The sequence below is a fragment of the Lynx canadensis genome, chromosome D1, assembly GCF_007474595.2.
Source record: "Lynx canadensis isolate LIC74 chromosome D1, mLynCan4.pri.v2, whole genome shotgun sequence".
In the NCBI taxonomy this organism is placed as follows: Eukaryota; Metazoa; Chordata; class Mammalia; order Carnivora; family Felidae; genus Lynx; species Lynx canadensis.
Window position 1 is genome coordinate 108,595,930 of NC_044312.2, and position 140,258 is coordinate 108,736,187.

At 49.7% G+C, this 140,258-nt stretch overlaps 4 protein-coding genes and 1 long non-coding RNA gene across 12 annotated transcripts in view; all 5 read left to right on the plus strand.

Annotated features, from left to right (window-relative positions):
- The first annotated feature begins 9,242 nt into the window (after positions 1–9,242).
- Positions 9,243–25,610, plus strand: SPDYC (speedy/RINGO cell cycle regulator family member C). 6 transcript variants are annotated; one of them, XR_003972463.1, is made up of 10 exons: positions 9,243–9,452; positions 10,866–10,997; positions 16,010–16,302; positions 17,148–17,333; positions 17,594–17,652; positions 18,122–18,207; positions 18,309–18,480; positions 18,563–18,905; positions 23,429–23,542; positions 24,529–25,610. XR_003972463.1 is itself a non-coding variant. In XM_030333162.1 (9 exons), the coding sequence occupies exons 3-9, from the start codon at positions 16,170–16,172 to the stop codon at positions 23,467–23,469; spliced, it is 1,020 nt and encodes a 339-aa protein (XP_030189022.1). In that variant the 5' UTR covers positions 9,243–9,452; positions 10,866–10,997; positions 16,010–16,169; the 3' UTR covers positions 23,470–23,715. The 6 variants fall into 6 exon arrangements, 5 of the variants coding, with proteins under 5 accessions (XP_030189022.1, XP_030189025.1, XP_030189024.1 ...); XM_030333162.1 differs by lacking the exon at positions 24,529–25,610 and having other exon boundaries at positions 23,429–23,715; XM_030333165.1 differs by lacking the exons at positions 23,429–23,542; positions 24,529–25,610 and adding an exon at positions 19,074–19,336.
- A 1,502-nt stretch (positions 25,611–27,112) lies between these two features.
- CAPN1 (calpain 1) lies at positions 27,113–54,152 on the plus strand. Of its 2 annotated transcripts, none has more exons than XM_030333161.2 (22): positions 27,113–27,250; positions 28,087–28,354; positions 28,516–28,585; positions 28,858–28,976; positions 30,716–30,849; positions 30,940–31,108; positions 31,959–32,042; positions 32,396–32,481; positions 32,833–32,907; positions 33,045–33,205; positions 47,499–47,680; positions 48,400–48,411; positions 49,215–49,426; positions 49,524–49,563; positions 50,134–50,199; positions 50,291–50,348; positions 51,106–51,170; positions 51,559–51,627; positions 51,866–51,944; positions 52,539–52,655; positions 52,975–53,033; positions 53,366–54,152. In XM_030333161.2, exons 2-22 carry the CDS (start codon positions 28,088–28,090, stop codon positions 53,390–53,392), a joined length of 2,151 nt encoding a protein of 716 aa, XP_030189021.1. In that variant the 5' UTR covers positions 27,113–27,250; position 28,087; the 3' UTR covers positions 53,393–54,152. The 2 variants fall into 2 exon arrangements, with proteins under 2 accessions (XP_030189021.1, XP_030189020.1); XM_030333160.1 differs by lacking the exon at positions 27,113–27,250 and adding an exon at positions 27,349–27,451.
- Positions 54,153–55,364: 1,212 nt separating this feature from the next.
- Positions 55,365–79,080, plus strand: LOC115525982 (solute carrier family 22 member 20). Its single transcript, XM_030333432.1, has 10 exons — positions 55,365–56,258; positions 56,334–56,437; positions 57,768–57,922; positions 60,290–60,458; positions 60,961–61,084; positions 62,171–62,286; positions 69,360–69,574; positions 69,762–69,870; positions 70,067–70,270; positions 78,526–79,080. Exons 1-10 carry the CDS (start codon positions 55,884–55,886, stop codon positions 78,620–78,622), a joined length of 1,668 nt encoding a protein of 555 aa, XP_030189292.1. The 5' UTR covers positions 55,365–55,883; the 3' UTR covers positions 78,623–79,080.
- A 22,076-nt stretch (positions 79,081–101,156) lies between these two features.
- On the plus strand, positions 101,157–102,552 carry LOC115525296. The gene is made up of 2 exons (XR_003972342.1): positions 101,157–101,279; positions 102,078–102,552. It is a non-coding gene; the product is annotated as an uncharacterized LOC115525296 (long non-coding RNA).
- A 16,437-nt stretch (positions 102,553–118,989) lies between these two features.
- Positions 118,990–140,258, plus strand: part of POLA2 (DNA polymerase alpha 2, accessory subunit) — a 27,007-nt gene continuing 5,738 nt past the window's right edge. For both annotated transcript variants that reach the window (XM_030332719.1, XM_030332720.1), the window contains exons 1-13: positions 118,990–119,494; positions 122,976–123,100; positions 123,583–123,674; positions 124,258–124,315; positions 128,840–128,946; positions 130,944–131,137; positions 132,001–132,089; positions 133,331–133,486; positions 134,346–134,408; positions 135,195–135,237; positions 138,544–138,668; positions 138,960–138,998; positions 139,729–139,802. In XM_030332719.1, coding sequence (XP_030188579.1) covers positions 119,416–119,494; positions 122,976–123,100; positions 123,583–123,674; positions 124,258–124,315; positions 128,840–128,946; positions 130,944–131,137; positions 132,001–132,089; positions 133,331–133,486; positions 134,346–134,408; positions 135,195–135,237; positions 138,544–138,668; positions 138,960–138,998; positions 139,729–139,802 — 1,244 coding nt within the window. In that variant the 5' untranslated portion in view covers positions 118,990–119,415. The remainder of the gene's footprint in view (positions 119,495–122,975; positions 123,101–123,582; positions 123,675–124,257; positions 124,316–128,839; positions 128,947–130,943; positions 131,138–132,000; positions 132,090–133,330; positions 133,487–134,345; positions 134,409–135,194; positions 135,238–138,543; positions 138,669–138,959; positions 138,999–139,728; positions 139,803–140,258) is intronic.

The window sequence follows — 140,258 nt, forward strand, 5'->3', positions numbered from 1 at the left end:
ACGATGGCGGTCACAGCTTGTTTATGGCATTTTTAATATTGTTTCATTTATTTTTTAGAGAGAAAGAGCAAGAGCATGCAAGTGGGGGAGGGGCAGAGAGCAAGGGAGACAGAGGATCTGGTGTGGGCTCTGCGCTGACAGCCCAGAGCCCGACTCGGGGCTCAAACTCACGAACTGTGAGATCATGACCTGAGCTGAAGTCGGAAGCTTAACCGACTGAGCCACCCAGGCGCCCCTTGTTTATTGCATTTTTGCTGTGCAAAGATCTTCGTGTGAGGTAGTCAAACTTATTAATCTTCTCTTTTATTCTTTCTGGATTTTGAATCAGAATTAGAAAGCCTTTTTCTACTCAGAGGTTAAAGAGAAATGCACCCATATTTTCTTCTAGTGCTTTTGTGGTTTTGTGTTTTACGTTCAGATTCCTGAGCCAACGACTCATGTATAGGGTAAGGAATGGGTCTATTTTTTGTCTTTGTCCAAATGGTTAGTCAGTTGCCCCACACCATTTATTATAAAGGCCATCTTTTCTCTAGTGAGTTGAGATGCCTTTGTGCCTCCTTTCCTATACCAAATTTCCACGGTACTCTGTTCCATTGGTTTGTCTATCCATCTAGCACTGCTATGCTGTGTTCATTACAGAGGCTTTATAGTATGTTTTAGAGCCTGTTAGTCCTCTGTATAGCGATCTGTCGTGTGATAGCTCTCGATCTACTGTGTTTTAGCAGCTTCTGGGTGTGCCAGGAATCTGGGAACAGTGTAGGGCTGAGGACTCTGGCTAATCTAGCTGTTAGGCAAGTGCACAGTCAACTCAAGGCTCCACGGAGGCTGAAGCCTGCAGAGTCACCTTCTAAGCTCACCCATGTGGTTGTGGGTTGGCCTCAGTTCCTCCCTATCTGGAGACCTCAGTTCCTTCCGGCATGAGCCTCTCCATGGGACTGCTCACAGCATGGTTTCCCTCAGAATAACTGATCCAAGAGGGAGAAAGGAAGAGAGGCCCAATATGGAAACCTCGGTTTTTTTTTTGTTGTTGTTTTTTTTTTTTTTATTTTTTTTTTTTAATTTTTTTTTTTTCAACGTTTATTTATTTTTTGGGACAGAGAGAGACAGAGCATGAACGGGGGAGGGGCAGAGAGAGAGGGAGACACAGAATCGGAAACAGGCTCCAGGCTCCGAGCCATCCGCCCAGAGCCTGACGCGGGGCTCGAACTCACGGACCGCGAGATCGTGACCTGGCTGAAGTCGGACGCTTAACCGACTGCGCCACCCAGGCGCCCCGAAACCTCGGTTTTTATAACCTAGTCTCAGAACTGACATATTATCACCTCTGTTGCATTTTATTGGTTCAACCCAGGAACAGCGTAGGAAGGGATTACAAAAGGAAGTGACGTCACTGGGGGACACCTTGGAGGACGGCTCCCAAATCTTTCTTCCTAGTTGTTGTTGTTCCCAGTATTTTCCTGACTACTTTTTCAGCATGAACTTTAGCATCAAGTTGTCTAAGTTGCTGACTATTTCTATTGGGGTTGCATTAAAATAATAAATTAACTTGGGGTGCCTGGGTGGCTTAGTCAGTTGAGCGTCTGACTCTTGGTTGTGGCTCAGATCGAGATCCTGGAGTTGTGGGAACGAGCCCCAAGTTGTACTCTGCGCTGAGTGTGGAGCCTGCTTGGGATTCTCTCTTCCTCTGCCCCTCTCCCCCACTTGCATTTTCTCTCTCTCAAATAAAAAAAAAATTAACTTAAGAGTAACTGACATCTTTATAAAGTTGATGGGACCCCCATTCCAAGAACAAAGATGTTTTCCCATTTGTTCACACCTACTGTTGTGTCTTCAGCAATATTTTACTTTTATTTTTATTTTTTTTAGCAATATTTTAAAGTTTTCCTCATTTAGGCTTTACAGATCTCTTGTTAAGTTTCTTCCTAGGGAATCAATCTTCTTTGTTGCTGTTGTAAATAAATTTCTCTGCCATTACATCTTCTGATTATTGTTTATTGTATATAAAGACTACTGCTTTCTGTGTGTTAATTTTCTATCCAGTCAACTTATTAGAAATATTTTATAGTCTGAGTTAGTTTTATCATCGATTTCCTTGGGTTTTATAGGTATACTGTCATTATCTCCAAAAAGGCACACTTTTATGTCCTTCTTTATCATTTTTTATGCTTCTAAATTATTTTTCTTATCTCCCACAAATGGCTAATACCTGTAGTAAAATGTTGAGTAGCAGAGAAAGTGGGCATTCCTGTCTTTGTTCCTGAACTTCGTGAAATGTTTCTAGTGTTTTCACTTTTAGTTAGATACTGGCATCAGAATTAAGATATATAATATTAGTGGAGTGCCCGGATGGCTCAGTTAGTTAAGCATCTAACTCTTGATTTTGGCTTGGGTCACTGAGGTTCGTGAGATCGAGCCTCACTTGGACTCCGCACTGACAGCAAGAAGCCTGCTTGGGATTCTCTCCCTCCCTCTCTCTCTGCCCCTACCCTGTTCACACACATGCTCTGTCTCTCTCTGTCTCTCTGTCTCTCTGTCTCTCTCAAAATAAATAAATAAATAAATAAATAAGGCATGTAATATTAATATATCATATTTTAGGATTATACAATTGCTGTTATACTTAATAATATGTGACATTATGTACATATCATACATCTATACATGCATATATTAACGTATACACATATATACTATATATATGCATATATAAAATATCTTTCAATTTCTATGTTCTTCAATGTTTTTGTGGAAACAGGGTGTTGGATTTTGTGGAAGGTTTTTTTTCATCATTAAGAATAAAATCATACGGGGCGTCTGGGTGGCTCAGTCAGTTGGGCGTCCGACTCTGGCTCTCACAGTTGGTGAGTTCGAGCCCCGCGTCGGGCTCTGGGCTGATGGCTCAGAGCCTGGAGCCTGTTTCCGATTCTGTGTCTCCCTCTCTCTCTCTGCCCCTCCCCCACTCACACTCTGTCTCTCTCTCTCTCTCAAAAATAAATAAACATTAACATTTTTTTTAAGAATATAATCATACAAATTTTCCCTTAAATCTATTAATATGCTGTGTAATATTAATGGACCTCTTACCATTGAGCCCATCTTGAATTTCTGGAACAAAGCCCACTTGGTCGTGTGTTGGAGGAGGTCATCCAGAGGACGTGACGGCCAGTCGCCCCGCCAGCTGGACCCAGGCAACTGGGGGCTCCTCACCCTCTCCCCCATCCTCGGAATGTGTGTCCTGCTTGCCTTCCCAGCCCGAGAAGCTGTCCAGGAACACAGCCTGATGATAGTAAAGTCATTTTAAATCGGTTTGTTTTCTTATTGTTGAGTTTTAAGGGTTCTTTGTATATTTTGGACTACAGTCCCCTACCCGATGTGTCTTGTGTAAATACTTTCTCCCTGTCCTTGGCTTGTCTTCTCATTCTCTTGACATTATCTTTTTTTTTTTTTTTCTTGACATTATCTTTTGCAGAACAGAAGTTTTTCATTTTAAGGAAGTCCAGCTTATCATTTCTTTCTCTCATGAATCGTGCCTTTGGTGTCGTATCTTAAAAGTCATGATCTTACACCTTCAATGTCATGTTCTATGTCAATTATACCTCAAAAGGACTGGGGGCAGGGGAGTCATGGCCAGACCCAAGGTCGGCTAGATTTTCTCCAATGTTATATTCTAGGAGTTTTATAGTTTTATATTTCACATTGAGGCGTATGATCCGTGTTTAGTGAATTCTTGTGAAGGGTGTAATGTCTGTGTCTAGATTCGTTTTTTTGCGCGTACATATCCAGTTGTTCCAGACCAATGTTGAAAAGACTGTATTTTCTCCACTGTATTGCTTTGTTCCTTTGTCGAAAATCAGTTGTTTATATTTATGTGGCTCTATTTCTGGGCTCTCTATTCTGTTCCATCGATCTATATGTCTACTCCCCCCCACCCCCGCCCCCCACACCACACTGTCTTGATAACTGTAACTTTTCAGTAAGTCTTGAAATCAGGTAGTGTAGTCCTTCTGCCCTTCGATATTGAGTTGGCTCTTCCGGTCTTCTGCCTCGCCAGGTAAACTTTAGAATCCGTTTGTTGATATCCACAAAATTACTTGCTGGAATTTTTGTTAGGATTGCACTGGATCCATACATCAAGTTGGGAAGAATCGATATCTTGGCAACGTTGAGCCTTCCTAGCTATGAATATGGAATATCGTTCCATTTATTTAGTCTTTCTTTGATCTCTTTCATCCGAGTTTTACAGTTTTCCTCATATAGATTTTGTATACGTTGTGGTAGATTTATACCTCAGTATTTCATTTTTGGGGGATGCTAATGGAAACAGTTTTGTGTTTTTAATTTCAAATTCGACTTGTCCGTTGCTTGTGTATAGGGAAGAGATGGACTTTTTTTATTTTTAAGATTTTTTTTTTTAAAGTAATCTCTACACCTAACGTGGGGCTCGAACTCACAACCCTGAGATCAACAGTCACATGCTCCAATTGAGCCAGCCAGGCACCCCAGAAAGCAATGGACTTTTGTATATTAGCCTTGTATTCTGCAAACTCGCTATAATCACTTATTCGTTCTAGGAATTTATTGTTGATCCTTTCAGATTTTCTACATCGATGATCATATCGTCTACGAACAAGAATCAGGTTTATTTCTTCCTTCCCAATCTGTACCCCTTTTATTTCCTTTTCTTGTCTGATTGCATTAGCTAATACTTCCAGTGCAATGTTGAAAAACAGTGATGACAGGGCACATCCTTGCCTTGTTCCTGATCTTATTTGCACAGCTTTGAGTTTCTCACCGTTAAGTGTGATGTTATCCGTGGGGTTTTTGTCGATACTCTTTATGAAATTAGGGAAGTTTCTCACTACGCCTAGTTTACTGAGAGTTTTTATCACGAATGGGTGTTGGATGTTGTTGAATGCTTTTTCCGTATCTACATGTGATTTTATTTTATTATCTTTTTAATTTTTAATGTTTATTTTATTTTTTGAGGGAGAGGGAGAGAGAGAGAGAGAGAGACAGAGTGGGAGCAGGGGAGGGGCAGGGAGAGGGAGAGGCAGAATCCGAAGCAGGCTCCAGGCTCCGAGCTGTCAGCACAGAGCCCGACGAGGGGCTCGAACCCATGAACTGTGAGATCATGACCTGAGCTGAAGTCAGACGCTGAACCAACTTAGCCACTCAGGCGTCCCCTATTTTATTTTTTATTTTAGAGAGAGAAATAGCAAATGGAGGAGAGGCACAGAGAGAGAGAGAGAGAGAGAGAGAATCTTAAGCAGTCTCCACACTCAGCACAGAGCCCCACCCAGGGCTCGATCCCACGACCTTGAGCCGAAATCAAGAGTCTGAAGCTCAACCAACTGAGCCACCCATGCACCCCTGGAGCTCTTCACCCTCACGGCCTGCCTTTCCGCCTGGGCAGAACCTCTGCCCCACACTGCTAGGTAGTATTTTCATTATCGGTACTTTTTAGAACTTTGTATTCCGGTTTGTTTTCCCCAAATTACTTTTGGTTTTGTGTTTATGAATAATTTCTCATTTTATTGCGTCGTGCTCAGAGAATACTGTTGGCATTTCTACTTTATCGAACTTACTGATGATTTCTTTGCGACTGAAGCGTGATTAGGGTTTGTTTGTCGTTGTTTTGAATATTTTGTTTCTTTGGATTCATGGTTGTTTTTTCTTGGGGGGGGGGAGTTTCCTCAGTTGATGTGTTTCATTTTCTGATTTGGGGTTCTTTTAATTAATGAATTAAAAAGTTTATTTATTTTGAGAGAGAGAGAGAGAGTGTGAATGAGCGGGGGAGGGGCAGAGAGAGAGGGAGGTGGGTATGGAGGATCAGAAGAGGGCTCTGCGATGACAGCAGCGAGCCCGATGTGGGGCTTGAACTCATGAACAGTGAGATCATGACTGAGCAGAAGTCCACCGCTTAACCAACTGAGCCACCTAGGTGCCCCTATTTAAGTAGGCTCTGCGCCCAATGTGGGGCTTGAACTCGTGACCCTGAGATCAAGAGTCCCGTGCTCTCCCGAGTCGGCCAGGTGCCCCCCACCTTGTTTTGGTTTTTAATAATAGCTCCATACAGATCTGTTAATGATCTTCCTTTTCATTTTTGTGGTATTGTTTTACAAGATTCCTAGTTCAACAGCACTCTCTCCTGTCAATATAGCAAAGTCCACAGTTGAGTGGATTTTCATTTGTTTGGTGGGGGGAGGGGCTTGTGGCCTCCAACTTTTCCCTTTTTGCATTGTAAGACCCTGAATTTTCCCCTTTTGTTTTTTACCCCCTCCACCACCCAGTTGCTCAAGGACACCCCTTGCTCATTTTCGCCTTTTTTTCCTTCTCCCAGAACCTATTTTATTTTATTTTATTTTATTTATTTTTGAGAGAGAGACAGAGAGCGTGAGTGGGGGTGGGGCAGAGAAAGAGGGAGACACAGAATCCGAAGCAGGCTCCGGGCTCCAAGCTGTTGGCGCAGACCCGTCGTGGGGCCCGAACTCCCAACGGGGAGATCATGACCTGAGCTGAAGTGGGAGGCTTACCCGACTGAGCCAGCCAGGCGCCCCCTTTTTCATTTTTTTAAGTAAGTTTTATGCTCAACGTGGCGCTTGAGCTGATGACCCACAGATAGGGTCCGGTTCCATCAACTGAGCCAGTGGGGCGCCCCAGAACCTATGCGTTTTAAAGACTGACCGCCCCCCCCCCCAATCCCACCCACTTTTAAATTCCTTCCCGGTAGTGTAAGCTCTGACCTCCCAGGACATTCTCCCAGCATTTTCAGACTGTGGCAGAACATCTTAGCGGCGGAGTTTCTGGATCAACCTTGGGCCCTGTTGCCAATCCCTTGTCCCTGGTTTCTCTGCGCGGGAAGCCTGGTGGCCGGCGGGGTGGGGTCCGCGCTGTGATTGGGCGGGCTTTCTTATTATTTACAGTTATTTTCAAGTTTGGACACTCTCTACTTTCAAGTTATGCTGAGGCTGTGGTTTCAGCAGAGTTTTAATCCCCACTCTTGTTATTCTGATTTGTTTGGGGAGGAAACACCGAGAAATGGGGATCCAGGCAGCTGCCGTGGTCCTCAGCTACCCCGAATCCCCCCCCCCCTTTTGTTTGGTGACTTTTTAAGACAGAGTTTTGTTCATTAGCTTTCACCTTTTCTTACGTTCCAATATTTGCATTTGAGGTCATAACTTCCTCTCTGAGAATTATTAGCTGTGTCGCCCAACTTTGATATGTGATATTTTCATTATGATTGCAGTCTAAAACAACACAAATCTATTACCTAACTTTTGCTGTGTGTGTGTGTTTTTCCCTTAGCCCAGAAATGTCATGAAACGTTTCTTCGTGTCCAATTTTTTTTTCTATTTATCTGTTTATTGGTGATGTTTAACTTAATGGCACTGTGGCCAAAAACCACAATGATTTGAGTACTTTGAAATTAGTTGAGGTGCATTCTGGTCTAGAATTTAATCAATTAATTTATTGGAAAATGTTCTGCGTATGCTTTTCTGCATTTAGGTGCACCGCTCCCTATTTGTCCACTAGGTCAAATTCATTAACCACTTTCTTCATATCTCTTATAGCTTTGCTAAATTTTTTGCCTGCACACGCCATCAAATCTACAACTGTGATTTGTCTGTTTTTCCTTGTCGCTCTATCCATTTATATATATATATATATATATATATATATATATTATGTGTATATGTTATATATATAAATTTACATACTTTTATTGCTTTATTGCTATTTGTTTTCCCTTGTGGTTCTATCTACTATGTATATACTTACATATCTTTATGGCTTGTGGACTTTATTTTTAAGAGTAAATAAACTTAAAATTGCTATATATTTTGAAAATCATGATGCAAGCACCCTCTTTCTGTCAAGTAATGCTTTTAACCTGAAATTTATTTTTTTTCTGATACTAATGTAGCTACTCTAGCTTTCTTTTAGCATTTGCTTGATTTTTCCCCTATCCTTGTGCTTCCAAACCCTTTATATCCTTCTGTTTTATGTGTATCTTGTATAAATAGCATGCGGTGCTGATATACTATTTTATAAATAGTAGATTAGTTAGCATAGTGTAAATTACGCTGTGATAAGTGCGGTAGGCAGAATAATGCCCTCTCAAAGATGTCCACATCCCAATTCCTGGCAACTGTGACCATTTTCCTTACGTGACAAAAGGTACTTTGCAGGGGCGCCTGGGTGGTTAAGCGTCTGACTTTAGCTCAGGTCATGATCTCACAGTTTGAGTTTGAAGCCCAGAGTCAGGCTCTGTGCTAACAGCGTGCAGAGCCTGCTTGGGGTTCTCTCTCCCTCTCTCTCTGCTTCTCCCCTACTTTCTCTCTCTCTCCAAATAAATAAACATTTTATTACTTCTTAAAATTTTTTTAAATTTTTATTTTTGAGAGAGAGAGAGTGCGTGTGCAAGCTGGGGAGGGGCAGAGAGAGAGAGAGAGAGAGAGAGAGAGAGGTGGAAGGTCCGAAGCAGGCTCTGTGCTGACAGCAGACAGCTCGATGCAGGGCTTGAACTCACGAACCGCAAGATCATGGCCTGAGCCAAAGTCAGATGCTTAACCCACGGAGCCACCCCGGCGCCCCATAAGTAAAAACTTAGAAAAAAAAAAAAAAGGCACTTTGCAGATGGGATTAAGTCTAGGATCTTGAGCTGGAGAGACTATTCTGGATTAACCAGGTGGGCCCGATGTAATCATAAGGGCCCTTCAAAGTGGAAGTGGAGTCAGAGTTAGAGATGTTCTCTCTGCTGCTGTCTTTGAAGGTGGAAGAGGGAGGCTGAGCATCAAGGAACGCCGGCCACCTGCACAAGGCATGGGACCTTCCTGACACCTTGACTTTAGCACAGCGAGACGCACTTTGGACTTCTGACCTCCAGAACTGTAAGGTAATAGATTTGTATTGCTTTAAGCCGCTAAGTTTGTGGCAGTTCGTCACAGCCGCAAAGAGAGATCCAATGCGATAAAAAGCAGCTCCAAAAATCTCGGTGGCTTTCAAAAACAAAAGTTTATCTCTTGCGTAAATTGCATGCCCTTTGTGAGTTTGACTTTGGATCCATTTCGTGTCTTCTTAATTTTTTTTTTTTAACGTTTATTTATTTTTGAGACAGAGAGAGACAGAGCATGAACGGGGGAGGGTCAGAGAGACGGAGACACAGAATCTGAAACAGGCTCCAGGCTCTGAGATGTCAGCACAGAGCCCGACGTGGGGCTCGAACTCACAGACCGCGAGATCATAACCTGAGCCGAAGTCGGCCGCCCAACCGACTGAGCCACCCAGGCGCCCCTCGTGTCTTCTTTATTCCCTACTCCGGGCTGGAGAGGCTGCCCAGTGCAGATGGAAGAGAGCAAGGGCAGAATCATCCTGGGGCTCTTACAGCTTCTGCTCAGATGTGGCACAAACCATCTCTGTTCAAATTCCATTAGTTGAAGCAAGCAACCTGGGTAAGTATCAGATGGCGTAGGGAGTAGAATTGTCCCAGAGGAAGGACGCCTGTCTTATTGGGAGGGACTAGCATGTATAAAGGCCCTGGGGCAAGCAGTGGAGGGACAGAGTTGACCGAAGAATTGACAGAAGCTGGTCTCCCTGGAGGGCGCTTGGAGGGGCAGGGCCAGGGATTGGTTGGAGAGAGGAGCAAGGCCAGACGTGCAGGGTGGCAGGGCCTGGTAAGCCATCTATTCATCCAGTGAATATGAACAGAGTGCTTACACAGTAGGCTCTGAGTCAGAGCTGGAAGTCTGGGGACAGACGAGGCCGACAGGGTCCCTGATCTGAAAGCACTGACCTAGTGAGAAGTAACAAGGAAGCGAGATGATTGCAGACAGTGATCCTCTAAGTACCACAGTTAAGGAGTTTGTATTTTGTTGAAACGACTATTTTCTTTTCAATTTTTTAAATGTTTATTTTTGAGAGAGAGAGAGAGAGAGAGAGACATAATGTGAGAGGGGGAGGGGCAGAGAGAGAGGGAGACACAGAATCCGAAGCAGGCTCCAGGCTCCGAGCCGTCAGCACAGAGCCCAGTGCGGGGCTCAAACCACAAACTGTGAGATCATGACCTGAGCTGAAGTCAGACGCCTGACTGACTGAGCCACCCCACCCAGGCGCCCCAAAAGGACTATTTTTAAAAGATCATTGCAGCTGTAGAGAGGGTCCAAAGCACAGGACGTCAGAGACTGTCCAGCGGACCACTGGGGTAGTCATGCCGGAGCTGATGCCCAGGGAGGCAGTGGAGAGGAGAGGTGGGCGTGAATTAGGGAGAGATTTTTGAGCTAGAATCCATAAGATACAGTGATGAAGTGGATGTTGGGGGTGAGAAAGAAAGTAGAAGTCCTTCCAAATTCTCACCCGAGAGAACACTGCCCGGCAAGGGGAATGAAGAAGCAGCTTGTGGGGGGGGGGGGTCCTTACCCCAAAGTAGACCTACTGTGTGCTTCCTATTTACATAAAGTTAAAAGCAGGCGAGACTAAAAACTAACCTATGAGGATAGACTCCAGAATGGTGATTCGTCCTGGGGGAAACAGAGAGGGAGGGGACACCAGAGACCGAGCAGGGCACGTGGGGCCTCTGGCTACACAGACGTGTTCTGAAAATTCATCCAGCTACTCATTTCTGTTCTGTGCACTTTTCTATGTGGCTGCTGTGCCACAATAAAATATTACATAAATAAATAGAATAAAGAGAGCATAAAAAAGTGAAAAGCAATGACCTCCAGTTTTTTGCTGTTGCTCTGTTAATTGAATTTAATTTTAAAGTTTATTTATTTATTTTGAGGGAGAGGGAGAGAGAGAGCACGCACAAGCGAGGGAGGGGCGGAGAGAAGGAGAGACAGAATCCCAAGCAGGCTCCTCACCATCAGGGCTGAGCCCAGTGTGGGGCTTGAATTCACAAAGTGTGAAATCACGACGCGAGTGGACAGCAAGAGTCAGGTGCTTTGCCAACGGAGCCACCCCAACGCCCCTGTTGCTATGTTAATTTTAAACAACTATTGGTAAGTAGATGGGGAAATGGAGGAAGGGACAGGTTCATGGGGGCAGATGAGGAGAAAACAAGCAGAGATGTCCGAGAGGCAGCCAGGGGTACCAGTGTGGATTTGGAGGAGTGTCAGGGCCGGGAAGAATCTTTGGAGCCTCTGGAAGGATTTACAGCTGGTGGAAAAAATAAAGCAATTCAGGGAGCAAATCGGGAAGCAGGTGCCAAGGCAAGGGGCCCGGAACCAGGCCTGGAAGTTTGGCTGTCCTCTGCCTCTTGGATCCACGGTAACCCTCTGGGCATGCACACTCGGGGCTCATGTCCAGCTCCCCCCTCCTCCTATCTCTGCCCGCCCCTGCCCCCCAGGCCTGTGTCTCCATCCAAGCCAGCCCCCTACAGGTCTACCCAGGGCAGCTTCAGCCCCCAGCCTCTGGCTCTTTCTTCTCCAGGGGTCTCCCCTTGGCTGCCTCTCCTCTTTGGCTTTTTTTTTTTTTGTCTCTCTCTGGGGCTTCTTGAGGCCTTTGAATGGGAGAATCCCTACCTTTGAAATCCCACAATCTATTTTTAAAAAATCGATAACTGAACATCATCACAATGAAAAATTTCCTCTGTGAAAGATAATGTCCAGAGAGGGGAAAAGATGAGCTATAGTTTGGGAGAGAATATTTCCAAATCATATATCTGACCAAAGCTTGGATCTAGAATATGTAAAGAACTCTCTAAACTCGACAGTAAGAGGGGCGCCTGGGTGGCTCAGTTGGTTAAGCGTCCAGCTCTTGACTTTGGCTCAGGTCACGATCTCATGGGTTCATGAGTTCAAGCCCCGTGTTGGGATCTACGTGACAGCGTGGATCCTGTTTGGGATTCTCTCTCTCCTTCCCTCCCTGCCTCTCCTACACTCGTGCACCCCCCCCCCCATCAATAAATAAACATTAAATAAAAATAAACTCGACAGTAAGAAAACAAACCATCCAATTAACAAACAGGCAACAGACTGGAACAGACACTTCGCCCGAGAAGACGCATGGATGCAAAAGTGTCCCGGGGCTGCCGTGTAACAAAGTACCACAACCCGGGGGGCTTCGAAGATACATCTCATCTCTCACAGTGCTGGAGGCTAGAAGCCCAAAGTCAAGGTGTTGAGGGGCCATGCTGCCTCTCTGGTGGGTGCAGGCCATCTCTGATGTTCTCTGGCCTGCCACCACAGCAATCTCGGCCCCTGTTGTGACCTGGCTGTCTGCCCTCTGAGTGTCGGTCTTCACCTGATGTGCTCCTCTGTGTGCCCGTCTGTGTCTCTTCTCTTCTTCTAAGGACACCAGTCATACTGGACTAGGACACACCCTAATCACCTATGACCTCATCTTAACTTGATTACATCTGCTGAGACCCTATTTCCAAATTACATCCCATTCACAGGAAACGGTGGTGGCGGGGAGGGGGGTGACCTCAACACATCTTTCGGGGTCAGCAGTTCAGTCCACGACAGAAAATAAGCGCACGAAAAGATGTTCAATATCATCAGCCATCAGGGAAATGCGCATCACAACCACGCAACTAAGGAAACCGAATAAGAAAGACGCAGAAGTATGTAACACATTATACAAAGAGTTCCAGTGAAGACTGTTTAATTAAAATTTGTCGCCTCGAAACCCAACGATCAAAAGTTTATATGTGGATGACGTCCGAGTACTAAAAAAAATGGTGAAGAAGGTGCATGTTCATTTACAGGTGGAAATAACTAGAAGGGTAGAAGGGGTGCCAAAAACAACAACAACAACAACAACAGCAACATAGGACTAAAAAAGAAGATTGGTAATTCCAAAACTGTCTCTGAAAAACGGCCACTCTGAAAAACAGCTTGGCAGTCTCTCATAAAGTTAAACATACATTTAGCACAGGACTCCTCCTAGGTGGTTACCCTACAGAAATAAAAACCTGTGTCCGTGTAAAATCCCATACATAAATCCCTATCGATGTTCATAGCAGCTTCATTTGTAATGGCCCATACTGGAGATCACCCATTCCATACAGTGGAATACTAGATGGTAATAGAAACGTTTGGGAATAAAAAGGAAGGAACCGTTGATACGTGCAACAACCTGGATGGGTCTCAAGCACAAAAAAAAAAAAAAAAAAAAAAAAAAAAAAAAAAAAAAAAAATCAAAAAGGGAGCGTTTGTACAAACTGATGAAATCCGAATAATATGTAGAGTTTTGTTGTGCCGACGTCAGTTTCCTGGTTCTAACTGCTCTGTGGTTATGCAAGATGTTGTTACCCTTGGGGGAAGCTGGGTGAAGGGGGCACAAACACGAATGAAAGAGGAGAGATCACAACCAACACAGCAGAAATAAAAACAATAATAAGAGAACATTAGGAGCAATGATGTGCCAATAAAATGGGAAATCTGGAAGAAATGGACAGATGCCTAGAAACGTATAAACTACCAAAACTGAAACAGGAAGAGATAGGAAAATTGAACAGACCCATAACCAGTAAAGAAATTGAACCACTAATCAAAAGTCTCCCAACAGGGGCACCTGGGTGGCTCAGTCGGTTGAGCGTCCGACTTCGGCTCAGGTCAGGATCTCACAGTTTGTGAGTTCGAGGCCCGTGTCGGGCTGTGTGCTGACAGCTCAGAGCCTGGAGCCTGTTTCAGATTCTGTGTCTCCCTCTCTCTGCTCCTTCCCCACTCATGCTCTGTCTCTCTCTGTCTCTCAAAAACGAATGAACGTTAAACAAATTAAAAAAAAAAAAAAGTCTCCCAACAAACAAGAGTCCAGGACCGGATGGCCTTCCAGGGGAAACCTACCAAACATTTGAAGAAGAGTTAACACCCATTCTTTTGAAGCTCTTCCAAAAAATAGAAATGGAAGGAAGACTTCCAAACTCATTGTCTGAGGCCAGCATTACCTTGATTCCAACACCAGACAAAGACGCCACTTTCCTTACCTCTTAAGCAACATCTGTGCGAGTCTAAATTCTTTCAACATAAAAAGTGAAAAAAAAAAAAAAATTCTCCCCAGTGTGGAGTGTCAGATGCCCAAGGCTGTCACTGAGGGGATGGGCCTGAAGCACACCCGCAAGCTTTTTTCTACCAACCTACCGAGGGGGAGGGGTCAAAACTACAGCTGGCCTGGGGGAGTCATTCATTCATTGATTCATTCATTCATTCTGAACACCTCCTCCATGTCAGACTCTAGACCAGACAGCCAGGCTCCCTGCCTTATGCTTCAACGTGGGGCCTGAGGCCAAGAGACCCCAAAACATCCAGATACCCAGAAACTCGGAGAGATTGAGAGACAGCAGAGAGATCAAGAGATTAAGCGACTCAGAAACCAACAGAGCCTGGGGGACACAGAGCAGGAGGGGCAGTCCCTAGGAATGAAAATTCACACCGGCAGCCAGGGCCGAAGCCTGAGCCTGGGAGCAAAAGCAGAGACGACTGCTGGGTGTCCAACCAGTGACGAGCAGCTGGGTCACAGGAAGGAGCCTGCATCTGGGGTCCCGGGACCTGAGCTCCAAACCTGTTCCAGTACTCACAACCCATGCGGCCCAGCCACATTCCCTTCATCTTTCATTTAAATGTCAGAGGTCGAGGGGCGCCTGGGTGGCGCAGTCGGTTAAGCGTCCGACTTCAGCCAGGTCACGATCTCGCGGTCCGTGGGTTCGAGCCCCGCGTCGGGCTCTGGGCTGATGGCTCGGAGCCTGGAGCCTGTTTCCGATTCTGTGTCTCCCTCTCTCTCTGCCCCTCCCCCGTTCATGCTCTGTCTCTCTCTGTCCCAAAAATAAATAAACGTAGAAAAAATAAAATAAAATAAATGTCAGAGGTCGAGGCCCTGAGCCTCAGTTTACCATCTGAGAAATGGCAACGGGAACCACAAGACCTACTTCCCAGGGGCAGGTGTGCTGGTCCCGTGACTTGAGCCCACTTGGGACTTGGAGCATAAATGATTCAGCTTCTTTCTGGCCTCCGTTTCTATCAAAATATGTATTTTATTTTTTATTCTATTTTTTTAGGTTTATTTGTTTATTTTGAGAGGGGGAGAAGCAGAGGAGGGGCAGAAAGAGAGGGAGAGAGAGAATCCCAAGTAGGCTACGTGCTGTCAGCACAGAGCTTGAGGCGAGCCTTGATCCATCGATGGATAAAGGGATAAGCAAAGTGTGGTCTATACACAGAGTGGAATATTATTCAGCCGTAAAAAGGAAGGACATCCTGACACATGGTAGGGCGTGGATGAACCTTGCAGACATGCCAAGTGAAGTAAGGGCATCACAAAAAAAGCCAACCCCTGTGTGATTCCACCTGCATGAGGTCCCTAGAGTAGTTGACTTCACAGACGCAGAAGTAAAATGGTGGTTGCCATGGACCATGGAAGGGAAACAGGGAGTTACTGTTTAACAGGTAAAGGCGTCCAGTTTTGCAAACGGATGGTGGTGATGGTTGCACACTAGGAATGTACTTAAAACTACTGAACTTAAGGGGCGCTGGGGCAGCTCAGTCGGTTGAGCATCCGACTTCCGCTCAGGTCATGATCTCACAGTTGGTGAGTTTGAGCCCCGCGTCGGGCTCTGTGCTGACAGCTCGGAGCCTGGAGCCTGCTTCGGATTCTGTGTCTCCCTCTCTCTCTGCCCCTCCCCCGCTTGTGCTCTGTCTCTCCCGCTCTCTCAAAAATAAATAAAGATTAAAAAAAATTTTTTTAAACTACTGAACTTAAGTATGGCTAAGGAGGCAATTTTCATTATGTATATTTTACCACAATAAAAAAAAAATTGGGAAACAAAGCGTCACCCGTCAAATGTGGAAAGTAATGCAGGTGCTGACTGTCCCATAGGGTTGGAGAGGGAGTAAATGAAGCGGTGAAGACGAAAATCTTAAGGGCAGCTAGGGGCGAGGAGAGGGCTTGACTGTCTTTGGCAAAGGCCTCCTCTCCAGGCTTGGAGCCACAGGCCCGGCTCCCCCAGCCGCTAAAGGATCTTGGGAAGGGGATGTGGACTCCGGGAATTCTCGTGCCAGGACACTCTCTTCTCTAGCTCCGAGGTTTTTGAGATTCCTGGATCTGAAACAAACACAGACACAGCCAGCTACCCTGCCCCAGCAAGGCGCAATCAGTGAACGGGGCCCAGGCCTCATTTCCGGGCCCTGCACCTTGGCTCCACCTTTGTAAAGAGGTGGGGAGGGGGCCGTGTCGCCATGCAGGCCCTGGGGTCCCGCCGGCCTGCCTTTACCCCTCTTGAAGGTGATGCAGCTTTGGAGAAGCCCTTACCCGGGGAGCCGAGCCGCAGCTGGGAGGCGAATGTGGAGACCGAGCTGACTCCAGGCAGAGGTGAGCGGTGATGCCCCGAAGCCCCGCCCCCTCCCCAGGAAGGGGCCTGATTGGCGGAGGGCTGCGAGGGCGGGGCAGCGCCGGGGCTCTATAAATACAGCCGCTCTGCGCCGGGAGTTATGCTGTAGGTAATGCCGTAGCTCAGGTAAGGCTTTTTGGAGGAGGCTGGGCTGCTTGTGGGAGCCTAGGTGGAGGCCCCCAGGTTGGCCACGGGGTGCCGGGCCGCACCTTCTGAACCCCGTAGTTGGCGTCTCTCCCCGTAGCTTGAAACGTTTGAGGTGCCCCCCGCTCAACTTGTTCTAAAGGCACCCCCCCCCACCCCCCACTCCCGGGCCTCAGTTTCCTCTCCACGAAGAAAGGGGTTGGTGGTCCTTCCAGGTATGCCACTTTGGTGTGGGGTGAAGGGGTAGTTGGGAGTTGGGGAGCAATTAAACTCTTCGGCTTTGGGGGGGTCAGACAGGCCCCACAGTTAAGTAGCCGCGAGTCTTGCCCGCTTCGGCTCCTGTGTTTGCAAAAGGGGTATTGGGGTGTACCCATCTTCTGGGGTTTAGCGCTCAGCGGCGCCAGAGGTGCCTGTCGCTCCCATTCTTGCTCTCCGGCCTGGCCTGGGGGGTGGGGTGGGGGGGCTGGGACGCGGTGCGAGAGCTGCAGCAAATCGGCTGCGTTTCTGGCCTCCCCAGCCCACGCGTACCCCACTTTCTGCCTGCTCCGAGCGCCGCCCCCACCCCCATCTCCACGCCCGACTCTCCATCTTCTGGAGGCCCCCTGTCTGGCCACCCTCGACCCCCTCGACGGGTGGGGGGCAAGGGGGTCGGGGCCGAGTCCCGAGGCTACTTTCTCCACAGGCCATCCTGCCCCACCGCGCCCTACCCGCCCCCACCCCCATGAAATGAGCGACACTCAAGACTTTGCCACTTTCCCCGTGGTTGCCACCCAGGTGAAGCTGGGGGGCTGGAGCCGTCAGGGTGGGGGCAGCGTGTCTCTCCGCCCGCGCCCGCACCAGGAGCTCCAGGCCTTCCTCAGCCTTCTGGGTGAGTTCCCCGGGGTGGGAGTGCCGGGGCGGGGTGCTGGGGGACTTGGGGGGACCCAGTGTGAGCCAGTGTGAGAGGTGGGACCTGCCCAGGGCAGGCATCTGAAATCTCTGTCCCTTCCCTTCCCAGGTGACCCCAGGGAGAAGGGGGGGGGGCATGTCAGCAAGTGGGTTAGATGGAGGCTTGGGCTCTGGGGTGCCACTCTTGGCTTGTGTGGGGGTGTGGTAACCCCAGTCCATCATTTCTCTTCTCTACTCCAGAGCACAGTTTCCTGCAGGAATTCCTTTCCAGAGATCCCTGTTTCCAGATTTCAGATAAGGTGAGGTGACACCGAGTAGAAGCCCAGTCACAAGAGGCTTGAATGCTGCTATTTCATTGAGTCTCCCGGTCTGATGGAGGGAGCACCTCCCTTTTAGATCCTTGTTTTGTTTTGTTTTTTAAATTATTTTTAAGTCTATTTATTTTTGAAAGAGACAGAGACAGCATGAGCAGGGCAGGGGCAGAGAGAGAGAGGGAGAGAGAGAATCCCAAGCAGGCTCCGCACTGTCAGCCCAGAGTCTGACGCGGGGCTTGAACCCAGGAGACCGTGAGATCGTGACCTGAGCTGAAATCAAGAGTCAGATGCTTAACCGGCGGAGCCCCCCGGGCGCCCCTAAATCCTTGTTTTCACCCCACTACTTCCCCTGGGTTCTCTACCCTGCACCATGGCTTCCTTGGGTGCAAATGGCCCCTCACGGCCCCCTCTCCGGGTGCCTAACCGTCACCTCTGCCCCCCTCTGTGTCTGCAGTATCTCCTGGCCATGGTGCTGGTCTACTTCCGGCGTGCCAACCTGAAGCTCAGCGAGTACACCCACAGCAACTTGTTCTTGGCGCTGTGAGTGCCCAGGGCAGGAGGGGGGGACCCTTGCTAGGAGTTGTGGGAGGGGGCAGGGCAGATGCTTACTTCTGCTTTCCGCCCCCTGCCTCCGAGGCCAGGTTTCTTGCAAATGACATGGAGGAGGATCTGGAGGACCCTAAATGTGTGATTTTTCTGTGGGCCCTGGGAAAAGATTGGCGTCGTCAGGTGGCAGACTTCCTGCACCAGAGGGATAAGCTGTGGGCCCGGATGGGCTTCCGGGCCATGGTGAGCCGCCAGTGCTGTGAGGAGGTGAGGCCCCGCCGCCATCCTGGGGTGGGGGAACAAGGCCGGACCTCCCACCCCCATTGACTACCCGCTCTCCTCATGCCAGGTCATGGCCAAGGAGCCGTCCCATTGGGCCTGGACTCGAGAGCGGCGTCCCCACCACGGTGGAGCTCAGAGGGGCTGCCCAAAGGCCCGGGTGCCCCTGCCTGGAGGCCCCGGCCTCTCGCCTCCTCACTGTTCCCTCTGTGCCTTGCCCCCTGCCCACGGCCTCTGCAGCCACCAGCCCCGCCCCTTGCCTGTCTTATCCAAGTGCCCTTCCCCAAACCCTGAGTGCCATTGCCCTCCCTCCCAAGCTTGTCTCTCAGTGGCCGAAGACCCCTTGGTGGGGGGCTTCCTCATCATCCTGCCCCCCCAAATGCAGCTGGAGCCGGGCACCTACACTCTCCACAGTGAGTTGGGGACAGGAGCGGGGGGCGGGCTTGGGAGCTTGGGAGGCAGATGTGGGGCCCAACAGAATGGGAAGTAGGGGCACAGGGCCTGGGGTCCAGCAGGCCTGGGCGCACGTCCCAGCTCTGCCACCTCCTAACCGTGGGCGCTTGGTGGGTTTCCTCTCTCAGCCTCTCCCTGACCTTTCTCCCCAGTCCTCCCGAAGCCTCCACCGTGCCCTAGGCGCTGATATTTGCAGGGTGAAGAACAGCCCGCCTGCTTGTCTGCTGACCCAAGCCCTACCGGCTGTGGGCCCCCCGCCCCGCCCCGGCCTTCTGTCTTATTGGCCACAGGCTGGCAGTGCTGCCCAGGCCCCCCAGTCCCCTCCTCCCAACTGTACCCACTCTGACCCTGGCCCCTCTAATAAACTCGTGTCTACAGGACACCGACTGTGCTTAGGCCCTGGCCTGGCTCCTTGACCCAGGGTAGGGGTAGGGAGGGAATTGGGGGGGGGGGTGTCTACCAGCTTTAGGTATCAGTGATTGAGACTCACGAGCAGAGGCTCTGTAATAGCAGTTTTCCTTTCAATTGATGACCGGTCATCCTGAGCCTCAGTTTCCCCTCTGTAACATCACCTATGCATGATGAACCATACACACAGCGTAGCTGGGGTTGAATGAGATGAAAATACACGCAGTCCTTACAAGGCCCTGGAACCTGTAGGACAAAAGAAAGCTTAAATGGAGAAGTACTCTGTGGTTAGCTCAGACAGGGCTGCAGGGCCTGGTCTGTTTAGGAATGACACTTGGTGACTGCCCTGGGCTGCAGTCACATATAAGGTAATTCTTATAATACATCTACCCCCCATCCCGAAAAGTCAACCTGTTAATGAGGGAGCAGAGAAGGCTTTCCAGAGAAGGTGGCGTTTGAACTGGGCCTTGAACAATGTCAAGTGTGCCCATGAAGGGACAGAGATTGGGAGGTAGGATATTCTTGGATAGTCTAGAGTCGAGACGAGCACTTGGTCTCTGATGTCAGACAGCTTAAATCCAAATCCCAGGTTCCTGTGTGGCCTTGGCATGTTACTTAGTTTCCATTGCCTCCTCCGCAAAATGGGTATTACTCTGGGATGGGTGTTGTGTGAGGTTTGAATTGCATTAATCCCAGAAGGTTTCAAGCTGTCTCGGGAACAGAGCTCAGGGGTGCCTGGGTGGCTCAGTCCGTTAAGCGGCCAGACTCCATCTTGGCTCAGGTCTCGATCCCAGAGTCTCTCAGGATTGTGAGTTCAAACCTGAGTTGGGCTTCATGCTGGGCCAGAAGCCTACTCAAAAAAAAAAAAAAAAAAAAAAAAAAAAAAAAAAAAAAAAGGAACAGAGCTCAGATGGAAGCCCCAGGTGTTACTAGTAGAGGGAATGACTAAGGAAAGTCTGGAGGGGAGGGTGTGTTTGGGGAATGGCTGGAAGTGAAGCTGGAAAAGTCCACCTGGTCAAACAGGGGAGTCTGGGCACCATTACCTTGCATGCTCTACGAGTGGCTCCCAAAAAGTGTAGAAGTAAGAAAGCCTGGAGGTTGAGCCCATTAGAAGCCAAGACGAGGGCTACAAAGTATTTTTAATTTGGTTTTCAAATAAGTAATATATTCACCTGTACCTTTTAAATTCTTAACCAAGAGTCACCTCCTACCCCTGGCTCCTCTCCCTGGAAGCTATAAAACTTGTCGTTTGTGTCCTTCCACAGAAAGAGTATAAACATACATAACCAAATGTGGTGTAATAAAAATATGTATATATATTTGGTCTTAGTCCCTGGTTCCCGGTACAGAGTTACTAAAACCCTTACAATGTTCTGAGTCATAGGAGTGACTTCTGTTATTCACAGTGAGCCCCTTTGGGCCACACCTGAATTTGTGTTAATGAGGCAACTCAGGGTGGGGCCCCCACTTAACTTCAGAGTGGGGGCTGGTCATCCGAAAGACCAGTCAAGAGTGGGAAGTGGAGGAGAGGAGAGGACTGGACATTGGAACATTTCTGGGTTGATGAACAGAGACTGTACCCGGGGGGGGGGGGGGGCGCGCCTAGAAAGGCCAAGGAAGCTCTTTCCCCCTCTCCACCATACCTTGCCCTACACACCTCTTCTATCTGGCTGCTTCAGGGTTGTATCCTTTATTTTTTTTAATTTTCTAATGTTTATTTTAGTTTTGAGAGAGACAGACAGACAGACACAGCGTGAGCGGGGGAGGGACAGAGAAAGAGGGAGACAGAATCCGAAGCAGGTTTCCAGGCTCTGAGTTGTCAGCACAGAGCCTGATGCGCGGCTCGAACCCACAAACTGTGAGATCATGACCTGAGCTGAAGCCGGATGCTTAACTGACTGAGCCACCCAGGCACCCCTAGAGTTGTATCCTTTAAACAACTCGTACACAAAGCACTTTGTTGAGGTCTGTGAGTGTTCTACCAAATCAGCAAAGCTGAGGAGGGGGTGGTGGGCACCCCAGATTTGTAGTAAGCCAGACAGGTGTGTGGGTCACCTGGGCATCCCATTTGTGGCTGGCATCTTGTGGGACTGAACCTTTAACCTACAGGATCTGTACTAACTGGGAATTTATGTCAGAACTGAACTGAACTGTAGGTACCTAGTTGGCATTGGGGAGTTGGAGAATTGGTGTGGAAAAGTCACATGTATTTGGTATCTGGGAAGAAACACATTTGATGTGAGAAGCGGTGTCAGAAGAACGACGCCACACCAAATATATATATATATATATATATATATATATATATATATATATATATATGCCCCCCTCCCTTTTAAAAACTCAAAGGGAAGAATTCCATGCATCCTGGTGTGTGCTTATCCACATATTTTGAAGACGGTTCCTTATCCGTGTTCCTGTTGACAGCTCTATAGTATTCCTCTTCATGGATGGACCAAAATGTAACTTGTTCCTTATTAATTGACATTTAAGTTGTTTCCAGAGTTCTGCTATTCCCAACAGTACTACAGAGTCACTAAGACTGGGTAAGGATATCATTATTCAAAAGTGAAAAGATATCTGTACTCTGGATTCCTAGAATTGCTCGAAGGCTACATCAAAATAGTCATTACAATTTTTGCCAGAGGTCCCTCTATAGAGGCTGTACCCATATCGATCCCCACTTCCAGCAGTACATGTGAACGCTCTTTTCCAGAATATTCATGAGTCAGTAACCTACCAGATCTTTTTATCTTTGGGAAATGATCTCTTGGTGAAGTTCAAATTTGCATTTATTTTTCTTTTGAGTGAATTCAGAGTCATACCTTTAAGAACTGTTTATCTCCTGGGGCGTCTGGGTGGCTCAGTCGGTTAAGCGGCTGACTTCAGCTTGGGTCATGATCTCACAGTTCGTGAGTTCAAGCCCCGTGTCGGGCTCTGTGCTGATGTCTTGGAGCCTGGATCCTGCTTCGGATTCTGTGTCTCCCTCTCTCTCTGCCCTCACCCACCCCTGCCCTGCTTGTGCTCTGCCTGTCTTTTTCTCAAAGATAAATAAACATAAAAAAAAATGTTTTTAATTAAAAAATAAAAATTTAAAAATCTTAAAAAAAAGAGCGATTTGTCTTTTTTTCTGTGAACTACCCTGTTCTTTGCCCATTTCTCCTGTTTTCGGTTTCTGATTGACATAAAAGGGTTTGCAGGAAAAATAGCCCTTCAAGATGTAAATTGTAAGTATTTTCTTCAGTTCATTACTGACTTTGCTGTGCAGATTTTTTAATGTAGTAAAATAAGTTTTTGGGGGCTTTTGGGGTTTGTGTCATGGTTGAAAAGACCTTTTCCACACTGACATGACTAAAGAATCTTCTCCCTTAGCTCTTGGCCACATTTTTGTTTTCATTTTTTCCTTTTAAATCTTGGGTTCATCTGGAATTTATCATATACAAAATTCCTTCCTATATTCCTCATGCCTTTTATTAAAAAACTCAACTTTTCTCAACAGATTTGAAATGTTACTTTTATTATATACTAAATTCCTGTGTGCATTTGGATCTATTTCTAGATTTTTCTATCTTCCAATGATCTATGCGTGTCAATACCCCTCTTTAATTATTACATTAAATTATTATGGATTTGTTGTGTTTTAATATCTGGCAGAGTTAGTCTCCCCTGATTTTTCTTTGTTTTCGGAAATCTCCTGGTTATTCTTATTTAATTTCCCTATGAACTTTATTTTTTTAAGGCTTTTAAATTTATTTTTGAGGTGGGGAGGGGCAGAGAGAGAGAGGGAGAGAGAGAATCCCGAGCAGACTCTGTGCCAGCAGCGCAAAGCCCAACGCAGGGCTCGAACCCGTGAACTAGGAGATCATGACCTGAGCCGAAATCAAGAGTCTGAAGCTTAACCAGCTGAGCCACCTAGGTGCCCCTCCCTGTGACTTTCAAATCAGCTTTTCTAACCACCTCCCAATCAGAATATTAATTGTGATAAATCTGTAGATGACTTTAAGGAGAACTGACATCTTTGTGAAGTATCTTGGTATCCAGAATAAAGCGTCTGTCCCCTGACTTCTGCTTTCAGATGGCACCAGTGGCCAGTGGCTCCCCAATTTGTACTTCTGAGAGCTGTTCCCTCCTCAAGCATCTCTGCTTGGAGGGATTGTTCCCAAAGGTCTTCCACTGTCTCCTCAGCTTGGTGAGTCCCCCTGCCTCATTAATCCACTTAAGTGGTCAAGCCACATCAAGGGTTCAGTGTTATCTTTGATCCCTCCCGGTGTTCCAAGAGCCAGATCTAATCAGTAATTAGGTCCTATTGGTGTGTGTGTGTGTGTGTGTTTTTAAGACTAATTTTTTTAAAGATTTTTATTTTCTGAGTAATCTCTACACCCAACGTGGGGTTCAAACTTACAACCCCAAGGTCAAGAGTCACATCCTCTACGAACTGAGCCAGCCAGGCACTCCAAGTCCTGGTGGTGTTTGTTTTTTTTTTTTTTTAATTTTTTTTTTCAACGTTTATTTATTTTTGGGACAGAGAGAGACAGAGCATGAACGGGGGAGGGGCAGAGAGAGAGGGAGACACAGAATCGGAAACAGGCTCCAGGCTCCGAGCCATCAGCCCGGAGCCTGACGCGGGGCTCGAACTCCCGGACCGCGAGATCGTGACCTGGCTGAAGTCGGACGCTTAACCGACTGCGCCACCCAGGTGCCCCAATGGTGGTGTTTTTAACAGCTTATTGAGGTCCAGTTGACATACAATAAACCACGTATACTTAAAATGTACATTTTGTTTTGACATGTATACACCCATATTACCATAATCGAGATAGTGAACATAACCATCACCCCCAAAAGTTTCCTCGAACCCCTTGTCCATCCTTCCCTCGCACCCTTTCCTACCTGCCGGCCCCCACTCTCGCCTCCAGGTAACCACTGATCTGCTTTCTGGCACTCAATTGGCATCCTTTCTCTGGAATTTTCATATAAGTGGAATTACATAGGATGAACTCCTGCCTGGCTGCTTACATTTCTTGTAATTCTGAGATTCACCTCTTGTTCGTCTTTACTGCTGGGTAGTATCCTGTTGTACATGCATACCACAATTTGCTTATGCATTCACAATGCGTGGATGAACATTTGATTGGTTCTAGTTTGGGCTGCCACAATTACAATTTCTGTGAATAGCTTTCAGCTCTCTTGCCCTGAGGAGGCCCCAGTGCAACTTTTGTCGCCAGTCCCGAAATCATCCGGCACTAGCCACCTCCACCACGCCGCTTACATTCGAGCCCCAGGAGATCAAAACTGTATACCTAAAGTGCACTGGCAGGGAGGCCGGTGCCGTGTCTGCTTGGGCCCCCAAGATGGGCCCCTTAGGGTCTGTCCCTCAAGAAGATTGGTAACGACATCGCCAAAAGAAACTGGTGATGGCAAGGACTGGGGATGACAGTGAACAGATAGGACGCCATACGGGCGGTGCCTTCTGCCTCTGCCCTGATCATCAAACCCCTCAAGAAACCACCCAGAGACAGAAGCAGGAAAACATGAAGCACGGTGGGAACATCACTTTGGATAATATTGTCAAGTTACTGGACAGATACCGCACCCACCTTTAACTAGAGCACTTGGAACCCACTAAAGAGATCATGGGGATTGCCCCATCTGTGGGATGCAGTGTGGATGGCTGTCACCCTCACGACACCATAGATGTCAGCAGTGGTGCAGTGGGATGCCCAGCTACAAAGGAAAAGGTCTCAAGGAAAGATCGTTTGATGACTGTCCCTACCAAAGCTATGAATATTCATACACAAGTCTTTGGACATGCGCTTTTATTTCTCTTGGGTAAAAGCCTAGGAGTGGAATAATGGGTCATATATGGTAGGTGTATGTTTTAACTTTTTTCTTTTTTTTAAGATGGACTATTTTTTAGAGCCGTTTTTGGTTTACAGAGAAACGGCTCCTTAAATACCGAGAATTGGGCACATACCCCCCTCTTTCTCCCTTACATTGTTTCTCTTGTTGTTAATATCCTACATTTGTGTGGTATAATATCATGTAACTATCATTGTAGTATCATACAGAAGTTTCAGGCCCTCAAGAAGCCCCCAGTTTCATCTATTATCCCTCCCCACCTCCACCAAACTCTTGGCAACCACTGATCTTTTTTTAACTATCTCTAGTTCTGTCTTTTACAGAATGTTACATAGTTGGAATCCTACACTACATAGTTTTTTAATGGCTTCTTTTTTTTACACGTTTATTTATTTTTTAGGGGAGGGCAGAGAGAGAAGGAGAGAGAGAATCCCAAGCAGGCTCTGCCCTGTCAGCACAGAGCCCCATGTGGGGCTCAGATTCAGGAACCCATGAGATTAAGAGTCAGACGCTCAGCTGACTAAGCCACCCTGATGCCCTGTTCTTTTACTGAGCAATAGGCATTTCTTTAAAGTTTATTTATTCCTTTTGAGAGAGGGGGAGGGGGAGAGAGAGAGAGAAAGATGGAAGCAGGTACATTTGAATGGGGGAGGGGCAGAGAGAGACAGAGACAGAGAGATGGGAGCAGGTGCACTTGAATGAGGGAGGGAGGGAGAGAGAGAGACAGAGAGAGAGAATATCCCCATCAGGCTCTGTGCTGTCAGCGCAGAGCCCCAGGTGGGCCTCCTTCCCCCAAACTGTGAGATCATGACCTGAGCAGAGATCAGGGTTGGAGGAGGCAAGAGAGGAAACGGCGCGTGCAGATTAAAACAAAACAAAACAAAACAAAACAAAACAACAAAACAAAACACACCAGGGGGCCGGTGGCTGGAACTAGGGAATGAATCGTAGGTTCAGGAGAGAAGTAGACGGATCTGATAACTATTTAGGATACATCATATCAAAGTCTAAATCAGCCCGGATTATACACCTGAATATAAACCCTAAAACTATAGATAAGCCTAGTGTGCTGCTTGAGCAGAGCGTTAGGGCAGGGCTAGGTGAACCATGGGCGTTTCCATTACACTCCACTTGGGGTGGAAGACTGCTCAGATCTGTACAAAAGAAGGAGGCTGCAAGGGAGTGGGACGGAGGGGGCAAGAGAGGTCAGTGCGAAGCCCGGGGCTGGGGGAACGCCGCTAGTCCTCCTCCCTCCCTCGGTCTTCTGGCTTCTCCAACTTCTCCGGGCGCAGCTCTGCGGGCGGGAGGCGGGATCTCCCGGCCTTGGGTGGGCCTGGCGACCGGCTCGCAGCCTCTGCCGCCCCCTCCTGGGGGAGGTGGCACAAGGGCGCTCCCAGGTGGGGGGGCCGAGGGCCTGGGGGCGAGGGCAGGGCCGCCCACCCCTCGCAGGGTCCGGGCTCCAGAGACCCCAGAGCGCGCGAGAGAGACGGGTGCCCGCTGCGGCTCACCTCCGTGCCCTTCGCGGCGCAAACGGGAAACCGAGGCCAAGAGGGGCAAGGACTCGCCCAGGGTCGCGCGGCGGGGGTGGGGTGGGGGCGGGGAGCCGGGGTGGGGGGGGGGCCCTGCCGCTGCCGGCCGAGCGTTCCCCCGCAGGCGAGCGCCCTGCCCGGCCCCTCCTTGGAGCGGCTGCTGCCGCCGCCGGGGGTAATCTCGGCTGGGCGCTGGGGGCCGGGGGCCGGGGCGGGGGCGGAGGCGGCCCGGGGAGGCCCGAGGGGCAGGGAATGCCCTCCGGGGGCGCCGCGTGGGGTGGGGCCGCCCGGCCCTGCAACTCGAGCCGCTGCCCCGGGTTAAAAATACCCCCGGCCCTGCCCTCCCCGCACCCCTCCCCCTCCCCCGCAGTGCCCTTCCGTCTGGGCGCCGGCGGCCCCTCCCGGGGGACAACTCCGCCTTTTACTAATTTGTCCTCTCGCGGAGCTGGCCGCCGAGGGAGGGGCGGGGAGACACCGCTAGAGAGATAGTCGCAGAAGGTGGCGGAGAGGTAAGGGAGAGCGGAGAGGAAGCGGGGGTCGGAGCCCGGGAGGGGAGGGAGAAGGAGGAGGAGGGAGGGGGAGAGGAGGGCGGAGGAGCAGCGGGAGGAGGGCGGGGAGGAGCGCTCTTCCTGGTTGGGCCCTGCCCTGAGCCGCCACCCGGGAAGGCAGCCGCGGGGACCGCTGCGATCCCCCAAACACTGCTCCCCCAGGTAAGGAGCTGCATGGCCGGGCCGGGATTCCCCGACCCTTGGCCACTGCGGCCGGCCGAGGGGCTGCCCCTACCCCGGGGCCTTCTGCGTGCCTGGGACAGGGGCGGGGGCTGGGGAAAGCCGCACAGCCCGGGCCACCGGCCCAGCCTGCGCTCATCACTGTCTCCAGGGTCTGAGCTGGGGGAAGGCCAGAGGGGAAGGGGTCCAGCAGCCCTGAGCACCCAGCCTGCCTCAGGGGTCTGGGGACGGGGTCCCTGGCTGCCCGAGGTTCTCAGCCTCCAAGCCAGGGAAAGGGGCCAGCGCCTAGGAGCTTGGCTGTTTGGGGAGGGGGTTACCGTGTTATTATCTCCAGGCTCTGCCCTGCCCCACCTGGCTGGCTGGCCACAGCACTGCAGGCCCAGGACAATGGGAGTCTGGGAAGGGAGAGGTGGTAGCCTTGTGGGGGGGGGGGGGGGTAGGGAGGTGGTGGCCAGCACACCTAGGGGCAGAGAAGCCCCTCTCCTGGATGCTGGGAGCATAGAGAGGTGGGGAAACCCCAGGTTTGGAAAGGAAGGGTGGGCAGCGGGCCACAGGCGGGAGCCCCAGTTCTAGCCCCGGGAAGGCCTGGGTTCTGAGCAGGGTGGTCTGTCCTGCAGGATGGCCGAGGAAATCATCACCCCGGTGTACTGCACGGGGGTGTCTGCACAAGTGCAGAAGCAGCGGGCCAAGGAGCTGGGCCTTGGCCGCCATGAAAATGCCATCAAGTACATGGGCCAGGATTATGAGCAGCTGCGGGCTCACTGTCTGCAGAGCGGGGTCCTCTTTCGTGATGAGGCCTTCCCCCCGGTGCCCCAGAGCCTGGGCTACAAGGACCTGGGCCCCAACTCCTCCAAAACCTATGGCATCAAGTGGAAGCGTCCCACGGTGAGAGGGACCACCACCCTGGGTGGGACTCAGTTTACCCCCATCCTGGGTGAGGAGTGGGAACAGGACTCCACGTCCTTGGTGGGGAGTGGGGTCTGGGGTGGCTGGGTTCCAGTGTCTAGGAGGGCTGGCCCAGAGACAGGACTCTGGGTCTCTTGCAGGAGCTGCTCTCAAACCCCCAGTTCATTGTGGATGGAGCCACACGCACAGACATCTGCCAGGGAGCACTGGGTAGGCCCTGGGGGGGGGTGGGTTCTGGGTGTTTTTTCCATAATAGTTCCCCATGCCTGCTCCTTCCGGCTCTGCCCTAACCCCTCCCTCCTGCAAGCTCAGACAGGCTCTGGCTATCAGTGCTGGGCTGGTTTGCCTAGATTCCTGGGTCTCTTCTGTAAGTCGAGGGACCCGGCACCCAGGGAATCCCAGTTTCTCCCCAGCATGGGCCCTCGTGCATCACTGGGAGCAGATTGGCAGAGCAGGTCTGATGTGGGTCCCTCCCATCCCAGGGGACTGTTGGCTCCTGGCTGCCATTGCCTCCCTCACCCTTAATGACACGCTTCTGCATCGAGTGGTTCCACATGGCCAAAGCTTCCAGAATGGCTATGCCGGCATCTTTCATTTCCAGGTGAGGAGCCCCGAATCCACGGGGGACCAGGGCGTGGGGGAAGGAGGGGTAGCAGGCACCGGAGGAGGTGAGGACCGGTGACGCACAGCAGTCTGCAGTTAGGTGGCTTAAGTCCACACCCTGTGGGGGCCAGTCCTTCCTCAGAAAGAATTTGACCTCCTGATACTATCTCAGATCTGTCATGTGTGAAACGATTGGGCAGGGCAGGTATTTCAGCTGGCAGTTTCCCTGTGCGTCTCACGGAGAAAGCACTTGGAGGGATAGAGAGATCTCTGTGTTATATCCTGTGGGACAAATCCTTTTCCTCCACAGGGCCTCAGTTTCCCCATCTGAAAAATAAATAACGTTCCACGGGGAGAAACGGAACAGCACATGGGGCCGTTCCACCCAAGACGTAAATGTCTGCACCCACCCACCCCCACCTCCTCTTGTGACTTCAGCAGTCTCCAGCCTCTGACAGAGCCCTGCAGAAAAGAAAGACAGGATTTAAGTCTGTTTAAACCAGTTATTCCTTTCTTGCACACAGGACCCATTTCTCAAGTGACACTAAGGAATTCTCAGTCAGCTGACGGTGGGAGACACACACCTCCGGGAATCCTGGATTAGACCCTCTGGCCCTAGTGGCCCCAGCCCTGCCCTCAGGACTCCTGGGGGCCCTCTCCTTACACCTAGTCAGGGAGTCCCTTACCCTATTCCGAGCAGACCAGCCTACAGGACCCACGGTGCCATCTACTTAGGCCAAGTGCTGCACCTGCTCCCCAAGCTGGTATGCAGGGGTGTGGCCTCGCTGCCCCTTCCTCCGCCCCCTTCCCTCACTCCTCTAATCGGCTCCTCCTCAACCTCTTGATTGGCCCGTTCAACACTCCCCCTACAACCCTCACTACTGGGGTCCACCTCCTCCCTTTGTCCCATTGTTCTGCCCTCCTTCCTGCCTCCCTAGCCCTTGGCCGCTTCTGCCCCAGGGTCCTGACTCCTCTGGGCCCTGGGAAACCCGTCTCTCTGGCCATCCCTGAAGCAAACTCATGATTGCGGGGAACGTCACCCATCTTGTGGTCTAGATGCCACATTTTTGATCTACACTTAATTTACACGTTCACCCCCGCCCCCCATACACACACACACACACACACACACACACACACACACACATGTCCGGACCTAGCTTGGGGAGAGGAGAGATAGGGGGCTGGTTCCATGGAAGCCAGGTCCCCAGGGCTTTCCAACCTCTCCATACCTGACAAAGCACCTTGGTCTGTTTCAAAAATATCAGTAGTGCTGCCCTAAAAGGTTTACCTTTGTGATCGCGTTTAGTGTTCCCTTGAGGACGGCCCTGCTGTTCCCTTTAAAAAAAATTTTTTTTTTTTTAGTGTTTATTTTTGACAGAGAGAGAGAGACAGAGCATGAGCGGGGAGGGGCAAAGAGAGAGGGAGACACAGAATCCAAAGCAGGCTCCAGGCTCCCAGCTGTCAGCACAGAGCCCGACGTGGGGTCGAACTCACAGACCGGGAGATCATGACCAGAGCCCAAGTCGGACCCTCAGTGCTCAACTGACGGAGCCACCCAGGCGCCCCCCTGCTGTTCCCTTTTATGGATAAGGAAACTGAGGCTCAGAGAGGATAACTTGTTCAGGATCCTGTATCTAGAGACAGTCACGTCTCTAGTAAATGGCAGAGTTGAGACTTGAGCCGCGGCCTGGGAGATCCCAAAGCAGGTGTTCACTGTGCTCTCCCCCCCTCCAGCTGTGGCAGTTTGGGGAATGGGTAGATGTGGTCGTGGATGACCTACTGCCCATCAAGGACGGGAAGCTGGTGTTTGTGCACTCCGCCCAAGGCAATGAGTTCTGGAGCGCCCTGCTCGAGAAGGCCTATGCCAAGTGAGTGGGGGCCCGGGGCAGGGCTCCAGGCACCCCTGGGGTCTAGGGTCTCGTTTGATGTCTGAGTGCTGACCTGGGGCTGCCCTGCAGGGTGAATGGCAGCTATGAGGCCCTCTCCGGGGGCAGCACTTCGGAGGGCTTTGAGGACTTCACAGGCGGAGTCACCGAGTGGTATGAGCTGCGCAAGGCACCCAGCGACCTCTACCAGATCATCCTCAAGGCGCTCGAGCGAGGTTCCCTCCTGGGCTGCTCCATCGACGTGAGTGCACCCAGCCCTGCCCCCCGCGCCCCGACCTGTGACCAGTCTCCTCTTGCAGCCTGGCCTCATCCCTTGTCCCGGGCTTGGCTCCAGACCCTGTCCTTCACCCCACACCGTCTCTGGACGCTCCCCCGGCCTTATCCGTCCCTCCGGTCCCATCTGCCTCCGTTGTGTCTGGCGTCATGCCTGCCCCCCAAACCTCAGACCTCAGCTTGCCTTCCCTCCCTCCCGCCGCTTGATCCTGTCATCTAGTGCTGTGCCCATCCGCCGTCCAGCTCACCAGCCTCCGACTTCAGCTCTTTCCTAGCCTCCGCTCCCGCCCGGCCTCCTTCACCCTCTTTGCTGCTGTTCTGTTCCCACGACTCACCCTTGATCTCAGCCTCCTCCCCCTACATCACTGCATCCTCGACTCTAACCCCGTTCCCACCTTCCACCTTTCCCCAGTCCTGGCCACCTCTAGCCTGTCCTCACCCCCTCCTCCACCTCACTGCATCGCTCCTGCAAGGGCCTTGGGGCTCTGGGGGAGCTACATGCGACTGTACGTGTGTGGACGTGCGTGTTTGCACGGAGTCCGGTCAGCTCTGGTCAAAGCAGTGTCAGTGGGCTGCCCAGGTCCCCTACCGGCGGTAATGTGGACGGAGTGCCCAGATGGCCCCTCTTCTAGGGGCACCGTGTGAGGGGCTATTAGGCGGAGTCAGGGTCCCTGCCTGCCACTCCCAATAGCTGTCATATGTGCGTGGGGAACGTTCAAGACCCGTGAGTGTTTGGCACTCACCTCCTGACTGGGGATGGGGACGCCAGCCTGGTCCCCGGAACCTGGCCCCTGACCACAGCACGTGTGTCTCTACAGATCTCTAGTGTCCTGGACATGGAGGCCATCACCTTCAAGAAGCTGGTGAAGGGCCACGCCTACTCTGTGACGGGGGCCAAGCAGGTACCACCGCACATGGGAGCTGTCCCTGCAGGGTGGTTCCTGCCCCCTTGCTTGCCTTTGCCTGTCTGGCCTGTGACCAGGGCTGTGGGAGGGGCTGGCACTTCCTCTGACCTCCTGCAGCATCTTATTTGTCTCTTGGGGCCACTCGTCCCGAGATGTTTATCTTACCCTGCCCTGATTTTCTGTAGTCTTGTGCGTAGCTGCCTCCCTCCATGGTAAGTTCCTAGAGAAAGGGCTGTACTTCCCCTGGCATGGTGCTGGGTACCGAGCGGGGCTCCTGAGGATGAGGTGGTGGGCAGGGGTGTTTAAGGTGCGTGCCAGAAGCAGGCGCTGACGGGAGCTCTGGGGCACAGGTGAACTACCAGGGCCAGATGGTGAGCCTGATCCGGATGCGGAATCCCTGGGGCGAGGTGGAGTGGACGGGAGCCTGGAGCGACGGGTGAGGGGCAGAGGACGCTGGCCGGGGAGGCTGGGGAAGGCTGGTCAGTGCCACTGGCATTTCTGCTGGGGCTCTGCTCGGGATTGAACGGGGGTGGGGGGGGTGGGGAGGGGTGGCATCTCCATGTTACTGGGTCTGGGGGGCTGTCCCGACAAAGCTCAGGCCCAACCGGCCACCGCACCCAGCCTGTGAGCATCCTCAGAGCTGGCCATGACGAGGCAACCCCTGGGATGGAATCTCGGGCTTGACCATGGGGAGGTCTTCTGACCTGGGCTGAGAGCACAGGCCCCAGGAACAGAGGCCGGCGGGTCAGTTCCCACCAGCCCCCGGCAGCACCCTTCTCCCCGCCAGCTCCTCGGAGTGGAACAACGTGGACCCTTACGAGCGGGAGCAGCTCCGGATCAAGATGGAGGATGGAGAGTTCTGGTGAGCGCCCCCGCTCCTTAGTCAGGTCCCTCTCGGGGCCTGGCGCCCCAGCTCCCAAGCTGCACAAAGCCCGCATGTGCCTCCTCCCTGGGTGCCCTGGCTGGGGACCATGGCTCATCCCTGCACCGTGACCCCAGGATGTCCTTCCGAGACTTCTTGCGTGAGTTCTCCCGCCTGGAGATCTGCAACCTGACGCCCGACGCGCTCAAGAGCCGGTCCATCCGCAAATGGAACACCACGCTCTACGAGGGCACCTGGCGGCGGGGGAGCACCGCGGGGGGCTGCCGGAACTACCCAGGTGATCTGACCTCGCGGCCAGCAGGGCGCACAGGGGCAGGGAGCACGGGGTGGCAGTCGGGCCCTGCTGCCTCCCGGCTCGAGGGCCTCGCCCACCGCAGGTCCCCTGGCTGGGCCTCAGTTTCCTCGTTTGTAAGATAGCATGAGATAGATTGCGCTGAGCTCTGGGATTTGCTTTGAGACCCACAGTGTTGAATGTACTTGTAAATTCTGAAGAGCCATGCTGGATTCACCATCCTAGGGCCTGAGCCCAGGGAGTTAACAAGTGGAGAAGCCTCTGTTGCCATCCAGCCACTTTTCTGTCACTCCTCATTCTGGAACCTTCTCTCCTGGCCCACTGTCTTCCTCCCTGGGCCTCCATCACCTTTGCCTGGGCTTCTGAATCTATGTGGGTGACTTGGTCCACGGCCTGGCCTCTCTATTCTTCCCCGTCTTGACCTGCAGTGGCCTTTTTTTCTTCCACCTTAGTTCAGCCACCCCCTGAGACACCCGGGAGCCCAGCCACACCTTCCCGTCTGACCTCTGCCTTCACCCGTTCAGCTCCCTTATCCTGCAGCCCTCAGCGGCGTTTTATTATCTGGTCCGTTAAAGCCACTGTTGTGGTGTCCTTTGTCTCCCGTCTTGTCTTCTCATCAGGTTAGCATCGTCGTTGTAATCTTGTCCCTGCAAACACTCTGCCTCCTGCCTTGTGGCTCCCTCTGCTCCTCCCCCGCCTCCCCCGGCACAACCAGAGTCCTAACTGAGCCCCCTTCATCAGCTTCAGGACCACCGAGTGTGGCTGCAGAGAAAATCACACACCCGGGGCTGCACCTGCCCTGTGAATTCACGGCCACAAATCCCAGATGACCACCTTTCGTGGTCCCCAACAAGTCCACTGCTGATGAGTAACGTTCCCATGCCCTCACACTGGCCTCCGTGGTTCCTCCCATCTGTGGACTCGGCCTTGTACTTCACTGGAAGATAGCTGTCTTAACTCAGGGCACCTCCTGGATTCTCCCCGCCTGTCTCAGCCTGTGCCTGTCATTACTGCCTTCCCGACTGTGACGGTGGCAGAACTGTCCAGGCAACAATTCGAGGCAACAATGTCCAGCTTGCCACCCTCCTGCGTTTCCTTTCCCACTCCCAGCTCACGTTGTAACCCACGCCCGTCCAGCTTCCGTCCTCACCATGCTACTGTCACTGCTGGTTTGAAGGCCACACCGGAGCCTTTGTCTTTGCCAAACCCACCTCCGCTCTGTTCTCATGTCCTGCGTTCTCCACCTTCCCAGCATGGCTCACAGCCTCGTTTTGGTCTTCTCCTCCCTCATGGGGATCCAATTTGAGCTTTTCCTCAACTAGAAGACCACTGTTCCCTGCATCATTTAGTGCGAAATCTGTCCTTTTCCTCGCTGTCCTGGAGTGACAGCTGTGTCCTGTAGCTCCCGTGTATGTGTGGCTCTGTTTCCGGGCTCACCATTCCATCCCTCGGTCTGTGCCTCCAGCTGATAGCACGTTGGTTTCATTGCTACAGATTTATAGCTTTTGGGCAGGGTGAATGCCTTCAAGAGTCTCTTAGCTATCCTCGCCCTTTGTTTCCCTGCATGAATTTTAGAATCAGCTACCAGGTCGTACAAAGAATCCTTTTTGAGGCTTTAATTTGAATTGCACTGAATCTATAGATCGATTTGGGGAGAAAGGACATCTTTTTGGTTTTGAGTCTTCTTACCTAAGAATGTGGTATATCTCTTTCTTTATTTTGGTCTTCAGTGTCTCTCAATAACGTTTTATAATTTCTATTTAAAGGTTTTGAGATTTATTACTAGATACTGTATCATTTTGTTGCTATTATATTAATAACATTAAAAAATGTAATGTTTATTTTTTGAGAGAGAGAGAGAGAGAGAGAGAGAGTGGAGGAGGGGCAGAGAAAGCGGGAGACACAGAATCCGAAGCAGGCTCCAGGCTCCCACCTGTCAGCACAGAGTTTGACACGGGGCTTGAACCCACGAACCGTGAGATCATGAACTGAAGTCAGACACTTAACCAGCTGAGCCACCCAGGCACCCCAGTGTTTATTTATTTTTGAGAGAGAGAGAGAGAGAGAGAGAGAGCACAAGCAGGTGAGGGGCAGAGCGAGAGGGAGACACAGAATCCAAAGCAGGCTCCAGGCTCTGAGCTGTCAGCACAGAGCCCAACGTGGGGCTCGAACCCATGAGCTGTGAGATCATGACCTGAGCTGAAGTTGGATGCTTAACCTTAAGACTGAGTCACCTAGGCGCCCCAGTATCTCTTTTTAAAATTACATCTCCCATGTAATAGTGGCTGATAAACAGTAACATGCAGTTGACCTTTTAAATGTATTTTATATCCAGCAAACTTGTTACACTATAATTAATTTTACTGATTTATCTATAGATCCTTTTTGATTTTCTAATTGCAAATAATGGTAAATTTGTTCGTTTCCAATTCTTATAACTCGCACACTCCACCCATTTTACTGAGCCAGCCAGGCGCCCCCTCCCCCCACCCCCACCCCCACCCCCACCCCTTAGCCCTTTCATAAAGGACAACTTTTTACTACTGGATGTTTACTACAGATTTTATCCCTAAAGTTTCTTCTGTTCTAGTTTTTTTGTAGATGCCTTTATCATATTAATGAGGTTTGATGTCATTAAATGCTTTTAGGTGTATTTATTACTATAATATGCTGCTTATCTCTTAAAACGGTAAATTACGTTAATCACTTTTCTAATATTAAATCAACCTTACATTCCCGAGTGAAAAAACAACAACGCGGTCATGACATAGTTTTTTCAACTGTAGTTTTACATCCAAGTTCACAAATGAGATTTGCCCGTAATTTTCCTTTCTCATACTGACCTTGTCTAGTTTTGGTACGGGTACTATATTTGGCTCAGAAGGTGAACTGGGAAGTGTTCTTCTTCTATTTTCTGGAAGAGTTGCATAAGATGGGATGATTTGTTGCTTAAATGTTTGGTAGACTTGATCTTTAAAGCTATTAGCCCTGCTCTGTTCTTGGTGTGAAAATTAACATTTTGATACTGATCTTTAATGGTTATAGGATTATTCAGGGTCCTTTATTTCTTCTTGAACCTATTTTGACCAAGTTGTGTTTTCTAGGAGTTTATTTATCCTTTGCCTCTGTTTTCAAAATTATTAGCAGAAAGGTATTAATATATTCCGATACCTCTTCTGTAATGACGTCCTCTCTTATTTATTGTATTATTTATTTGCACTTCCCTTTTTTTTTTAATATATTTTTTTAACGTTTATTTTTGAGAGAGGCAGAGAGACAGAATGCAAGCAGGGTAGGGAACAGAGAGAGAAGGAGAGACAGAATCTGAAGCAGGCACCAGGCTCTGAGCTGTCAGCACAGAGTCTGATGGGGGGCTTGAACTCACGGACTGCGAGATCATGACCTGAGCCTAAGTCGGTTGCTTAACCGACTGAGCCACCCAGGCGCCCCTGCACTTTCTTTCATCTTTATTAATTCTGTGAGAGGTTTGTTGGTATTATGCTTAAAGAAATGACTTTTGACTGTTGATCTTTGTATAGTATTATTTTCTTTTTTTTATGTTTATTTATTTTGGTGGGGGGTGATTGCGATCAGGGAAGGGGCAGAGAGCGAGGGAGAGAGAGAATCCCAAGCAGGCTCTGCCCTGTCAGCATAGAGCCTGATGCGCGGCTAGAACTCAGGAACCTGTGAGATCAGGACCTGAGCTGAAATCAAGAGTCAAACACTTAATGGGCTGAGCTACCCAGGTGCCCCTATAGTATTATTTTCATATGACTGATCTTTGCTTTTCTATTCACTATTTCATTCCTTTGCTTTCTTTAGATTTATTTTTAGACCTTATTTTATGACTTCTTAAATTAGTGGCTTATTTCCCTAATTTCGATTATTTTTTTCTTTGTAAACACCTGAGGTGATACATTTCCCTTCCAAGTGCATCTTTGAGTTACACAATTTTGATAATGTTTTGAATAACTGGTATAATATGCTATAAAATTCCCACTTTTAATGTATACAATTCAGTGGTTTTTAGTATACTGGTAGTGTTGTGCAATTATCATCACTAATGCCAGAACATTCTCACTACTCCCAAGAGAAACCCTGTATCCATGAGCAGTCACTCCCTGTCTTCCAATCTCCCCCTAAACCCCTGGCAAACACGAATCTGCATTTTTTTTTTCTCTCTAGATTTGCCTCTTCTAGACTTTTCTTATAAATGGGATCACACAACATGTGTGGCCTTTTGTGCTTCTTTGTTTATTGTGATGTTTTCAAAATCTGTCCATCTTGTAATGTGTGTCAGGACTTGATTTCAATTTTAGGGCTGAATAATATTCCACGAGTTGGAGATACCACATTTTGCTTATTCATTCATCAGTTGACGGACATTTAGATTGTTTCTAGTTTTGGGGTATTATGAGTAGGAATGCTATGAACATTCATATACCTGTATTTGTGTGAGCAAAAGTTCTCTTGTGTCTCTAAGTAGGAGCAAAATTGTTGGGATCCATGGTAACTCCCGTGTTTAACTTTCTGAGGAGCTACCAGCTGTTTTCCAAAGTGACAGCACCATTTTACATTCCCGCTAGCAATGTGTGAGTTCCAACTTCTCCGCATCCTTGTCAACACTTGCTGTTGTCCATGGTTTTTAGCCATCCTGGTGGGTATGAAATGGTATCTCATTGATGATGTGCATTTCCCTAATGACGAATGATGTTGATAAGAATATCTTTTTATGTAATTATTGGGCACTTACATATATATTTCAGAGTTTCTATTCCAGTAGTTTGCCCATTTTTAGATTGGGTTGTCTTTTTTTTTTTTTTTTTTTTTTTTTTTAATTCATTTTGAGAGAGAAAAAGAGAGCAAGAAAGAGAGATTACGGGGTAGGGGCAGAGAGACAGGGAGAGAGAGAGGATCCCAGGCAGGCTCTGTGCTGTCAAGGCAGAAGTCTACATGGGGTTCCATCCCACAAACTTAGAGATCGTGACCTGAGCTGAAACGAAGAATTGGACACTTAACCGACTGAGCCACCAGGCACACCGAGTTGTGTTTTTTTATACATTCTGGATATGACTTTGAGATTGATGATTTGCATATAATTTCTTCCATTCTGTGGATGTCTTCATTTTCTTGATAATGTCCTTTGAAGCATGGAAATTTTTAATGGTGATGATGCCCAATTTTCAATTTTTTCTTTTGTTGCTCATGGTTTTGGTGTCATATCTGAGAATCTATTGTCAAACCCAAGACCATGAAGATTTATCCTTGTGTTTTCTTCTGAGAGTGTTACAGTGTTAACTCTCATATTTAGATTGTTCATCCATTTCAAGTTAATTTTTGTATAGGCATACCTCAGAGATACTGTGGGTTCATTTCCTGACCACCACAGTAAAGTAAATACCACAATAAAGTGAGTTAAGTGAATATTTTGGTTTCCCAGTGCCTATATTATGTGTATGCTATACTGTATTCTATTAAGTGTGCAATAGCATTATAATGTCTTAAAAAAATTGTGTACATCCTTGATTTAAAAATACTTTATTGGTGGGGTGCCGATGCAGAGCTCAAACCCACAAAGCCATGAGATCATGATCTGAGCTGAAACTAAGAGTTGGATGCTTAACTGACTGAGCCACCCAGGCACCCCTAAATCACAAATGTTCTTAGTGGCATCTAGAATGGCAAATCCTTTCCAGAAGGTTTTCAATGAATTTTGCCAGGATCCATTGGAGGAATCATCTTCCTCACAAGATGTATTTGTTTTTTCTTTTAAAAAAATTTTTTAATGTTTATTATTGAGAGACAGAGAGACACAGAGCATGAGCAGGGGAGGGGTAGAGAGAGGGGGAGACATAGAATCTGAAGTAGGCTCCAGGCTCTGAGCTGTCAGCACAGAGCCTGACGCGGGGCTCGAACTCACAAACTGCGAGGTCATGACCTGGGCTGAAGTCGGTCACTTAACCAACTGAGCCATCCAGGCGCCCCAAGATGTATTTAAGTGGTAAGACTTGAAAGTTGCAAGTACTCCTTGATCCAGGGGATGCAGGGCGGGTGCTATGTTAACAGGCATGAAAACAACATTAATCTTGTTCTGTCTCCATTGGAGCTCTTGGGTTACCAGGTGCATTGTCAGCGAGCAGGTCATATTTTGAAAGGAATCTTTTTCTAAGCAGTGGGTCTCAACAGTGGTCTTAAAATGCCCAGTAAACCATGTGGTAAACAGGTGTGCTGTCGTGTAGGCTTTGTTCCCTAAAGAGCACAGGCAAAGTAGATATGGCAAAATTCTAAATAGCCCTAGGATTTTTGGAATGGTAAGTGAGCATCGCCTTCAACCTAAAGTTACCAGCTACACTAGCCCCTGATTAGAGAGAGTCAGCCTGTCCTTTGAAGCTTTGAAACCAGGCATTGGGTTCTCTCTAGCGATGAAAGTTCTGGACGGCATCTTCTGATACAAGGCTGCTTCGTCTACATTGAAACTCTGTTGTTTAGGGCAGCCGCCTTCGCTAATTACCTTAGCGAGCTCTTTTGGTAATTTGCTGCAGCTTCTGCACAGCACTTGCTGCTTCCCCCTGCACTTTCATGTTACGGAGTTGGCTTCTTTCCTTAAACTTCACAAACCGGCCTCTGCTACCTTCACACATTAATTCTGCAGCTTCCTCACCTCACGCGGCCTTCATGGAATTGGAGACAATGAGGGCTTTGCACTGGATTAGGCTTTTGCTTCGGGAACGTTGGGGCTGGTGTGATCTTTCATCCAGACCACTAAAACTTTTCCGTATCAGCAGTAAAGCTGTCTCACTTTCTTATCATGTGTGTTCACTGGAGTAACGTTTTTAGTTTCCTTCAAGATTTTTTTCCCCTGCACTCACAGCTCGCAGTTTGATGCGAGAGGCCTAGGCTTCTGCTTATCTTGACTTTTGATAAGCCTCATCATTTCTAGCTTTTGATTTGAAAGTGAAAGACAGGACTCTTTCATTGGAACACTCAGAGACCTTTGTAGGGTTATTAATTGGCCTCATTCCAAGATTTTTGTATCTCCAGGAATAGGGAGGCTCCAGAAGAAGGAGGAAGATGGGGGAATGGCTGGCTGGTGGGTGGAACAGTCAGAATGCACACAGCAGTTTTCTAAGTTCGCTGTCTTACGTGGGTGTGATTTTTGGTGCCCCCAGACAAGCACAGTAGCGATGTAAAAGATCACTGGTGTGAGATAGGTGCCCAACTTCATTCTTTTGCATGTGGAAATTCATTGTTTCAGTATCATCAGTTGAAAAGACTATTCTTTCCCCATCGAATGGTCTTGGCACCCATGTCAAAAATCAGTTGGCCATTGATGTCTGGGTTTATTTTTGGACTCTCAGTTCTTTTAGTCTGTATGTCTGTTTTTATGCGAGTACCACACTGTTGTAATTACTGTAGCTTTGCAGTAAGGTTTGAAATCAGAAAGTGCGAGTCTTCCAACTTTTGGGTTTTTTGCATAATCTTTTGGCTTCCGGGACCCTTATAATTCCATATGAATCTGAAGATATGCTTTCCACCTCTGTGAAAAGGCTGCTGGAATTTTAAGAAAGATGGCATTGAATCTGCAGATCACTTCAGGTAATGTTGACCTCATAATACTACTAAGTTTTCCGATCCATGAACATGGGATGTCTTTTTATTTTTTCATGTCTTTAATTTCTTTCAGCAACATTTTGCAGTTTTCAGTGTTCAGTCTTTCAACTCCTTTATTAAATTTATACCTAGATGTTTTATTTTTTTGGATACTATTGTAAAGGAATTGTTTCCGTAATTTACTTTTTCAGTTGTTCATTGCTGGTATATGGAAAAACAACTGATTTTTGTGTCTTGGTCTTGTAACCTGCAACTTTGCTGTATTTGTTATTAGTTCTAGTAACTTTTTTGTGGACTCTATGTTTTTCTACCTACAGGATCATGTCGTTTGCAGTTAGAGATAGTTTTCTTTTTCCTTTCCAACTTGAATACCTTTTTTCTTTTCCTTGACTAATTCATCTAGCTAGAACTTCCCATACAGTGGTTGTGTAGCAACGATGTAAGCAAGCATCTTGTTCCTGATCTTAGGGTGAAAGCTTCAGTCTTTCGCCACTGAGTATGATATTAGCTGGTTTTTCCGTAAACACTCTTTGTCATATTGAGGACATTCCCTTTTATTCTTAGTTTCCTGAATGTTTTTATCATGAACATGTGTTGGACTTTGTGAAATGCCTTTCTGCATCAATTAAGATGATCATGGGGTACCTGAGTGGCTTAGTTGGTTAAGCTCTTGATTTAGGCTCAGGTCATGATCTCACAATTCGTGGGTTCAAGCCCTGCTTTGGGTTTGGTGTGGACAGTGAGGAACCTGCTTGGGATTCTCTTAATCCCTCTCTCTGCCTCACCCCTGTGCGTGCTCTCTCTCTCTCTCTCTCTCTCTCTCTCTCAAAATAAATAAACTTTAAAATATATTAAAAAAAACCATGATCATGTAGGCTTTTCCCCTTTGTTCTATTAATGTGGCTTATTACATTGATTGACTTTGTGTTGAACTATCCTTCGTTCCTGGGATAAATCCTATTTTGTTGCATCTCGTCCTTTTAATATACTGTTGGACTTGATTTGCTAGTATTTTGTTGAGGATTTTTATGTTGATATTTATAAGTGATATCGTCCTGCAATTTTCTCGTGATGTCTTTATTTGGTGGGCTTTGGTATCAAGATAGTGTTGGCTTCATAGAATGAGTTAGTTTGTCAAAAAGAAATGATAATGTAAATGAGAAAACAGGGGTGCCTGGGTGGCTCAGTCGGTTGGGTGGCCGACTTTGGCTCATGCTTTGTGGGTTTGAGCCCCGCGTCGGGCTCTGTGCTGACAGCTCGGAGCCTGGGGCCTGCTTCAGATTCTGTGCCTCCCTCTCTCCCTGCCCCTCCCCTGCTCATGCTCTCTCTCTCTCTCTCTCTCTCAAAAACTAAATAAACATTTAAAAAATGCAAAAATATGAGAAATCACACAGAATCGTAATTAAAACAGTACGTACCTATGTTAGAAAAGAAAGATCTCAAATCAACAACCTGATCGTCTACCTTAAGAAGTAGTAAAGGGTCAAACAAAACCCAAAGCAAACAGAAGAATGGAAATAATAAAGATTAAAGTACACATGAATGAAACAGAAAATGGAGAAACAATGGAGAAAATCAACGAGACCAACAGTCAGTCCTTAGAAGAGCTCAGCAAAATTGTAAAATCTTTAACCAAAGTAAACAAGAAAAAAAGAAGACTCAGATTACTAAAATCAGGACTTAAAGAGAGACCATCATGATCAAACCAACAAAAATAAATGGATTATAAGGAAGTACTGTGAACCATTGTGTGCCAACCAATGAGCTAACCTAGGTGAAACGGACAAATTCCTGGAAAGAAACAAGCTACCGAGACCAACTTAAGAAAAAGAAAAAATCTGGATAGACCTGTAACAATTAAGAGTGAATTAATAACCAAACGTCCCAGTTACAACCTGCTAGTTACCGTTTTATTGTTGGTTTCTAACTTGATTTCCTTGTAGTCAGAAAACACGGTCTTATGAGATCGCAGCTTTGAAATAAACAGAAGCTGGTGCTACGGCCCAGTGCGTGTTCACATGTTCTCAGAAGACTGGTTCACGCTTTTGTGTGTGTGTCTTATATGCCAAGCACTCCCCTAAATATTTTAAGTATGATAACTTGTTTAACTTTCACACTGACCCTGTGAGGCTGGCACTATTATGATACCTGCTTTACAGGTAAAGAAAGTGAGGCACTGATAAGTGACGGAGCTGGGATTCGAACAGAGGCATCGCAGCCCTACAGTCTGTTCTCTCCAACGATCCGAGTGTCTCACAATTCTGAGTGTTAAGGGGAATGTTTTATAATTGTCCGTCAGATCACACTTAATATTTGGTCGGCTTAATTACTGGAAGAGGGAAGATAAAGTCACACACCATGCTGATGTTTTTGCTAGTTTCTCCCTTTATATCTGTCATTTTGCTTTACAGATTTTGCGTTATGATATTAGCTGCATCAAGCTTAGACTTGTTATAAGTTCCTAGTGAGTCAGACCTGTTTTGTTGTTGTTATTTAATGGCTGCCTTCTCCGGGTGTAATTCTTTAACTTTCTAGTCCCTCTCAGTCGCTGTCACTATAGCTGTTCCAATGTTCTTTCCGCTAGTATTTTTGTGGTATATTTTGTTATACTTTTTGATGTCTAATCTTTCTATAGCTCAGTGTTTTGGTGGTTATCTCTTGTAAACAGCACGCCACTGGCTTTTTGATCATCCGGTTTGAAACATTTTGCCCTTGGATTGGCAAGTTTAGTCCATTGACATTCATGGTGATTGCTGATGACTTTGTATTTATTTCAGCAGACTTCCTGTGCGTTTTCTGTTTGTCCCTCCTGCTATGCCTTATTTTGGATTGAGTTCTCTTGCTTTTCTCTCTACTAGTTTTCCCGTCTCTGGGTTTGGAGGACCGAGGTGTTTGCTCCGTTTCATTATTTGATACAGCCCATACTCACTGGCTCACCCATAGAAGAACAGTCTTTATTGCTCACCAATTCCACAACTTTTATCTGAGCTCATTTTCCATCTGCCTAAAACATAAGCCTTCGTATTCCTCCTTCTCCTTCCCCTCCACCTCCTTCCCCCTCTTCTCCTTCTATAAACTCTCTCCACTCTTCCGAAAATACCTCTGCAGCGTGCTCGTTCTTGACAATTCTCTGAACACAAAATTCTGGATTGCATTCCTTTTAGTCCATTGGAAGTACCGTTACTCTTCACTCTGCTTCTCTGGTTGCTCTGTGAGCCGAGACTCTGTCTCCCACGCCTTCTGTGATGCTTTGTCTTTTCTGTTTTAAGATTGTTCATGTTTTTTTTTTTTTTTTAACGTTTATTTATTTTTGAGACAGAGAGAGACAGAGCATGAACAGGGGAGGGGCAGAGAGAGAGGGAGACACAGAATCTGAAACAGGCTCCAGGCTCTGAGCTGTCAGCACAGAGCCTGATGCGGGGCTCGAACCCATGGACCGTGAGATCATGACCTGAGCCGAAGTCGGACGCTTAACCGACCAAGCCACCCAGGCCTCCCAAGATTGTTCATCTTTGAGGGGCACCTGGGTGGCTCAGTCGGTTAAGCGTCCGACTTCGGCTCAGGTCATGATCTCACGGTTCTTGGGTTCGAGCCCCGCGTCGGGCTCCGTGCTGACAGCTCAGAGCCTGAAGTCTGCTTTGGATTCTGTGTCTCCTTCTCTCTCTGCCCCTCCCCTGCACACGTTCTGTCTGACTCTGTCTCTCAAAAATAAATGAACGTAAAAAAAAAAAAAATTTTTTTTTTAAAAAAAGATTGTTCATCTTTGATATTCCGTAATTTCACCAAGATGTATTGAGGTGTGGATTTCTTTTTATTCTGCTTTGGATTCACTGGGCTCCCTGGGCCTGCAGGTTGATGTATTTCAACAATTCTAGAAAATTCTTAGCCATGGTCTTTTAGAATAACAGCTCCTTCTTATACTCTTCATTTTTTCCTTTTAGAATTCTAATCAAACGTAAGCTGGAACTCCTCGCTCAATCATCTAGTCTCTTATCATTGCTCAAATTTGCCGTCTCCTAATTTCCTTGCCTTGCCTTCTGATTCTGGGTAGTTCCTTCCGATCCATTCTCATTTCACGAGTTGTCTTTTTTGCTGTGTCAAATCTGGTGGTTAATCCTTCTAACAAGTACTTAGTTTTATTAAAAAAATTAATGTGTAGAAGTTCCAGTGGCTCGTTTTCAAATCTGTTTATTCTTGCTCATATTCCCAAGCTTCTCATTTGTTTCTTTAAATATAATAAACCCAGTCTTTTATATTCTGGCATCTGATTATTTCAATATTTTTAGTCTCAGAGGGTTGGTGTTTTGGTCCATTGTGGCTGCTGGTTCTCACTTACTCATGCCTTCTTTCCTTGTGAGATTTTTGTCTCCTTTGGCCTAGAAGTTCATCTGTGGGTGTTCTTTGAGTCCTTGGGTGAAGTTAGGTTCTTCCGGTGTTTCTATCAGTCACCTGGGATGACTCTTTGAATCCCAGGACACTTTTAAAAATAAATTATCTCCTGAAGGTTTCCTTGACTTCATAGGCAGAACGAATTGAAACTGGGGGCGTGTGGGTGGCTCAGTCGGTTAAGCGTCCAACTTCAGCTCAGGTCATGATGTTCTGGCTCGCGAGTTCAAGCCCCACGTTGGGCTGTGTGCTGACGACTTGAAACCTGGAGACTGCTTTGGATTCTGTGTCTCCCTCTCTCTCTGCTCCTCCCCCACTCACGCTCTGTGTCTCTCTCCTTCAAAACTAAATAAACATTTTTGAAAGATTTAAAAAAGGGGCGCCTGGGTGGCTCAGTCGGTTAAGCATCCGACTTGAACTCAGGTCATGATCCCACAGTTCGTGGGTTCGAGCCCCGCATTGGGCTCTGTGATGATAACTCAGAGCCTGGAAGCCTGCTTTGGATTCTGTGTGTCTCTCTCTGCCCCTCTCCCGCTTGTGCTCTGTCTGTCTGTCTCTCTCTCAAAAATAAACATTAAAAAAATTTTTTTAATTAAAGAAAAGAAGGAACAAATTGAAACTGCAAGATCACATGAAGGCTTGTGGTTATAAATTCTTGGGGAGAATTTTTTTTTTCCTTCCTCCCAGTGGGGTTTATTTTTCTTTCCTACGTATGCTGTTGGCATTCCTCATAGGGGTCCCAGTTTTATTGCAAAGATCTCCTGCTAGATTTTGTCTCCTGTCCCTGTACCCAGGGCTCGGGGTCTCCAGGAGTCTGCAGGAGTCCTTCGGCATTATTTACCTCGCGGGGCTCCTAGTGGCCATGTTTTTAAAAAGGCTTTATTGAGCTATCACTCACATACGGTCCAGTTCACCAACTTAAAGTGGAAAATTCAGTGTGGTTTGCATATATTCACAAAGTTGTGCGTCTATCAGCACATCAATTCTAGAGCATTTTTATTACCCCAAAAAGAAACCGTCCACCCTACAGCTGTCACTCCTGACCCCTCCTCCTCACTCCCAGGTAACCGCCAGCCTCCTCTCTGCGTCTGTGGATATGCCCTTTCATAGGCTTATCTGTGTTAGAGCCCATATCGGTACTCTCTTTTTGTTGCCGAATAGTATTCCATTGTTTGGTTATACCACGTTTTTAAAAATCCATTTCTCCGCTGATGGACGGTTTGGGTCACTTCTACCATTCGGGTATTACAAATAATGCCACTGTGAACGTTTACATCCACGTTTTTGTGTGGATGTACGTTTTCGTACATTGCAGTATTGAGTATCATTGCAGGGTCGTAGGATAATTCTGTGTGTAACCATTTAAGGAAGTGCCAGACTGTTTTCCGAAGTGGCGGCCCCGTGTTACATTCCCACCAGCAGTGTGTGAAGTTCTGATTTCTCCACATTCCCGGCTAACACTTGATATCTGTCATTTTGGTTAATGTCAACTTGGGGGGGGGGGAGGGGAATGCTGTGGCTTATTAGTGCCTCTAAAAAGCCGCTTTGCTTACTGTGTCCAGCACCTGGTTGTTTTAGGGGGTCGTGGGCAACTGAGTCACCAGACTGCCAGAGACGCAAGTCTCTGTCACCCTTTGCAGCCGAGTGGCCTCCTATCAGACCCTGCCTTGTCTTTTTCTCTCCTAAGTCATCGTCCACACAGCAGCTCCAGCTACCTTTGCAAATCCGAATCCATTCATGCCGCTCCTGGTGCAAGCCTGTTGGGGCGTGGGGAGGACCTTTTGCCCTTTGATTCAAACCACCCTCCTCACTGCCCACCCGGCTCCCGCCGACCTTTGCCACTGTCCACATTTCCCGTGCTTGCCGGAGCTGGGTGCTGCATTGGACACCGGCCATCTCCTCGTGTGGGTCCTTGTTTCTCCCTCCTGCTTCCCAGTGTCTTCCCAGGGCTTCTCCTTCAGATCTCACTCAAATGTCACCTCCTCAAAGACGCCTTCCCTGACCCGCTCCCAGCTCCAGCTTGCTTACTCTTTGTAATTGTTCTGATAAGTGCCCCGACTTGCTCAGACTTGGCCTCCCCTCCTGGAATGTGAGCTCATGAGGGCAGGGACCGCGTGTGCCCCCCCACTGCCCGTCTGTCACATGGCACACGGCGGACACTTAGTAATAATACCTGTTGGACGAATGAACGAAGGGACACATGGGGGAGGGGAAGCCTGGAGGCGGGGCCCACTCGGCTCTGCGCCTCCCCTGACCCGTCCCGCCAACCCACCTCCTACAGCCACCTTCTGGGTCAATCCCCAGTTCAAGATCCGACTGGAGGAGACGGACGACGCGGACGACGACTACTACGGGGGTCAAGAATCAGGCTGCAGCTTCGTGCTAGCCCTCATGCAGAAGCACCGCCGCCGCGAGCGCCGCTTTGGCCGCGACATGGAGACCATCGGCTTCGCGGTCTACGAGGTGAGCCGATCACACACACGATCACGCCGAACCGATCACGCCGAACCGGCGTCGAAAGCCGGCCTCCCGGCGCACCGTGGGCGAGCCCCACCAGGGGGCGCCAGAGGACACTGCCGCCACTGTCCCCCCGGAGGCGCCTGCCGTGGCCGCTCTTGGGCCGAGGGTTCTGGCTTAGCTGATGACTGTGAGGTAGCTTCTGGGGGACAGACTTTGGCTCGGCCTCAGAGAGAAGTGGGCAAGTGGGCGGCCCTGGAGGAGTAGTGAGCTCCCTGTCTTAGTATATAAGCAGAGACGGGCCTGGGAGGGCCCTGCTTCACTCGCTGTGTTCAACACAGAAACTTCTGGACCTTCCTGGCAGGGAAAGTGAACCGCTACAGTCTCGGCCCAGGCCCGGAGCTCCCGACAGCAAACTGGTGGGGACTCTGATGTCCCTGGGCTGTAGGACATTGCAGTTGGCCGCTCTGGGGGCTGTGCTGGGTCCGACTCAGAGCCAAGGCCCAGGGTGTTCCAGGGGTGAAGAGGACCTTGCCCGGGGCCTTTTCCTGAGGTCCTGAGGTGCCTCTCTGGCATGACGACAGGTCTGGGCGGCCAGTGGCCCCGAGCCCTGCCTCCCGGTCTCCTCAGATCCCGTGATTCTTAAGAACTCAGGGCCTCTGTCCAGCACACGCTGCGCCTGTAGGCCAAGCACACATCTCTAACTTCTTCCATCTCTCTGGCAGGTTCCTCCGGAGGTAGGTGACATCTGACACCTGGATTCACATACCCCTGAACACACAAGGCCTGTTGGTGCCCAGAGGGGAGCAAGATGGCAGCAAGCCCACACGTAGAGAGTTAAGAAGTCACCTCGTTTTACTGTTCGCGAACCGTCTTCCCACCCCCACCCGGAGGGGGCAGATGTTGCTGTCCCAGGGGGTCAGGACAGGTAGTAAGTGAGAGAGCTGGGTCTGAACCCCGGCCCTCAGAGTCCCGCCCAACACGCACACACGAGGCTCTTCCCGCCTTACTGTTTCCGCTGAGTTAGTGCCGGCTGAGGATGCCTCGGGCATCGGTTAGGAGCAGGGCGGTGGACAGGCTGAATATTCTGCACCCTCGAGCGAGTGGCTTAAGCTTAGGCCTCGGTGTCAGTATCTGTAAAATGGGCACAGGGCGCCGCCTCACGGGGCTGTCGTGAGCTTTGAATGAGGCGCCCCGTGGAGGGTACCCCGCGGTGTCTGACTCGGGGGACGCTCTGGGTAACGATAGCGGGAATGTTATTTCGCCGGAGTCCTAGTGTTCACGTTCACCTCCAGAGTATGTCCTCACCTCCGCCCTGTGCGGTAGGCAGCGTTGACCCCTCCATCTTGCGGACGGGGAAACTGAGACAAGATGATCTGGCGGGGCCGTGCAGCCCGAGGGCGACCGGGCCGAGACCAGCCTGCCAGCCGCTCGGCTGGGGCCCGGGGCCTGCGGCCCGGGTGTGCGGTGTGCGGGCAGCTCCCCGAGGGCGGGCTGAGGGGCCGGCTGCAGCCCTCACCCCCTCCTCCCCTCCCGCCAGCTGGTGGGCCAGCCGGCCGTGCACCTGAAGCGGGACTTCTTCTTGGCCAACTCGTCGCGGGCGCGCTCGGAGCAGTTCATCAACCTGCGGGAGGTCAGCACCCGCTTCCGCTTGCCGCCCGGGGAGTACGTGGTGGTGCCCTCCACCTTCGAGCCCAACAAGGAGGGAGACTTCGTGCTACGCTTCTTCTCGGAGAAGAAGGCCGGGACCGAGTGAGTAGAAGGCCCGTCCCCGGTGCCCACTCCCCCCGCCGCCGGGCCCCCCTGCACCCCCACCCTGACTGGCCCCTCTGTCCTTCCACCTCTGCAGGGAGCTGGACGACCAGATCCAGGCCAATCTCCCTGATGAGGTACGTGCCCTGCCCACCGCCCCCCACTGCCAGGTGCCTTCCTCCTCTGCCTCACCCCTTCACCCTGGGCGTATCATGGGGACCTGGGTGTCCTGGCTCCTGCGAGCCCCCCCGGCAGAAGCCTTAGGGGTAATACCAATCCCTCATCTGCCCAGCACTTTACGGTTTTGCAGAGGGCTTGGTGATAATAGTGACGCGAGGTCCCTGAGCTCTCGCTGGTCTCTGCCGGCTCTGTGCTGAGCTCCTTACCTGGTCACCCCTTTGCCTCCACAACAACCCTGTCCGGGTGAGGCCACCGTCTCCCCTTTCAGCGAGAAAGTCAAGTTCGGGGAGGTTAAGGAACTTGCCCAAAGCCTCCCCCCGCCATCACGGAGCTGAACTGCACTCTCCTCAGACCGCAGAGCCCCGGGCAGGGGGAGAGTGATTCCCACTTTACTGGTGACAAGAGGGAGGCTCAGAGACACGAGGAGGCAGGCGTGTGGTGATGAGTGGTCCCGGCCTCACCCCAGCTGCTGCCCATGCGGGGGCCTGGCCGGAGCGCCCCTCACCTTCTCCCCCTTCTCTATCTAGCAAGTGCTGTCAGAAGAGGAGATCGATGAGAACTTCAAGGCCCTCTTCAGGCAGCTGGCAGGGGAGGTAGGCAGGGTGTGGTGGAGCGGAGGGCGGGGAGGGGGGCGCAGGGGCGCAGCGTTTCTCCAGGGTGGGTGCCTCCTCCCTCTTCCCCCAGGACATGGAGATCAGCGTCAAGGAACTGCGGACCATCCTCAACAGGATCATCAGCAAACGTGAGTGTCCCAGGACAGCAGCTCTCCAACCTGTATTCGCCCCCCCCCCTGCCCCGCCAGACTCCAGAATCGAGGCTTCTGCTCTCACACTGAGCCCAACCCAAGCCCTTGGTCTTCATGGGCAGGGGAAGCCCCCACTGCCTTTCTGAGCCCTGCTCACCCCCATTTTCCTCCCAAACTCCTTGCACCATCTTGCTGGACCCTGTTCTCCATGCCCAAGTGCCGTGACCTGGGGTCGTTAGAAGCCGAGCTGGTGACAGCACCGTAGGAGCAAGGAACAGGCCTCCCCTTCCTCTGGAAGATACGCCCCAGGGCCAGGCCGAGGGGCTGCCTGCAGACTCCCCTGCGTGCGCAGCTCTAGGCGGCCCCGCCCCCCAACCTTTCCCTTTGCCCCTGCCTCTGACCTCCATCCATGCTGTTCCCTCAGCCCAGACCCCTCTCCTCTTGTCCCCCTTCGGGGCCTGCGGCCAACCTCACCCCCGCCCTGGCCGCCTTGGCCTCACGTTTCTACTGCGTTTCTCCCACTTTGGTGTAGCACTGATCTCCTTTCATTCTTGGTTCTTCGTGGTGTAGGCACCGGCTCGGTTGCTAAAGTACTTGACACTGTGCCAATAAAAGTGACCTGACGCACCCACTCTGCTAGGCTTTGCACACCAGGTGCCAGGAATCGAACTTCCCTGGTCCCCATCCCGCCCAGTGCCCGGGGGCAGGCCCCGGAAGCCTGCTGCTTGAGGTGTTGGAACCGATTTTCTTGCAGACAAGGACCTGCGGACAAAGGGCTTCAGCCTGGAGTCGTGCCGCAGCATGGTGAACCTCATGGACGTATCTTTTGCTTTCGTTTCGTGAGGCTGCTTTGGTGTGGGGGACGTGGTGGGGAAGGACGCCCTGTGACCTTTCCCGGAACAGTGCAGAGAAAGGGACAAAGCTCTGTGGAGTGTAGAGGGACCAGTCCTTTTCCCAGGCCATTTCCCCATGATTGGGGGGGGGGGGGCAACTGAGGCACAGGCTTTGTGTTGAGTGAGAGGTAGAGCAGGGCCTGGGTCCTTGAGTCACCTTAAGGCTGGTGCTGTTGGCACCCCTCCTTGTCCAACCCACCTGGCCCTGTGGGCGCCTGCCCTTCCCCCTCCCCTCGTTTTGCTGTCAGTCTCCCCTTCTCCCCATTGTTCCCTCACCCTGTGCGGGTTTAAGCTTCCTAACGGTAGCCCTCCAGCGGGACGGCAACGGGAAGCTGGGCCTGGTGGAGTTCAACATCCTGTGGAACCGCATCCGGAATTACCTGGTAGGTGGTCCCTCCCTCCTGTGCGGCCTCAGTCCCAGGAGGGGTCTGCTGCGGGCTCCCAGACGGGCTGCGTGGTCTAGGCCCTCCGCCCTGGGTCTGCCGCTCCAGACCCCAGCCCCCGGCCCACCTTTCGGGTCTTTGCCCTCCACCCGCAGCAGCCCCCCCCCGACCCTGGGGTGGGCCGGAAGGGCTGGGTGCCTCCCTCGGCCTGGCCCTCACCCTCTGTTCCCCACTCTAGTCCATCTTCCGGAAGTTTGACTTGGACAAGTCGGGCAGCATGAGTGCCTACGAGATGCGGATGGCCATCGAGTCTGCGGGTAAGGCCTGTCCCCAGGCAGACGGCCCAAGGCTGACTGCCTGTCGGCGGCTCCCCAGAGTGGCGGCCCGCGGCCCCGGCCCTGTCCCCGGGGTGGAGATGGTGATGGTGTGGCGGTAACGGCCATCTCCTGCCTTCTTACTGAACTACTGAGCCAAGTGCTTTATCAGCGCTTCCTTGTGTCCTCACTGTGGCCTAACGGGGATAAGGTCTTTTACTGTCTCCATTGCGCCCGGAGAAAAGCACGATTGGGGACAGAGACTGGCCTGCGGCCACACAGCCAGGGAGAGAGAGGTGGAGCTGGGCTCCAGAGCCTCCAGTGAGAGAGGTGCGGGCCTCATCTTCACAGTCCCGTGTCAGGATGAGGCGAGGGCACTCGGCACAAACAAAACTGGACCCCCGGGCCCTCCTTGGCCGCTGATTCCCTGGGGCGGTCTGGGCTCCCGCTCCCTCGGGCTGGCACTTGCTTGCCCAGCACCCGCCCCGCCCCCCGCACCCAGCTCCTGGCCCTACTCAGGTGGGGCTCACCCTGCCCAGGCCCCAGCGCCCCTCCCTGGCCCCGCTTCCCTGGCCTTCACGCACTCTCCTGGGCCAGGCTTCAAGCTCAACAAGAAGCTGTACGAACTCATCATCACCCGCTACTCGGAGCCCGACCTGGCCGTGGACTTTGACAACTTCGTGTGCTGCCTGGTGCGGCTGGAGACCATGTTCCGTGAGTGTCTTCATCTGGCTGCTGCCTCTGGTTCTGTCTCCCGTAAGCTGATGGGAATGACAGCTACAGATGGGACCTCTGTGCCATGGCGTGTCCCAGAGAGGCGAAGTACCTGGGAACCTGAAGGCCGAGTCGGGAGACTGGGGGAGGGGGGAGGGCAGTAGGGGAGGGGGAGGACAGCAGAGAGCGCTGCTTCCCAGTGTGACAGGTGAGGGCTTGGGGTGCCGTGGGGATGTGGGGGGGAGGGGCAGGCGGCAGGGTGCTCCTGCATGAATGTCCCACTGATTTCCAATGCCAAAACGTCTTCTTTTGAACGTAGGGTTTTTCAAAACTCTGGACACAGATCTCGACGGGGTGGTGACCTTTGACTTGTTTAAGGTGGGAGCTTCCCTTGGCCGTGGCGGGGGAGGGTATTCGGGTGGTGATGCTTTCTACCCACCCGGGGCAGGAACTTGTGGCCTCAGAACCAGACCCAAAGGGCGGGCCTCTGGAAGGATGGAAGGATGGGATGGGGGTGTCTGGGTCTTGGGAAGGGAGGTGGGGGGCATGCTCCTGGAGGTCTTCGTGGGTGCCTGCGCCCTGGTCTCCCAGGGGTAGAGGAGGTAAGAAAGTGCCCCTCCCCAGAGACGGTGGCCCCTGGGCTAGGAGGCTGGACTGGGCGTTTCTGCTGTCCCTGGCTGACCTCTCTCTCTGCCCTCCTCTGCCGGCAGTGGTTACAGCTGACCATGTTTGCATGAGGCAGGGGCTCCGGTCCCCTTGCCGTGCTCCTCTCCCTCGTCTGCCAAGCCATGCCTTCCCGCCATGCCGCACCGGGCCACACCAGCTGCAAGTGCCTTCCTTGGAGCAGGAGGCGGCCTTGTCCTCCTGTCCCCTCACCTCCCAGCTGCCACGGTTCCTCTGCTCTGCGTAGAGCCGTGTGGCCCTCCCTGCCTTCTCCAGTCATGGGCTCAGATGGACTCCCCCCGCTCCTCCCGTCGCCAAACGAGGAAGGCCACTTCGCTTGTTCCTGCCTCAGGACGAGGCTGCCAGGGGAGCTGACGGCCCCGGGCCTCCGAGCATCCTGACGTGTCCTCTCCCCTCGCTGCAGCCAGAGGGCGCCCACCCAGCCTACCCAGCGGCCTCACCTGCAGACTTTACACCATAACCACTAACTCTGCACAGTCTGCCGTCTAGATGTGCGGAAGCCCTTCCCAGCCGAGGCCTCTTCCTGGGGCTGGGAATGCCTGTTCTCCCCCGTGCAGAAGCCAGTGCCCCTCACCTCCGTGGCCTGCCCCCCAGCCCTGCCCCACCTGCCGACCAGGAGTCACCTGGACTGAGGGGTGGTCAGGCGCTCCCTCCCTCGCTCCCTCCTTTTTTATATCGGTGATTTTAAAGGGGACTCTTCAGGGACCGGTGTACCAGTAACGGGGGTGCCAGAGGCACCTGGGTGTGGGGTGGGGGTGGGGTCTCGGGTTTCCATGCAGAGAGACCCCAAACAATAAAGGAAAAGGCCCCACATCTGTCTCTGGAGTGTGCTTCTGTCCAAACCTGCTGCCCAGGAAGGCATCAGCAAGCCTTGACCTTCAGGGACAGCCCGGGACCTCACACCACCCCTGCCCGCCCGCTGTCTCCTTCCCCAGTACCCTGGGGGCTCGCACCCCTGCCCGAGTACTGGGTATCTAGGACGTTGGGGGGGATGGGGCCCCAGCTGCAGGGACGGGGCCGGACTGCTGAGGTCCCATGTGACTCTGCTGATCCTCTGTGCCCTCCTCACAGCCCGGTCCCTGCCCTCCCTGTATACTCCAGCCTGTGAGGCTCTGGCTGACACCCAGACTCCCGCTGAGCACAAACCTGACCTCCCAGGAAGCTCCCAGCGCACAAGAGCCTCCTTCACCTAGACACCTTCAGCTTATGTAAGCCGCCCCAGCCCCTCTGGGGTCCTGGCTTTTCTTCCCATAGATAAGGGTGGGTTGCAGTGAGGGTGGAAGAGACAGAGTGGGAAGGGGGGGGGGGGACCTGGGGTAAGCCACAAACTAGGATAGCATCCGCAGGGCAGAGGCTGACAGAGCCTGGGTCGGAGGTGGGAGCTGCCCTCAGAGCCCCAGGTGGAGCCCCAAGTGCAGACTTTTGGGACACTGCTTGCCACAGGCTGGCACAGGGCCCGGACCCACTGTCCTGAGCCTGTGTGTTGTCCTTGGGAGTCCTAGACCAGGTCCTGGGCCTTGGCGTCCTGTCTGTAAGGGGAGTGGCCATCACTTCCTGGGAGCCCGGGCTGGTTTGGGAGAGGGCCAGGTCGAGGGCTGGGAGGGCAGGTGCACTGGGCCCCGCCCTCTTAGTTCTCTGTATTGGGTTTTGTCTGATGAGACGGTTGGAATGCTAAGGGTCTGGATGATGTGGCGGCCCTAACCCCTCACGAACCCCCACCCTGGGGCTGAGTGCCTGGGGCGGAGGCAGGGAGATCAGGGCTTCCCCTTGGCTGGCTTGTTTGAGCATTTTCAAACTTTTTTTTCTTTTTTCAATTTTTATTTATTTTTGAGAGAGAGAGAGAAAGAGAGAGAGCGAGAGCATGAGCTGGGGAGGGGCAGAGAGAGGTGGGGACAAAGGATCTGAAGCGGGCTCTGTGCTTCCATGCTCAATCGGATGCGGGGCTCGAACTCACCAACCACGAGATCATGACCTGAGCCGAAGTTGGACACTTAACCAACTGAGCCACGCAGGCGCCCCTGCCCTGTATGAGCATTTTTAAAGGACTTCTCCCCCGGCCCCCCACCTCAGGCTCTCCTGTGCAGCCAGCCCCTGACTTCTTGAGGGTTGGGGGACAGGGACTGGATCCCATGTGCCGAGGCTGGAATCGGGTTCTTGAGGATGCCTCACAAAGGCCTCCAGAATAAAGGGGAGCGTGGTGATGGTGCCACATTTACTGCTGGGGTCCTCCTGGCGAAGGCAGGGGACCGGTGGCTGGGCCTGCAGACCTGAGCGGTGGGCAGTGCGCTGTGAGGTGGCGCCCTGGGACCCCTGGTCTTCGAACTGGGAAGTGAGATTAAGAGAAACGAGGACAAAGGGCCGGGGGGCGGGGGGCCTGCAGACCTGGGGACACTCGAGGCCTCCTGTGAGGTGTAATTGGATCCCTCCGACCTGCCAGGCACGGGGCATCTGCGGTCCTGACCCCGGGCCTGTTCCTCCACCTCCCAGGGCCCCGTCCTTTACATAAGGCCCCGGCAGGCTGGGCCGTAGGCCAGGCCCGCGGCCATGGCCTTCACAGACCTGCTGGACCGCCTAGGCGGAGTGGGTCGCTTCCAGCTCGTCTACACGGGCCTGCTGCTGCTGCCCTGCAGCCTGCTGGCCTGTCACAACTTCCTGCAGAACTTCACGGCTGCCGTGCCTCGCCACCATTGCCAAGGCCCCGCCAATCACACCGCGGCCGCCACCAACGACTCGGGGGCCTGGCTCAGGGCCGTCGTACCCCTGGACCGCCTGGGGGACCCCGAGCCATGCCGGCGCTTCAAGGAGCCTCAGTGGGCCCTCCTGAGCCCCAACACGTCTGTCCGCGGGGCGGCCACGGAGGGCTGCAGGGACGGCTGGGTCTATGACCGCAGCGTTTTCCCGTCCACTATCGTGATGGAGGTCAGCGGGGGCCGGGGGCGGGGTGGGGGGCTGCTGCCCGAGGCGGAGGCTGGAGCGTCCCTCTCTCCCCTGCAGTGGGATCTGGTGTGTGAGGCCCGCCCCCTCCGCGACCTCGCTCAGTCCATCTACATGGCCGGCGTGCTGGTGGGCGCCATCGTGTTTGGTGGCCTCGCGGACAGGTGAGCCTTTAGGGAGGAGGGTCCCAGCCACCTGAGCCTCTTCATTAATTTTTCTTATTTCTGTATTTTTAAAAAATAGTTCTTAATGTTTATTTATTTTTGAGCGAGAGGCCGGCACGAGTGGAGGAGGGGCAGAGAGAGACACAGAGTCCGAAGCAGGCTCCAGGCTCCGAGCTGTCAGCACGGAGCCCGACGTGGGGCTTGAACCCACGAACCGTGAGACCTTGACCTGGAGCTGAAGTCGGACGCTTAACCGACTGAGCCACCCAGGCGCCCCTAACGTTCCTTTATTGAGGCTTATTTGTGTATACATAACACATTCACACGGTTCAAAATTCCAGAAGGTAGGAGAGAGCATGCAGGGACGTGTCCCTTTCCCACTCCTGCCCCGCCGTCCAGTAATTTCTAGAGGGCAGTCTGGTTTCTGTGCATCCTACCAGCGATAGTTTATGACTTTGTGCAGTCCAAGCCAACATGGACACGTGGGCACCTGCTGTGTCCCACCTTCATTATACAAATGCTGGCCCACCCCACGCATTCTTCTGTGACCGGCTTTTTCTTCACTTCGAGGCCTCTGCGTATTCCATTAGAGAGAGCCCTCCCCGGGGCGCGTTCGTGGCTCAGTCGGCTAAGCGTCTGACTTCAGCTCGGGTCATGATCTCGCGGTCTGTGGGTTCAAGCCCCGCGTCGGGCTCTGTGCTGACGGCTCGGAGCCTGGAGCCTGCTTCGGGAGTCTGTGTCTTCCTCTCGCTCTGCCCCTCCCCCACAAAAAGAATGAATGACTGAATGAGTGAGTGTATCATGGGGTGTGTGGAGAAGAAATGTTGCCCGCCCCCTTGATGGCCTGCGGCCCTCCCAGCCCAGCTAGAAAACTCTGGCCCTGGACGCTCACTGAACAAACGGGGCAGTGTCAGAACCAGACTGGGATAACCCTGCTACCCTGAACCCTGACCTTTGACCCCTTTGTGGTGTGACAAGGCCCCAACCCACCCTGGCCTCCCCAACATGACCAGTTTCCATGAAGAGTTGACCCCGGGGGGTCCTGCTCCCAGTGGCCCGTGAGTTCCGGGGTGAGGCCTCCAGCCAGCCAGAAGTTCGCACAGGGGACAGGCAGAGATACTCCTCGAATGAAGGGGCCAAAGAGGAAATACATCTCTGCGTCTTCAGTTTTCTTCCACACCACGCTTCTCCCTCCCTGACCAACCTCTGCCTCCAGGGCCTGGGGCCCAGCGGATGTTCTGTTATGAGGGAGGGGCCTGGGAGGCACTTCCTCTTGCCGTCCCTGTGCTGCCACCTCCGACCCTAACCTCGTGCCCGGCGCCTGGCTCAGGCTGGGCCGCAAGGGCCCCCTGGTCTGGGCCTACCTGCAGCTGGCAGTTTCGGGGGCCGCCACGGCATACTTCGGTTCCTTCGGTGCCTACTGTGTCTTCCGGTTCCTGATGGGCATGACCTTCTCCGGCATCATCCTCAACTCCCTCTCCCTGGGTGAGTCCGGCCGAGGAGGGGCCTGGCGGGGAGGGGGGCTCGTGGAAGGGGGGATGGCCGCCCTCTTAGTGCAGTCTTTCCTGTTGTGTTGTGTTGGGAGTCTCACCCAGTAACCTCCACTCAGAACCCCCAGCCCGGGGTTCTTGGGTGACCTGGGCTCTCAACCATGGCCCTGTCAGCAGTGAGCTGTGGACCCTGGGTTTCGATTTGCCCACCTGTATGCTGAGAGGGTTGAATTATTTCCTGTGTGAATAAGTCAACAATAACCACTTAGTAAGCGCCTACTGTATGCCAGACTCGTTGTGGGCTCAGGGCGGGGACCCAGAAGGGAGGTGAGATACAGTGGCCCCCAAGGCTGCGGGGCTTATGTGGCTCCAAAAGGGGCAGGATTCACCCAGGCCGCAAAGGTGGTGACTCCACAGCGCCATGGTGGAGACCTTACGCCCTGGAAGCCAAGTGGGAACGTCCCCCCGCTCAGGCCGAAGTAACAGGGTCCGTCCTCACTCCAGGCTGGTTTCAGGCAGCTCCCGGTGACTCTGGCCCAGCACACTGTCAGGCAGCAGGAAACCCACGGTGGATGCAGACTAGCCACCTGCGTTTGCTGATGACTTAGTTTGCTCCCGGGACAGGCTCAGGGAGGGTCTGAGGGATCCAGACGGCTGCCAAAGACGGAATGGATCTTTCGTTTCAGGGGTGGGGGAGATCTTGGGGCTGGAGAACCGGGAGGGGCCAGGCCGGCGCACCTGACAGCCCCCCTCCCTGAATCAGGGCATCGAAGGTTGCACGAGCTCACTCAGGATCCCAGCAAATCCCAGCCCACTCGCCTCAGCCTTCGGGATGGGGTGTCAAGCCACAGCCCGTGGGATCTGACGGCAGGAATGGACATGCATGGCCCATCTCATGCTAGAATCGCCTCTATGACACACACACACCCCTACATACACATGCACCCCTATACACACACCCCTCCCCACACACATACATGCACCGCCGTGTACCTGATGCTCCTCTAAGCACCAGAGACGAGCAACGAACAAGGCAGATCTCTGCTCCCGTGGAGCCCGTGCTCTTGTGCAGGAAGAAAGATAGAAACACAGATAAGTAGATTATATAGTATGTTGGAAAGTGATAAGTGCTACAGGAGAAAATTAAAGCCCACAGAGGAAATAAGCTTGGGGTGGGGGGCCGAGGGAGGGGGCAGTGGCCCGGGAAAGTCCTCACTGAGAGGGGTCACTGAGTAAAGCTCGCAGGAGGGAGGGAGGGCATCTGCCGCTATCTGGGGGGAAGGACATTCCAGGCAAAGACCCCGAGGGGTGTGTGTTTCTAGTGGGCTCCAGAGGAGGGGGTCCTTGTGGCTGGAGCAGAGCACGGGGTGGGGAGGGGGCAGGGGAGTGGTGATGGATGGGGTCAGGGAGTTGGGGGGCAGACCCTTAGGCCCTGTGGCCATTTACAAGACTTTGGCTTTGACTCTGAGCAAGACAGGGGGCCACTCGAGGATCCCGAGCTGCGGAGAGGATCTGGCTTAGCATTTGCCAGGATCCCCGTGGGGGCCAGTTCCGGGGCTCCCGTGCCGGTCAGCAGGCTGCAGACGGGCTTGGGCCGGGGGGTAGCAGGAGGAAGCAGGAGGGGTTCTGCTAGATTCTGCCCGTGGAAGCAACAGGATTTGCTGATGGCCTGGACACACGATGGACACAGGAGCTGGCTGCTCACGGGGAAGACGTGTCCTCGTTAATCTGTTGTGGTTGCCTCCTACGAGCGAGCATGATTCAACCAGTCCCCCATAGATGGGCTTGTAGGTTGTTCCCAAGTTTTGCTGTTTACAAAACAATCATGTAATTAAGAGCCATTCTATTTCCTTTCCTACCAACCGTCTACATCTTTTGCCTGTTTTTTGTTCGTTTGTTTTGCCTTTTCTTCCGTTTCCTATTGATTTGTAGGAACCGGTCCAATGTTAGGGAAATTCACCCTCTATCTGTAATTTGAGCTGCAAATTTTTTGTTCCTTTGCTTGTGTTTGCTGATCTTGTGACCTGGCTTATGGTGTTTGTTTGTGTTTGTTTATATTCAGACGCTCCTGTGTTTATAGAGTCAAGTTTTGTTGATCTTCCCTTTGGTTGCTGCTGGGTTTTGTGACTTTCTTAGAAAAGCTTTTCCTGACTCTAGGATTGAAAAAAAAAAAATCTGCCGTGATTTTTCCTAACATCCTTGTGGTTTTCTTGGTTATGTCTGATTCTTTGGTGCTCCCTGTGTCTCAGCAGATCTCGGGAAAAATTTCAGGTGTCCACAGAGTCCCTATAAAGGGCACAGGCGAATGAGACAACCCCGTGGGCTATGAGTCCCACTGATCCTGTCCTGCTTTTCTCTGCAGTCGTGGAGTGGATGCCCACCCGGGGCCGGACTGTGGCGGGGGTCTTGCTGGGGTACTCCTTTACCTTGGGTCAGCTCATCCTGGCCGGAGTGGCATACGTGATCCGCCCCTGGCGGTGGCTACAGTTTGCTGTCTCTGTTCCTTTCCTCATCTTCTTCCTCTATTCTTGGTATGTCCTGACAGAGAGGGGCGTGGGGCGTGGGGCGGATGACAAGTTTGGGGTATGCAGTGACCCACGAAAGAGGGTCGATGCCTGTGGAGGCCATGGGCTCACAGGTACGGCCCGTGGCTTATCGGGAAGCTCCAATGAAATCCCTTACACTAGCGTGGGGCTCCAGAATATTACAGCGGTTTTGCCTCATCAGTTCCTTTGCAACTCACAACCAGTGGGGAACCGAGGCACAGCCCAGGGAGGGCCCGTGCCTCATTTAAGCTACACACCAGCGTCAGAACCAGATTCAAAACTGGATGTGTGGAAGTTACTAGATGCCCTTCAGGGATTCCCTGTCTGGTGCGCGCTGAAAAAGGCAAGCTGGCATGATTCAGCAGCAGGAGAGGCAGCAGGAGAGGTCACCTTTCAGGGTCCGAAGGAAGGGGAACGGAGGTGTACTTGGGTCTGGAGACTGGGTTCCGCTCAACGCTGCCATTCTTCGTCCTTCTTTCGGTCACAGGTGGCTGCCAGAGTCATCCCGATGGCTCCTGCTCCGTGGCAAGTCCCAGCTAGCTGTGGAGAACCTTCGGAAGGTGGCTGTTATGAATGGGAGAATGGAGGAAGGGGAAAGGCTGACCAAAGAGGTGGGCAGCAAGGGTGCAAGGAAGAGTAGGAACCATTTCTAATCTTGCTGGTGGCCGGCCTCAAGATGTACCAGGATTTAGTGGCTTCCCAGGACTCGTCCACCATCCAGGTGGAGAGGCGGCGGAATAAGCAGAGTAGGATAAGTTCCAGTCTGGCCAAAACGTTCGCCATCGAACGGCTGTGTGATCTGAGATAAATAATTTAACTGCTTTGTTGATCAGGCCATCCATCTATGCAATGGAGGGGCGGGGGGGACCCCATTCCCATCGACGCCTGGCTGAAACTTAAATACAATAACAAAATAAAATGAAAACGTTAACATAGAAATCATAAAATGAAATTATCGAAGAATCAATAATAAAAGTACCATGTATTACAAATACCCTCATGAGATAATTACCATTTATAAGACAGTCACCAGTTATTATAAATTAAGTACCATTTATCGAGCCCCGTGCTAGGCACCATGCTAAGGCACATAATTTCATTTATTTATTTATCTATTTAATGTGAGAGAGAGAGAGCACACGAGTGGGGGAAAGAGGCAGAGGGAGAGAGAGAGAATCTTAAGCAGGCTTGATCCACCCTCCTTTGACCGTGACCTGATCAAGAGTCCGACACTCAACCCACTGAGCCACCCAGGTGCCCCCATAATCTCATTTAATTGTCACTGTAGCAGATAAGGAAACTGAAGTTTGCATGCCTCACGTCATTTGCCTAAGAACACACGGTGGCGAGTGGCAGAACCACGTGAAACCCCTACCCCTGACCACTGGCCAAGTCAATCTCAGATCCTCTACCAGAAGTGAGGCATGAGGGTCTCTCTTGAACCACGGGTGGCTATTTCAGCCTAAGCAGCAGGCAGCTCAGGAGTCTTGGAACTCGCATGAGAGCCTCTGTTTCATTCTAAAGCTCTGGACACGATCTGTGGAGGGCCATTGGTCTCAGGACAGAGAGGAGACTAGAAACAGCCATCTTGCCAGAGAACTCAACCTTGACCTTCCTCTCCACAGATGAAGGGACTCCTGGCAGGAAGATAGGATCCCAGATCCTTCCCTTCTGCTGATCAACCTTTCCTTGCCCAGGTGGTGAGCTCCTACATCCAGAGTGAAATAGCAAGTGTCTGCCCCTCCAACTCAGTCTTGGACCTCTTCCGAACCCCGGCCATCCGAAAGATCACGTGCTGTCTCATGGTGGTCTGGTAGGTGATGTGCTCAAGCCCAAGTCTTTGACCTGGGGCCGGGACATGCCTTTTATTCCCACTTCCAAAGTCTGTTCTTAAAATACTCTTAACGTAACAGGCAGGTGAGCCTTGTGAATTCAATCTTGTTTCATACTCTTTCTCTAGGGTCCTCTGACCCTCTGCTGGGCGCTGACATGTGGTCATAGATGAGACATCTGGGCTGACCTAGGGACCCCAAATCTGGGCAGTGGGTCTCACCTTGGTGGAGGGCCACCTGTTGAAATCACCCACACAGCTTTTCCCAAATGCGCCTTGTCCCATCCTGATATGCCCTTGGGGCTCTCCAGGAGATTCTGGGAAGTGTCCCACTCTAGAAAAACACTTGTGGGTCCAGAAGGGGACAGACAGGGAAACAATAATGTCTATGAGGTATGACAAGCGTCCTTATGGCAGTTCTCTTGGCTGGGGATGCTGAGTGCTTCATGCAGGAAATGGCATTTAGGGGGATTTTACAAAATGGCTGTGGAGTTTGCCACGTGAGCAGGAAGAAATTCACAGCAGCTGTGTAGATGGGCCTGAAGATGTAAAAAGGATAAAAATACAGGGACGCCTGGGTGGCTCAGTCGGTTAAGCGTCTGACTTTGGCTCAGGTCATGATCTCGCGGTTGACGAGTTCAAGCCCCACATTGGGCTCTGTGCTGCCAGCTCAGAGCCTGGAGCCAGCCTCAGACTCTGTGTCTCCCTTTCTCTCTTCCTCTCCCCTGCTCGTGCTTTGTCTCTCTCTCTCTCTCTCTCTCTCAAAAATGAATTAACATTAAAAAAAAGTTTCTTTTAATGGGTAAAAATACAAAAGCGATCCGTTCCCCTTGGCACAGACTGGAAGCTGGCAAATCCTCAGATAAGGAGCTGATTTAAAAAATGGGAGGGGACCATTGTCATTTCACTTGACAGAATAATAGTAAGTGTGAAGTAGGGATATTTGTGAAGTAGGGAACACAGGCTATGAATGACCTGTTCTCTGGAGCAGAACCAGCCCTTGGGTTTAGTGGAAACCAACCAGGCAGTGATAGAAGACAGACTCCCTGGGTGACCTTGAACAAGGCAGCCAGCCTCCTGGTGCCGCAATTTTCTACTTAGATACCTACCCCTAAGGTCCTTTTGAGCACTAAACGTTTGGGGGCGCCTGGGTGGTTCAGTCGGCTGAGCGTCTGACTTCAGCTCAGGTCACGATCTCGCGGTTCCTGAGTTCGAGCCCCGCATCAGGTTCGCTGCCGTCAGCCTGTCGGCGCAGAGCCCGCTTTGGATCCTCCGTCCCCCTCTCTCTGCCCCTTCCCTGCTTGCGCTCTCCCAAAACTAAATAAGTGTTTTAAAAAAAAGAGAGAGAGTGAGAGAGAGAACACAACTTTTGGACACGTAACCCCACACCTGGCTGGGGTTTAAGCGCTCAGGTAGATTCTATTCTCTGATTTAAGTCTGGAACTGTATCTGCTGTGCATTGGAAATGTGGAATGGTCCACCACTCTGGACCTTGAGAGGGCTTCTGCCCCAACAGTGTTGCCCGTGGGGCAGTTCTGGCTCTGGGCAGCCAGAGAACTCCTCGGAACCCAAGTCAGGGAAGGGACGCCCTACCGCGGTCACCCAGCTGACCCAGGCTTTCCCCTGGCCTGCGAGCTTCCAACTTTCCTGTCTTCTTCCCACTGGAAAGAAACATCATAAATTAAAAATTCCAGGGTGGGCGTGCCTGGGTGGCTCAGTCAGTTAAGCGTCCAGCTCTTGATCTCAGGTCTTGATCTCAGGGTCGTGAGTTCAAGTCCCACGTGGGGCTCCACTCTGGGTGTGAAGCCTACTTAAAAAACCAAAAAACAAAGAAACAAAAAAGTTCCAGGGTTGAAAGTCCCCTCTTGGATCCCTCTGGGAAGAATAAGCCAAGGCCCATTTCTGTTAAAAGGGAGGAACTTGGACAGCTAGTGACTGGGCCGCCCAGACGGTTTTTCTGTTAGCGGGTGGGGAGGTTCGGGAGGAAGGTTAAGCGCTGGGAACTGGTGGACTTTCACAAACTTCTGTTGTAAATGCTTTCTGTTAACTTGGATTTCTCTTTCTTTGCTGGCTTTTTTCCTACGTACTCATTGAGTATGGCGTACTCATTGAGAAAAATATTTTCTTTTCATTTTTTTTTTTTAACATTTATTTATTTTTGAGACAGAGAGACAGAGCATGAATGGGGGAGGGTCAGAGAGAGAATACAGAATCTGAAACAGGATCCAGGCTCTGAGCTGTCAGCACAGAGCCTGACACGGGGTTCAAACTCGCGGACCGCGAGATCATGACCCGAGCCGAAGGCGGACGCTCAACCAACTGAGCCACCCAGGCACCCCAATATTTTCTTTTCAAACAGCTCAGAAACATATAGGCAGTACAGTGTGTTGGTAAAGAGGCAGGACTCAACTGTACTTCAATTAAAAAAATAAAACAAAAACAAAAGAGGCGGGACTTGGAACCCGATCGCTTGGATTAGAATCTCAACTCTTGCCACTTACTGTCTGTGTGATCTTGGGCGAGTTACTTAACCTCTCTGTGCCTCAGTTTCCCCATATGTAACATTGATGTCATAAAAGTACCTACCACATAGGTTGCTTGTGAAGATTAGAATTTAAAAAAATTTTTTAAGATGTTTTATTTACTTGAGAGAGAGAGAGAGAGAGCATGAGAGGGGGAGGGGGCAGAGAGAGAGAGGGAGACACAGAATCAGAAGCAGGCTCCAGGCTCCGAGCCGTCAGCACAGAGCCCGACGCGGGGCTTGAACCCACTAAATGTGAGATCGTGACCTGAGCTGAAGTCGGATGCTTAACCGACTGAGCCACCCAGGCACCTGTGCTGCTTACTTTTAATAACTTAATCACATATGTAAATATCTGTACAGTGTTGTATGAATCTAGCTCATGGCACATAGCAGCTTTGCAATACTTTTTGTAAATTTTTACTTAAATTCTAGTTAGTTCACATACAGCACAATATTGGTTTCCGAGGTAGAATTTGGTGATTCATTACTTACATACAATACCCAGTGCTCATCATAACAAGTGGCCTCCTTAATGCCCATCACCCATCTAGCCCATCCCCCACCCACCTCCCTCCATCAACCCTCAGTTTGTTCTCTATTGTTAAGAGTCTCTTTTGGTCTCTCTCTCTCTCTTAATGTTGATTTCTTTATTTTTGAGAGAGCGTGTGCACAAGCAGGGGAGGGGTAGAGAGAGGGAGACACAGAATCCGAAGCAGACTCCAGGCTCCGAGCTGTCAGCACACAGCCCCACGCAGGGCTTGAACTCACAAACTGTGAGATCATGACCCGAGCCAAAGTCAGATGCGTAACCGACTGAGCCACCCAGACGCCCCAGCGTGTACTCTTTTGCAACGAGTTTCTCTTGTTCAAGATCATGTTTGTGAGGTACCTCCAGGTCGCAGGATATAACTTAGTTATTTTCCTTGTGTAACATTCCACTGTATGAATATACTACTTGTGGGAGGCTGAATAACGACCCCCCCCAAAGGCGTCTAATCTAACTTTTCAAAGTTTCTGTGAACATAAACTTTTTCCAAAATGTAAAAAAAAAAAAACCAACATCCGACAAAAACTCTACCCAGAATATAAATATGTATTTATATTTATTTCATCATATGTTCTCTCTGTATATAGTTAACTGATGAGTAGTATCGTTCCCTGTCCTAATCCCAGGAGACTGTGACTGTTACCTTCCTTGATACGAGATAAGAGAAAGTGTATAAATTGGTTTCTGCCCCCAGCTCCTCCCACAGAACTCCTAAACCCCTCATCATTTCTTAAGTGATAAGATGACTAGGAGGCAAGTAAGAATTTTGCCTTTGTTTTGGACCCCTCCTCTTCCTGTTGATGTCATAGCCTCATGTGACCCAGTCAAGAGTTTTCTAGGTTCACCATCTTTGATGACACAGGATGTGGTGGTGGCAGGGGCCACGAGGAGAAAAATATCATTTGGGGTTGTCAGACTCTAGACTGGTTTCACATAGGGGAGCAGGGATGAGGCCTTTGTCTTCCCCACCCTTGGAAAGTCATTCTTACCCCAAGATGAAAATAGGGCACATGATAAAGAGCAAACTGTTTTGGTTGGAGGGGGACAGAGATACTGAGCTGCTAGATCGGGGCTCCTGGGCGACTCAGCTGGTTATGTGTCCGACTCTTGATTTCAGTTCAGATCGTGATCTCACAGTGTGTGAGTTCGCGCCCCGCATCGGGCTCTGCACTGACAGCGCGGAGCCTGCTTGGGATTCTCTCTCTCTACCCCTCTCCCGCTCTCTCTCTCCAAATAAATAAACTTTAAAAAAAAAAATAAAAGCTGCTAGACAGCCAGGTTCCATCCATGACCCCTCCCTGAAATACGAGAGCCTTTCCGAAATGCCATGGGGGAGGGGTATGGCCTTGCAGCAGACCCCTGGGCAGAGGAGGGGAGATGAGGAGAGGGGTGGAAAGTGAGAGTCCAGGGCTTTTTCCATGAGAGTCTTTGTCCTCATCTGAGCCCTACCCTGCTGTCCTTGGGGTCCAGGTTGCCCCACATACCTGCCAAAACCATGCCAGAAAGGAGGCCAGGGGCTCTGGAGGCCTTACTAGGAAGGGAGCCCCAGTGTCCGCTCAGGAGACGGCAAGGCAGGGAAACACGAAGGATAATTGTGTTGTGTTTGGATAACGTGACAAAGCTGTTTCCACGATGGGGAGAGGAGCGCGGTTTCCTTCCCAGAATGCCTGTCTCCCCACCAGACCGGAAGTCCCGGGAGGGCAGGCCGCGTCCATCTTGTTCACAGCCGTGTGCCCGGACGTGGTGGAACATTTATTTCCATGCTGTGAAGGAAGAAAGGCGGGAACATGTGCACCGGAGAGAACGAGGAAGGGGGAAGAAGACAGAGAAATACCAGACAGAGGGGGAGGGAGAGCATGAGGGCTCAGCGTCCGGGAAGCCGAGGCAAGAGGAGCCCACCAGAAGGGAAGGGTCGGGGAGGACGGGGTGGGGACAGAAGGACATCGAGAGGGGGTCCGAGCAATGCCCCTGATGTCCAGGCAGGTAAGGAGACTGATGAGGCAGAATTGGTCTTTCCAAGGTCAAAGTATCTACGCTAAAGCAAACAGGGACGCCTGGGTGGCCCAGTCGGTTAAGTGTCCGACTTCGGCTCAGGTCATGATCTCGTGGTCAGTGAGTTCGAGCCCCGCTTCGGGCTCTGTGCTGACAGCTCAGAGCCCAGAGCCTGCTTTGGATTCTGTCTCCCTCTCTCTCTGTCCCTCCCCCGCTCACGCTCTGTTCTCTCAAAAATGAATAAACGTTAAAAAAATAAATAAACAAATAAATAAATCATAAAGCGTAGCAAACAAAGCCTACATCACGCTGCCTTCCCCTCAGTATTAAGAGCCACAGGGTGATTTATCCTGGGTTTGTTTGCTTTCCAGAGTGTTCAAAATAATATGTTGGCAGCCTTGCCTCTCAGCTCCACCTGGGAGGAGAAATCAGACCCGGATTTCCCGTGGACTCCCTCAGACCTGCCCAACAAGAATTACCGTGTCACCTTTCCAGAAGCGTCTTTGCTTTTTCTCCATCTCCCCTGACTCCTGTGGCCGGGGTGGGTGGGAGGGGTGGTAGGTGTTTCTCCGTCGGGGGAAGGGGGCAGATGCCAGGCCCGCTTGGGGAGAGCCCACCGCCGGATTCTGTCTTCCCACCTCCCCTCCCCATACGCTCCTGAGGCCGCGTCAGCATGTGGTCCGCCAGAAGCAAAACCAGGCCGACCCACAGGGCTTCATGAGGGTCGTCAACCCCAAGCCCCCTTCCTCTGGACCTTGTTTTGTTTCACTTTTCGTAAGTGTGGTAAAATACACGTAACAAAATTTAGCATGTTGGCCGTTTGTGGGTGTGCAGTTCAGCATTGCTGTGTTCCAGAACCCTCCTCACCTTGCAACACTGAAACTCTGTTTTAACCCATTAAACAAGCGCTCATTCTCCCTCCACCCGGCCCCTGGCAACCGCCGTTCTCCTTTCTGTCTCTACTTTTGTCTGCTGTGGGGACCTCGGGGAAGCGGAAACATACAGTATTTATCTTTTTGTGACTGTTTTATTTCACCTCAAGCTTCATCCATGTTGGAGCACGTGTCAGAATTTACTCCCTTTTTATTTTTTGTGAGAGAGAGAGTGCGCAAGTGGGGGAGAGAGGCACAGTGGGTGGGGGGGAGAGAGAGATGAGAGAGAGAGAGAGAGAGAGAGAGAGAAAGGGAGAGAATCTGAAGCAGGGTCCATGTTCAGTGTAGAGCCTGATGCGGGGCGCGATCCCACGACCCTGGGGTCATGACCTGAGCCCAAAGCAAGAGTCAGACGCTTCACCGAAGCAGCCACCCAGGGCTTGCGAGAATTTCTGCCTTTTTAAGGCTGAGTAATTGGCCTCATACACCACACGCTGGTGTCTCAACTCATCCGTCGATGGACAGTTGGGTTGCTTCTGCCTTTCGGCTGTCGTGAATAACGCGGCTATGCACATGTATGTACAAATGTCTCTTTGAGACACTGCCTCAGGGATGTCGTAAATTTCCGCGGAGACCCCCCCCACCCCCACCCCCCCACCGGGTGTGGGAACTCTACCCCCCTTTGCTGTCAGATTGGCCGTAAACCCCCTTGCCGGAAGCAGCCCATCTTCAGGTGCCGATTTCTCAGTAAACGCTGGGAGACGCGGTGGGGGTCCCGTGGAGTCTTTGCCTTGTTGGAAGGCTCTCGTTTTCTGCCTCCAGCTCTTAGACGTGAAGCTCAGATCAGCCACTGAGGGCTGGAGGTGGAGGGGACAGGGGAGAACACTCACATTCCAGAACCCGCGGGCTTGGGGGAGCAGGTGGCTGGGCAGGCAAGCGGCGGGAGGGACCAGGGCTCTAAGACTCAAGTCAGAGACTTGGATTTGGTGGCGGGGAATGGGAAGTCGGGTGATATTCCCCCGAGAGAGGAGTCCTGTGTCTTTCATCCCGTGTGCTGTCCCCCCGGGTCCAGAACAGTGAACCCCGGGCTGGCGCAGGACCATTCTGCTGCCTCTTCCAGGTTCTCCAACTCCCTGGCTTACTACGGGCTGGCCATAGACCTGCAGAAGTTTGGACTCAGCGTATACCTGGTCCAGGTCCTGTTTGGGGTCATAGACATCCCGGCCATGCTGGTAGCCACCACCACCATGATTTACGTGGGCCGCCGGGCCACAGTGGCTTCCTTCCTCCTCCTGGCGGGGCTCATGGTGATCGCGAACATGTTTGTGCCAGAAGGTGAGCCATCCCTCACCTTCCCGGCCTCCCTCCCCCCTTTCCAGGCTCCAAGCCCCACCCTCTGCCTCCTCTCCGTGCCCCAGCCCCTCCTGAGCGCCCTGCTCCCACCACTACCCCCTCTGCCTCCCTGATCCCCTCTGGGGCTCCGAGCACCCCCGACCCTCTGCTCTGCCTCCCCCCTCTACAGACATGCAGGCCTTGCGCGTGGCCCAGGCGGCACTCGGCAAAGGCTGCCTGGCCAGTTCCTTCATCTGTGTGTACCTGTTCACGGGCGAGCTGTACCCCACAGAGATCAGGTGGGTGCGTGGGGAGAAGCCGAGCGGCACCTGCCCCAACCTGGAAGGCCCGGGAGCTCCAGGTCGACACCTGCTGGGCTTGCTGAAGCAGGACCCCCTCTCCTCTCTGCTCTGCCCCCTGGCACCCAGGCCCTGGCACTCCCAGCCCCCTCTGGGAGGTCTGGGCCATGGCCACTGACCGGTCCACACTTTCTAGGCAGATGGGGATGGGCTTTGCTTCGGTCAGTGCCCGCTTTGGGGGTCTGACTGCACCCCTGGTCACCACGCTTGGGGAGTTCAGCACCAGCCTGCCGCCCTTGGGCTTCGGGGCCACCTCGATCCTGGCCGGCCTGGCTGTCTGCTTCCTGGCTGAGACCCGCAACGCGCCCCTGGTGGAGACCATCGAGGCCATGGAGAGGAGGTGAGGAGCCTCTGGGCACGGTGGGGTGGGGGTGGCCAGACAGGCCCAGGTCCCCCGTGACACAACCCGGGGCAACGAGTGTCCTCCTGCGGCTGCTACGGTGTCATGGCGAGCGGGGCCGTACTGGGAGACTCGTGTAGGCCGCGCCTCCGCTTGTGTCTGGGATCTCGGCTTAGCGTCCAACAAGGACAGAGCCGGCAACCAGTGTCAAAACAGAGCCCGGAATAAACCGTGGGCCAGGCAAAGCAGGAACGTGAGCTGAAGTAAAGCGGGGCAGAGAAGCAGGGATGGCACTTTGTGGGGAGGGGAGGTATCACATCCTGACTCAAAGACAGGCCCGTGTGGCTGCCGTGGTGGCCTTCAGATTTGGCTCAGAGATTCCTGGCAACAGAAAGGGAGAGCCCGTTAATGACTTTTGTCCTACTGTCAGAGAGACAAAGTGATACCAGTTCTCTGGGGAAAGTGAAACTTTTCTCAACAGTTGGCACCAGATGAAATGTCTCTAATGATCTCCTTAGAGAGGTCACCGAGTAAGGTGACAACGTCTCTGACGATGTTTCTAAAAGTGCCAGGGTGGGGGCACCTGGGTGGCTCAGTCGGTTAAGCCTCCGACTTCGGCTCAGGTCATGATCTCGCGGTCTGTGAGTTTGAGCCCCACATCAGGCTCTGTACTGACAGCTCAGAGCCTGGAGGCTGCTTCGGATTCTGTGTCTCCGTCTCTCTCTGACCTTCTCCCGCTCCCACTCTGTGTCTCTCATTCTCAAAAATAAATAAACATTAAAAAAATAAAATAAAAATAATCCCCCGTGAGCATCCTACATCTAACCTGAGCCATGGCCTAGGCCTGGACTCACATAGATCAAGGACAAGGACATATGCTTTGGCAAGTCCTGCCAATTCTGCCTCCAAAATGTCTTTAGAACCTGTCCATCTCTGTCACCCCTGTGACCATCCCCCTCCTGGTCTAGATAACTATGCAAGCCTCATAGCCTCCCCTGTCCCTTCCACTTTCTTCTTTTTTTTTTAAGCTTATTTTGAGAGAGACGGAGACAGCATGAGCAAGGGAGAGAGAGAGGGAGAGAGAGAGAGAATCCCAAGCAGGCTCTGTGATGTCAGTGCAGGGCCCCACGAGGGGCTCAAATCTACGAAACCGTGAGATCATGACCTGAGCCGAAACCAAGAGTCAGATGCTTAACCAGCTGCGCCACCCAGGCGCCCCTCCACTTTATTCTTCATACGGCAACTAGCGCAAAAGGCTTGCCATGTAAAGAAACACACCATTCCTCCTTGGAACCCTTCACTGGCACCTTTTTACATTAAAGGTAAAATCTGAAATCTCGGGGTACCTGGGTGGCCCGGTTGGTTGAGGGTCCGACTTTGGCTCAGGTCATGATCTCATGCTTTGTGGGTTCAAGCCCCATATCAGGCTGGCTGCTGTTAGCACGGAGCCCGCTTTGGATCCTCTGCCCCCCCCTCTCTCTGCCCCTCTCCCACTGGAGCTCTCTCGCTCTCAAAAATAAATAATAAAAACATTTTTAAAAAATCCGAAATCTTAAAAAAAAAAAAAATCTAACCTCTTACAAGGCTCCCAGGATCTGGCCCCTGACGCCACCGAGGCTGTTCTCTCTGTCTGGAACGTTCCTCCCCATGCTCTCTACCTGTTTAATTCCCACCCACACTACAGATATAGGTCCAGACGCCCCAGATGCTGGGTAAATATTTGTTGGGAACCCAAGCCAGAGCCTGTTTGCGGGTGTTCTGAGATGTTGCCTGAGGGACCCAAGTACATGAAAATGCAGCCGGAGAAGTGCCCTCCCCTGATGTTACTGCGATGGTTCTGATCCCGGCCATGTTTAAGATCACACTTTGCTTTCCCTGGCTATAGAGAAATCCCACCAATGCCAAATGAAATTCTAGCTGGGGTAACACCGCTTCCTTTGATCTTGCCAGGAACATTTATTCTTTTTTTTTTTTTTTTAACGTTTATTTTATTTTTGAGACAGAGAGAGACAGAGCATGAACGGGGGAGGGTCAGAGAGAGGGAGACACAGAATCTGAAACAGGCTCCAGGCTCTGAGCTGTCAGCACAGAGCCCGATGCGGGACTCGAACTCACGGACCGTGAGATCATGACCTGAGCTGAAGTCGGCCGCTTAACCGACTGAGCCACCCAGGCGCCCCAGGAACATTTATTCTAAAACTACCATAGGTTGTTATGGATATGAACCAGCAACTAAAAAATAATGGAGGCCATCTACTAAAAATAATTTTAATTTTTATAAAAGTTGATAACAAGGCCATTTTTCCCACAACAGTTTGCTGACTGGATCCGACCTAGCTGGTCCTGCCAGGAGTGTGGAAAACTAAGTGACCACCAAAAAGGCAGGGAGCTCTCTTAAGCTCGACCAATGTTGCTGTGCTAGACAAGGAACTTTTTGTCCGAATCACAGGAGAGAAAGTCATTGAGACATCTCTCCCAAAGACTCGCGTGTGTATTTCCTTAGAACAAGGATGTTCTCGGGGCGCCTGGGTGGCTCAGTCAGTTAAGTGTCCGACTCTGGACTTCTTTTTTTTTTTTTTAACATTTATTTATTTTTGAGAGAGAGAGAGAGACAAAGCTCAGGTGGGGGACGGACAGAGAGAGAGGGAGACAGAATCTGAAGCAGGCTCCAGTCTCTGAGCTGTCAGCACAGAACCCAATGTGGGGCTCGAACCCACGAACGGCGAGATCATGACCTGAGCCGAAGTCGGATGCTTAACCGACTGAGCCAGCCAGGGGCCCCTATACCCTGTTTACTTTGCTCAATTTGTTCCAAATTTGACCAGTAGGACCCCTTTGACTTCTGTGTTCCCTTAAAATTCTTTAAGCACGTCCCTGTTTTCTGGCACAACCAGATATTCTAGGCTCATCACTTCCCTGTAGCTGTCCTGGGAGCGGCCATTTCTCTGAGCACCTTGGTTCATTTAATAGAGAATGGTATTTAGAAGCCAAGATCCAGGTGAGAGGGGCTCACCGTTATTGGGGGTTTTCTACTTTCAAGCCCTCTCAGGGAACAGAAGTGGCGAATATATGAATATACATATAGATCACACACCTGTATATCTGTTTTTCTATATCCAGAGATCATACTGAAAACGATGAGCTCACACCATTACCTCCAACCTCAATCTGACACCCCCCACCGCCAGTTTCTCCCTTCTCATATTTAACTCCCTTCCCACATGATGGCTTGAAGACTGAATTGTTGAGGAGGGGAAGGGAAAAAAGTTTTCCATATATTCTCGATGGCACAGGTTGTTCTCCTAAATAGATAAAGGACAATCCCCTCGGCCTCCCCACTCCTCCAACCTCACATCCCTCTATCCTTCCCCTTGAGCCAGTGTAACCATGCCAAAAGGCAGCCTAGCGGCACTCAAAGTCTATTTGCATTTCATATAAACTTTTGCACACAAGGGGCGCCTGGGTGGCTCAGTCGGTTGAGCGTCCGACTTCAGCCCAGGTCACGATCTCGCGGTCTGTGGGTTGGAGCCCCGCATCGGGCTCTGTGCTGACAGCTCGGAGCCCGGAGCCTGTTTCAGATTCTGTGTCTCCCTCTCTCTCTGACCCTCCCCCATTCATGCTCTGTCTCTCTCTGTCTCAAAAATAAATAAACATTAAAAAAAAAAATTAAACTTTTGCACACAAAATTGAAGCCTGTGACTTACTAAGGAGGAAACAGCCAGATCTGGGGCAACAAAGCCTGCTTTCGAGTAGGCACCAAGCAAGGGCACGTCCAGATGGAGCCCTGCCATAAGTAAGCCAAGAAGAGTGGAGGACACAGGGAGATTTGGAGAGTTCTGGAAGTTAAAGATTTGAGCTGGTGTTTAATTTAGGCTTTTTGACATCTGATCTATGTATTAAATTATTTTTCACTGAGTTCCTACTATGTGCCAGACACAGTGCTCAGTGTTGGTGTAGAGCGAACAAAAAAGATGTGATCCCTGACCTCTTGGAGGTTACAGAGTTAAGAGAGGCACATAGAGAACAAATACACAAAAATAAATATGTAATTAAGAGAGAATAATCGAGGGGCGCCTGGGTGGTGGCTCAGTCGGTCAAGTGTCGATTTCGGCCCAGGTCATGATCAGTTTGTGGGTTGAAGCGCCACGTCGGGCTCTGTGCTGACAGCTCAGAGCCTGGAGTCTGCTTCGGATTCTGTGTCTCCCTCTCTGTCTGCCCCTCCCCCGCTCACACTCTGTCTCTCTGTCTCAAAAATAACATAAATGTTAAAAAAAAAAATTTTTTTTAAAGAGAAAATAATTGAGTGGTTGGGGATGCCCCTAGACTTGAGAGAGATGGAATGAGCCAGGCTGAGAAGGGAAGGCATGTGTTCCTGGAAAAGGGAACACCCAGTGAAAGCCCCTTGAAGTCCCAGAGAGCTGGGAGGAGCTGAGTGATGGACCTGAAAGGCCAGCCTGGAGAGGGGCAGGGGCAGCCCTAGAGATGACTGAGAATTTAGGCTTTTAAATCAGTAGAGAAACGACCGCAGGACTTGGAGGAAGGGATTGATGTGATCTGATTTTTAAAAACCCTTTCTGTCTCCTTTGCATTAGTAAATCTCAGCCTAAATGGGGCCTTGGGTTTAGGAATTTAGACCTTTCTACATTATCACCCCCACCCCCACTGCAGAGACCTTTTTGTATATACATATTTTTCCCTAATCACACCCCCTCCCTCCCAATAACATTTTAATGCCACAGATATACTGTGTATCTATTCACGAACCGTGACCCTTTGGAAGACCACAAGCCATTGTAATATCTCAGATTTTTTGTCCCCTCCCCTGTACCAAGAACCACTTGTTGCCCCCTGGGGGCAATATCTCCCCCTCGAAGATTCATAGACAATGATAGCCTGTTCCGTCAGCCGTAGGACTCCTTGTAGTTAAGATTTTTAGAACCTCTGAGGGGCTTATAATTAGATCCACATTCAGTATGTCTCTGCAAGGTTCCCAAGTGTTCTGGTCCATGGGCTTCTTCAGGAACCTGTAAGGAGCTCTTCTTGGCAATTCCCTTCCAACCAAATATGAGACAGAAACGACTCACCTTGTTCTGGTTTGGTAGGAAATAGTGATGCTGGGGAACCAGAGACAAGACATAGCCTCTCTCATGAGTCAGTCGAGTGGAGTTTTTGATATTTGAGACAATAAGAATTCAAGAACTCCTCAGCCAATTTCGTTTTCCTCAATTTCTAATCTCATCAACTAATTACGAGTGCTGGTCACAGGCCTTGGGTGTCGAGGATTAAGAGAAGAAAATGGCTTGTCCAAGGTTCAAGTTACCCATCTCCAAGATGGCCGCAAGCTGAGAGGGATTCCCTGTAACATACCTTCTAATGCTGGTTCCCGGAGTAACGATGGAAGGGAACTTCCTCCACTTCACAGGCTGACGAAAACCCATTTGTAAATAAATTATTTCTATGTAAGTTGCCAGATCCTTCATGAATCACAAGACTAGATAGATAGTGTTTCTTCAGAATGGCCTAAATGCCTGGTGTGGGGTTGGGTCAACCTCTGTGACCCAGTTGGACTTATGCCCCAGATTTTTGAGGCGACATAGCAAGGGAACAGTTGACTCATAACCCTGTTCAAAAAACCCTTTTAAGTAAGACTATCACATTCACAAAGAAGGAAATGCTGATTGAAAATAAACAGAAGAGAGGTATTGAGGTCAGTCATAATGAAAGAAATGCAAATTAAAACAGGGGAGAGGTCATTTTAAAATACCCAATAAGGAAAAAAAAAAAAAATGGAAATATAGTAGTAGTCAATTAAAATGTAGGGACAGGAAGGAGGAAAGTCCTGCAACTTTTCTGGAAGTTTCTTGGGCCTTGCTGTTCATGAGATGGAAAATTTTTTATATTCTTCTAAGCAGCAATGACATTTCCAGGATTCTGCCCTAAGGAAGTAAGCTGAAATGTGGCCATTGTATGTGACTTAAATGTTTATTTACAAGGCTATTCATCACCATGCTTGATGTATCAGGAAAAACATGTCAACTCTCCAGATCTCCAACAATTTAAATAGATTATGATATGTTGTGCAATAATTAAAAGTCATGTTGGTGAAGAGTTTTTAAGGGCATGGGAATATTTACAATATACGGTTAAATAGTATATTAAAATAACTATGATAGTTTCTTAATTATGTCCGGAAATAGAGACTCGAGGGGTGCCTGGCTGGCTCAGTCGGTGAGCATGTGACTCTTGATCTCAAGGTCATGAGTTTGAGCCCCACGCTGGGTGTGGAGATGACTTAAATAAATAAACAAAACTAAACAACGAAAAAGAAACAAAACAACAACAAAAAAGAAATAGGGGCTCAAAAGAGAGAAAGAAATAGGTTGAAATGGTGACAGTGGTTGCCTCAAAGTATGAGCGACGTTTAATTTTTTTTCCTAGCTGGTTTACATTTTAAAAATTATCTCCAGGTGTCTGGTTGGCTCAGTCAGAAAAGCATGCGACTCAGTCTCGGGGGACTGAGTTTGAGCCCCAAGTTGAGTGCAGAGACTACTTAAATAAATAAAACTTCAACAAATTTTTTCAACATAAAAATGATCTTCAAATTGTCTATATTGAGCAGGTTTTCTTTGGTAATTAAGGGGGAGAGGCACACAAGGAAAGCATTTATAAGCATTCAGTTAAGTCGTTTCCCAGATACAGGGTAGCCCCTCTGGGGGCCTAGAAGCTAGGGAAGGGTCTGACGCTCCTTAAAGCCTGCCATGATCTTGGAAGGACCCAGATGAGAGGCAGCAGGGCCCGGACAAAGTACCAAGGATCCAATCAGTGACCTTCCATGGAGCTTCTCCCACTGGTACTGGGAGCTTAGAGAGGGGAGGGGTGGGGGATGGGCTCTCAGCCTTGCAGCAAGAGGTCTGGCGCTCCACCAAGGCCAAAGCCCAGGCCATTGGTTAGCTGGGACCTCCTGCCGCCCTCTCCTCCATGGTGAACACCAGTTGCATGGCTGACCCCGGCATGTTTTTAACGCTGACTGTATTGTATTTCAGACATTAAAAAAAGAAAGAAGACCATGGACTTCAGGTCACACAACAGGCTGCCTCTGGTCATCTTTGCTCATAAGATGACTTTTAAAAGTGATATTGAGCAAGCCTAACCATTGTAGCAGTTGGATCTGGAGAATGTGTGCCTCTGGGTTTTTCGGAATTATCTTTGAAAGGGATGGGGAATCTGTCGCCAGAACTGGGGAGAAACTAGCAGGCGGGACGTAAGGGCCGTCCGTCAGCCCCCGCAGGCACACAACAGATACAACAGATAAGCTGGATGGACCGAAGGGGCAGAGTCAGGAAAGGCTTCAAGTGCAGAAAAGACACATGGAGGACAGCAAAGCGAGAAGAAAAGTGTTTCTTTGTGATGATCGAAGCAATAATCACACACAAAAATGGCTTAAACGATTGAACTAAGAGATTAGAAATAAAAGAGTTACAAGGTAAGGATAAAAACACTGATAAAACATTTTTTTTCATATTTATTTCTTTTGAGAGAGAGAGAGAGCATGAGCAGGGGAGGGGCAGAGAGAGAGGGAGACAGAGAATCCAGAGTGGGCTCCAGGCTCCCAGCTGTCAGCCCAGAGCCAGACACGGGGCTCGAACTCATGAGCCGTGAGATCATGACCTGAACCAAAGTCGGACATGTAACCGACGGAGCCACCCAGGCGCCCCAGACACAGATCCTTTCAAAGAAACACGGATAAAAGAGAAAAGGGCAAAACTTCAGCCGGTCAAGCAGAAAGCCCCAAGGGGCAGCTCTCAGACTTGGAGGCTTTCCTGGTGACCTCCCTGCCGTCTCCCCTCCCCTCACTCTCCCCCCTGCCTCCAGGGCTGGCTGACTCTCTACCTGGGTTGGGGTAGAAGGGCCTTGGTAGTGCCCACTCCCCCAGGGTCTCTGCCGGAGCGCCTGGTCCGCAGGGAGCCAAGCCCGGCACCTGCAAGTTCGTTGAGCCTCGTGCCCCATTCACCAGTTGGGTGACCTTGGCATGTCCTCACTGGAAAACTCTTTGACCTTGCGCTCTTTCCCTGAGGTGCCCCGTGAGAACTAGAAGGAGGGCTGCTGCGGCCCCCACCTTCCTGGGGACAGCAGCGACGCATGCCTTGCACGTAGCACAAACACACCCATGAATGCTGTGCTCACACCGTCTGCTTCTCACCCCTTCTTTTCTGCCTCTCCGTCTCATTTTTCCATTTGCCTTTTCATTTCAACAGAGTCCGACAAGGTCTTCGCAAGGAGGATGCAGAAGAGAAGACGGAAGAAATTTCTCTCCGGCAGCTGGGAGCTTCTCCCCTCAAAGAAACCATCTAAGCTGCCAAGAGCCTGGAGCTTGCTGGCCGCACCTTCTTTGGTGTTTAGACACCGCTGGGGCTTTTCCTGACAATGATCAGGGATGAGGTTGGCCAAGGACCGTGGTGGCCCGGCGAGTCCGTGCCAAAGAGCTGCCTACAAACCAGAGCTGCGGCGACTGGAAGAAAACCGACCAGCAGCAGCCAACTGGCGTCCCAAACATGCAGAAAGTCAAGAGAAATAGGCCCAGGCACCAAAGGAGGAACTGTGTTCCCTTCCGTCCTTGAATCCGCCCCCTTAAGACCTCTGTTCATTCTTATCCCGCCTCAAAACACCGTCTTGGCAGCGTTAGGGTGGCTGACATTTCTGCCCCTGGTTGTCCCTGGAACAGCCCCACCCAGCTTGTTCTTGAGAACCCATTCTGCCCCACTCATGGGGCCTTTCCTCTTTCTGGCCGCATATGCAATTAAAGCTCTCTTCCCCTGTGTCTGTGACTTACCTTCTCAACTAGCAAATGTGGGACTTGCACGTGGTACGTGCTTTATGTGCTTAATCAGCAGTTGGTGAATAAGCGGTGAAACCAGACTTAGGAGACGGAGAGACCTCTAGCCCTCAGCTGCATTCCTCGAAGCACCACCTTGCAGAAATGGGATGTGGTTTGCTTCTCCACAAGTCTTGCAGAGAGACAAATCCCTGGTGTGGGACGGCATCCCTCTGACCTTGTGCCTGCCTCCCTGACCTTGAACTTCACTGGAATTCAGATTAGATTTACACCAGGGATTCAAGTCCTGGCTCATTTCGTAGTCTTAGGCAAACTTCCTTGTCTAATCCCTTCTTCCTGGAGCGGCCAGGGAATCGACGAGATCAGTGTCCCATCCCCTTAAGCCCAGGGAAAAGCACAATCTGGGGGGAAAAGTAAGAATATCACAGTGTGGGCAGGAACCACTGCAACCTGCCATTTTGCCAAGGTCATCTTTCAGCAGCTTAGCCCTTGGAAGGGAGCTTGAATGAGAATCCAAAAAGCTGTCCCAAGGTATCAGCCTCGAGGTACCGACTCCTCAGTCCCTCCCATAGAGTGAACCTCTCATTCAACGATCCTCCACGTGGGTTTTCCTATTTGAGTTCTTCTCAACCCACAGCCCTCAACAGCTCAGTAAATTTGAAAGGTGGAAGGTTTCTGTGCCTGATCATACTTTAAGATTCACCTTGGGAGTCATCTCCTCCAGGCAGCACTCCATGACCTCCCCTGCCTGCCTCTGGGCTCCCATGATTCCCTCCTCACATTCCCCCTACTGTGTTGTAATGGATCCATTCCGTACTTAGTGGCTCCTTGAAGACAGAGTTAGGTCATCTTTTTTTTTCTTTAATTGTTTTAACATTTATTTATTTTTGAGAGACAGTACGAGCAGGGGAGGGGCAGAGAGAGAGAGGGAGACACAGAATCTGAAGCAGGGTCCAGGCTCTGAGCTGTCAGCACAGAGCCCAATGCGGGGATCGAACCCACGAATGGTGAGATCATGATCTGGGCTGAAGTCAGACGCTTAACGGGCCAAGGCCCCTAGGCGGCTCAGTCGGTTAAGCGTCCAAAAATTATTTCAGGCAAGGCCACCTTCCTTTGGGGAAGGACAAGGGGTCTATCAAGCAGATGACCTCACTAGTGTTGATCAGGAAATTCTAGACTGATTGGTTTAAAATTCCACTCCTGGGAAAGGCTAAAACTACAATTAGGTTAAGTCTTGGCTTGTTGGTGTAAGGCTTAGCACAAATGACTCTATTTTGGCCTGTTTGTTTTTTTTTTTTAACGATTCTCCCCACCCACCCACCCCCATTTTTTTGTTAGAGAAAAGCAGGGTTTGAGCTCGCCTGATGTGGGACTTGAACTCACCAACCGTGAGATCATGGCCTGAGCCAAAGTCAGATGCTTAAGAACTGAGCCACCCAAGCGCCCCACGATTCCCCTCTTTTGATTAGACTGTCACCCTGAGAGATGTGATCAAAATTCTAGGCATGAGCGCCATTTTCAGCTACGACTCTGTAGTTCTCCAGCCTTTACTGATCCTCTGGGTGACACAGAGGTCACAGGTCATGACGGTTTTTTTGCTGAACCTCTCTGGTATTCACAGGTCATGACTTCAGGTTTACAATTTTTTAGTCTTTGTTCCTTCTCTGATGCTCCAGTCTTAGGGAGATCATTTACTTGATTGGTTAGCTGTTGCCAACACACATTTAAACCTCTTGAGAGAATACAGCATGCCAGGCAGATTCCCATGGTCATTATAAACCGGATAATTCCCAAAGTCTGGAGCACACTTCAGAGCCACGGTCCCCAGTACCTAATCCAGTCAAAATCAAATGAGTCAAAGACCCTTTGGAAGGAGTCACCTTTTTAAGCCTAGCAGCTTGCTCAGTGTAATTATGTAATTGTACATAATGGGGTATAGCTGAGTTATGTAATTGGGTTTCAACTACACCCCTGCAGGTGTAGCAGGTTGGCCACAGCACAGACACCTTGCTCAGCGAAAAGATCATAAAGGGTTATCCTATCATCAAGAACAAACTTTGGCCAGAGAGTCTAAGGATTTTTGTTGGGCAGCTATTTATTTATTTATTTAAAAAAAAATTTTTTTAACGTTTATTTATTTTTGAGACAGAGAGAGACAAAGCATGAACGGGGGAGGGTCAGAGAGAGGGAGACACAGAATCTGAAACAGGCTCCAGGCTCTGAGCTGTCAGCACAGAGCCCGACGCGGGGCTCGAACTCAAGGACCCCGAGATCGTGACCTGAGCCCAAGTCGGCCGCTTAACTGACTGAGCCACCCAGGCGCCCCGAGCAGCTATTTTTTTAATGTTTATTTTTGAGAGAGAGCAAGACAGAGAGACAGAGCACGAGCCCAGCATGGCAGGGACCAGGTGCCCCTATATAAGCTCTTTTCAAGACTGTTTTGCTGGAAATTTTTATAAGAAATCTCAGATTAAACTCTTAAAAGCCTGAGGCCAGGAAGCAAAGCCAAGGTTAAAGCAGTTCCTTAAAGCTGTCTCGTCATGTCTGAGTTTTACATATCTCTCTCAAATATGATATTCCAAAGTTTTGGTAATACAGCCAGTGTCTTTAAATGTGTCCTGTTACAAGGAGAGAACCGAGTCTTATAGAACTTACGCACATAACTATATGGCCATGACAAGAATACCCGAGAGTTTCTGGAGGGATCGGGTAGGGAGAGAAAATTAATGTTTCCTCTTTGTTTACAAAGGTATACCTTACCAAACTGCTATAAGCCATAGTAAGAGAAAAGAGAAAAAAGTTTTCTTAAATCTGGAAAGGCAAAAAGTTAAGGAGCCAGCAACGTTTCAAACAAAAAGTCCTAAAAACTATAATCATCCCTGATGAGTTCATTCTTTCCCATGTTATGAATTCTTGTTCTGCTGGAATCCAATGTTTCCATTAGTTCTGGAAGTTCTTACCCAGTTCAGTTTTATGACCTTAAAGATTAAAAGAAGACAACAACCAAAAATCCTGTATTCTGGAGCACTTTCCGTGAATTTCCTTGAAATGGAAGCAGTTTGCAGGAAGACTTTCGTAAAAGCATCAGAGTAATATAATAATTCTGTAAGTGACAAAGACGTTTAAATATCCATTCTTAAAGGTATGATGAGAGTTCATTAAAATGGAATTGGCAAGAAAGTTTGGTTATTTCTGTGACACTCAATATTTTATTTTATTTTTTTTAACGTTTATTTATTTTTGAGGCAGAGAGAGACGGAGCATGAACGGGGGGAGGGTCAGAGAGAGGGAGGGAGACACAGAATCCGAAACAGGCTCCAGGCTCTGAGCTGTCAGCACAGAGCCCGACGCGGGGCTCGAAATCACGGACCATGAGATCATGACCTGAGCCGAAGTCGGCCGCTTAACCGACTGAGCCACCCAGGCGCCCCTCAATATTTTATTTTATTTTTTTATTTTTTTATTTTTTTTTTCAACGTTTATTTATTTTTGGGACAGAGAGAGACAGAGCATGAACGGGGGAGGGGCAGAGAGAGAGGGAGACACAGAATCGGAAACAGGCTCCAGGCTCTGAGCCATCAGCCCAGAGCCCGACGCGGGGCTCGAACTCACGGACTGCGAGATCGTGACCTGGCTGAAGTCGGACGCTTAACCGACTGCGCCACCCAGGCGCCCCATCAATATTTTAAATAATAACTGGAGTTATGATGTTAACATTATACCAGGACATACCACTTTAAGAGTTTCACACAATTTCTGGGACACTTACCACATGGACCTGTAAAATACAACTTGGAGAATTAGTATTACATCTTATTTGACAGTGTTTCCCATGTAATTTAACATCCAGTTAGCCTAATTAGTTTCACATCTCCCTTCTTATGAAGAGAGAACAAACCTTTTGAGACGTTCCAAGGACCTCTGAAAAATCCCAAAGTGAGTTCAAGGTCAGACTTCATTTAAGAATTTGGTTTTTGGGGCGCCTGGGTGGCTCAGTCAGTTAAGCATCCCACTTCAGCTCAGGTCATGATCTCACAGTTCTTGAGTTCGAGCCCCGCGTCGGGCTCTGGGCCGACAGCTCAGAGCCTGGAGCCTGCTTCCGACTCTGTGTCTCCCCCTCTCACTTCCCCTCCCCTGCCGGAGCTCTGTCTCTCCCTGTCTCCCAAAAATGAAAAAAAACATTAGGGGCACCTGGGTGGGTCAGTCCATTGGCGGCCGACTTCAGCTCAAGTCATGGTCTCCCGGTTCTTGAGTTCGAGCCCCGCATCGGGCTCGCTGATGTCAGAGCAGAGCCTGCTTTAGATCCTCTGTCTCCCTCTCTCTGTCTCTGCCCCTGCCCCGGTTGTGCTCTCTCTCTCTTGAAAATAAATAAACAGTTTTTAACAAGTTAACCGTTTAACAGTCCCTCCATAGTGGAAAAGGCATTTCAGGCAGGATTGGTGCAGTCTCTTGTCTTAGGTACCTTTTATATCTTTGACCTTTCATTAGCTTTTTGCCATGAATCTTCCAATGAAGCTATTTTGTAGTTTTGGAAACTTTTGGAGGCCCCTGCATGCCACCTAAAATAGGTATGCCCGTTCTTTGTGTTTAATTTGAAAACCTCTACTTTCAGATGCACTTTTTATTTATTTTATTTATTATTTATTTATTTATATATATATATATATATATATTTTTTGGAGAGAGAGAGAGCGAAGGAGGGACAGAGTGGGAGGCAGACTCTGAAGCAGGCACCACACCCACACATCCATCTCGGAGCCCAACACAGGGTGCGATCTCACCCCCCGTGAGGCGGTGACCTGACCGGAGCTCAAGAGTCGGATGCTTAACCAACTGAGCCACCCAGGGGTCCCTCGGTTGTGTTCTTTAAATGAATAGTCTGACCACACGTTGCTTTTATTTATTTTTGTTTTATTTTTCTGTACTTATTTTGAGAGAGCGCGAGCACGCGCGTGCGCGCGCAAGTGGGGGAGGGGCAGAGAGTGACGGAGAAAGAGAATCCCGAGCAGCCTCTCCACTGTCAGCCCAGAGCCCGACGTGGGGCTTGAACCCACGAACCGCGAGACCGTGACCTGAGTCGAAATCAAGAGTCAGGTGCTTAACCACCTGAGCCACCTCGGGTTGTTTTTAGTAAGGTTTTGTAATGTTGTGTCGCTGTCTGAAGTTTCAGGGACCACAGTTCTTAGATATTAAATTGCCAGAAAGGGGGTATGCTCAACTCTATGGAATTCAAAGATCCAATTTTATTATTATTACTTTTTTTTTTTTTTTTTAACTAAGGCTTAGGGTATCTTGGAGCCAAACTAACACCCAAGAAGGATGTGCCACTGGGTTGGGAATTGTGTGATGTTTTACAGCGTACCTTGTTGCACAGTTTTCTTGAGGTTGGTAGGTGATCTAATATCAATCTGACCTGTTCCATGACCAACGTGCCCTAATACAGACTCTTTGGGTTAGGTGGCTGGTGTTCTAACAGCTTTTAAATGCTTTACTTAAAAAAAAAAATTTTTTTTTAATGTTTATTATTTTTGAGAGAGCGAGAGAGACACAGTGTAGGCAAGGGAGGGGCAGAGAGAGAGGGAGACACAGAATCTGAAACAGGCTCTGGCCTCTGAGCTGTCGGCACAGAGCACAACACGGGGCTCGGACTCCTGAGCCATGAGGTCACGATCTGAGCTGAAGTCGGTTGCTTAAAGGACTGAGCCACCCAGACGCCCCAGCTCTTAATTGCTTTAAATGCCCACCAATTTTTGTGGACTTTTTTGATTTCTGGAGTTCTCATTAGCAACTAGCCGTTATCTCTATGGGACAAGACAAACCAACAGTAACCGAGAGATGTCAAGCGAATGACCCTGGCCAAGCGAATGGCCCGTGGGCACCACCACCAATGCCCTTGAACTCTGGACTGGGGAAAGAATTGAGCCAGCAGATCTCAACAGGTGGGGACTGGGGACTGCCACTAAAGGTTCCCACGTGGATCCTCAGAAAGAATTAAGGGCTGGGTGTTGTCCGCTCAAAATTCAGGGAAGTGCAGTGCAGTGGAAGAGGCCAGACGCTTGGCTTGGGCAGAACCACCTGCCAACTCAGATGGGCTCTGGGCAGAGTTGTCCGCAGGTTCAAGCGTACCTGCCGTGTAGCAGAGGCCAGTGAGACCAGGAGCTGGACGCAAAGGAAGCAGAGCTCAGAACTGAGAGGCACCTGCCCGTGGCTTCAGACACAGCAAGAAAGACGGAGAACTCAAAAGCTTCAGGGTGCCACAACCTATGTTTCTCGTGGTCCCCAAGTGCCCTCGAAAATTGGGCTTTGGATCCTATCCCTGCTGCCAAATTTGTTAAAAAAAAAACAAAAACAAAAACAAAAAACAAACAAAGTTGAAAGAGTAAATTTGAAGATCTAAGTGGCTGTATTCCATGATTCATGAAGCGGGCAGCGTCCCGCCTAGCGAACAGAAAGGAGCTCTGAGGAGCTGTACCGACTAAAAAGCTTTGTTATAGGCAAAAGGGGGCAGCAGCATGGAATTCACAGACCAAAGAAATGATTATTTTAGTCACTTTCCTTTTGGCGGGGAAGGGCAGAGGTCTATCGAGCGGGTAGTGTTACCAGGAAATCACTAGTGTTATCAGGAGGTACTCCGTTGATTGGTTTAAAATTCCACTCGTATGAGAGGCTAAACCTGCAATTAGGTTGGCTCTTAAGTCTTGGTTTCCTGGTTTTCTTTAGCTTTTATTTTTGAAGAAAATTTAAAATAGTGACTCCTAATCCTGGAATCACTTGCAAACTTTTGAAAAATACCAGTGCTAGGAAGGGCCCACTCCCAGGGACCCTCGCGTCATTATTTGGGGTTGAGAAACATTGATCTGGACATAGTTTTCCTAACCAGCAAGAAAACGCACACAGCTTAACCTAGTTGATAGGGTTATTATGGCAATACTCTCCGAATACCTGGTTAGTGGATTAGTGGCCGTGAGGTTATGTGATTTGTCAGGACGAAGGGTATACGTCTCTCTAAGTGAACAAACCTGATTGTCTCCAACAGACATCCTGACAAGGAAGTTTCCGCTGAAAAACGAAGATAATCTGGAGGTTATAGGTCACAGTCTACGGGATAAAACCACGCACCAAAAATACTGGCCGGAAACTAAGGGAAGACAAGTTCTTGATCACGATACGAGCGCGAACTGTTTCAACAGAACTCCCCCTGCCTGCTGTCCCCTAGAATCATTTTCATGGTGACTGGCAAACGGCCTCCAGACTTTTTTTTTTTTTATCTTTTACCCCCCCAGGCACTAACCAGCCGGGGCCCTCGTTTCTAGGAGCCCTTGACAACAATGTTCTGGACATCTCCCGCCGTGGCTCCGGAGAGATGGCTCTCCGAGGTGCCCAGGGTCCGAAGATCAAGGAATGCCTGCAGCAGGCAAGACCGGGAAAGGTCAGCTGAGACAAGGGCTGGTGGTATCCCGGCTGCTGAGAACTGTACTTGGAAGAGGAGACTCAGCTCACTGGGCAGATTTGGGGGCTGTGGTGCTCACCCCGGAAAGCGGCCCCCACAATGCACCTGCTTACATCTTCGCTGACCCACAGGCAGTGTGGCCTGGTGCCTGGCAGCGGGAGGACGGGAAGATGTCACCAGGCCCACGACCCCCTCTCCGTGACCCAGACGCAACATGAACGGGATCTACATGCGGATCCAGCCTGCGCTGCTGGATGGCAGGAGCCACCAAAGGGTAGACTTTATGTATCTATTTATTTATTTAAGTTTTTTAGTGTTTATTTATTTTTGAGAGGAAGAGACAGACAGACAGAGACAGAGAGACAGAGCAGGAGCTGGGGAGGGCAGAGAGAGAGGGAGACCGAGAATCCGAAGCAGGCTCCAGGCTCCGAGCTGTCAGCACAGAGCCGGATGTGGGGCTTGAACCCACAAGCCGTGAGACCGTGACCTGAGCTGAAGTCGGATGCTCAACCGACTGAGCCACCCTTATATTTTTTAATTTTTAAAAAATGTGTATTTATCTTGAGAGAGAGAGAGAGAACACACGTGCACACAAGAAGGGGAGGGGCAGAGATACAGGGAGAGAGGGAATCCCAAGCAGGCTCCTTGCTATCATATCAGCACAGAGCCCGATGTGGGGCTCGAACTCACGAACCGTGGGATCACAACTTGAGTCGAAATCAAGAGGGGCGCCTGGGTGGCTCAGTCGGTTAAGCGGCCGACTTCGGCTCAGGTCATGATCTCGCGGTCCGTGAGTTCGAGCCCCGCATCGGGCTCTGTGCTGACAGCTCAGAGCCTGGAGCCTGTTTCAGATTCTGTGTCTCCCTCTCTCTCTGACCCTCCCCCGTTCATGCTCTGTCTCTCTCTGTCTCAAAAATAAATAAACGTTAAAAAAAAAATTAAAAAAAAAAAAAAGAAATCAAGAGCCGGGCGCCTAACCGAGCCGCCCAGGAGCCCCTAAAAGGCGAAACTGAAAAAGTCAACTGGACGTCCAGGGCTCAGCACACACACTGGCAATCCAAGCCCTAAATTCCGTAAAGAATTTTACGGAAAGAATTCCGTAAAATTCCAAGCCCTAAAGGGTTCCGTAGCTTTAATAGAGTGCTTGATTATGAAGCTAGGGAGGGGTGAGGACGTCCAGACTGGCTCTAAGAGGCCCAACCACGGGGCGCCTGGGTGGTGCAGTCGGTTAAGCGTCCGACTTCAGCCAGGTCACGATCTCGCGGTCCGTGAGTTCGAGCCCCGTGTCGGGCTCTGGGCTGATGGCTCAGAGCCTGGAGCCTGCTTCTGATTCTGTGTCTCCCTCTCTCTCTGCCCCTCCCCCGTTCATGCTCTGTCTCTCTCTGTCCCAAAAAAAATAAATAAACGTTAAAAAAAATTTAAAAAAAAATAAATAAATAAATAAAAAATAAAAAAAAAATAAGAGGCCCAACCACATAACTAACCCGTCACCCTCTCTTTTTCTCTTCCCATGCCTACCCCTGGACAACCAGGTCACTAGAATTTGCAAGTAGCAAAAAAGAGGGTGGGGGTGGGGGACTCGAACCTGGTGCTTCTTTTGCAGCCACTATGGGCGCTGGTTTGGGCGATCCGTAGTGTTGATATTGATGCTAATGATCAAGAACAAAGGTGATGACTCCCGAGGTGTCCTGGCGTGGCCCCCAAGGCAGGCGGTGGGAGATGACTTAGGGGGCTACAAGGGACATACAGAAGAAACTGCTGAGCCCCCGGGGGACCAGCCTGGGCAAATGGTGTGGGTAAAGACTGGAAAAGGATGTGATCGTCGCAGGGACCAGGCATGGGGGTCGTAGGGCTGTGGAAGGAAGGGACCAGCTTCGAGTCAGGAGGTCAAGGCACGGACGGGGACACCAATCTCTTTCTCCAGCTCTTGTGCACAGGACGTCTGGCCCGTTTCACCCAGGCGTCCACGGCCACCCTCAACTTGACCACTAACGAATAAAGAGTCTTAATCCCACGCCTGCCAGCAGCTACTGAATCCAGGAGGAAGTAGCCTCCACTCGGTTGCGAAAGTCATAAATGCTGTCGTTTCGAGAAGAAGGGAAGCCACAAAGCGATGACCACGAACGAGAAGTGCAGTTATGTGGTGCAAAGTTTGCAAACCATACCAAGCCATGTAGTATTTAAAGTGACAGGAGGCATTCAATATGGGGGTCGCCGAACAATCGTCAGTGTCTTTACATTTGTTAAGGGGGAGATACAATTTGAAAGATTACAGCGGGTACAGGATACATGATATTTGTTAGCATACCTAGAGGTATTTGAGGAATTATAATCTCTTGAGGTTAAACATGCATATGGAGGTTGCAAGCAAGCTCGTACCTGATATCTGCCCTGATTTTCCGGCCTGGGCAGCGTTACCGGTTTTCGACAGCAATTGCACACCATATTTCAGATTGAAAATACCCTGCCTTTTTTGTAGAGTTAGCCAAGATGCTTGGCACCCATGCATTAATATGCCATCTATTAACTGGCATGGGGTGGAGATATATTCATTTTTCCAAGAGTATCTAACATGAGCTGATCCTAAGACAAGTCTATAATCTACAGAAGGATCTGCACACCTTTTATCAGTTAAGGTCAAATTTGTTCCAGGAATAGCAATATGAATCTCATTTTTATAAGCACAGTGCCTCCACTTTGGGAAGCCTAGCTTGGGGCTCACAAAGACCCATTCCTCAGTAGCGTCATCCCTCTCTGGAGGAGATGTGGCACAAACAGGAAAGGCTTTAGAGTGATCTTCAGGAGCAGACATTCTAGGAGAAGAGTCTCCAGGTAGAAGCAAGATTAGAGACCATTGGAGTCTTTTGCTTACCTCTGCATCATTAGGAGAACCTGTCAACAACCCTTTATAAGAAGTTGGAGCACAACCATCAATGGAGGGAGCCTCATCCTCCGTAGAATTGGGGATAAGAAAGCAGACAGGAACAGAACTTGAGATTCCATAAAAGGAGAAGTTCTTTGTATTAACAGCCTGTCCCAATTGAACAGGAGACTGAGTTCCCCCCATCCAAAGAGGAATGTCCATGTAAACTGGGACAACCTCATTTTCCCAAGTTGCCGGTTGAAAAGAAGGAGGGTTAGGTAAATAAGCCCAATGCGAAGTAACCGGTTCAACACCATTTACCTGACGCGCCAAGATAGCAAGCATAGCAACAAAGAGAGTAGAAGGAGAAACTGAACTCCTTGGTTGAGAACCACACCTTCGGCTTCTTCTTCAGTTGGCCCCAAGTTGGTGGACTGCTTTCTCGAGTCGTCTGGGTCGGTCCCCGCCGTGGCGCCGGTGTCGGTCTCAGCGGCTGCCAGTTGTCCTGAAGGCGAAGCTTTCTCATGTGATGTGTCAGGGGTTCTCTTAGGTGCTCCTCCGGAAGATGTCTCTTGTTTGAGTCAGCAAGTGGTAAGGCGGAGGAGGCGGTGGGTTGGACAAGTCCGATGAGTCTGTCTGGAATCCACAAAGGTAGATCTGAATCCTGTGGAAGAACACAAGCGTATCCTCTCCCACAGGTCAATAAGACATCAGGCCCTTTCCACGTTCCTGTAGGAAGATCCTTCCATTGTACCAATGGTTTAGGAGCCTCAAGATCAGGGTTCCGGTGACGCTGCATGGCAGACATGCCCGCGGTATCCATATTGAGATTATTAATAACAAACATGGCATGGCTTAAAATATGATGAGGGGAACTATATTTGAGCTCTCTTTCTTGCAGTTTGGTAATTTGATGTTTTAAGGTCTGATGTGCTCTCTCTACAACAGCTTGTCCCTGAGGATTATAAGGAATTCCTGTCGTATGTTTAATGTTGAAGGTGTTACACAATTGCTTTTTAAAAGCTTTTGAGGGGCGCCTGGGTGGCGCAGTCGGTTAAGCGTCCGACTTCAGCCAGGTCACGATCTCGCGGTCCGTGAGTTCGAGCCCCGCATCAGGCTCTGGGCTGATGGCTCGGAGCCTGGAGCCTGTTTCCGATTCTGTGTCTCCCTCTCTCTCTGCCCCTCCCCCGTTCATGCTCTGTCTCTCTCTGTCCCAAAAATAAAAAAAAAAAAAAAAAAAAAAAACTAAAAGCTTTTGAGGGGCGCCTGGGTGGCTTGGTCGGTTAAGCGTCCGACTTCGGCTCAGGTCATGATCTCACGGTCCGTGAGTTCGAGCCCCGCGTCGGGCTCTGTGCTGACGGCTCAGAGCCTGGAGCCTGTTTCAGATTCTGTGTCTCCCTCTCTCTCTGCCCCTCCCCTGTTCATGCTCTGTCTCTCTCTGTCTCAAAAATAAATAAATGCTAAAAAAAAAAAATTTTTTTTAATAAAAAAAAATAAAAGCTTTTGAAGGGTAGGCAGGTATTGGCTGGGTCCTCACCTGTTATGACTCTTCACTGCCACCATGAGGCGAGAGACAAAATCCTCAAAAGGCTCGTCTGCCTTTTGTCTCACACTTCCTAGTGCTGTTGCTTCTCCAGTGGTGACCGGCAAGGACTTCCAAACATTGCACAGGAATTTACTTCTGCAAGGACATCCTTGTCTAAATTACATCTGACTCCGGGCAGTATCATAGTCTCCTTTCCCTAACAACATTTCTATAGTCATAGGAGCATCGTTAGGCTTTCTTTTTATGGAAGCCTGCTTTTTGGCCAATTCTTCATATTCCGCCTTTCACGGTAGATGATCGCCACCAGACAAGCAGGCCTTGGCCACTTGCACCCAATCATAAGGTGTCATCCATCGGTTAAGCAGTGTGTCCGAAAGAGTCAATGTATAGGGAGCAACAGGACCATAGTCCTGACGTGCAGCCTTTAGTTCCTTGAGTATTTTATATGGCGGAGGTTCCCAAGTGACCTCCCCATCAAATTCTCCTCCATACGTGACAGGAAAACAGTGAGCAAACTCAACATCCCTGCAAGTTCTTCCTGTCTTAACGCAGCTGAAAAACCTGAGGATCCATGGACCTTTTGTGGGGCCAAGGTCATTGGAGGAGGGGGACGAGCTGGCAGACGTCTAAACAATTTATCACGGTGTAAAGGACCAGGGGGAGGCCGAAAAGGCTTCGCAGGCTCTTTATTGTTCAGCTGAGCTGCACAAACCCCTATAGGGCTTCCCTCATCATGATACTTGGCTGCAGCATCTTCCAAATTCTGTTCCTCCTCGGGTGTAAGCTTATCGTCATCAGGCGGGGCCGAAGCCAGCATCGCCTGAGACTTAGCAGGAGAAAGCCAAGGAGGGCCTTCTCCTAAAGAAAAATTCTCCCGCTGGGGGAAGTTTCTCCACCTCTTGTTGGGGTTCTAAAGCATCTTTGATTAAATTCCAAAAAAGAGCAAAGGCATCGACAGGTACCTTTTCTGGTCCACGGAGAGTATAATATTCTCTAAGCTGATCGCCCGCTCTATTCCATGTCTGCAAATTTACCGTACCTTCCTCGGGAAACCACGGACAACATTCCTGAACAAAATGCAGGAATCTAGCCAACCGGCTGTTGGTGACTTTAATCCCTCTTTTTCCTAGCATGCGCAATGGCACTTCAATAAAGAGTCTTCTCTCTTTAGACTCAATAGGGCCCGTGACTTCTCAGCTTCTGTTCTGAACTGTCCACCCTTCGCTTACCTGCTTATCCTCTGCAGGGGGGTCTGCAGCACCCCAGGGGGAGTCCTAGCCTTCCCGAATACTCTCAATTGCTTACTTTCTTAGTTGCTTACCTTCGGGTCCCTGTTCGGGCGCCACTTGCCGAGGTCCAGCCCCAGCAGGTCCAGGGGTTCCCGAAGGATGAACGGCGTCGGCGAAGATGACAGACGGACACAGACAACAGCAGAGTGTTAGACTGGCCGTTTTATTGCGGCGAGCGTGGCGTTATATTTGTTAGCAAATTCCTTGTAGCGGGCGTTCTCTGTGTTTCTCGGCATTACCTGATTCTAAAAATGTTCCTTTGTGTGATCACCCATAAAGGAACAACAGAGTTATTTTCTTAGAACATTCCCTCCTGCCCTTTCAAGGTCATCAAGCTCTCAACACCTCAAGTGGACATGACTTCTTAATTGTTCCTTTGTGCCATTGGCGGTACCGGGAACAAAAGTATTCGCTTTGGTCTGGGGTGCCGGGAGGGAGCCAAGAGGGCCCTGGGGACCCACGCCTTCTGTGCTCCCAGAGAGACAATGTATACTTAGGAACTAATGAACCATTCTGTACCTTAACCCACCAGGTCCGGTTATCATCTGGAATGCCTCCTGGGGGCCAAGGGGGCCTAGGGGTTGGCGTAACTTGTATCCATAGATACATTCCTTTGTTGCCGGAGTGGGGATTTCGAACCCGTTTGTCCCCCCTCCTTGGCTGGGAAATATATGGGGCTGTCCTTCCTTTAGGTAGAGGAGTCTTTATAGGGGGTGGCAAGGGCTGGATGTAGGGCTGCACAATTTCCCTGCGGCATCTTATTTCTTTCCCCAGTGGTTCTTTTCCTGGGGGCGCCTGTCGTGGGCAATTCTCCAACCGGCAAATCCCCAGGTACTCTCACTGGTAGGGGGGCCGCCCCGACCAACGCTAAGGCCAAATTACATGACAGCAGGAGTACAAGAAGCTTCACTGTCGGTGGGCCACCATGTGGTCCCGATCCGTTCCCCGCCTGGGCCCGGACATCAGGCTGGTTGGATAGCTTGGCTTCCGGCATGGCGGCTCCTCTGAAAAACCAAAATAGAATTACCTAATGATCCCACGATTCCACTTTGGGGTATGTACCCCCAAAGCGCTGAAAGCAGGAAATCCAAGAGATACGTGTACATCTGTGTTTATTGGCAGTATTATCCAGAAGAGCTAAAACGTGGAAGGAAACCACGTGTCCGTTGATTGATGACTGGATAAACAAAATGTGGTATATACATCCAATGGCATATTATTCAACCTTAAAAGGAAGGAAATTCTGAACGGGCTACAGCACGGGCGAACCACAAGGACGTTATGCTAAGTGAAATAAGCCTGACACAATAAAATAAAAAATAAGCCTGTATTCCTCCATTTATATGAGGTGCTTAGAGCAGTCAAAATCATAGAGACAAGGGGCGGCTGGCTGGCTCCGTTGGTTAAGCATTCGGCTTTGGCTTAGGTCATGATCTCGCGGTTCGTGGGTTCAAGCCCCGGGTTGGGCTCTGTGCTGACAGCTCAGAGCCCGGAGCCTGCTTCGGATTCTGTGTCTCCCCCACCCGCTCACTGCCTCTCCCCTGCTCGCACTCTCTCTCTGTCTCTCTCTCAAAAATAAATAAACACTAAAAAAAATTTTTTTAATTAAAGAAAATTTTACCACAATTTTTTTGAAATCACAATTTTAAACATTGAAAGAATACTTAGTTCAAGCCCCTCCCTATCCGTACGATTAATGTCGGCATCTGATGGGGCGGCCTTAGCTGCAGGTGAAAGATCGGGGGCAGAGTTTTAGGGGAAGGTGTTCCCCCATGGCGCCCTGGTGACACTGCACATGTCCCCACAGGCCACGCAGGCGGAGGCTTGAACCACAGCTCCTCCAAGTCTGGGCAGGAAGCTGTGGTCCCCCGAGCCACCAGAGGGTGGGAGGACCGTGGGAGCGTCAATGAGGTCATCTGTCATTCGCTCACTTACCGACCCTGAGGCATCATGAGACTTTCTTGTCACTTTCATGCTCTGATGTGGCCCAAGGCCTCCAACCTGCCTCCTCAGGAGAGCTGCTGGATATAAAACACTCAGCCAGGGGCTGGCGTGGGCTTCTCGCCTGTCAGGCAGCCCTCAACTCACCTTGCGGCCCATTGGCCCCTTTGGTTTCGAGGTCGTCCTTTTTGGTACGTGAGACCGGGACCCCAGGAAACTGGCACCTTTCACTGATTCCCCTTCTCACTGTCTATGTGAGTAATCACTCTTACATCTAACGGGGCTCGTTGTGTCTGTAGCAGCTACATCAGTCAGGCTTGACCTTGGCCTGGCACTGTCTCCTGGGCGAGTTTGACCATGGCCTACGGTTTCACCTCTCACTTTAACCAAGGCTGTCTCAGAGAATTCATCACTTTTTGTCATCCCACACACAGCGGAAATGAAACCCCTGAGCCCGGAGGGGTGACGGGTCTGCAGGTCTTTGATAGATATCGACAACTGACTTACACAATTAAGATTCAGGGAACTTAGGGGCGCCTGGGTGGCTCAGTCGGTTAAGCGTCTGACTTCAGCTCAGGTCAAGATCTCTCGGCTTGTGAGTTTGAGCCCCGCGTCAGGCTCTGTGCTGACAGCTTGGAGCCTGGAGCCTGCTTCGGAGTCTGTGTCTCCCTCTCTCTCTGCTCCTCCCCTGTTCACACTCTCTCTCTTTCTCTCAAAAATGAATAAACATTAAAAAAAAAAAAAGATTCAGGGAACTTATCGGGAAGGCTTCCATTTAAATGGTCACGTGAAAAGTTTATTCCCTGAAGAAATATTCTTATGTAGAAACACCTTATTTCCTGATGGAGAGCAAATAAGATGTGATTGTATCATGGCGCTGGACAAATGCCCGGAAGCTCTTCCCCGAGAACCCACTAGAAGAAGGAGTAAAGAGGGTGTATAAAACAGGCCATGAGTGTGTGTTCTGTGAACACCTGCAGCGGAGAGAGACGCGATGGGTTTCCCGGAACTTCTCCATGCTGCTGGGGCCATGGGGGAAATTCCAAGTCGTCCGAACCATGCTTATACTCTTCCCTGCCATCCTGGCCTCCTGTAACAACCTCCCGAAGACCTTCACAGCCATGACCCCAGAGTATCACTGCTGGCCAGCCAACTGGACCAATGGGTCCCCTGTCCCGGATGGGACAGCTTTGTGTTGACACTGTAGCTTGAAAAATAACAGCTTTGTTCTGACACTGAAGGTCAAGAGATAACAGCCTTGCTTTACTCTTGTACATTACGCTTCATACTCTTGTAAATCAGGCTTCACCAACTAAAGAAACAAAAGTTCAAAGGGGATGGGGACCAGCTGAGAGTCTTCATCCCGCTGGACAAGGACCAGAAGCCTGAGCGATGCCTGAGGTCCTCCGAGCCCCCCTGGCGGATCGTAAACCTCAGTGACTCCTCCTTCTTGAGTCCGGACACCGAGCCCTGCCTGGATGGGTGGGTGTACGAGTAGAGTGTTGACTCGTCGATCGTTTCTGAGGGGAGGCAAAGCCAGAGCCAAGTGCTGAGCCTTCTGGTGATTTTTTTGGTTGGTTTATTTTACTTTAATCAAGATATAACTTAACTCCATTAAATGCTCAACATTTAAGTGCGCAGCTGAGTAAGTTTTACACACGTAAACACCAGATCCAGATAGAGATGATCTCCGGGACCCCAGCAGTCTCCCTCACAGCCCTCTACGTCATTACTGGATCCCCGCTATAACTGCCATTCAGACCTCTATCATCATCAGTTGGTTCTACTTATGTTTGAATTTCACGCCAGTGGAATCGTACAGTATGCGCTCTTCCGTGTGTTGGGATTTTTTTGCACTCATTACAGGTTTTTAGGAGTCATCCATGGTGATATAGGCTTTGGGAGTTGGCTCTTTCTCAGTGCTGCAAAGCATTCCATTGTACGAATGTACCACAGTGTATATATCCATTCTCCTCCTGAAATACATCTGTGCTGTCTCCAGGTTGGGGCTATTATGAACATCATGGTCATGAACATTCTTGTACAAGTATTTGGGTGGACACAGCCACTCATTTGTGCTGGGTGTATGCCCAGGGGTGGGCGTGTAGGATCACAGAGTGGCCCCAGATTCTGCCAAACAGTTTTCTAAGTGTGTAAGACGTTCAGACGTGTCTGATTGCCTCATCTCCTTTCCCACACCTGGTCCAACTGTAAGGGTTAAATTGTAGTGTAGGGCTAATGTGTAGCTTGAGAGATAACAGCTTTGTGTTGACACTGTAGCTTGAAAAATAACAGCTTTGTTCTGACACTGAAGGTCAGGAGATAACAGTCTTGCTTTACTCTTGTACATTACGCTTCATACTCTTGTAAATCAGGCTTCACCAACTAAGGAAACAAAAGTTCAAAGAAAAGAGCATCAGAGGCAAGGTCAAGGAGATCCACTGGTTGCAACTTAGCGGCAGAAAGTCTAAAATAATCACCTCATTCAGCAACTGTTTCTAACTCATCTGGGAACTGTTTCTCTGTTCTGTTCCCGGGTGATGATAAAACGATGTGATCGGCCATAAAAACTCTGTACCCTGGCTGTTCGAGGCCACACTCTGATCAAGAGTGTTAGTCCCGATCGGTCGGCCTTGCCTCTCATTGCAATAAACTTTGTTGTGACTGTCACTGGTGCCCGTAGCATTCTGTTTCAGGAGTCGTGTGGATGCAACATTCGGTGCATTGGCCGGGAAAGTGAAAGGTCTGAAACAGGGCCCTTTCCTCGGACTGCTCCGCTGACCCCTGGGAGGAGGCTTGGGATTGGGAGAGGTAAGGAATTCTTGGAGCGCGCCATTTGAATGACTCAGGAGGGTCTGCTGGACGCGGCTATAGACCCAGAGTCAGGGATCCTACCGGGACGCCGGTGGACCCCATTTGGTTTGGTTTTTGTCCAGAAGGATCCTATTTTCAGGTGGCTGCCACAGCCTACTGGCCTTGAGATCTCGAACTTGTGTTTTCTTCGTGTCTTAATTGTCTTCTTCCTGTTGACTGTCTGGGCGACCTTGTCAGTTCTGCCTATCTTTGTCATGGGTCAAAATCAGAGTACCCCCACCCCTCTGAGTCTCATACTAACCCATTTCCAGGACTATAAAAAAGCTGCCTCAGTGTTTGGCCTCCACGTTAAGAAGCCAGTCCTTCGAACTCTCTGCGAGGTGGAATGGACCAGCTTTCAGGTCGAATGGCCTCCACAGGGGACCTTTGACCTTACTTTGGTATATAAGGTTCATGATAGTGTCTTTTCTAGGCACGAAGACCAAATCCCATACATTGGAGCGTGGAGAACCCTCATTGAAAACCCTCCAGATTGGTTAAAACTTCTCCTTCCCCTTCCCCCTCGCCTCCCTAAAGTACAGGCTTTGCTGCTCAAAGGCAGCCCATTTGGAGCTCAGAATAAGAATCTTGACAGGACTAGGTGGCCACCCCCTCTATCACCTGCACCGGAGGAAGAAAAAGAAACTTACCACCCGCCGCCCTATAGTTCTCGCCCAAAGAATATGGGTCAAGATGCTTCAGATCAGGAGGCAAGCCCGAGTCGGGACACTCCCCTGAGCCCATCTCACACCTGGTCAGGGACTCCGTTCCATCCCCCTCCCACTGCCTGACCCCTTCGTCCAAGGCCACCCTTGCAGGGTGATGTCCGACCCTTTATGACTTATGTACCCTTCTCCACTAGCGACCTTTACAATTGGAAGCTTCGAAACCCCTCGTTCTCAGAGAAACCCCAAGCATTAATTTCTCTCCTTGAAACTATATTTGTGACCCATCAGCCAACCTGGGATGACTGCCAGCAGCTGTTGCAAGTTCTCTTCACCACTGAGGAGCGAGATAAGATCCATCGCGAGGCTCAGAAATTAGTGATGGGACCAAACGGGCAACCCACCGAGGATCCCACTGTAGTCGAGGAAGTCTTTTCCTGAAAATTGGGACCCAAACACTCCTCACGGTAGGCGATCATTGACCCTATTTCGCCAGACTCTACTGGGAGGTCTCCGAGCGGCTGCCCGCCGGCCCACAAACACGTCTAAGGTAACAGAAGTCATTCAGGGGACAGAGGAAAGCCCCTCGGCCTTCTTAGAAAGGCTCATGGAGGCGTACCGCACCATTACCCCTGTAGGCCCTGAGGCACCTGAAAACAGAAGGGCATTAAATCTGGCCTTTGTCTCACAGGCAGCCCCAGACATTCGGAAAAAGTTACAAAACTTAGATGGGTTGAAAGGAAAAAATTTACCTGAGTTAGTTGAAATAGCCCAAAAAGTTTTTAACAATAGGGATTCTCAGGAAGAAAGACAGACACAAAAATTGACTAGGGTGGTAACGCCCGTCCTGGATGCCCGCGAGGGAAGAGGACCCCAAACGCCCAAAGAATTCTGGTCTGGGCAAAAGAAAAAAGACAGACAAAGGGTTAGAGCGCCACTAGGAAAAAACCAAGGTGCATATTGCAAACAAGAGGGACACTGGAAGAAGGATTGCCCCAACTTAGCCCAACGCAAAACTCGGCCACCCCAGGCGTCGATAATGAAAGTTGATTCTGACTGACGGGACCACGGCTCGGTGGCCCCTTCTGAGCCTTTGGTTACTGTTAATATAGGGGGCCAGCCTAAGACTTTCTTGGTGGACATTGGGGCAACCTTTTCAGTTCTAAAACAAGATCCTGGCCCCACCAGGCGAGGAGCAACCCTGGTGCAAGGAGCAACTGGGTTCCAGACTTGTAAATGGACCACTGAACGACAAGTAGATTTTGGCCGTAAAACTGTCACACATTCTTTCCCAATCATGCCTGAATGCCCCTGCCCTGGATTACTAGGTAGAGACCTACTACATTAACTAACGGCTTCTTTGAAATTCACTAAAGGGGGTATGCATATTAAAGTCGGCCAGGATGGCCCAACAACCGTAATGGTGACTGTGCCACTTGGGGAAGAGGACCTGCTCTCTCCGGTGCCTAATGAAAGTGTCCATGCAGTCGATCCCCTCCTCAAAAGCCTCCAGGTGGGCTTCCCCCAGGTATGAGCTGAGACCAATCCACCGGGGCTGGCGATTCATCAAGCTCCGATAATAGTGGAACTTAAGGCATCCGCGCTTCGGGTAAGACTAATATCCCACGTCCCGGGAGGCTAGGCGGGGAATCGCCGTTCACATCAAGTGTTTGCGCGACTCCGGCATTTTGATCCCATGCAAGTCGCCATGGAACATTCCGCTTCTCCTTATCCGGAAGCCTAACTCATCCGATTTCCGGCCAGTTCAGGACCTAAGAGCAGTAAACGCCAGGGTAATGGACATTCATCCCACTGTACCCAACCCTCATACTCTCCTTAGTTTGCCTCCCCCTTCTCAAGTGTATTATATACAGTTCTGAACTTAAAAGATGCCTTCTTTGCCATCCCGCTGGCCCCACAAAGCCAGCCACTATTTGCATTTGGATGGACTGATCCTGAAGAGGGAAAAGCCGGACAGCTCACCTGGACGCGACTCCCCCAGGGATTTAAAAATTCTCCTATTCTTTTTAATGAGGCCCTGCACCAGGATTTAGAGCCATTTCGAATCTCCAACCCGCAGGTAACTCTATTGCAATATGTTGATGAGATCTTGTTGGCGGCCCCCTCTCATTTAGGATGCCTGAAGTACCACCAAAGGACTCTTGAGTCTTCTGCGAAAACTGGGGTACCGAGTGTCAGCCAGGAAAGCGCAGATCTGTCGTGCTGCGGTGACCTATTTAGGTGACAACCTTAAACGAGGTAAGCGCTATCTCGGTCAACAAAGAATTCGGGCTATACTCGATATTCCTCAGCCTAGAACTCGCAAACAAGTCCGAGAGTTCCTTGGGGCGGCAGGCCACTGCAGACTACGGATACCTGGCTTTGCTCAACAGGCAGCCCCTTTGTATGCCGCTCTCAAGGGGTCTCCGGAGTCCTTCACATGGGGGGAGACTCAAACTAAAGCCTTCCAGGCCTTACGAGATGCTCTCATGACCCCACCGGCCTGGGCCCTGCCAGATCCCACCAAGCCATTCCATTTGTTTGTAGCCGAAAAGGGGGGGGGGGTAGCCAAAGGAGTTCTGACTCAGCGCCTGGGAACTTGGCACCAACCGGTGGCCTATTTATCCAAACGGCTGGACCCAGTTGCTTCTGGGTGGCCCCCACGCGTTCGACAAATTGCCGCCACCGCGCTCCTAGTTAAAGCCGCAGACAAACTAACCTTGGGGCAGGCATTGTCTGTCACGGGGCCCCATGAAGTGGAGGCTTTGCTGCAGGCTCCCCCAGAGCGATGGCTGTCAAATGCTCGGATTACCCAATATCAAGCATTGCTCCTCGACCGGCCCCGAATACGTCTTTGTGCCTCCGCGGCCTTAAACCCAGCCACTTTGCTGCCCGAAGGACAAGGTCCCCCTCTGCACTCTTGCCCAGAAACCTTGGCGATGATCTCGTCCCTCCGCTCCGATCTTACGGACGTTCCCTTACAGGACCCTGATATCAACAGGACCCTGATATCAGCATGTTTTCAGGCGGCAGTGGTTGTGTGTTTCAAGGGCAAAGGCGTGCCCGCGCTGCAGCGATGACAGACTGCGAGGTTCTATGGCAACAGACCCTTCCCCCCGGGAACTTCAGCCCAGCGCTGCGCAGAGCTCATCGCGCTAACAAAAGCCCTAAAACTCGAAAGAAACAAGGCAGTTAATATTTATACGGACCGCCGCTATGCTTTTGCCCCCGCCCAGGTGCACGGATCCATTTATCAAGAGCGCAGCCTCCTCACGACGGAAGGCAAGGCCGTCAAAAACAAAGCTAAAATTTTAGGCCTTCTGGCAGCCGTCTGGGAACCTGCAAAACTGGCAATCATTCACTGCCAGGGACATCAAAAAGGCGACTCCCTAGAGGCAGTCGGAAACCCACCTGGCTGATGCCGCAGCCCGAGAAGCTGCCCTAACTAAAAGTGAAAGTGCCTTGCAGCTACCGATCTAGCCCAGTTGCACTCCTAAAGATTTGGAGTGGGTTTCCAGAAAAGGGGGGAAGTAAGATGCCGGGACAAAAGTGGTTTCAGGATCCTGAAGGTAAGATACTCCTACCCGCGGCACTCGGGCGGCGCATGGTGGGTCAGCTCCACCAAGGGACTCATCTGGGGAAAACGAGGATGGCGCTTAGTGTGGAAAAAGTTCAGGGCGCAAGGGCTGGGAGAAGAGATTGAAGAGGTGGTTGAAAGATGTGTAAGTTGCGCCCAAGTAAATCAGGCTGGTTGGGGGAAGTAGATTTCACTGAAATTAAACCAAGGGAATACGGATACAAATCCCTGCTTGTTTTTGTAGACACCTTCTCCGGGTGGGTCGAGCCTTTCGTCACTAAATCAGAAACGGCTCAGGTGACAGTTAAGGAATTATTAAATGAGATAATTCCTGGATTCGGGCTGCCTCTGAGCATAGGATCGGACAATGGCCCGGCCTTCATGGCGCAGGTGTCCCGGGGTCTAGCCCGGGCATTGGGAGTAGATTGGAAATTACATTGTGCATATAGACCCCAGAGCTCGGGTCAGGTGGAAAGGATGAATCGGACCCTAAAAGAGACCTTAACCAAATTGTCCCTTGAGACGGGCGAAAATTGGGTCGATGTCCTGCCTTTTGCCCTTTTGCGAGCGTGTTTTACTCCATTTGTCAAGGGATTTTCCCCTTATGAAATTTTATTTGGCAGACCTCCACCTATCCTGCCAAGGCTAGGAGACGACATAATGGAACAGTTGGAACAGGACCAGCTGCTGGCTTCACTCGTGGCCCTGCAACATGTACAGAAGGAAATAACCAGGGCCTTGAGAGAAGCCTTCGCTCATCCTCCTGTTCTTCCCCACCCCTTTCAACCAGGAGACTTAGTCTGGGTCAAGAGGCACGAGCCTAAAACCCTGGAGCCACGCCGGAAAGGACCACACGCCGTGATCCTGACTACACCCGCGGCCGTGAAGATAGACGGTGTCCAAATCTGGATTCATCACTCTCAGGTCAAGAAAAACTGCGTGAAGGCGGGAACACCCCAGACTGATACGGAACCGGATAACGAACACAATGGAAGGTCTGAAGGCACCCAGAGGATCCTTTAAAGCTAAGACTGATGTGGGCGTAATAATAATAATTGTCTGGGTTTGTATAATGGTAAGCGTGGGGGACTGTACGGAATTGCATCCCCTATCTTTGTGGCCATACCAATGGGAACTCAGGGACACTGTCACAGGGTAGGTGATAGCATCTAATACCTCTTCCCTGTGCCTTGTTTTTTGTTTGATTTATGCGACTTGGTGGGGGACTCATGGGGGACTTTAATTACTAATTATAAACAGCCAACGGGCTTTGCTCCTCCGGTCCCCAAAAACCCCTATATGGTTACGTATGGATGTGGACACAGGGATCAAGAACAAAAAATGGCTGACATACCAGGGTTATACAGTTGCCCTGCAAATAGAAACGTCGAACGCGAAGGAAAAGGCCAATACCATTGTGCAAAATGGGGTTATGAAACGCTGGCTCCCTGGCTGGCGGGACAGGGCCATGACCCCTTAACCACCCTCCTTAGAACTCCAGATCCAAGGAAAAGGCAACCCAACAAAAATATGTTTAAAAAAGGTTTCTAGTTCCCGTACCTTTTCCTCTTCCTGGGACACTGGATACGCTTGGGGTCTCAGGATGTCTGCTCCAAGAGTTGACAAAGGCATTTCCTTTACTATACAAAGGGTTAAAAAAAAAAAAACTCCACCTGATCCGGTAGAGCCAAACAAGGACATGATTTTACACCCCCCCCCCCCGCTCTTTCCGACTGTCCCTTCCCAACCTACCTTGCGATCGGATGCCCCCACAAAGTCAGAATTACCAACTACAGGTCATATCCAGAACCCATTCTCCCCTGAGACGCATTGGCTAAATGTAGTAGATTCTCTGTATGCTTGGCTAAATTCATCTCACACCGAGATTGTACAAGATTGTTGGCTGCGTTTAAACCCTAACCCCCCATATTATGTGGGAATGGCTACAAATGCCAGCATTAGACAAGACATAGGAAAGCATGTCATAAAATTGCTAAATCCAAGCATGTCATTGTCCCCTTGGGGTTCACAACCAATTTTAACCCTAGGAGGCCTCCAAGGACAGGGTTGGTGCATAGTGTCCCGAGAATATAATTCCACTCCTAGTGGGACTGGGAATTGCGGGACCCACAGCTATTGGACCTGTTGGACTCATTGTGGGGGACGAAAATTTCAAAACTGTAAGCGAGCGAGTAGACCGAGACCTTGGCTACTTGGAAACTTCAATTTCTCGGCCAGAACACCAACTAGACTCTTTAGCCTAGCCGAGGTTGTATTACAAAACAGAAGAGGACTTGATTTACTCTTCATGAAGGAAGGGGGCCTCTGCGTGGCCCTCGGGGAAATGTGCTGTTTTCATGCCAACAATTCTGGAATAATCCAAGACACTCTCAGTTTGGTCAGGGATAATCTTAGGACCAGGGAATGTGCCTTGGAGGCCAGCGATAATTGGTATCAGAGTTTATTCTCTTGGTCCCCCTGGCTCACATCACTGCTCACCGTCGTAGCTGGGCCACTGCTATTGTTACTTCTCGGGTTAACTATAGGCCCGCGCATTATCAATTGGTTAGAACAGTAGGTCAAGAGGCGAGTTGGTGAAACAAAAATAATGATTAGGTCCAACTATGTCCCCTTAGTTCCTAACGAAGAATCAAGGGATTGATTCACTGACAAGAAAAGGGGGAGATGTAAGGGTTAAATTGTAGTGTAGGGCTAATTGTAGTTTGAAAAATAACAGCTTTGTTCTGACACTGAAGGTCAAGAGATAACAGCCTTGCTTTACTCTTGTAAATTACGCTTCATACTCTTGTAAATCAGGCTTCACCAATGAAGGAAACAAACGCTCAAAGAAAAGAGCATCAGAGGCAAGGTCAAGGAGATCCACTGGTTGCAACTTAGCGGCAGAAAGTCTAAAATAATCACCTCATTCAGCAACTGTTTCTAACTCATCTGGGAACTGTTTCTCTGTTCTGTTCCCAGGTAATGATAAAACGATGTGATCGGCTTTAAAAACTCTGTACCCCGGCTGTTCCGGGCCGCACTATCAAGAGTGTTGGTCCCCATGGGTCAGCCTTGCTTCTCATTGCAATAAACTTTGTTGTGACTGTCACTGGTGCCCGTAGCATTCTGTTTCAGGAGTCGTGTGGATGCAACAAAGTGTTTGTTTTTTTTTTTAATCGGTAGCTTTATGTGGTTGTTTTTCATAACACCTTTTTTGAGATGTAATGCACATACCATAAAATGTAACCGTCTAATGTTCACAATTCTGTGGACTTTGGTATATTCACAGCCTTGTGCCACCATCCCCGCTGTGTAATTGGAGAACATATTCATCACCCCAAAAAGAAGCTCAGTAGCCATCAGCAGTCCTTCTCCTTTCCTCCCTTCCCCCCAACACGTGGCATTCACAGGTCTACTCTCTGCCTCCATAGAGTGGCCCATTTCGGATATTTCACGGAAAGGAAATCACGTAGTACGTGGTCTTTTGCGTCTGGCTTCCTTCACTTCGCGTCATGCTTTCAAGAGTCGCCCACACTGTAGCATTATCCGTGCTTCATTCCTTTTTTACGCCCAAATAATACTCCATAGTGTAGATCTACCACCCTGTGTCTCCATTCATCACCTCTCGGGTCATTTGAGTTGGTTCCACTTCGGGGCTATTGTGAGTTGGTTGCTATGAACATTGGTGTACAAGTATTGGTCTGAATACCTGCTTTCAATTCCTTTCGTTGTACGGCCGCTAGGGCAATTATTGGGGCATAGGGTAACTTTGTGAGGACTCGCCAGGCTGTTTTCCAGAGAGATGGCACCTTTTTACATTCCCGCCGGCAAGGTGATGGATGAGCCTTCTGATTTCTCCACGTCCTTGTCAATACCTGTTATTATTATTATTTTTTTTATTATAGTCAACCCAGTGGGTGTAACGTGGCATCTCACTGTGGTTTCGATTTGCATTTCCCAAATGACTAATTATTGAACCTCTCTTGCAAGCCTCTGATTAATTGTGATTAATTTTCAGGGTTCTGAAAAAGGTGATTTTTATATCTCCTTGTAAGTACTCACATTGTTTTTCGGTGAGGGGGGAGATTCGTGGAGGTCCCCACTTTGCCATTTCAAAAGGGCCACTGTCCTTGCTGACCTCTTGGTGGATAACACGGGCCACGGTACCGTCATCACCCTGTCTTAGGGTTGTTTCTACAACACAGCCTAACAGCATAATCAGGAAAGGATGAGGGGCTCCTGGGTGGCTCAGTCAGTTAAGCGGCTGACTCTTGGTTTCCACTCAGGTCATGATCTCCCCGGTTTCGTGAGTTCAAGTCCCGTGTTGGGCTCTGCGCTGGCAGCATGGAGCCTGCTTGGGATTCTCTATCTCCCTCTCTCTCTGCCCCTCCCCCACTCTCCCTATGCCTCTATCTCTCTCAAAAATAACCATTAAAAACATTATTTAGGGGCGCCTGGGTGGCTTAGTCGGCTAAGCGTCCATCTTCGGCTCAGGTCGTGATCTCGCAGTCCGTGAGTTCGAGCCCCGCGTCGGGCTCTGTGCTGACAGCTCAGAGCCTGGAGCCTGTTTCGGATTCTGTGTCTCCCTCTCTCTGACCCTCCCCCGTTCACGCTCTGTCTCTGTCTGTCTCAAAAATAAATAAAGGGTAAAAAAAGTTTTTTAATTCTTTAAAAAATAAAAACAAATAAATAAATAAACTTTAAAAATAAATAAATAAGACAAAATTCAGTCCCTCGGTTTCACTAGCCACAATCCAAGTGCTTAGTAGCCATATGTGCCTACTGTATGGGAGAGCACAGATCTAGAACATTTCTGCCATTGCACTCTTCCAGATACACCCTCTCCAGCTGTCTTCAAGCATGCGATGGGTTTTGGAGTCCAATGGCTCATGAAACCCAGGGCATCAAGTCTCCTTCATCTGCAAGGGGGCACCTTTCCTAATGGGTGCTGATTACTTTTAATGAACAAGGTAATGAATGTTTGAAGAATATGACTTTTCTGGGTCATTTCCTACTCCTTCTAGATGGAAATTTCCAGAGCAGTTCTGCGCAAGAGAAGATAACAAAAGAAAATACCCTTGAAAATATCTTAAATAGTGCTACCGTTGTTATTGGCTCCCAGGTCCCAGGACCATTTCTCTCTTTAGCAAGCCCTCGCTCAAGGGCAACTCGAGGTCCGTTGTCATATAATCCTAGACAGGTCTCCTGGTTCCCCAGGCAGGGCTGTTGCCAGCATAACCACCTGCCTCTCAGAGACCAGCAGCTGGTCTCAGAAGGATTTAGTAAGGGTTACAATGATGAAGTTTTTTTTGGGGGGGGTGGTCGGTTCATGGGGTCCAGAGCTGATGTCCAAGAAAGAATTCTTGAAGACGTCTTTGGTACAAAAAGTTGGTTTTATTTAAGCACGGGGACAGGACCCATGGGCAGGAAGAGCTGACAGGTAACTAATTATATACCCTCAGGTTGGGAGGTGGTCAGGGATAAAGTAAGTCTCCAAGGTATTTTGGAAGCAAGGTTTAGGGGCTAGCTATTGCTAGGGAAACACCACTTATTACTGGTTAATAAAACCCCAGTCATGAGACTCTTCAGATGTATATCAGGGGCCATAACCTCGGGGGTATGATTGCCTGCACGTATCTTGGGGCAGTGGAGATAAAGGAAGTAAACTTACAGGGTCCTTGAGGTTGGGATAATGTTGAGCTAAGGTTCTCTTTTGCCCCCAGCAAAGTGTCATCCTTGCGGCAGCTGAGCTCCTAGAGGGAGGTCACTCTGCCGGTTTCAAGGACTTGTCAGGGGGCTGCCGGCAGTAAGGGAATTTAGTTTTTCATTTGCCTTAGTTTCCCATATTACCGTGGTAAGCACGTAAACACCTCCCCTTTGTTCTTGGGTAGCCAGGAGTGTCCAAGGAATATCACCCATATTCCGCCTGGGGGTTGGGTGGGGGGCTGCTAGCTTGTGCTTTGCCCCTTAGCTTGCCCCACGCTCCCTCATCAATAATGTAGATCCATTCAGATGGGGCTCCTGGATGGCTCCGTCCATTAAGTGTCCGACTTCGGCTCAGGTCAGGTTCTTGGCGGTTCGTGAGTTCGAGCCCCATGTGGCGCTCTGTGCTGACAGCTCAGAGCCTGGAGCCTGCTTCAGATTGTGTGTGTGTGTGTGTGTGTGTGTGTGTGTGTCTGACCCTCTCCTGCTCACACTCTGCCTCAAAAATAAATAAATAAATAAATAAACATAAAAAATTACAAAATCGTACTATAGATCCACTGAGGAGAAATGCAGCAGCTGAGAGGCCCAAGTCAAGAGAAGGGCGACCAACAGCATGGTCCTGGCCCAGCACTGGCTTCAAGCAAAGGGACGCTATGACTTTAGCTGCGAATGACTGAACACAGCCACCCTGAAGGATGTGCAACCTGTCCCCACGCTCGGGAGGGTCCCACATTGGGTTTAATGCTCTGCTGCCACATCTGGGAATTCTCCTTTTTTTTTTTTTTTTTAAGTTTATTTATTTATTTTGAGAGAGAAAGAGCACGAGCGAGCCAGGGAGGGGCAGAGAGAGAAGGGGAGAGAGAATCTTCACCAGGCTCTGTACTGTCAGCGCAGAGCCGGACGCAGGGCTCAAACTCACGCACCGCGAGATCATGACCTGAGCTGAAACCAAGAGTTGGACGCTCAACCGACTGAGCCACCCAGGCGCCCCGCCATCTTGAAATTCTTAATCATTTTGGAACAAGGAGCCCTGGGCCCTTCAACTCATGCGGCTGGTCCCATCCGCAGAAAGTCGAGTCTTTTCCACGGGAAGCGTTAATCTGTGAGCAAGAGCCGGAACTGGCAAGAGAAGAGACATGGGGAGGGACTGGATGGGGCGCTGAGGGAAGAGCTGGCCCACAGGCTCTGTCTTTCTCTCTCCTTCAAAAATAAACATTGGAAAAAACGTTTTTTTCATTAAAAAAAAGAGAACAAAGAGAAGAGATGGGGTACAGGGGGGCTTCCAGCCACAGAGAAGACAAGGAACAGGGGCTGACTGCCCATATGGGGCCCATGGCGAAGGCATGATGAGTGGGAATGGGCCCAACCCCCGGCCACAGGAAGGGCACTCTCTGCTCCAGGCACGTGGGCAACATTTCTCTCCTCTGCTGGCCTCAGCTTCGCCGGTTAAGGGGATTTGCTTTCTCTCACCCTCCCAACCCCAGTCAATATGCCTGTGGTGGGATGAACTTTTACGTGTCACCTTCCTACGCCCACTGCTGCAGATACGACCGTCCTGCTACTCAGCCTCTCCTACCACATACGCTCTCCACGCCGGCAGATGTGACATCACTAAGATGAGTAAAGACAGGGAGACTTGGTCTGCATGTTAACACATCCTGATCAGGGTCCTCCCCGACACAAGAAAGAAAGAAAGAAAGAAAGAAAGAAAGAAAGAAAGAAAGAAAGAAAAGAAAAGAAAGAGAAAGGAAGGAAGGAAGGAAGGAAGGAAGGAAGGAAGGAAGGAAGGAAGGAAAAAGAAAAAGGCTGATTTGTCTTAGAACTGCTTAACACAAAGTATCTGAAGGACCTACGAATTCCTCCACTTAAGGTATAAGCTGTCAAGGGGGCGCCTGGGTGGCCCAGTCAGTTAAGCGTTCCACTTCGGCTCAGGTCATGGTCTCACAGTTCGTGGGTTCGAGCCCCGCGTCGGGCTGTGTGCCGACAGCTCGCAGCCTGGAGCCTGCTTCGGATTCTGTCTCTCTCTCTCAAAAATACATAAACGTTAAAAAAAGAAAGATACAAGCTGTCAAGAATCTGTTATTGCCCTTCCAAGACAGGGGCAGTGGCAGAGACGTAAACAAAGCGAAAGAGAATTGAAGGTGAGGGGGAGAGAGAACTTGCAAAGGTCTCCAAAGTAGCCACTGGAGGAACTTCTTGGAAGGACGGGACTCCAGTGGAAGTGTGCATGGTCTGGGGACCCACAGAGCCGCCTCAGGGGCCCCCGGGGGTTCAGGCGTTTAAGGGGTAAAAGCTTGCTTGCCGCAGAAATGTAATGTGACTCCTCAGAGAAACTCTGATAACATATAACAAAGGTTTCTGTGTTGTAAGTTGGTTTTACCAGAACGTGGACAGTTTATTCTCTTCCCCAGCTTTTGCTTAACTTCATGTAAACCGGTAAAAACTAAGAACTGACACGACTCCTTTAATGTCCATTTGAAGCAAAATTTTTTTTGTTTTAATATTAAAAAAAAATTATTTTAATGTTTATTTTTGAGACAGAGAGAGCCAGAGTGTGGGGGGGGGGAGGGGCCGCGAGAGAGAGAGGGGGAGACACAGAATCCGAAGCAGGCTCCGGGCTCCGGGCTCCGAGCTGTCGGCACACAGCCCGACGCGGGGCTCGAACTCACAAACCTCGAGATCAGTGACCGTGACCCGAACCGAAGTCGGACGCTTAACCGACTGAGCCAGCCAGGCGGCCCTGAAGCAAAATTTTCAATGTTTGAAAGTAAATTCAATCAGCAAACTTGCAATGATCATTCTTCATTCAGCGCGCCAAACAGGATAACCATTACTTCTCGGCAAGCCAGGCAACATATTTTTGATGGAAATAGCTAAATGTCAGCTTTTATCTGAAAAGGGCTCCAAATTCTTTTTTTTTTTTTTTTGCCTGATTAGGAGAGGAGATATAACTATTGAAATATATTAGACAAGAAAACAAGGTACGGAATCGTGAAAGAACAGATCGTCAGAGTCAGTCTGATAATTACGAAAAATACGATGTCAGAGTAAGCTCATTCTGACTGTGAGGACGAGTTGAAAACTGCTGTCTACCAAAAGTAGGACAAGGTATAAAAACCGTAGCTTTAATTCCACGTAAATGGAGCTGAAAATGCACCATAGCTGCGTGGCCACTCGCTATCTACGTGTGTACATTCAGGGTATTTGCTTTGTTCAGTAATAAAAAATCAGCTACTTCTAAAAAAGGAAACAGAAAAAATTTGCGTCCTTGAGAGCTCCGTCTCCCGGGCCCACCTTGCGCACTGTCTCGTCTTCCTGAAAATTTATTCTTTTCCCAGGATGAGCCAGAAGAATATTTGAATTTTTTTTGAAACGTTTTAACTTTTTTTAAGTTTATGTTTTGAGAGACAGAGTGAGTGGGGGAGGGGCAGAGAGAGAGAGAGAGAGAGGGACAGAGAGCATCCCAAGTAGGCTCCATACCACCAGCACGGAGTCCGACGCGGGGCTCCAACTCACTAACTGTGAGATCATGACCTGAGCAGAAACCACGAGTCAGACGCTGAACCGACTGAACCACTGGGGCGCCCCAAATATTTGAATTTCTTAAACTTGTCAGACTGTCCATCCCGAGAAAGCTAGAGCGTCTGGGCCAACAGCCCTCCTGTTGGGGTGAGCACTTAGGCTCAGTCTAGCCCTGGTTCTAGAAGGACAGTTAACACGACGCCCTAAAGAAAAATGTCCAGCCGGTGAGAGCCACCCACCCTGAAGGCTGGACTGGGAAAGTGAGAACAACTGATGTCCTTTCCATCTTTTCCCGTTCATACACGATACTCCCCAAATACACAAGGACCCTTTTCTTCCGAAATTGCTACCGCAGAGCATGCTTCATTCAGTTAAAACACGCAGGTGGGCTAAACATAAATCCAGGGCCATCTAGACCACACGCCACCCTTGAGTGACCTTGGGAAAGACACTCCCCTCTGGGCAGAGGCAGCTCCCTGAGCAACCAGCTTGGTGAGTGAAGGGTGCCTTTGCACAAGCTGGAAAGAGTCCCAATCCCCACCCCACCCTGGGGTGATACAGCTTCACGGCAAGATGCACAGCTTGGCCGGCAGAACCCAGGCTTAATTTCACCACCTCATTCCCACCCATTTGGCCAGGTGCGCTTGCTCAGTGAACCGCCTGCACAACTGTACTCAGTGGTTCTGCTTAATCACTAAACAGGAAGCTGTTCTACAGTAGGAAGAAAGCAGTTCACCTAGCCTGATTCTGATCAGGTGCAATGTACTGACACTTCTTAAAATGTCACAGCAATAATTACTTGAGGCTGGTTGACTCAAGAGAATCCCAGGAAAATGTCAGGTTATATAAAAGGAAGTAAAAAAACGTAGACAAACTCAGAAAGACATTTGGGCCTTTGCCAAATAACAGAGGGATAGATGATGTGTCTGTATAGTCAGCTGGAGGTGAGTTCAGTTTCTGGCTATATGACCTTAGGTAAATCATTTAGCCTCAGTTTCCTCATCTGGAAAATGAAAATAAAAGCGTGTATCTCACAGGGGTATTCTGAAGATTACAGGAAGTAACATTCATTCAACTAATACTTACTGAAATACTGAACACTTCTCACATTCCATGCACTGAAACACAACTGTGAATACATAGGCAGGGTTCCCACCATTTAGCATGGGGTCAAAAATAATATAAAATTTCCTGGGGCACCTGGGTGGCTCAGTTGGTTGAGCATCTGACTCTTGATTTCAGCTCCGGTCATGATCCCAAGGTCATGGGATTGAGCCCTGCATCAGGCTCTGCCCTAAGCACGGAGCCTGAGATTCTCTCTCTCTCTCTCCCTCTGCACCTCTCCCCTGCTCAAGCTCTCTCTGTAAAGTAAATAGATAAATAAATAAAACAAAAATAATATAAAATTTCCATTAGGATAAGAGTTATGCGAGGGTATAATGGAGGGAAATTTACTTGGTCAGGTGGATTGGGGATAGTTTCCAGTTCGTCTGTGATCTGAAAAAAGAATGGAGGCTACCAAGCAATGAGAGGGGGAAAGAGACACCCAACCAACGGGAAGGGAATGTGCAAGAGTCCTGTGGCAGGAGGAAGCTTGGCTTGGTCGTGGAAGCAAGGCCATTGGGGCTGGAGCACAGAAATCAAGGAGAAGAGTAATACCATTGTTGTATCGCTTTGTATGTTGGCTTTTTCTTTTTTTTAAGTTTATTTATTTTGAGGGGAGGAGGGGCAGAGAGAGAAGGCGAGAGAGAATCCCAAGCGGGCTCTGTGCTGTCAGCCTGCTCGACTGACACGGGGCTCAGCCTCACAAACTGTGAGATCATGACCTGAAGCCAAAATCAAGAGTCGGTCGCTTAACCAACTGAGCCACCCAGGTTCCCCTATAAAACATTATTAATGAGATCATTTACGTTCTTTGATGGGTCTCTAGCCAACACTCCAGGGCCTAGAGGCTTCACCCGCATCAACTCATTTCATTTCACAGCTGCCCTGGAGCCCAACAGCCCTTCCTTGTGGTTTTATACTCATTTGACAAACTAGGAAGCTGCAGTGCAGAGATCAAGCAACCTGCCCAAGGTCACCAAGGGCTCAAAGCCAACCTGAATGGATAGAGTGCAAATCTGCATCCACTCTAGGTTGGGATCTCTACTGGCTGCGGGACCCCAAGCAAATGCCTGCAACTTCCAGCTTCTTGTTTCCCTGGTTCAGGCAACCAAGAATTGGAGTTAGCTCTGCAAAGGTGGGCGCCACCCGGGGGGATGAAAGTCCTGTGGCAGACAGACCTGTAGGCTGGAGAAGGAAGAGCAAAGGGTGAGTAAAGGTGGGGGGTGGGGGGGCTTACTGTCTTTGTAACCCATCTCCCTCTCCACCACAGATCAAATCCAATGCCTCAGACAGGATAGGAACTCGGGAAACAGTAGTTCGTTGGTTCAAGGCTCGGGCCCTGAAAGCCCTAGCTTCACATAGCTACGGAAGGGGGAATCTGGGCAGGACGGTTTGAACAGCGATCCCGGATCGCGCCACGCTGCTGCCACCTGGTGGCGCCGTGCCTAAGGTGTAGAGCAATGCCTCCCGGCAACATTAGTGTCCGAAGTAAAGAGAACGCTGATGAACGGTAGGCTTAAAAATGGTTAAGATGGTAAGTTGTACGTTATGCCTTTACTGTGATAAAAATAAATAAATAAATGGAAAAAATGAAAGTGTAAAATGAATTAAATTTAAAGAGTGAAATAAGTCCTTTCTCACTCGACTCAGGAGGTAACATTGCTTCTGAGATTAGGTTGTAGCATATCATTATCACATGACAGTTCGAAGTGTTTCTGTCCTGTCTCTGCGCTTCCCTCAAGCCCTTTAAAATTTCCCTTTGGCATCCTTGGAGCAGGGGTGTGATGATCTATTACTGATCATACATACATAGATGTATGATCTAACACACATATATGCTATTAATTATGTTATATTATAAATATTATATATTTATATATACTGCCGCTCTTTGACTCAATTCTCTCGAAGCCTTTATTCAGTTTGCAGTTTCCAAAGATGAAATCTCGACCCTAATGTTCCATCTGATTCCTACTTTGCATCTGCCCTTGCTAAGGTACAAATATATGTGACATGGGAATGCAAGCTGGTGCAGCCACTCTGGAAAAAAGTATGGAGGTTCCTCAAAAAATCTAAAAGTAGAACTACCCTATGACCCAGCAATGGCACTACTAGGTATTTATCCACGGGATACCTGTGTGCTGTTTCGAAGGGACACATGTACCCCCATGTTTATAGCAGCACTATCGACAATGGCCAAAGTATGGAAAGAGGCCAAACGTCCATCGATGGATGAATGGATAAAGATGTGGTATATCTATACAATGGAGTATTACTTGGCAATCAAAGAGAATGAAATCTTGCCATTTGCAACTACGTGGATGGAACTGGAGGGTATTATGCTAAGGGAAATTAGTCAGAGAAAGACAAATATCATATGACTTCACTCATATGATGACTTTAAGAGACAAAACAGATGAACATAAGGGATTGATGATATAGGATCTCATATTAAAGAAAATAATGAGCATTTATACTAGACTGTGTTGCTTATAACACACATAACCCTGTTAAAAATAAAAGTTTTCTTGAGATAATTCACCCTTTAAAATTGTACAATTCAGGGGCGCCTAGGTGGCTCAGTCGATTCATCGTCTGGCTTCCGCTCAGGTAACGAACTCGTGGTTCGTGAGTTCGAGCCCCGTGTCCGGCTCTGTGCTGACAGCTCAGAGCCTGGAGCCTGCTTCGGATTCTGTGTCTCCCTCTCTCTCCGTTCCTCCCCCACTTGCATTCTGTCTCTCTCGTTCCCTCTCTAAAATAAATAAAGATTTAAAAAGTTTTCTAATTGTACAATTCGGTGGTTTTTAACACATCCACAGTGTTACATATTCACACTGTTGTGCAGCCATCACCACCATCAAATTTTAGAACATTTTCATCACCCTAAAAGGAAAGAAACCCTATACCCGTTACCAGTCACTCTGCATTCTTCCCTCCCCCAGCTCCTGGCAACCACTAATCTGTTCTCTGTTTCCACGCTTTTGCCTCTTCTGGGCGTTTTACGTAAACAGAATCATATGCTATGTGGCCTTTTGTTTGTATCTTCTTCCACTTAATGCTTTCAGGGGTCACCTATGTTGTGGCATGTGTCAGTAACTTTATTCCCTTTTATGACTGAATAATACCCCATTGTATGACATACCATATTTTATTTATCCATTAACAGTTGATAGGTATTTGGGTTGTTCCTATTTTGGGTATTATAAACAGTGTCACTGTAAACATTCTTGTAAACGTTCTTATATGTTTCAATGCCTCCAATTCTCTTGGATATATACCTAGGAGTGGAATTGCTGAATCCTATGGTAATTCTGTGTTTACCTGTGTGAGGGGCCACCAGACTATTTTTTTCACAGTGGCTGCACCATTTTGCATTCTCACCAGCGTGTTTGAGGGTTCTAATTTCTTCACGTCCTCAGCAACATTTTCTTATTGCTTATCTCTTTTATTATAGTCTTCCTAGTGGGTGTGAAGAGATAGGATTTGCATCTTCCAAATAACTGATGAGGTTAAGCATGTTTTCATGTGCTTATTGGCTATTTGTATATCGTCTTTGGGGAAATGTCTATTCAAGTCCTTCGTCACCTCTAAATTGGATTGGCCTTTTTTTTTCTTAACATTTATTTTTGAGAGACAGACAGAGACAGAGTGTGAATGGGGAAGGAACAGAGAGAGAGGGAGACACAGAATCGGAAGCAGACTCCAGGCTTTGAGCCATCAGCACAGAGCCTGATGTGGGGCTTGAACCCACAAACCGTGAAATCACGACCTGAGCTGAAGTCAGACGCTTAATGGACTGAGCCACCCAGGCGCCCCAGGTTGTCTTTTTGTTGTTGAGTTGTAAGAATTCTTTATAATTCCAGATACTAGACCCTTATCACATATATGATTTGCAAGTATTTTCTCTTATCTTGTGAATTATCTTTTCACTTTCTTGATAGTGCTCTTTGATGCACAAATATTTTTAATACAAGATCTTTTTTTTTTTTAATTTTTTTTTTTCAACGTTTATTTATTTTTGGGACAGAGAGAGACAGAGCATGAACGGGGGAGGGGCAGAGAGAGAAAGAGACACAGAATCGGAAACAGGCTCCAGGCTCTGAGCCATCAGCCCAGAGCCTGACGCGGGGCTCGAACTCCCGGACCGCGAGATCGTGACCTGGCTGAAGTCGGACGCTTAACCGACTGCGCCACCCAGGCGCCCCAATACAAGATCTTTTAAAGTGCATTTTTTACAATGTTTATTTATTTATTTTTTTTCAACGTTTATTTATTTTTGGGACAGAGAGAGACAGAGCATGAACGGGGGAGGGGCAGAGAGAGAGGGAGACACAGAATCGGAAACAGGCTCCAGGCTCTGAGCCATCAGCCCAGAGCCCGACGCGGGGCTCGAACTCACAGACCGCGAGATCGTGACCTGGCTGAAGTTGGTCGCTTAACCGACTGCGCCACCCAGGCGCCCCTACAATGTTTATTTTGAGAGAGAGAGAGAGAGAAAGAGAGAGAGAAAGTGTGCATGTGCACACACATGAGCGGGAGAGGGACAGAGAGAGAGAGGGAGAGAGAGAACCCCAAGCAGGCTCTGAGCCATCAGTGTAGAGCCTGATGTGGGTTCAATCTCACAAACGTAAAATCTTGGCCTGAGCCAAAATCAAGAGTTAGACGTTTAACTAACTGAGCTACGCAGGCACCCCAAACATTTGTTTTATTATCAGAAAAGTGATAAGTGACACACTTCATGACATCCATGAGTTAAAAGAGGAAACTGTTCTCTTGCGGTGTTGGGTACAATTTAGCAGCCATTCCTAATAAACTCTAAGTAAAACAGAACTGGAAGAAAATAACTAAACACTGATAATGTATTCTTAACAAAACCAGTAACAGCCATTCAACCACATGAGGCCATGCCGAACCCACTGCCCTCAGAAATAGGAAAAAGGCTAGATGTCCATTGTGATTCAACCGTGATTTCAAGGTTTGGATTGATGCACTGAGACGGGAAAAGTATTGGCACCAATATTTGAAAAGAAGGGGAGGGGCACCTGGGTGGCTCAGTCAGTTGAGACTCTGACTTCCGTTCGGAACCAGTGACTGACTTCCGATCTGGAACCAGTGCACCTTGCAAAGGATGCAAGATGGCGAAAAGGAAATCCAAATGGCCACTGAGCATTTATAATAGGATGTGGAATGAGATTCTTCCTGTTATCTGAGCACAATAGACGACAATACCCCCACATTCTAGAGAGAGTATTGACATGCTCTTGAAAGTTTTCTATATTGGGGCGCCTGGGTGGCGTAGTCGGTTAAGCGTCGGACTTCAGCCAGGTCACGATCTCGCGGTCCGTGAGTTCGAGCCCCGCATCGGGCTCTGGGCTGATGGCTCAGAGCCTGGAGCCTGTTTCCGATTCTGTGTCTCCCTCTCTCTCTGCCCCTCCCCCGTTCATGCTCTGTCTCTCTCTGTCCCGAAAATAAATAAACGTTGAAAAAAAAAAAATTATAAAAAAAAAAAAAGTTTTCTATAAAACACCAGAGCCAGTCTTTTGACAATCAGCCCCATCCTCCGCCTCCAGATAATAACAAGCAATTAATAATTCAGGAAAGGACTGAAAGAAGGGAGGAGAGCCGGTGTCATACCTAGTCTATTTTTTAACACCCATAGCAGATGATCTAACTCCTCCTCTTTCATACTACATTATTTTTAGCATTTATTTTTATCACAAAATGAAACTATACCCAACATCAAAGGCCTCACATATTTCAAAATAGATACAAACATTCAATAACTTCCTCCTTTGCTTTTTATTTTTCTTTCTTGGGCTCTACGGAGTCAATATCTTTTCATGTAAGGACAGCACCCTCTTCACACTAACCTAGGCACTACTGTGAAGTTATTTTGTAGATGTAATTACAGTCCCAAGTCATTTGGCCTTAAGAGAGGGAAATTATCTGGGTGGACTTGACTTAATAAGCCCTTTAAAAACAGAGTTTCTCTGGTGAAGAAACCCCTAGAAAGGAATCCAGCTTGGCCAACACCTTGATTTCAGCCTCATAGAGCAGAGAACAGAGACATGCTATGCCCAGACTTCAGATCCGCAGACGCTTGGGCTACTAAATGGATGCTTTAAGCTGCTAAATTTGTGATAAATTATTACATAACAAGAGAAAATGATGACACCCTTTATTGTTGGTACCCAGGTGGGCCTGCCCTTGGTACCCACCAGCAAGAGGCCTTAGGGGAGAGAGAGTAAGGGTTTTCCCTCTCCATCCTGCCCTTGACTGCTCTACATTGCCTGGCTGAGGCCAAGACAGGGGGCTCTGGCTCTGCCTGGCCTGCCTCAGCTCATTCCTTGGGGTGACCCCTAGACACCTTTGGCCTCTTTGGCAGTCTTGAGAATCACTGTGTTGGTAAAACCATACTTTCCTTAATCAGCCTCTACCTTTGTATGTTGGAACCGTTTCCATTTTTTATATTGTAAATAAGGCTACCACAAACATCTTTGTACGTAAAACTTTGTCTGGATCTTGGCTGGTTTTCTTAGGATAAGACATGCGGAGTTAAAAGCAAATGAACATCTTTAGGGCTGATGTATATTACATGAACATTTCTAGAAAGCCCAGAGCCCCATCAGGGGAGTATAATGTCTAAGGTTCTTGACCTAAGCCGAGCCAATAGACTTCCTGGCTCAAAGGCTTAGCTATTTCAGGGGGAAGACCACCTCCTCATTTTACCTCCACACTCTTCCCCTCAGTGACCCACCCTCACCCCTAAGCTTTCAGTCGCCCACTGGGAACTTCTACTCAGAAACCCAAAGGCACCCAAACCCAACGTGCTCAGAAACTTAAGGCACTTGTCACCATTCCCTCCATCCTCCACCAAAATGCCCCAGATTGAGAAAACAGACCTAGCGCTATGGCTGGGACCAAGCTGACAACCACTGACGACAACCAACCAGATTCCCCAAAGAAATCACCCTCTTAAGATAAGCGACAGCACACCGACTGCAGGGTCGAAGACGGGGACAGAGAAGGGAAGACCTGCCCTCCCTCTCCCGCGCGGGGCACAGGTCTGGGAGGCTGGCGGGCGTATACACAACAGCGCCTGCGCACCAAGGCTCGAGACAAAAGGGTGACGAACTTTCGTCACCGAGCTTCGCCCAGCGGGCGGTGCCCGAAATGCAGCAACCGCGGCTGGCACGGGGACGCGATTTCGATCCGGGGAGTCAAGGACACCGCGCGCCGGAGCCCAGCTTTCGCGCCTTACGAGAGGCAAGCGCGCAGCCGCCACAGGGTCGGACGCGAGCGCGCGGGCAGGCGCGTTGGCGTTTGTGCGCACGCGCCCTCAGACGCGCGAGCGCGCGCGGCGCCTGGGAAGGTGAAGAAGGAAGCAGAGGGGAAGGGGTGGGGTTGAACCGGGCCTCGTGCATGCGCGCTCCGCGCACACCATTTGGCGGGTTTTCCTTGATTGCTCGGTTTTGCTCCAGTCCTCGAGATGCTCCGCCGTAGCTTTTAGGAAGCAGGACGTTCTCTCCAGAAGAGCGAGTTAACGAGATTTCTGCTTCTTCCCTTCGGGTGTTTGGCGCTTCTCCCAATTAAAATAAGGCGCACCTCCGTGACTGACGCCTGGGACCTTCTGACCGCCTGAGGGCTCGGGCTGTTTGGCCCCCTTCCGTCTCGGTCTCCCGAAGGGTGAAAGAATCAGGGGAAGCTCGTCCTGCCCCTCGATCTCCACGCCGCGGGTTCCTTAGACTCCGGTCCGAGCTCGGTGGGCCGGACCCCCGGCCGCCCCCTGGGTCACCATGAGCGTGTCGGCCCAGCGCCTGGTGGAGGAGTTGCAGATCTTTGACGTGGATTGCGATGAGGCTCTGGCTGAGAAATGTGAGTCCCTCGCCTCCGCCCCGGACCCCAGCGGAGGTCCGCGCTCGCGCTCCGTGTTCCCGATCACGTAGAACCCAGAGGGGGACCGCTTCCAAGCCCCACCTCCCCTAGATCGGACCTCTTGGTCGTTGGGAGGTGAAGAGTGAATCCAGGTGTTGAGATTCGGGATGTGGGGACTTTGAAATGTTTGCAGCGTGCTCTTGGATCCCAACCCAAAAATAAAAATACGAAGCACCACTTTAAATCAACGCAGTTTCGGAAGGGTGCACTTAGGACATGCCAGGTTCAGACTAGGCCCGGTGGCAAGAGCTGGGAAATTATTTAAGCCTCCATAACAGAGCAAGAGATGGGGGGGGGGGGAGGGGAGGGGTTTGCAATATGGCTTTTTATTCCTGGCTCCTCCCTTTCCAGCCTCCTCTTTAAATTTCTGCTGATCCGTTGTTTCCCATCAAAGCCGCTGGTGGTCTGTGCTAATATGCCTCCCTTGAGGTGGGTTTCCAGAATTGAATTTGAGCTTTGGTAGGAACTGTGGGGAGCTTGTCAGCTGTTTACAGAGGGAGAAACAGCCTGAGCTGGTCCCTGAACCCCAGTCCCCTCTCCTCCGGTCCAGTGCTCCCTGTTACTGGTCAGGCTCTGGGCCAGGAGCAGTTTTCAATACATAAAACCAGGATGCAAACATGTTAACTTAACGTGAGATACCAGAATAGTCCACGTTCGTATGCCCAGTGCGTTCTTTTCCAAAATTCCTGTTGCTTCCATTTCCCAGAACTACTTTGGTAGTGACGTTGGCACGCTAGGCTTTGAATTCATAATCACTAACCTCACTGGGACTCTAACATTGCCGGTCAGACCATATTTCCCTGATCTGTTCCCCTCTGCGTGTCCTGGATGACTGTTTGCCACCTTCTCCTCCTTTGACATCTTTCAGTCCCACTCAAAAGCTGATGAACTTGTTTCACCAAGGAAATAGAATTGGAAAACTTCCATAAGTTACCACCGTTCCTTCTTCCCACCTACCTCTCCTTCCGAACTATTATAATGAATAAATTCTCCATATTCCTAGCAAAATCCAGACCCTCCACTTGAGTCCTAAATCCCATTCTTTCTCACCTTAAGAACATCACCCCAGTAATTCTAAACTCTTTATATTTTCCCTTTTTCTCGCTCTGAGAGCTTTTTCCCCTAATAGCGTAGAAATGTGGTTCTCGCTCCCCCCCTTTTTTTTTTAATGTTTATTTATTTGTTTTGAGAGAGAGTGTGTGAGCAGGGGAGGGGAAGAGAGCAAGGGAGGTAGAATCCCAAGCAGACTCTGTCTACACTGTCAGCACAGAGCTTGATGCGAGGCTCAAAACTCATGAGCCACAAGATATGACCTCAGCGGAAAACAAGAGTCCGATGCTCTACTGACTGAGCCACTCAGGCTCCCCTTGCTCCTCTTTTAAAACATTCTAGGGGCGCCTGGGCGGCGCAGTCGGTTGGGCGTCCGACTTCAGCCCTGTCACGATCTCGCGTTCCGTGAGTTCGAGCCCCGCGTCGGGCTCTGAGCTGATGGCTCACAGCCTGGAGCCTATTTCCGATTCTGTGTCTCCCTCTCTCTCTGCCCCTCCCTCGTTCATGCTCTGTCTCTCTCTTTCCCAAAAAAAATAAATAAAAACTTTGAAAAAAAAAATTAAAAAAAAAAAAAATTCTATTGACCGCCCCCCCCATTCCAATTCTCTCCTCCCCAATTACACCAAACCTCCTCGAAAGGGTTGTCTATATTTGCTGTCTTCATTTTTTTCCTCCCTCAGCCCATTTCAGGAAGCTTTTTCATCCCCAGCACTTTGCTGAAACTGTTCCTCTCAAGGTCACCAGTGACCTTCACCTAGCTAAAGTCGGGTGAATTTTCAGTCCTCGTCTCAAATTAGCAGCATTTGACGGTCGTGTCCTCTTTGAAACACGTTTTTCTCTTCGCTTCTCAGACACTACACCTGGTTGTTTTCTTACCTTGGTTGTCACCACTTCTCAGCTCATCCTGAGCCCCAGACGAGCCCCTTCCTTAGTCATCTCAGCCGGTCTCGTGGTTTTTCATCCCATGTGTTGCTCGTGATTCCCAGGTGTACATCTTAGCCCAGACCTCTTGCAGAACTGCAGGCTGGTCCGTACTACTGCCAGCTGGATATTTAATTGGCATGTCAAACTCCATGTGTCTAAAAGCCAAGCTCCTGTATGTCCTCACGGTACTTCCTCTGCTGTCTTCCTCACCCTTCCAGGGGCTCAGGCTGAAAACAGCCTCATCCTTGACTTCTTTTTTGCTTCACATCAGCGAGTCCCACTGGCCTTACGCTCAGGATGCTTCCCATCTAGAGCCCAACCACTTCTTCCCCACCTCCGCTGCCACCACCTCGATCCCAGCCACCATCACCTCTCACCTGCATTTTGCCATAATTCTCTCTCTCTGTCTCTCTGTCCCTCTCTCTTTTTTTGAGAGAGACAGACAGAATGAGTCTTCAGCAGGCTCCACGCTCTTCGCACAGCCACGTGTGGGGCTCGATCTCATGACCGTGAGATGGTGACCTGAGCCTAAATCAAGAGTCAGACGCTTAGGGGCGCCTGGGTGGCGCAGTCGGTTAAGCGTCCGACTTCAGCCAGGTCACGATCTCGCGGTCCGGGAGTTCGAGCCCCGCGTCGGGCTCTGGGCTGATGGCTCGGAGCCTGGAGCCTGTTTCCGATTCTGTGTCTCCCTCTCTCTCTGCCCCTCCCCCGTTCATGCTCTGTCTCTCTCTGTCCCAAAAATAAATAAACGTTGAAAAAAAAATTAAAAAAAAAAAAAAGAGTCAGACGCTTAACCAGCTGAGCCACCCAGGTACCCTGCCATGATTATCTTAATTGGTCCTTCTGAATCTGCCCTTGTCCCCTTTAGTCTATGCTTAACACAGCATCCAGAGTGATCCTGTTCTGTCCAGACTCTCTAGTGATTTTCCAAGTTACTCAGAGTGTTAACCAGGGTAATTACAGTGGCCGGCAATCTGCACCTTCTTGACCCTTCGGCTCATCTTCTGTCTCCTTCCTCCCTATGTTCCAGCCATAGCGGCCTTGCTGGTCTTGCTTCTACCTCGGGATCTTTGCTTGAAAGCTCTTTCCCTGAATACTGCACGCCTCACTTCCGGTCTTCACTCACTGAAGCCTGCTCTAATCGTTGTGTTGAAAAATACCAACCCCTGATCCCTTCCCCGGCTTTATTTTTCTACACAGCACACGTAACCGTCTAACATCCTACAGATTTTTACTTATTTGTTTTCTGTCTCCAATAGTAAACTTCGTGGAGACCAGGATTCTTCTGTTTTGTTCACTGCTGTAGTCTCATGCCTGGAACAGTGCCTGGCCCTAGTGGGTGCTGAATACATATTGATTGAATAAATAGAGGATTATTTTCACTTTTCAAGGGGAAGGCTGCAAGCAATGAACTGAGTTCTTACTCATCCAGTTTTCCTTCCTACAGTGGTAGAGCTGTGCATTCTGTATGGACAGAATGAAGAGAAAATGGCCACTGAGCTTATAGCCTTCTGCACCAGCATACGTAACGTCCGCCTGACCTCAGAGATCCTGAGCTCTTTTGAGCATGAGGTAAGAACAAAATGTAAGGAAACTAATCCTGAAATTCTCTATTTTTGCTCTTGAGGGAAGGCGTTGGGATGTATTGAGAAGCACAGGCTGTATAATCAGGTCTGGATTCTGTCCCGATGTGCACTTGGGCAAACTATAGAACGTGTTTCTGGGCCTCCGTTTCCTCTTCTGTTAGTGGTTCTAATCACCCATATTTTTTACGGTTATTGTAAGAATTACACGAGAGTGGGTATAAATCATCTAAAACTGTATGTCGAGTGGTAGGTCTTCAAACCATTGGTTTTGTTATTAGAATTAATTCTTAGAAACAAATAGTCACGGGATAACTGTTCCTTTTTAGTCTATCATGCATCCTCTTAATTCCTTGAGGAATTTTAGATATATGTGATTACGTTTTGAACGCCTACTTCACGGCTGTGAAAAACACTTTCTCTGTTACTTGACTACACAATAATATATATTCATTATCTTTTATTCCTCAGTGTCTGAGCAAAAGATTGCCCAAAGCCTCGCACAGAGCCTCCGGGGATGGTGGGCATGCAGGAGCTAGAGACATTGTTTCCATACAAGAACTGTATCCTTTTCTGCCCAAGGTCTTTGCATCAAGCCACATGCTGTGTTTCATAATTTGTGTAATTTTAAAACAAACAGTAGGGGCACCTGGGGGGCCCAGTCAGTTGAGGATGCGACTTCAGCTCGGGTCATGATCTCGCGGTTTGTTGGTTTGTGGGTTCGAGCCCTGCATCGGGTTCTGTGTCTGCCTCTCTCTCTCTTTGCCCCTCCCCGACTTGTGTATATGTGTGCACGTGCTCCCTCTCTCTCTCTCAAAAATAATAAATGAATAAACTTAATAAAATAAAAACAAATAATAAAAAGTACATACTGGGGCGCCTGGGCGGCTCAGTTGGTTGAGCATCCGACTCTTACGTGGCTCAGGTTATGATCCCAGGGTTGTGGGATCAAACGCCGCATCAGGCTCTGCATTGAGCACGGAACCAGTTTGGGATTTTCTCTCTCTCTCTCCCTCTGCCCCTCTCCTCCACTGGCTGTCTCTCTAAAATTAAAAAAAAATTTTTTTAAGTACCTACTATTTAGATTTCTTATCTAATCAACCATCGCCTTAGATTTTGGTTGTTTTCCTTAAACACTTTTTTTAGAATTGAAGTGGAGGAAGAAGAAGAGACCCTCTTGAACTCTTACACCACACCCTCTAAGGTGAGTATAGTGTTTAGAAATGCTTTCTACAAGTAGCATTTTTTTTTTGTCTTTATTCTAGAAACATTAAAACATTATCGCAACATTTGAAGTTCTAAGGGAGAGGATGAACCACGTATACGGTTCCTGCCACGTCTGACTTTCCCATCACGGGCATAGATGCGCTTACATAACAGCAGTCCTCGTGACCATGAAGCTACCCTGCTTTTTTTTTTTTTTTTTTTTTCAGGTAGCATATCATAAAATGTTTACAAATACAGTTTCTCCATAATTACTCTCTGTAAAAGTTACACAGTGTTGTATCAGGCAGAAGTCTTACAATGGAATAATGCAGTTCTGGCGTTGGATCCCAGCGTAAGAGGCAGGATAGGATAAGTGGAATAGTGTTGCCCTCCAAGCCTGAGTCAAAAGACCTAGGTGACCTGGGGTGAGTTGTTTTATCTGAGCTGCGGTTTCCTCAGCTATACGATCGGGGTGCTTTTGTTTATTTACTGAGCAGCTGCTGAGTGCCAGGCACTGTACGAGACCCCGGGTGAACAGTGGTGAATGAAACGAGCATGGCTGGGCTCTGCCCTCAAGAAGCTTAAAATGTGTAGAAATTCATAAGCACAGAGCAAGCCTTAATGTTTCAAAGCAAGTTACCCTGTAAGAAGGAAGGTGAGTGGCTCAGGTGTGCCTGTGGCGAGCAAGAAAGCTAAAAACGTGCCCCGTGGAGGTGCTGACACAAAACAGGCACACACCACATACTATGTGAGCCTCCTGCGACTTCCCTTAGCCTAAAATTGAAGAGATCTGAAATCAGCACTTGACTGTCCCCCTAGAGATGGGCTTGTCCGGGAGCCCACACCTTACTAAAAGGTACCTCCGCTCTTGCGTTCGTTCGGGCCAGGAACCCTGGAGACCTCCCCCAGTCTTCCTTCTCTCTCACACCCCACATCCAACTCCTCCACCAGTCCCGTTGGCCCTCCTTCCAGAATCCGGGTCCTCTCCGAGCCCTGTCCACCAGGACCTGTCACCACCAGGCCTGCAGCACGGGCGTCTCCTGAGTGAGTGGGATGGCTTCCCGTCCTGGCTTCTTTCACTCTGTCCGCCTCCAAGCAGTTCACACAACAGTCGGTGCTCCGTGCCCCTTTCGGATGCAAGTCGGACTAGGTTTTTCCTGCTCTCGGCTCTCCCCTGGCTCTGCCATCGTCCCTGATAACGTTCAGAAGGTGTGTGAGCGTCTGTCCGGAGTTGGCCCCACTCCCTTGTCTTCCCGCCCTCCTCCCCACTCTGGTGGTCTTGAGACACATCACACGTGTCCATCTCATATGCCCCCTGCCTGAGGGAACAGCTCTGCCTGCGAGAGCAAAGCCCCCTCCTCTTTCCCTCCCCCGTTTTCTTCTCTTGCTCTATTCTTCTCTGTGGAACCCATTGCCATGAGACCTGTTCTATATTTACTTCTTTGTTTTAGTCTGCCTGCCTCCCTTAGAACGGAAGCTCCCTGCAGAGACGTTCCTTTGTTCGCTGCTGTTTGCCCAGAGCCTGGCACATTGGTAGTTGTTGAAGGACAGCTCTTCTGGATGAGCACGGTTGCCTTGGCTGCCTGCGTAGGATCAGCCAGAATTGTGGGACCCAGCGGGGCTGTCACGTGTCGATCTGACGGACAGTTTCACAGCTCCAGAATTTATCTGATCTGTCTGTATGTCCGGAGCTGATCACGTTCTTGGGGACTGACTCGTGGTAACCCAGCTCTCAGTAGACTGACGCAGAGATCAGATGCAAATTCACTTGACTTAATGTGGAAGTATGTACCCTCCCAGCCACGGGGACATCCTACCGAGGACACCCGTTCCTGCTACAGAGACATCTAGGAGGCTCAGTTATGCATCACACTTGGTGACCAGGGAATCAGAGTTGAGTGAGTCGGACTGAAATGAGCAAACAATATGAAATGTATCTGAAGCTCAGGGGAGACGCCGTGTGGGCTGAGCTAGAGGAACGTAAAATACTCAGAACAGGAGCTGGCACACAGAAACTGCTTGATCGTTGTTAGGCCACACATCAGTGGCCTCCTGACAAAATAGTCATGGTGCCGAACGTCGGTCTTTCCCACACGAACGGTGCCACAGTGAGGTTGCCAGGCCCTTGTCGGGTCTCAGAGGCAGGTGTACCTGTGCTATAGGGGGTGAATGTTCCAGTGGCCTTGGTTTATCATCATTATTTGCCTTGTGCAGTTGACAGCGACTCTGCCTCCAGGCTCACTGTAAATCCAGTGGTTATAGTCTGGCTTTCCTCATGTCCTGCCTGACAGGGGAGAATGTGTTAGCCCAAGGATTTGAAGTTCCCAGGCCGCCAGCGTTATATTTCTAGCAAGTTAGTAAACTGGCATCCTTGGCCGTAACTTGGGTTTCTGTGTGGCGTGAGCATGTGCTCACCCCGGCTTATGGGAATATGGTACCCTCAGTCACTTGTCCTCGCTGTGAATGAATACTGGCCTGTAGTGTTGATAGACCTCATGAGCTTGGTCAGAGCGCATCCCCAAGAAGCATGACTGGAGTTGGTTTATTGACACAATCAGCTTTCACTGCGAGGGCTGAGGACGAGCACCGTGAGACTGCGTTGTCTCCCAGAGTAACCTCCTCTTGCCGCGTCCTGGGAGACAGACTGTCTTTCTCTTGAAATACTGCCACACCACCTTGGCCCCAGAGTTGGACAGCCCCTGTGTATTACCAGGGTCGTTTAAGAAAATAGTTTGAGAATGTATAGCAAAACCATAAAATCTTATCCATCCTTTGGTCCAGTAACTATCCCTAGTCAGACTGTCCCCTAAGGAAATAATCCAAATTATGGGAGACGCTGTCTGTGTAAAGGTGGGCATCTCAGCATTATTTATAATCACCCAAAACTACAAGCATCCCAGACATCCAGCAGCAGAGAAGTAGTTATGTAAATTATTACGTAGCAATTTAATTAGCACAGCTACTAAAAAGGACAAAGTTTTTGATAATGTGGGGAACTGCTCATAATTAATATAGTGCAAAAAAAGCAGTATATGTAATATTCAAATTAATATTTGTATTTATTTAAAAAAAAATTTTTTTTAACGTTTATTTTTGAGACAGACAGAGCATGAACGGGGGAGGGGCAGAGAGAGAGGGAGACACAGAATCTGAAACAGGCTCCAGGCTCTGAGCCATCAGCCCAGAGCCCGATGCGGGGCTCGAACTCACGGACCGCGAGATCGTGACCTGGCTGAAGTCGGACGCTTAACTGACTGCGCCACCCAGGCGCCCCAAGATTTGTATTTAAACTAAGATTAAATATTAGAATTTATATTTTTTTAACTGGAAAAATATTAAAATACTATTAAAAAAGAGTTATTGTAGGGGCACCTGGGTGGCTCAGTTAGTTGAGCATCTGGCTTCAGCTCAGGTCACGACCTCACCGTTTGTGGATTTGAGCCCCACGTCGGGCTCTCTGCTGTCACTGTAGAGCCTGGAGCCTGCTTCAGATTCTGTGTCTCCCTCTCTCTCTGCCCCTCCCCTGCTCATGCTCTCTGTTTAAAAAATAAAATAAACATCTTTTAAAAATGGTTATTGTGGGCTGGGCCGCAGCAGTCTCCAGCCGTGGGCAGGAAGCAGAGGGGTGAAAAGAAAATGGTTATTGTATAAGAGTGGTAGCATAAGGGTCTTTTGAAAATCTAATTTCCATTCCAGCTACTTAATGACGGTCTTGAGTCCGTACTCTTGTGTTCTGTCCCCAGTCATCCCCAGCAGATAGCCGTAGTGGCATAACTTCTGTACACAGCCAGGAGGAGCCCAAGGGCAGGGAATCCACCGCAGGCCAGCTGGCCTCCTGGTCGTGGTCCCAGCAAGGGTTTTGTCTTTGCTCTGTCACAGTCGTCTGTCCTAGACTTTGGGGAGCGATGAATCTCTGAGCTGTGGGTTTCATCCTCCTTCCTGGGCGTATCTTTGGATTCTTGGTTGATGAGAAAAAAACCAGAAAACAGAAGTGACCGTCAATGAGGTGTTTGCTAAATAGTCTCCAACTATGAGCTCAACCGTGTTATCCGCCTGGAGTTGTTCCTATCTCTGATTTTGAAAACGTGCGGGGGACTTTGCCAAAATGAGTAGTAACGTGGTCCCATCCCTTCTGAGGAAACCGTGGCCGCACAGGTCAAAACCGTACGCGTCGCAAAACTCAGCAGCTGTACTAAAGCAAAGAGGTGGGGGAAGAGAGCGACCACGTGAACAATTTGACAGGACAGATTGCCTGCTTGGCAGTCTTTTTCTGGGAAATGTTGGTACTTTTTCATTATTGCCTTCAAAATGGGGACAGGATTCTGATGGCTCTTGGTCACAGCCGCTACAGATTTCTATGTGGGCTTATGCTTGGAGATGGGGCCTTAAGAACAGAACCAACCCAGTCCTACCTCGTGCCCTACATTTGGGCACCATGCTTCTCTTCCTAAGGGGCTGTATACACTCGGTTAGCAACTTGCATCTACAGTGACTGGGATTCTGTCTTCTGTTTTGTTCCTAGGGTTCTCAGAAGCGAGCTATCGCCACCCCAGAAACCCCCCTCACCAAAAGGACTGTGTCTACTCGGAGCCCCCATCAGCTTCTCTCGCCGTCGAGTTTCTCTCCAAGGTATGGATCAGAATGAATCCAGCTGCTAGACAGCAGGCCTGCCCTCCCCTTTCTCTGGTTATCGCGTGGCTGACTCTACAGAGTGACCCTACAAGGTGCAGGTGGACATGTACCTCCGCGGTGCCTGGCCGGAGAGCCTTGTTTCTCCCTGCCCTCCCTGCCTTCTCTTCCTGTGTGGAAAATTACCGTGTCTTCCAGTAGTTAAGGAAACTCACTTTCCACCCACTTTTCTGGGGCTCATTTCCTAGATCAGGAACTGATATCTTCTGTGGAAAACAACCTATCTATTCAGAAGTCCTGGAGTCTTAGGAGTCTTGCCAGTCGAGACAAATAGGTTTCCACCTGCCTCTGTTAGTTCATTTGTTGTTGGGTTTCTTCTCCTTCTCTTAAGCTAAAGTATTTAGTTTTTAAAAAGAAAAGCACGTCTCTGCGTTCATAATGTTGTGTAACCCGTTTATTGTTCCTCTCTCAGGTTACAACTAGTTTCTGAGAGGTTGCTTGTCGATGTGACTCTACACGGACTTAATTGGCATTTTTATCCCCACTGCCACCTCTGCACATAAATCCACAAAGATCACATGTGATTTTTTTTGAAATCCGTAAATGACATGTCTTCTATTGGAGAATCCCATAGGTGAGGGCCCTGCCGAGTCGGAGAAAGGTTTTGGTGTTGCCACATCAGGATGAGGCTAAGAAGCAGTCACGTTAACCGTTTAGGGAAATACTGACTGCCATCGGCCACCACCTGTGCTTCGGATCACGTCTTCCAGATTCAGCAGAGCTTAAGATTTCCCAGCTCCTTCTCTTGAGAAAGGAGGTGATCGCAATCATTCCAGATGAGCAGTCCTTGAACTCTGATGGACAGTTAACGCCAGCTTGGTCCACTCCTGCTCTCAGGTTTCGGACATGAGCTTTCTAGACTTCCAAGGGCATCTTTGAAACTTGCTGTATAGACATGGTTCTCATGAGCTGAACCAGCACTGTCACGGCGGTTATAATCTCTAAATAAGCAGTCGCTCAAAATGTCATGGCGTTAAAGGGCCGGTGGTCATGGCTGTCCCACAGAGTTGCTCTGGGAGGAGCTTGGAAAAGTCGGCGATGCACCGCCTAGGCATTTTTTAATGCACGCTAATAAAGCTGACGTCAGAGACTGGTTTGGTAATTTATGAAAGTAACCTCTAAATTATTTAAGCAGAGGCGGCCCTGGAGAGCGAGGTGATTAATTGAGCTCATTTTCTGTAGCCTGTCTGTCCAAAGAGGGACTCATAGCACCAGTTGCAACGTCACCCACATAAAACTGGCCCCTGCAGAGTCTCGGCGCATTAAATGAAGACGGTTTGAAATAGACCTCTCTGTGAGCTGTGTGCACGACCAGAGGATTAGAGGGCCTCACTGTCATCCAAGCTGTTCAGCAGTATTTGTGTGTTTTTGTTTACCAGTCAGTGAGAGGAAATATGAGAACTTGTCAGTTGAGCCTTGAAGAATGGGAATATTTGTTCACCAACTGACTGAATTCATTACATCTCCACCTCCGTAGACACTGGGGAAAGTTGATTAATTCCTTTTAACTGTGTTTTATTGGGGTGTCTACCTTAAACTACATCGTGAGGTATTAGATGTGCACAGCAACTTTGGGCTTATCCACAGCCAGGCTCTAATGGTATTTTAATAAGTGCTAAAAAAAAATCGTAAGAAACCAAGGAAAGTGATACTTGAAACTTGCTTCTTAATCAGTTCAGCGTTTGGTTTGGTTTGGTCTCGCTTTGTTTCATTTGAAGCCAGGAGAAAACCCTTTAAAATCTGTCTCTGTCTCTAAACTTACCCTCATTCCTGGAATTCCTTAAAGGTCCGGGTATGTCCGACCCCATTAAGCTGATTAGATTTAGAAAATGTGAGGCCAGCTTGACGTTTGTCCAATCCCCAAGGTGACCTCATTGTATTCCCCTCTCTCTTTAGATACGAGTATAGTAATATTTACCTGTTTTGCTTCCGATCAGTGCTGCTCCCTCTCAGAAGTACAACGCGAGAAGTAACCGCGGAGAAGTGGTTACCTCCTTTGGCTCAGCACAGGGAGGGTCTTGGTCTGGAAGAGGAGGGGCTGGCAATATCAGCCTGAAGGTCTTGGGGTGTCCAGAGGCACTAACCGGGAGCTACAAATCAATGTTTCAGAAGCTTCCAGATATTCGAGAAGGTGATTGTTTTTCCCTTTGAAATTCTGGAGCGGTGTCTGGGTGGCTCAGTCGTTGAGCGCCCAGCTTTGGCTCAGGTCATGATCTCATGGTTCGTGGGTTCAAGCCCCGCATCAGGCTCTGTGGTGACACCTGAGAGCCTGGAGCCTGGATTCTGTCTCCCTCTCTCTCTGCCCCTCCCCCACTCACACTCTCCCTCCCTGTCTCTGTCTCTCTCTCTGTCTCGAAAATAAATAAAACATTAAAAAATTTTTGTTAAGAAAGAAGTTCCAGAAGCTATAAAACCACCTGGAAAGGTATAAAGTAACAAAACTTTAGCAAGGCTGGTAGAACAAGTCCCAAGGTTGCCTTTGAATACAGAAGTCGGTAGGTGTCCTCCAGATGCCCCTGTTAGTGGAGGGACATGAGTGGAGGGGATGCTCTCAGTAATTCTCCCAAGTCACTTTGCCTCCCTAAAGAAAAGTGCTAAAGAAAAAGCACGCAACCATTTCCCAGTGACAACCACTTGAACTATGTCAAAAAAGCCCAAGTGAGGTCAAAGACACTCACGGCTTCTTCCTTGTAAAGAATGGAAGACGCTCCAGGTTGGGCTTGACTTCCCCTAAACCTCACTGATGACCAAAATAAAAGGAAGACTGGGTTGTGGGGATCCGTGCTGACTCTCAGGGATTCTGCCACACGATATGTGGCCAAATGGAAGGCCACTTCAGCAACCAGATTTCGAGAGATTCGTTAGGCTTTAGAAAGACGTCCTGGACGCCCTCCTGCTTCTGGCTGACTTTAATATCTTACAGCGTGCGGTATTTTCTCCCCTTGGCAAGTGGAACGTCCTAAACGCGATACTTTTTCCCCTCTGGGATTTCAGTTCTGACCTGCAAGATAGAAGAACTCGGCAGCGAACTTAAGGAACATTACCAGATTGAGGCTTTTACTTCCGTTCTGGTCCCAGCTCAAGTAAGAATTGTTCTACCAGTTCCTCCCAGTTACTGTTGTACTTTTTAACTGATGGGGAACAGGCATCCTTCTTGCGTCCTTTTTTACGTCTTGTCTACATTCTAGTTAGAACATCCGTCTTGGTCGAATTTGATAAAATGGATCCTTCTGAAGAAAGACCTACGAGAACTGTCGGGTTTTGTGACCAGAGACGGTCATTTTCTGTGCACTTGGTTAGGGTCTTGTGCTCAAGCAAAGACTGAGGCCTTTTCCTTTTAGTGGTAAGGCAGGTGCCCCCTGGAGATTTCCTACAAATAGAAGCATTCAGTTATCAGGATATGAGGACAACGGCAAGGATAGGGAGTCTAGAAGCGGTGACTCCTAGTCTCTCCTAATCTGGTCTCTGTCCTTAGGAACCAACTGTTGCCAGTAGTATCTTGAATGGTGATATCATCTGGCATATGGATCAGTGCTTTCTCTCTAAAACATTTTTTAATCTAAGGGGAAATGTGTTCTAGAACATTCCTTATGGTATTTCTGTCATTGTTTGCATTCGGAGAAGATTGACCAGTTGGGGAAGATATGCAAAACCATGTCATAGAAGGAAGTTTGGGAAAAGATTAGACTTCCTCAGTCGGCCCCCAGGAGTGGGAACAGGATAGAGGAAGCCCCGGGGAGAGAAATTTCAGCTCAATTCAGAGAAGAACTTCCTGTTAAGAGACAATATGGTATGTGGTTAAGGATATGGCTCTGGAGCCAAACTTCAAACCAGACTTTACCCACTCTTTGACCTTGATTAAATTATGTAACCTGTTGGGCTGATTTTTCTCATTTGTAAAGTGAGTACAATAACAGTATCCACAGTTTCACAATTGTGAAAATTAGACAGGTTAATACACGTAAGCCTGTAGAACAGTGCCCGATGTTCATGAGCTCGATAGACCTGAGCTACTGTTAATAGTCGAACTCTCCAGAGATGCAGTGGGCTGCCTTGGGGTGCAAGTTTCCCTTTACTTGAGATGCTCAAGCTTAGGTGGCCACTTAGAGGGGCTCAAGCATGGGGGTGGGGGGGGGTGCAGACAGACCAAATGCCATCTGAGTGTTCGTTCTTCTGCCGTGAGAGGCAGCGGAGATTCTCGTCAATATGATGCCCCGCCAAAAAATATTTGCCGTTTGGGATTTGCTTCGTGACTTATTCTGTTGACCTCAGGTTTTGAGCTCCTGTCCCAAAGACTGTCATTCTTTTGTTACACCTTCGGTAGGAGCCTGTCACTCTGCTGGGCCAGATTGGCTGTGATACCAACGGGAAGCTGAACAGCAAATCCGTGATTCTTGAGGGAGACCGGGAACACTCCTCAGGGGCTCAAATTCCCGTGGATTTATCTGAGCTCAAAGAATACTCTCTGTTTCCCGGACAGGTGAGATGGGATGCGCGAGGGCTGTTCACCCCGTAGTACGTGTAGCGGGCTGCAGCTCTGGGGACGAGCGTTCTGTCACCGGCTGCCTGTCACTTTCAACCTGTGGCGGTGGGGGGTGTAGCTAGAGCCCAGGCTCATGGGGATTCCAGCTTTCCCCCAGTGCTCTGACCTCGGCTCTGGGATCTGTTGCCGGGGTCCAGCTCCACCCCACAAGATGTGTCATTCTGGCCACATTCCTTATCCTCTTGAAGCCAGAGTGTCTTCATCTCTAAAATAGGAATAATAATTCTTACCTCATAGGATCATTACAAAAAATTAGGTCATCCGTATAGAGCATAATTATTACTAATACAACCCCTTTGTTTTCTTTTTTCTTTTTTAAATTTTTTATTTATTTTGAGAGGGAGGGAGAGAGAGAGAGAGAGCAAGAGTGAGTGAGCACAAGCAGGGAAGGGGCGTGGGGAGGTGGCGGGGCAAGAGAGAATCCCAAGCAGATTCTACACTGTTACGAACCGTGAGATCACGAACTGTGAGATCATGACCTGAGTCAAAACCCAAGAGTCAGACACTTAACCGACTAAGCCACCCAGGCTCCCCAGCCCCTTTAATTTGTTTTCTAAAAAAATACCCCCACGTTTACAACTACAAAATGAGATAGCTGGACTTAGTACCTAATTTTTTTTTTTTTTTTAAGTAAACTACCCAACGTGGGACTCAAACTCACAACCCCAGGGTCAAGAGTCGCATGGTCTACCCACTGAGCCAGTCAAGTGCCCCGATACTTAATAATTTTTAACTGTATCAAAATAGTGTATTGCTGACTTGTCATTTATCTCCCGTTCTGCTTCTTGTCCTTCAGGTTGTCATTCTGGAAGGAATCAACACCACGGGTGGAAAACTTATTGCCACCAAACTCTACGAGGTACCCCGGCAGTTGCCCAACCCCCAACCCCTCCCCACCCCCTCCCCCCGCCCCGCTTTGCTGCCGGCACAGTACATGCAGTTCTGACTGTCCTGGAAACTCATCCCTTTTGAGAGCCTATCTGTTTGCTTCCCAATTCTCTATAAAATGGGAAGCTGCCTCTAGGCCAGGGGTCAGCAAACCATTTCTGTAAAGGGCCCGAGAGTAATTATTTCAGGCTAATTTACAGGACATACGGTCTCTGTCACAATGACTCAGTTGTGCCGCTGTGGCATAAAAGTGCCATGGACCCCCCATAAGCCAATGAGTGTGGCTCTGTGCCAGTGAAACTTGATTTATAAACACAGGAAGTAGCCAGACTGCACCCATAGGCCCAAGTTTACCTATCCCTGCTCTAGGTGATAATCCTCCACTGATTTTCACATAGTGCAAGCAGAAGCCTCAGATTCCCTGCTGTCCGGTCCTGGCCGAGGGAACCGGTACTTTAAGCACCTGTCTTGAGTTATATTATGAGATTAGCCGTGACCTCCCATTACGTGGATTTCTTGGTCACTCTGAGCCATATAGAAGAATGGCAGGTATCATCAGATCTGTGAGCTTTTAGCTCCAAGGAGCAAGACTGAGGCTGCTTTCTTATGCATCTCAGCCCTCCCCCACCACCCTCCCTCCCACCTGCAAATGCTATTTGCCCACCCCCCTCCCATGCCGGTCAGGGGCCACCCCTTTTTTTAACCAAAGATGGTGCCTGGGGTAAGGCCTCAATTTAGCTTTTCTCCTGTCTTTAAGGGTGTGCCGCTTCCATTTTATCAGCCCCCCAAAGAGGATGAAGGTAAGTCTGGGTCCAAACGTTGTTTTGCTAACAGTGAATATGGTGGACGAGGTTCCTCAGGCCCTGAGAAAACTGCAGAAGCTGCCTGGGCGCACCCTGGCGGAGGCTAGGGGTGACAGCAGATTGGTGGCTTCACAGGCGCTTTGTGGAAGGCCGGGGTCCGAGCCCAGTGGGCGTTGCCACCTGGGTTCTGGCTACAAGAGGCATGCCATTTGTATCTGGAAGTTACTTTATGAGAGGGAAAATAGGAATAGTTTATATAAAAGAATTTCTTTGAATGCACTGTGTTATCCTGGATGGGATCCGGGAAGAGAAAAGGGACATTAGTGGAAAAGCTAGTAATACCCAAATAAATTCAGAAGCTAAGAGTAACGAGCCAGCCTTAATTGCTACGTTTTGACAAATGCACCATAATCAGGACGCTGGGGGCATTACGACATTACGGGACGCTGGGGGAAAGGTATATATACAGGAGCTTGGTGCTGTCTTTACAACTTTCCTATGTTTCTAAAGTTATTCCAAAATAGCAAGTTTATTTAAAAATTAGACAAATTTAAGAAACAAAACATAGAGGAAGGGAAGGAAAAATATAAACAGAGGGAGGCAAACCACAAGAGACTCTTAAATACAGAGAACAAACTGAGGGTTGCTGCAGGGGTGCTGGGTGGGGGGATGGGCATTAAGGAGGGCACTTGGGGTGGGCACTGGGGTGCTATGTGTAAGTGATAAATCACTAAATTCTCCTGAAATAATTATTACACTGTATGTTAACTAACTTGGATTTAAATAAAATTTTAAAATTGAAAAAAGTAGACAAATTTCTAAGGAAGCCCAGAGTCATTTGATAACTAATCTAGAGGGGAAGGGACAAAAAGAAGTGTTAACAGACTGCCTCAAAATAATTCAAAGCATTTTTGAAAGCAAAGCAGAAGACTATTGAGGACTCACAATGAGATGGCTGACGCCAGGGTATTGTCAACCCCCTGTGCACATTGATAGTGATGAGGTCATTCTTGGAGATGACCTAGAATCAGGAATGCAGTTTAGGAGTTTGTGACATTGCTCATTGTATCAGAAGATAGGTGTTTCTGGCAACACGAGTAGTCTGGTGATATTAGGTCCACTTCAGGGGGTGAAGCGAAATTGACATGAGATGCCTGGAGCCTCGCTGTATGCCAGGGAAGCCTCTGGAAGCGGTTGAATAGGTTATTAAGAAACATTTTTGACCAAGGTGTTGAGCCGGGCACTCGTGGAGACAGAGTAACTCAGGGCCTCATCCAGCTGGCACTTGGTATTTACTCCAGGGTTTACATCTCCTGTAGGCTCCTCAGAACCAAATTTAACTTTGTCCTCTGCCCTATCGTTGCATGAAACTTACTCTTCTCCCTGAACTGTCCATCTCATTTCATGGGGTTCCTGCTCTGGTAGACCAGTAATGGCCCCCCCCGCCCCGGTCCCTGCAACGTGTGAATATGTTACTCTATATGGCAGAAGGGACGTTGCAGGTATGCTTAATTTAAGAATCCCGAGTGGGGGGGTTAGCCTGGACTGCATAGGTGGGCCCAGTGCAATCACAAGGGTCTTTGTGAGGGGGGGGGGGGAGGAGAATGATCTGAGTCAGAGATAGAAATGGTAGGCTACCGGCTTCGAAGGTAGAGCAAGGTTCATGAACCGAGGAATGCCAGGCAGCTTCTAGGAGCTGGAAAAGTCAAGGAAACAGTTTCTCACCTGGAGCCTCCAGAAGGAACACAGCCCTGCCAACACTGATTTTAGGACTTCTGACCTCCAGACCCGTGATAATAAACCTGTGTTGTCTTTAAGCCACTAAGTTTGTGATCATTGTCCCAACAGCCATAGGAAGCTAAAACCCGTTGAGAAGGCAGGGATCTTCGGGTTTTGTCAGTGAGAGCCACAGAAACTGGTTCGGACTTAAAAAGAGAATTTGTTAGGGGAAATCCAGCTAGCCCACAGGTAAGAGAAGCAGCTAGCTAGCGCAGCTAGCTCGAGGTATCCGGCTAGCAGGTATTCCCCAACTATGCCGCCCGGTTACCTCTGGCTGGAATAGGTCAGCTCCACCCTTTTTTCTGTTCTTGGATAGTTCACCTCAAGATTCCAGAACCAGGGAGAAGAGCGTGGATGGCTTGAACTGGTCAGACGTCTGTCTCCGGGCCAGGGGACGACAGTACACTTAATTTGCAGCCCCCAGACTGCTTTACGGAGGAGAGGGCTGGCTCTCCCAAAGGAAAGCCGATGCTGTGGGGAAAAGGGCAGTGTGCGACAGGTGGCCAAACGCCACGCCTCTGTGCCGCTCACGCGGGAATCCCATTCCGAGCCTCACACCCGGCCCATCTGGACTCCTCCGTGGACCGCGTTCGGCAGCCACACGGGACCACCAGATGTTCCCTCACACCAAACACACTCAAACCGCACGCTCTCCAGGAGACTGCTTGCCCTGGCTCCCGGAAAATCCTACTTACAAGCATAAGCAAAGCAAAATAAGCCAGTCACCAAAAGATAAATATTGGGTGGTTCCACTTACATGAGATACTTAGAACGGCCAAAATCATGGGCAGGAGAATGGGGGCAGGGGAGGAGGAGTTAGTGTTTAATGGGAACAGAGTTTCAGTTTGACAAGATGAACAGAGTTCTGGGAATGAATGGCAGCGATGGTTGCCCGACATTCTGGATTCTTTTAATGGCACTGACACGTACACTTAAAAATGGTTAATATGGTAAGTTTTATGCTGTGCTTTTTTTTTTTTTAATTTTTTTATTTACTTTTGAAAGAGAGAGAGAGACAGAGCATGAGCGGGGGAGGAGCCAAGAGAGAGGGAGACACAGAATCTGAAGCAGGCTCCAGGCTCCTAGCTGTCAGCACAGAGCCCGATGCGGGGCTCGAACTCACGAACCGTAAGATCAGGACCTGAGCTGAAGTCGGACGCTTAACCGACTGAGCCACCCAGACGCCCCTATGTTGTGCTTTTTTTACCCCAATAAAAAAGGGAGGCAGCGCATTAGCAGACCTTACCTTGATCACGTCTCTCCCGATTGCTTCCTCCCATCGCTCACGTGTGCTGCTAGCAAACCGCCTGTCATGCTCTGGCTATTCGCGTACTTCCCCGTCTCTAGCAGCTGATGGAATATTCTTTGAGGCTGGGAATGAGGTCTTATTCTTGGATTCCCAGAATTGTACACCTAGGGAGACTCTCAATTAATTGAATCCTGGGGCGGTTTTTTCCCTAATCGTCCTTTCTGCCACCGTTCCGTTTTCTTCTAATCAACACCTCATGATCCTTTCTGTCTTAGATTTTGAGCAAAACGTGGTCCTGGTGGCCTGCGGGCCATACACGACCTCCGACAGCATCACGTATGACCCCCTGCTCGATCTAATTGCCATCATCAACCGCGACCGGCCAGATGTCTGCATCCTGGTAGGAAACCCTCCTGGGACAGCTTCGTTGGGCGGGGGGGGGGGGGTGCCAATGGGAAAACTGGGGAAGAGACTTTGGGAAAAGGCCCAGTGTTGGTAGGAGGCAGCCCCTGTCCATCCAGGGTCACAGCTGGGCACCCCCACCCCATCTGCTACCTGTCCCGGGCTCCACGCGCAGCCCAGAGGGACAGATAGATCCTGGGCAGAGAACCACTAGGAGGGTATGTGAAGGTGCTCACAGACACTGTGTGGTTCTGACACCTTTGTTTCTCTCCCCTTGGGCCTGTTGCAGTTGGGACCTTTCCTGGATGCTAAGCATGAGCAGGTTGAGGTAAGTGGCCGGGGCTGGGATGGGCAAGTGCCGGATTCTTGCGTTCAGTTGAGCCCTCGCTGTTACTTCCAGATTTCGGAGTTTACGCTGCATCTGTAACAAACCTAAATTAATCCCTGTGGCTAAACAGAAAAACATTGTAGCGGGGCATTTTTATAAAGATACGGAATTTGAAGGCTTCACTTCCCCAGCACACAAGGCCATTTGGAAGCTGGGGGAGGGAAATACAAAGCTGTGAGTCCTGGTGTCCCCTTGGGACACTGCATGCGGAGGCGCAGGGCACTAGCTCGGATGCAGGTGTCCGTGGGTCGCGGAGCCGCACGTGCAAAAGCGCCCCACCAGGCTGCTGCCCTCAGCTCCTTGCCCCACACCATGCTGTCCCTTGGTGCATAAAACACAAGTGGCCCTTCCCAGGGCATCTCTCGGCCGAGAGTTGGTGCCTCCTACCCTTCTCTCTGGATATTGTACCTTCCACAGAAAGGATTTTGAGACGCTCTTCCTTTTAGTCTTTCTCTCAGCTTACATTCCAGGGGATTTGGAATTCCTCCCCCATCTCCTCTCCTGCCCCCTGGTAGACTCCGCTCCTTGAGGACAGAGACGCGTCTCTTTCGTCTTTGTATCCCCTCCAGCTCCTCGCTCAACAGCTGGCCCCTGAGGTCACTAACGTGTTAGGCAGGTGAATAAAGGCCAACGCCTACCCTCTAGATCGGTGTCCCTTCTTCTCTTGCAGAACTGTCTGCTGACAAGTCCATTTGAAGATGTCTTCAAGCAGTGTCTACGGACAATTATTGAAGGGACACGAAGGTCAGAATTCAGAATGTTGGACAGAACCTTAAGCTGCCTAGTTTCTCCAGGGCTTCCCAGTAGGAAGCTGAAACTGATGGAAAGCAATGGTAGCCCCTACCCCCTTCATCCTTTTGAACTACAGAGATCGGATCCAACTCTTGACCCTCAAGTGCACCGACGCCAGGTTAAGAGGCATCTCTGTCAAACACAAAGATAAACACACTTGACAGGAAAACGCTTCATAGACTTTCGCTCTTCCCTTGCTTGTTCTTTTACTTCCTTCCTTTTTCTCGCTCGCCTTTGTATAAGCTCATTCCATGGGAATCTTCCCAGCTGATTCTGAGAAGTGTTTGATGAGTTACCCAACAAAATCCCCAGGGGCCCCAAACATCTTGCTGCGCGAGTGATTGTTTTGGGGTGAGCCCAAGTCCTTCCCCGGCGTCAGAGCTTCCCTGGGTTTCGAGGGGCACTGCT

Coding starts and splice junctions, on each gene's coding strand:
- SPDYC (XM_030333162.1), top strand. CDS start 16,170: ATGCAGGCCCTGGGGTCCCGCCGGCCTGCCTTTACCCCTCTTGAAGGT. Junction 17,334..17,593: donor GGCCTTCCTCAGCCTTCTGG/GTGAGTTCCCCG, acceptor TCTCTACTCCAG/AGCACAGTTTCCTGCAGGAA. Junction 18,906..23,428: donor GGGCACCTACACTCTCCACA/GTGAGTTGGGGA, acceptor TTCTGCTTTCAG/ATGGCACCAGTGGCCAGTGG.
- CAPN1 (XM_030333161.2), top strand. CDS start 28,088: ATGGCCGAGGAAATCATCACCCCGGTGTACTGCACGGGGGTGTCTGCA. Junction 32,908..33,044: donor ATGGAGGATGGAGAGTTCTG/GTGAGCGCCCCC, acceptor CCGTGACCCCAG/GATGTCCTTCCGAGACTTCT. Junction 51,945..52,538: donor GATGGCCATCGAGTCTGCGG/GTAAGGCCTGTC, acceptor CTCCTGGGCCAG/GCTTCAAGCTCAACAAGAAG.
- LOC115525982 (XM_030333432.1), top strand. CDS start 55,884: ATGGCCTTCACAGACCTGCTGGACCGCCTAGGCGGAGTGGGTCGCTTC. Junction 56,259..56,333: donor CGTCCACTATCGTGATGGAG/GTCAGCGGGGGC, acceptor TCTCCCCTGCAG/TGGGATCTGGTGTGTGAGGC. Junction 69,871..70,066: donor CTGTACCCCACAGAGATCAG/GTGGGTGCGTGG, acceptor CACACTTTCTAG/GCAGATGGGGATGGGCTTTG.